Source organism: Bos indicus x Bos taurus, chromosome 16, assembly GCF_003369695.1.
Source record: "Bos indicus x Bos taurus breed Angus x Brahman F1 hybrid chromosome 16, Bos_hybrid_MaternalHap_v2.0, whole genome shotgun sequence".
NCBI classification, from domain to species: Eukaryota; Metazoa; Chordata; class Mammalia; order Artiodactyla; family Bovidae; genus Bos; species Bos indicus x Bos taurus.
This window is the reverse complement of record NC_040091.1, coordinates 3,266,223-3,407,478: the sequence shown is the minus strand read 5'-3', so window position 1 is coordinate 3,407,478 and position 141,256 is coordinate 3,266,223. Positions and strand designations below refer to the sequence as shown.

Sequence of the window (141,256 nt, the reverse complement as noted above, 5' to 3'; positions counted from 1 at the left end):
AGGGAAAGTGGAGGGCAAGTGGGGAGGGGACTGCCTACAGAGACTCTGCTCCACGGGTGGGGCAAGGGCCAGCTGCCCTCCCTTAGGGGACCACAAAGCTCCAGTCTGTTTTCTGTGGGGTCCAAGCCGGAGCATATTGGAATCTGCTCAGTAGCTGTCAGGTGCAAGGCATTGAAAGGCAGCATTTCTTGGCTCGAGGCTGGGAGCTATGCTTTGTGGATCACAAGGGAGTCAAGGTCACAGAGGGAGACACAGACGGAGCTGGGACTTGAGACGACATTCCCTCTTTTTCTCCTGTCCAGACAGGACCTTCCTCGTCTTCCTGGGGTTTAACAGCAGTGGGACAGTAGCTTCTTTTCCCTTCTCGCAATCCCCTGCCCCTTCCCACCCACCTGTGGGTGTGAGCAGCTCCTCAGGAGCTGGAGCCTAATGGAAAGTGTTCAACATGGACAGCAGGGATTATTTCAGGTTCTCTGCTACTCCCCCTAAGAGTCACATCCCTTCCCTCGCCCTCCTTTTTTTGGCCAATTCTGTATTTAATTCAGCCTTTGTTAGAGTGTGAGCTGAAGAACAAAAAGGATTCTTCACATCTGTACAGAGCTGTACAAAGTACTTTCACACACCCGTATCACCCAATTTGTGCTCTGTCGTGTCCGAGTCTTCAGGACCCCATGGACTGTAGCACACCAGGCTCCTCGGTCCATGGGATCGCCCAGGCAAGAACTGGTTGCTGTTTCTTCCTCCAGGGGATCTTCCTGACTCAGGAATCAAACCCGAGTCTCCTGCGGCTCCTGCATTGGCAGGTGGATTCTTTGCCACTGAGCCACCTGGGCAGCCCCACTTATCTCACTGGAGCCCCATGAGAGCTACGTGAAGAGGCATCATTCTTCTCACTGAGGAGAAATTGTTTCTCTGAGAGATTACACGTCTAGCTGGAGGCAGATTCAAATGCATGTCTCTGGCCCCAAGCTCAATGTTACTCCATGATCCAATGTGACAGATGAAATCTACTTTAACAAGATTAAATATTATTTAACACTGACAACAACTCCAAAGGTGCTATTGCCCCTGTTCTTAACAAATGAGGCAACTGAGGCTCAGAGGTTAACTAATTTGTCATGTAGGAGTTAGGGGCAGAGCCTATCTGAATCCAAAGCTTGTGTGCAGAAGAGTCATTTGCCCAAGAAGACACAGTTCTGAAGGGGCAGCCTCAGAATTCAAATGCAACTCAAAAATCCCCAAATCCAGTGCTTTTTCAATCATCCTACACGGCCTGCCCCCAAGAACCTCTGGTGTGTGGCTCATTCATTCTGATTCAGGGAGATCTCAAGGACAAAGGCAGTTCTACTATTGAATTTGGTTCTGAGCTCAAGTTCTCTGTTCCCCTGGCTGACCTCTTGCTATTCACACTTGTCCCACTGTCTGCCAACATTCCTTGCCACTCCCACCCTCAGCTTCTGTGTTCAGCTCTTCTCCCTTCTTGAGTTTGGGGACAGCCAGGCCTCTAATGATCTGTGGGATAACTGGGGGAAAAGTGAGAAGGGGTCCCTGTCCCTGTTGGGTCTCCCTTCTCTCTTCTAGCATCAGAACAATAGTCTTCCGAGCCCCCAGGGAGGGAAGTTGTCCAGAGGGAACTGCTCCAAATCCTGGGTCTGAGAACACAGACATTCCAGTCCTTTGGCCTCTGAAGTTTTCTGAAAAGAACAGTTGAACGTGCTGGCCAGAACAACATAACATGATGCTGGGCAGGATGGGACGATGAACCTGGGACTTTCCGCCACCCTTACTCCATGCACGTATCACTCCCCAAATCCATCTGAAAGAGATCCAGCAGATAATCACAGTTATACTGCACACTCCCATCAAGGACTTGGCTCAAGTATCTTATTCATACCTCACTCCCGAAGGTTGGAAGCAAGACACAGTATTCATAGGCAAAGAGAGTGGGGGAAAGGAGTAAATTTGGGCTGAAGACCCTTGATTTTTTTTATCAATTTATTTTTTTTTATTGAAGGATAATTGCTTTACAGAATTTTGTTGTTTTCTGTCAAACAACATGAATCAGACATAGGTACACATATACCCCCTCCCTTTCCAACCTCCCTCCCATCTCCCACCCCATCCCACTCCTGTAGATTGATACAGAGCCCCTGTTTGAGTTTCCTGAGCCATACAGCAAATTCCCATTGGCTATCTATTTTACATATGGTCATGTAAGTTTCCATGTTACTCTCTCCATACATCTCAGCCTTTCCTCTCCACTCCCCGTGTCCATAAGTCTGTTCTCTGTGTCTGTTTCTCCATTTCTGCCCTGTAAATACTTGAGTACTGCCCTGTAAATACTTCAGTGCTGCTGCTGCTGCTAAGTCACTTCAGTCGTGTCTGACTCTGTGCAACCACAGGGACTGCAGCCTACCAGGCTTCTCCGTCCATGGGATTCTCCAGGCAAGAACACTGGAGTGGGTTGCCATTTCCTTCTCCAATGCATGAAAGTGAAAAGTGAAAGTGAAGTCACTCAGTCATGTCCGACCCTCAGCGACCTTATGGACTGCAGCCTACCAGGCTCTTCCATCCATGGGATTTTCCAGGCAACAGTACTGGAGTGGGGTGCCATTGCCTTCTCCGAAATACTTTAGTCCTGCCCTGTAAATACTTCAGTACTGCCCTGTAAATACTTCAGTACCATTTTTCTAGATTCTGTATATATGCATTAGAATACAATATTTATCTTTCTCTTTCACTCTGTATAGTAAGTTCTAGGTTCATCCACCTCATCAGAGCTGATTCAAATGCATTCCTTTTTATTGCTGAGTAATACTCCATTGTGTATATGTAACACAACTTCTTTATCCATCATCTGTCATGGACATCTAGGTTGCTTCCATGTTCTAGCTATTGTAAATAGTGCTGCAGTGAACGATGGGATACCTGTGTCTTTTTCAGTTTTGGTTTCTTCAGGGTATATGCCTAGGAGTGGGATTGCTGGGTCATATGGTGGTTTTATTCCTAATTTTTTAAGGAGTCTCCATACCATCTTCCATAGTGACTTTCCCACCAACATTTTACATTCCCACCAACAGTACAAAAGCATTGACTTTTCTCCACACCCTCTCCAGCATTTATTGTTTGTAGACTTTTAGGGGCTCCCCTGGTGGCTCAGATGGTAAAGCATCTGCCTGCAATGCAGGAGACCCAGGTTTGATCCCTGGGTTGGGAAGATTCCCTGGAGAAGGAAATGGCAACCCACTCCAGTACTCTTGTCTGGAAAATCCCATGGACAGAGGAGCCTGGTAGGTTACAGTCCATGGGGCTGCAAAGAGTCCAACAGGACTGAGTGACTCCACTTTATTCTGACTGGTGTGAGGTGATATCTCATTGTAGTTTTGATTTGTTTCTTTAATAATGAGCAATGTTGAGCATCTTTTCATGTATTTGTTAGCCATCTGTATGTCTTCTTTGGAGAAATGTCTGTATAGGTCTTTTTCCCACTTTTTGATTGGGTTGTTTTTTTTTCTGGCATTGAGTTCTATGAACTGCTTATGTATTTGGGAAATCAATCCTTTGTCAGTTGTTTCATTTGCTATTATTTTCTCCCATTCTGAGGATTGTCTTTTCACCTTGCTTATAGTTTCCTTTGCTGTGCAAAAGCTTTTAAGTTTAATCAGGTCCCACTTGTTTACTTTTGTTTTCATTTTGGTTACTCTAGGAGGTGGGTCATAAAGGATCTTGCTTTGATTTATATCATTGAGTGTTCTGCCTATGTTTTCCTCAAAGAGTTTTATAGTTTCTGGTCTTACATTTGGGTCTTTAATCCATTTTGAGTTTATCTTTGTGTATGGTGTTAGGAAGTGTCCTAATTTCAGTATTTTACTTGTAGCTGTCCAGTTATCACAGCACCATTTATTGAAGAGGTTGTCTTTGCCCCATTGTATATTCTTGCCTCCTTTGTCAAAAATAAAGTACCCATCGGTGCATGGGTTTATTTCTGGGCTTTCTATCTGGTTCCATTGGGCAATATTTTCTGTTTTTGTGCCAGTACCATACTGTCTTGATGACTGTAGCTTTGTAGTATAATCTGAAGTCAGGAAGGTTGATTCCTCCAGCTCCATTCTTCTCTCTCAAGACTGCTTTGGCTATTCAGGGTCTTTTGTGCTTCCATATGAATTGTGAATTTTTTTGTTCTAGTTCTGTGAAAAATGCCATTGGTAATTTGATAGGGATCACATTGAATCTGTAGATTGCATTTGGTAGTAAAGTCATTTTCACAATATTATTCTTACTACCCAGGAATGTGGAATATCTCTCCGTCTGTTTATGTCATCTTTGATTTCTTTCATCAGTGTCTTATAATTTTCTGTGTACAGTTCTTTTGCCTCCTTAGGTAAGATTATTCCTAGATATTTAATTCTTTTTGTTGCAATGATGAATGGGATTTATTTCTTAATTTCTCTGATTTTTCATACTAGTATATAGAAAAGCAAGTGATTTCTGTGTATTGATTTTCTATCCTGCAACTTTGCTAAATTCACTGATTAGCTCTAGTAATGTTTTGGCTTCCCTGGTGGCTCAGAGGTTAAAGCGTCTGCCTGGAATGTGGGAGACCTAGGTTCGATCCATGGCTCGGGAAGATCCCCTGGAGAAGGAAATGGCAACCCACTCCAGTACTCTTGCCTGGAGAATCCCATGGAGGGAGGAGCCTGGTAGGCTACATTCCATGGGGTCACAAACAGTCGGACACAACTGAGCGACTTCACTTAGGGTTTTCTATGTACGATATCATGTCATCTGCAAACTGAGAGTTTTACTACTTTTCCGATCTGGATTCCTTTTATTTCTTTTTCTTCTCTAAATGCTATAGGACTTCCCAAACTATGTTGAATAATAGTGGTGAAAGTGGACATACTTGTCTTGTTCTCTTGATCTCAGGGGGAATGTTTTCAGTTTTTCACCATTGAAAATAATGTTTGCTATAGGATTATCAAGGTAAGGAACAGCAGCTGCGCTTTGCTGGAGCAGCCATGAAGAGATACCCCACAACCAAGGTAAGAGAAACCCAAGTAAGATGGTAGGTGTTGCAAGAGGGCATCAGAGGGCAGACACACTGAAACCATACTCACAGAAAACTAGTCAATCTAATCACACTAGGACCACAGCCTTGTCTAACTCAGTGAAACTAAGCCATGCCCATGGGGCAACCCAAGATGGGCAGGTCATGTTGGAGAGATCTGACAGAATGAGGTCTTTTGCTGGGAGTTACCACAGGAAACAGGGCCACCCACAATTTGTGGGTCTGTCCGGGAGGATTAGGTTGATGAACATCCCCCATGCTTCCGTGTGCAGGCTTCTCTTCTCATGTTGGAGAGAGAAGGGAATGGCAAACCACTTCAGTATTCTTGCCTTGAGAACCCCATGAACAGTATGAAAAGGCAAAATGATAGGATACTGAAAGAGGAACTCCCCAGGTCAGTAGGTGCCCGATATGCTACTGGAGATCAGTGGAGAAATAACTCCAGAAAGAATGAAGGGATGGAGCCAAAGCAAAAACAATACCCAGCTGTGGATGTGACTGATGATAGAAGCAAGGTCCGATGCTGTAAAGAGCAATATTGCATACGAACCTAGAATGTCAGGTCCATGAATCAAAGCAAATTGGAAGTGGTCAAACAAGAGATGGCAAGAGTGCATGTCGACATTCTAGGAATCAGCGAACTCAGATGGACTGGAATGGGTGAATTTAACTCAGATGACCATTGTATCTACTACTGCAGGCAGGAATCCCTCAGAAGAAATGGAGTAGCCATCATGGTCAACAAGAGTCCGAAATGCAGTACTTGAATGCAATCTCAAAAACGACAGAATGATCTCTGTTCGTTTCCAAGGCAAACCATTCAATATCACAGTAATCCAAGTCTATGCCCCAACCAGTAATGCTGAAGAAACTGAAGTTGAACGGTTCTATGAAGACCTACAAGACCTTTTAGAACTAACACCCCAAAAAGATGTCCTTTTCATTATAGGGGACTGGAATGCAAAAGTAGGAAGTCAAGAAACACCTGGAGTAACAGGCAAATTTGGCCTTGGAATACGGAATGAAGCAGGGAAAAGACTAATAGAGTTTTGCCAAGAAAATGCACTGGTCATAACAAACACCCTCTTCCAACAACACAAGAGAAGACTCTACACATGGACATCACCAGATGGTCAACACCGAAATCAGATTGATTATATTCTTTGCAGCCAAAGATGGAGAAGCTCTATATAATCAGCAAAAACAAGACCAGGAGCTGACTGTGGCTCAGATCATGAACTTCTTATTGCCAAATTCAGACTGAAATTGAAGCAAGTAGGGAAAACCACTAGACCATTCAGGTATGATCTAAATCAAATCCCTTATGATTATACAGTGGAAGTGAGAAATAGATTTAAGGGCCTAGATCTGATAGATAGAGTGCCTGATGAACTATGGAATGAGGTTCGTGACATCGTACAGGAGACAGGGATCAAGACCATCCCCATGGAAAAGAAATGCAAAATGGCTGTCTGGGGAGGCCTTACAAATAGCTGTGAAAAGAGAAGTGAAAAGCAAAGGAGAAAAGGAAAGATATAAGCATCTGAATGCAGAGTTCCAAAGAATAGCAAGGAGAGATAAGAAAGCCTTCCTCAGTGATCAATGCAAAGAAATAGAGGAAAACAACAGAATGGGAAAGACTAGGTCTCTTCAAGAAAATTAGAGATACCAAAGGAACATTTCATGCAAAGATGGGCTCAACAAAAGGAAAGCTACCTCACCAACAGGTTCAGAAATCTTAAGGTATTTTGGGGACCTTGTAAAGGGAGAAGTTCACCTAGATTTGTAAGGTGAAACATGTAATAAGCCCTTGGCATGATTTTCCTAGCCCTGAGAGGTTTTTTTATAAAGTTCAGTTTGAAGTTTTAAGTTTGGGGAAAAAAAAGTTATTTGAGACTCCCTATAACAATTTCAGTAAAGCAAAAAGCCTATATGATCAATTATAGTTATATAAATTATCAGGCCAGGATATATTTTTTGAGACCAGGCTTATTTTGCAAACAAATTAATCTTAATTTGGATATGTTTGGTAGAAATGAGAGTAATTTTAGAGATTAAAATGATTATGTTTCAATTAATGTTAAATCCCAGTTATGTAAATGAGGGTTTGTATTTACTCACTCACTTCCCAGATAGGTCCTCATTGTTATGTTATATTAATATGAAGTTAATCAAATTATTAAAAGGACACTCTAAGTTTTATTTCTGAAGCTTATCTCGGTAATCTCTGGATGAAGATCAGATGCTCCATGACCTGCAAACAGGGGATTACATATACTGGAAAAGACATAATTTAAAGGGCTGTCTCCAACCTGGATGGAAGGACTTTTAAATCAAGTATTCTTAACTAGTTCATGTACAGTGAAACTGAAGGGAAATTGACTCTTGGATTAATTCCCAACTTCTGCTGCTGCTGCTGCTGAATCACTTCAGTTGTGTCCGACTCTGTGTGACCCCATAGACGGCAGCCCACCAGGCTCCGCCTTCCCTGGGATTCTCCAGGCAAGAACACTGGAGTGGGTTGCCATTTCCTTCTCCAATGCATTAAAGTGAAAAGTGAAAGTGAAGTCGCTCAGTCGTGCCGACTCTTAGAGACCCCATGGACCGCAGCCTACCAGGCTCCTCCGTCCATGGGATTTTCCAGGTAAGAGTACTGGAGTGGGTTGCCATTGCCTTCTCTGAATTCCCACTTCTAAAGACCCTATACTGGACTGACCTAGAGAGAGTACTGCTGACCTCAAACTCATCTTAAAACGATGCTTAAATAGAGGAAACTACACCTACACCAGGAAGAGAAGAAAATGACATGAGAAGTAGACAGCTTACCAAGATCCTGGACCTGATTTGTGTGATCTTGACTTCTTAGACTTTTGCATATAAATAAAAAATTTTCTGTCATGGATATGATCCTATGCTAGTTTTAAAAATCAACCCCAATTGTTGAGTTGTGGTCAGTTATCTGCATCTATTATTTCTAGATTACCTTGGTGGACTTCTCCACTCCAAGAGTCTAACTGGAAGAAAGTTCAGTCCTATTTAGGCTACTCTTGATATTACTAGGTGGAATTCTCTCACCTGGTGAATTAATAACACTTTATTTGACCCTGGCCATAATATGAATTTTCCTCTAAGCTATTCAAGCTCAATCAGAGCAGCAGCAAAAATTCAAGGAATAAAACCTCCCACAATTATGGGATGGGTTTATGACATTAACACTAGATTGTGGTCATTTCAGGTTTAAGCCCCCCTTCTTTATCTTGGGAACAATTAAATTATACTAAGGATAACCAGGCTTAGTCACACTAGGAAACTGGGCTAGGAGTCTTATGGACAGTGCCAACATAAAATTTCCCTGAAAGATAAAAATTGGTACAGAATAGTCTAAGTCAGATGACTTGAGAATATACTGGGATGCACCTAGTGTAAGTTCTGGCTTCATTCTTACTTAAGACTTTAATAATATGGCTAGCTATGTTTTTTGTACTTTGTTTGTTTTACAAGATAGTTGTTTTTGGCATTACCAAATGTGTGACTGAACCTCCAATGAAAATAATAACAACTAAGCAATTTGAAGCAGTTGATCAAATATATAGTTCTGTACATGATCAATGACTGTAATAGTGTAACTCTAGATACGGGAAGGTACCTTAAGAGGGAATTTTTCCTGGACCATAACAGATGAAGACAGGTTGGTCCAGAGTCCTTTGATTGCTACTGATAAGACCTAGTTCAGTAATAGCACACTGAGTGAGTAGCCTATCTTCAAAATCTTCACCAGACCTAGGATTGAGCCTTCCTTGCACCATGAAATAGTGAAATAGTCATGAAATGCCTCCCAAAGTCGAATTTATGGCTGTGATGGCACTCTGTCAACTACAAATTGGCACTTACCATCTACCTCTACAGTGATAAAATTGTGCTGCTGCTATTGCTGACCTTCAATACCCACTGAAAGGAGTTCAGGATAGAGAGCAGAAATGAGGCACTCTGTGCTTGGGGGGAAAACTGATAGGATAGGTCTTCTGTTTTCAGGAGCTGATTTTATGAGTCCAATTCTTGTATCCCCCCATATCTAGAAAAACACTAAAATCCTTCATGGTGACAACTGTTCCTTGTGATTAGCAAAAGTTTCATGAGACTAGTAGAAACCTTCTGGGAAAATATGTGCTTGGCTTCATGTATTCCCCCTTCACCAAAATCACGTATGTACTGATCTTTCTCTCTGCCTCTTTGGAGAAGTTTCTCAGAGCTATCTGAGGTGCTGTCTCCCAGGCTGAAGTCCTCACTTTGCTCCAAATAAAATTTAACTTGCAACTCCCATGCTGTGCATTTTTAAAAGTCAATAGTAGGTCTAGATGTCACATATGAAACATGATACTTATGCTTTTTATTAACAGCCACATGGACACTGAACACAGAAATTGCAGATAGCTTCATTTTTATTAAAATATTTAATTAGGTTTAAATATTTTAAAAATTAAAGAAGTGTCCAGCTCTTCAGAAAGAACTTTGTCTCTATTATTTCCTCTGGAAGAAAAGAATACTGGATTGAGAATAGCCAAGTTTACAGCAATCTACGATCAAAATCAAGGGACTTCAGGAGAGAACAAGATGGCCGAGGAGTAGGTGGACGTGGAGTGCATCTCTCCCCATGGATACATCAGGAATACACCTCCAGACACAGACGTGCAAGCAGAACACCAGCTGAGAGTGGACAGGAGTACCTGACCAGAGGAAAAGAATTTATAGACCCACGCAAAACTCGGTAGGATGAAGGAATCAGGGGAAAAACAGGAGTGTTAGAAGGACTGGACCTGCCCTCGGCGGGAGGGGAACTGAAGCAGGGGTCCCATTCCCACATCAGGGCAATTGTCTGGGTCAGAGGAGAAACATTTAAGGCTTGAGAGTGAAACACCTGATCTGGAATTGAAATGAGAATGGAATGGAATAGAGAATGGAATGAGAATAAATGAAATGAGAATCAGACAGTCCTTGTTGCAGCCATACATATGCTGGGCAGGAACGCAGGTCTCCTGGAAGGGGCAGTGGTTGGGAGCTGGAGTTTAGGGATTGAGGAGTAATCCTAGTTTGAGGGCTGCTGTTGACTGCGGAGAGACAGATGGAGGGGAGGTGAGGGAGGAGATTGTGGTGGGAAATGCCTGTGGAGGAAAGCCAGGCAGCCATGGAAGCAAGGCAATACTGCTGAGTCACACGTAGGGGGTGGAGCCATCACCATAGCCTCTCTTTCCCCACAGGCCAGCATCCACAGCTGAACAATACAGAGGCTGGCCCATCAAATGCCTGACTCACCGAACTACAGAGTAGGACCCCAGCCAGGGGCCCCTTCTGTGTGCCTGATGTGCTGAACAATAGAGAAGGACCCCAGGCAAGGGAGCCCTCTAAGGGCCTGAATGGCAGAGCAATGGAGAAAGACTGGCCAGAGGGGCCTTCTGATGGCCAGCTATAAGAGGCTCGAAAAAAGACTCTGATAGGGCCATAACTCCTGCGGCAGAAGCAGTCCGTGTCCCTGCATATTTGGTGCTGCCAGAGTCCCTGCGACCCAAGTAGCTGTGCCACCTTTACACTCAACTCTCACTGGGGCAGACCTGCCACAGGCAAAAAAAGTCTTGTGTCTATGTGTGCAGGATTTTGGTTGTGTCCGACCCTTTATGACCCTGTAGACTGCAGCCTGCCAGGCTTCTCTGTCAGGGAGGGGGGTTCTCTAGGCAAGAATACTGGAGCGTATTGGCCACTACTGGTTGCCATACCCTTCTAGAGCACTGTATTTCCTGCTGCCCTAGCCGCCAACTCCCCTGAGTACCTGGTGCTGCCAGAACCCCTGCGACCCAAGCAGCTGCACCACCTCCACACCTGGCCCTCACAGGGGCAAACCCAAGTCCTCCAGGGCACCCACAGGAGCAAACCCCAGTGGACGACCCACATGTATAGGTGGAAATAAAACCACAATTGAAACCCAGGGGCAGTGTGGCTAAGGAAGAAGACCTAAAACCTTACCACCAGCTGTACAAGCTGCAGATTAAATACACATAATCAACTAGCAGGCCTCTGTGTCTATGGAACATATAAAAGTCATTGAGAGCTCCCACAAAAGAAAATGCACTAGTTCTGATAGCTGTGGACATTGGAGGCAAGAACACACAGGAGTAGAACCAGATTAGAACCTGATCTGCCCCTATAGCAGGTCTAGAGATCAGCACAGTGTTGGAGGGCATCCTAGGGTGGTGAGGTGGACTGTGACTCCCAGCGAGGGAAAGGACTCTGAGAGCAGTGACTCAAGAAAAACATTTATTATTCTTAGGTTTTGACTTGTTCTGTGGATTCTTTTGTATTTTTTCTTTTTTTTCCTCCTCCCACTCCCCCCCCCCCCATAGTAGTTGCTGATTTTATTGGCACTATGAAATCTAATTAAACATCTGAGTTTTTAAATTTTTTCTCAGTCACATTTTTTAATATTGTTATAAATCTCTGCCTCTACATTGGGCTTTTGTAGTTTTGTGGAGTTTTCCTTTTTTCCCCCCTCTTTTCTTTCTTCTTCTGTTTTTTTTTTTTTTTTTTCTTTTCTCTTTATAATTTTAATTTTTAATACCTATTGTTCTACATTTATTCCTTTGTTTGCCTTCCTACTGTTCTTTTCCCCTTGCAGTTAATCTTCAATGTGTATAAATCTTCTTCATCTACCTCTATTTAACTTTGCATATCTATTCTTTCTTTCTTTTCTGTCCTCTCGGTATATTTGTTAGTTTTGTTTTCATTGCTCTATTGCCCACTTGGCACCTTGCTTTAGTTTTGTTTTCCAGTTTGTGCTCTAGTTAGTTTTGTTCTTAACTGGTAAATATACTTTTTGATTTTCTTTGTTCACTGGGTCAGTATATTGTACTTTACTTTTGTTGGACTGTTTTGACTTTGCTCATGGGTGTATATGTATATATTCCATTATTTTAATTATTATTTCCCTGATTTTGTAACTGCCATTTGCCTGGGGTTCATCTTTGGCATCTCATTTTCGGATATTTGCTTTAATCTCAATGTCATAACAAACCACTTGTGGAATCTTCGTTCCTGACCAGAGATCAAGCCCCGAGCCTTTGGAGTGGGAGCACTGACTCCAAGACCCTAAACTACTATAGAACTAACCCTAGGGAGTATCAAATATGAGAACTCACACAAAGGAAACCACTTGAATACAAGACCTGGCATCACCCAACCACCAGTAGCACCCTGTGCAGGGCGCCTCATCTAAACAACAAACGAAACAAAAATACAAACCCAGTCATCAGCAGACAGGATTACCACCTCACTCAGCCTTGCCCATCAGAGGAAAAACAAACAAACAAATCTCACCCTATACAGATGCTTACACAAACCACTGGACCAACCTTAAGAGGCCAGAAGCCAAAAGGAAGAAAGAATTCAGCCTTGAAGCCTGGGAAGAGGAGAACTCAAACACAATAAGTTAAAAAAAAAAAAAATGAAAAGGCAGAGAAATACTACACAAATGAAGGAACAAACTAGAAACACAAGTCCAAATAAATGAAGAGGAAATAGGCAAACTACCTGAAAAAGAATTCAGAATAATGATAGTAAAGATGATCAAAAACCTTAAAAACAAAACGGAGAAAATGCAAGACTCAATTAACAAAGACCTAGAAGAATTAAAGAACAAACATACAGAGACAAACAACACAAGTACTGAAATAAAAAATACTGTGGAAAGAATCAAAAGCAGAATATCTGAAGCAGAAGAACAGATCAGTGAGCTGGAAGATAAAATGGTGGAAATAACTTCTGAAGAGCAGAATAAAGTAAAAAGAATGGAAAGAACTGAGGATAATCTCAGAGACCTCTGAGACAATATCAAATACACCAAAATTTGAATTATAGGGGTCCCAGAAGACGAAGAGAAAAGAAAGGGTATGAGAAAAATTTTGAAGAGATTATAGTTCAAAATTTTCCCAATATGGAAAAGGAAATAGTCAATCAAGTCCAAGAGGTACAAACAGTCCTGTACAGGACACCAAGGAGAAACATGCCAAGACACATACTAATCAAACTAACAAAGACCAAACACAAAGAAAGAATATCAAAAGAGGCAAGGGAGAAGCAACAAGTAACATACAAAGGAAACCCCATATGCTTAACAGCTGGTCTTTCAGCAGAAACTCTGCAGGCCAGAAGGGAATGGCAGGATATAGTTAAAGTACTGAAAGGGAAAAAAAACTACAGTACAAGATTACTGTACCTGGCAAGGATCTCATTCAAAATTGATGGAGAAATCAAAAGCTTTTCAGAAAAGCAAAAGTTAAGAGAATTCAGTACCACCAAACAACCTTTACAACAAATGTTAAAGGGGCTTATATAGTCAAGAAATACAAGAGAAGAAAAAGATCTACAAAATCAACCCCAAACAATTAAGAAAATGGCAATAGGAACACATATATCAATAACTACTTTAACTGTAAATGGATTAAATGCTCCAACCAAAAGACATAGACTGGCTGAATGGATACAAAAACAAGACACATATATATGCTGTCCACAAGAAACCCACTTCAGACCTCAAGACACACATAGACTGAAAGTGAGAGGATGGAAAAATATATTCCATGCAAAGGAGAAGCAAAGGAAAGCTGGAGTAGCAATCATCATATCAGACAAAATAGACCTTAAAATAAAGATTACAAGAGATAAGGAAGGACACTACATAATGATCAAGGGCTCAATCCAAGAGGAAAACATAACAATTGTAAATGTCTATGCACCCAACATAGGAGCACCTCAGTACATAAGACAAACACTAACAGACATAAAAGGAGAAATCGACAATAACACAATAGTAGTAGGAGACTTTAACACCCCACTCACACCAGTGGACAGACCATCAGAACAGAAAATTAATAAGGAAACACAGGTCTTAAAGGATACACTAGAGGAGAAGGATCTCATTGATTTCTTCAGGACATTCCATCCAAATGCAGAATACACCTTCTCAAGTGCACATGGAACATTCTCCAGGACAGACCACATCTTGGGTCACAAACCAAACCTCAGTAAATGTAAGGAAACTGAAACCATATCAAGCATATTCTCTGACCACAACACTATGAGACTAGATACCGATTACAAGAAAAAAACTATAAGAAACACAAACACGTGGAGATTAAACAATACGTTTCTAAATAACCAACAGGTTACTGAAGAAATCAAAAGAAAATCAAAATATTTCTAGAAACAAATGACAATGAAAACATGACAACTAAAACTTATGGGATTCAGCAAAAGCAGTTCTAAGAAGGAAGTTTACAGCAATACAACCCTACCTCAAGAAACAAGAAAAACATCAAATAGACAACCTAACTTTACACCTAAAACAACTGGAAAAAGAACAAAAAAAAAACCCCAAAATTAGTAGAAGGAAAGAAATCATAAAGATCAGAGCAGAAATATGTGAAAAAGAAATGAAAGAAACAATAGTAAAGATTAATAAAACTAAAAGCTGGTTCTTTGAGAATATAAACAAAATTGACAAACCTTTAGCCAGACTCATCAAGAAAAAAAGAGAGAAGAATCAAATCAACAAAATTAGAAATGAAAAAGGAGAGGTTACAACAGATAATGCAGAAATACAAAGGATTATAAGAGACTATTATGAACAACTATATGGCAATAAAATGGATAACCTGGAAGAAAAGGACAGATTTTTATTTTTATTTTATAATTTTTTTTAAGGACAGATTTTTAGAAAAGTTCAATCTTCCAAGACTGAACCAGGAAGAAATGGAAATTATGAACAACCCAACTACAACCTAATTGAAGCTGTGATAAAAAAAAAAAAAAAAAACTCCCCCAAATCAAAAGCCCAGGACCAGATGGCTTTACACAAGAATTCTATCACACATTTAGAAAAGAGCTAAGGCCTATCCTTCTAAACTCTTCCAAAAAATTGCGGAGGAAGGAGCACTTCCAAACTCATTCTACTAGGCCACCATCACCCTGATACCAAAGCCAGACATAGACAACATACACACACAAAACTACAGGCCAATATCACTAATGAAAACAGATGCACAAATCCTAAACAAAATTTTAGCAAACGGAATTCAGCAACACATCAGAAAGCTCACACACCATGATCAAGTTGGGTTTATTCCAGAATGCCAGGATTCTTCAATATAAGCAAATCAATCAATGTGACACACCATATTAACAAATTGAAAGATAAAAACCATATGATAATCTCAATAGATGCAGAAAAAGCCTTTGACAAAATTCAGCAGCCATTTATGATTAAAATTCTTCAAAAAATGGGCACAGAGGAACCTACCTCAACATTAGTTCAGTTCAGTCGCTCAGTCGTCTCCGACTCTTTGCGACCCCATGAATCGCAGTACGCCAGGCCTCCCTGTCCATCACCAACTCCCGGAGTTCACCCAGACTCACGTCCATCGAGTCAGTGATGCCATCCAGCCATCTCATCCTCTGTCATCCCGTTTTCCTCCTGCCCCCAGTCCCTCCCAGCATCAGAGTCTTTTCCAATAGGTCAACTCTTCGCATGAGGTGGCCAAAATACTGGAGTTTCAGCTTTTAACATCATTCCTTCCAAAGAACACCCAGGGCTGATCTCCTTCAGAATGGACTGGCTGGATCTCCTTGTAGTCCAAGGGACTCTCAAGAGTCTTCTCCAACACCACAGTTCAAAAGCATTAATTCTTTGGCGCTCAGCCTTCTTCACAGTCCAACTCTCACATCCATACATGACCACTGGAAAAACCATAGCCTTGACTAGACGGACCTTTGTTGGCAAAGTAATGTCTCTGCTTTTCAATATGCTATCTAGGTTGGTCATAACTTTTCTTCCAAGGAGTAAGCATCTTTTAATTTCATGGCTGCAGTCACCATCTGCAGTGATTTTGGAGCCCAAAAAAATAAAGTCTGACACTGTTTCCACTGTTTCCCCATATATTGGCCATGAAGTGATGGGACCAGATGCCATGATCTTCGTTTTCTGAATGTTGAGCTTTAAGCCAACTTTTTCACTCTCCTCTTTCACTTTCATCAAGAGGCTTTTGAGTTCCTCTTCACTTTCTGCCATAAGGGTGGTGTCATCTGCATATCTGAGGTTATTGATATTTCTCCCGGCAATCCTGATTCCAGCTTGTGTTTCTTCCAGCCCAGCGTTTCTCATGATGTACTCTGCATAGAAATTAAATAAACAGGGTGACAATATATAGCCTTGATGTACTCCTTTCCCTATTTGGTTTCTCCTTCAGTCAGTTCAGTTCAGTTCAGCTGCTCCTTAGGATTCTTTAATTTCTTACCCAGTTCAGCATTATGGTCTAAAAGTCAGAAACTTACATTTATCCAATTCTGTAATCTTCTTGAAGAGGAAGCTTTTTTGCAAAGGCATCAGCATAAAACCGTAACTGTCTATAATGACAAGGCTCATTTAAAATCTGATTACGATGCAACTGACAAAGTAACATGGTTACTGCTGTGACATAACACTTGCAAATAATAATTAGAATTATGACTGATAACATCTTACCAGGACATTTCAGAATTTTAGGAACGCCATATAAATTTCAGAATATCTATATTAGTAACATTTACCATACGATATAACCTGAGAAGATCTATTACTCATTTGACAATACTTCCAATGTAATTTAATGTATCAAATGAACCTATTTTACATCTCTCTTTGGTATGTTTCTGGGGCCCTTTGAAGCATACCAAAGTTAGCTAGAGGTCAAAGGACTTCATTAAATTTTGATATAGGAAGTTTTATCAAAAAGAATTTAGAACACTCAATCAGATAGGATCATAGGTCCCTGTGAAGCCATAGTTACTCACTTAGCCAAAGTAACAAATTTCAAAGACAAATACAGAGCAGATCACTTAAAAGTAAAGAGCTTAAAATCTGTTATCAAAGGCAGTTCAGCATCTTAAGAAAACTTGTGATGCACAAAATCTTTTCTCAGGGCCCACTTTTCACAAACCTCTTTGTAGCCATAACTTTCTATACCATCACTATTTTCCCACTCAGAAACAGACATCTGTAAGTCAGACCTACTTCTTTTTCCCTTAATAAAATGCAATTCTATTCTTCATGCCTTTTTTACTGAAAACACATCCTACTTTCCTTAAGCAACCATGAGCTGACCTTTGTATTAGCATTCTGTAGATTGGTGAGCATAAATACTAATGATAGTTTCTAAAAACACTTCCTTTCTTATAGAGAACATCTCAAGATGGCAGCACACATATTCATGAATAGCCTAAAATATCCTTAGTCTCTCTGTAAGAGGAAGCCAGTGATTATTAATTACTGTTTTAGTATCTCATTTTATTTGGGAGTGACTTAGGTATTCAATAAGCTTTCATCTCTTAACTTAGCACAACCCTAGTAATTCAATTTCTCAAAATCTGGAGAGACTAAAACATAATTACTCTTAATGGAGCTTATCTGAAAGCTCTTATCTCATTTACATTTTCTTTCCTTTAAAGTTTCTTCACATTAAGTTCCTTTCCTTGCTGACAAATTTGTAACAGATACAATGAGATCTTATTTAGTCTATATTAAACCTAAGCACAATGAAAGTATTATACTGATGACTCTAAGACATGTCGGTATTAATCAGATCAACAGACTTGAACATTAATGCCAGGTTGTCATTGCTCAGTCACTCAGTCATGTCCAACTCTTTGTGTCCCCATGGACTGCAGCATGCCAGACTTCCCTGTCTTTCACCATCCCTCAGAGCTTGCTCAAACTCATGTGCATTGACAGGTACTAATTTAATACTGAGTATTTCCCAGTTCACATGAATGTGAAATTCATTTAGTTTAATTTTTCTTATATTTAGAATTGTTTGATTTGTAAGCACTTACTTTTCTTCAGGCAAATTAAATTAGAGCTCATTAGCAAATTAACCTCAAAATTCTATCCAAAGACAGATACATGCTGAGACATACATATATTCAGACAGACACAATGAGAGATCTAGCTTCATTCCTTGTTTTTGGTGTTTGTTTTTTGGTTTCAGGAATTAGAGATGGCCTTGATAGATAAGTGATCCTGAGAGCTCTGGTCTCAAGGCACAGGGAGTGAAAACCAGGTTCTCCTAAGTCAGACTTCCTTCCTCAGGACATTTTCTTTTTCCTTCAGGCTAACTTTCTCCTGAACAATTCTTCAAGAGATAAGAATACCAGACCACTTGACCTGTCTCCTGAGAAATCTGTATGCAGATCAAGAAGCAACAGTTAGAACCAGACATGGTTCCACATTGGGAAAGGAATACGTCAAGGCTGTATATTGTCCACCCTGCTTATTTAACTTACATGCAGAGTACATCATGCGAAATGCTGGGCTGAAGGAAGAACAAGTCAATGACAGACCGCTGCTGCTACTGCTGCTAAGTCACTTCGGTCGTGTCCGACTCTGTGCGACCCCATAGATGGCAGCTCACCAGGCTCCCCCGTCCCTGGGATTCTCCAGGCAAGAACACTGGAGTGGGTTGCCATTTCCTTCTCCAATGCATGAAAGTGAAAAGTGAAAGTAAATTCGCTCAGTCGTGTCCGACTCTTCTCGACCCCATGGACTGCAGCCCACCAGGCTCCCCCGTCCATGGGATTTTCCAGGCAAGAGTACTGCTAGCAGCCTTTTTTCATTCTGATGAAGTTTCAAAAGAAGTTTCTAGATACCAATCAAAGTAAGAACCAATAGAACCAATCAAAGTTCTATTCAGTGTGTTTGATGTTGTGGCCAACATTTTCTTTGTGCACAAAACTGTCAATTTTGGAATATCAAAAGAACCTCAATTTGGTCATTTTAGGTTGAGATCTCCTTTAGTATAATTTCCCCAAATTAAGTAGGTACTTGCAAGTTTAAGTTTTGTATGTACATAACCCTGGCTATGGTGTTAGTTAAAGGCTGGCTCTCTGATGCGCCTTATTTCTGTATTTCAGAGCCTCTATTTCCCGTTTTAAGTTGAGTTTGTCAGAGGTAAAATTCCCCAGTGAAATTGTGTGGTGGGCCCTTGTGCTGCTTGTGAGCTTAGCTCCTCTAGCCGTCACCCCAGACATTTCAGTTTGTCACATGACTGTATGTTCCTCGGTTCTTTGTCTCATCACAACAAAGATTTGGAGTGATGGACATTAAAGCCCTCAGCGCGTCACAGCTCTCGGGTCTTGGACAAACCATGTTATAGCTCTTAGGCAAATCAGTGTTATAGCTCTATTTTATTTAAAAGATAGCAGGAGAATCCATCCTCGAAGCGTGAGGGCGTGCCAACCCAAAGACTCAAAGAGAAGAGAGTGGAGGAGCGTGCGGGGGAGGGAGAGAGAGTGAGAGAGGGAGAGAGAGAGAAAGAGCACACGCACGCGGGAGAGAAAGAGAGGGAGAAAGCGCTTTGGCTCCGCCTTTTATATGTTTTTTCCTCCACCTGGGCCTTCCCTATGCAAATTGGGCTTAGCCAGGAGTGCTGTTTGTTCTACCTGAAGTCTTCACTCCGATCCTCGGACCTTTCTTTGACCTTCCTTTGTTGTATTTTCGCGGGCTTTTCCCTTCCTTGTCTTTTAGCCACCGCCACTTTGGACTCCTTTTCCTTATTCTACCTACCTAACATTCCCCCCTCAAGAGATGGGAGGCCCAATTATTTGGGAATAGGGGTGTCAAGGTCTTTCTGGCTACTTCCTGCTGAACTGGGACGGCGAGGGATGTTGGGCCTCCCCCTCTTGCTAGTCTCAAGCCTCAGAGTCTTTATAGCGGTGTCCATCTAAGGGTGTGTGATATTTTCCGTGGTCGGCTGTGGTTTTATATCTTTCTTGAACTGGCACTGCATGTTGTAGCTGGTTGACCTGGGCAGAGACAAAACAGGTTAGACAATTGACAGTACATGGAATAATCATAAGCATCATCAATATAGCATAACAAGGACTAGTAGGGGCATTAGTCAATTTTAAATTCACATGGCCAGGATGGCTCAAGTCCCTCCTTGTTCAGGGATCAGAAGATCTATCTCGGGTCTGTTTAGGAGTACGGTCTCTGTCAAGCTGTGTTAGCTCTTTAGAGTTATTCTGAGAAATCTTATCCCCAGAAACCAGATTTTTGGTGTGTTCATTGGAATGGCACTCATTTGTAGTTCTGAATAGGTATCCGAGATCTTCCAGGGGCTCACAGGTGTATTGAGTGTCCTCTTCTGTTTTCTTCCACGGCTTGACTCGTGAGTAGTGAATCCAGGAGTCACGTCCTGGTACCTTGACTGCTGTGGGGGTAGAAAGTGTTACAGGGTAGGGGCCCGTCCATGTGGGCTGGAGTTGAGCCTTTGAGGACCCATCTTTCCAGACTTTAATTAGGACTTGAGTCCCTGGAGCATATAGTGGTGACTCTTTAGAATCTTTTGGGTCCTGGTTCATACCCAACAAGCATATATCCTGTTGGAATTGCCCAATGGCCATGGTATAAGACTGGAGGGTCTGAACCTCTGGATCTAGGAAGAGGTCATTGACATAAACAAGAGGTCTCCCATATAGCATCTCATAAGGACTAAGACCAACCTGTTCCTTAGGGGCAATGCAGGTGCAGAGGAGAGCTATTGGTAAAGCCTCCTTCCATCCCAGGGAGGTCTCCTGGGTTATCTTTTTTATCGCTGATTTTAGGAATTGATTGGCTCTTTCTACTTTTCCTGAAGATTGAGGCCTCCAGGCACAATGGAGATAATAAGTAATGCCCAATGCTTTTGAGACGCCTTGGGTGACCTTAGAAGTAAATGATATCCCATTGTCACTTCGTAATGACCTGGGCAGACCAAATCTTGGAATGATTTCAGGGAGCAGTTTTTTCACCACCTCCTCAGCCTTCTCTGTCTGGGTGGGAAAGCCTTCAATCCATCCTGTGAATGTATCTATCATGACTAATAGGTATTTATACCCTTGAGAAATTGGCATCTGGGTGAAGTCCATCTGCCAGTCCTCTCCTGGGTAGGCCCCACGTCGTTGGACGGGCTGGGCCAGCTGGGGTCTTTGAGCTCCTTGGGGGTTGTTTAATTGGCAAGTGGGACAAGAGGAGACCACCTGTCTTATAGTTGTTTGGAAGCCTGTTCCTCCGAAGGACAGAGGACAAACAAAGATTTCTAGTAATCTTTGGAGGGCCTTTTCTCCTAAATGAGTAGTGGCATGTAAGGAGTTAACCAACTTCCATTGGAGGTTCCCAGGCAGAAAAAGGAGTCCCTCCTTTTGGAACCACCCCATATGATCTTCTTGAAAGCCCTCGCTCTTAGCTTTAAGAGTCTCACCTTCAGTATATGAAGGAGTTTCTGGCAAATTAGCCTGTGGAACTAAGGTGGCAATCCCTATTAGGTCATGGTTCTGTAATGCTGCTCTCCTAGCTTCCTGATCAGCTGCTTGGTTCCCTCGTGCCACTTCTGTGCTCCCTTTTTGGTGTCCTTTACAGTAGGAGACTGAAACCTCAGTGGGCAGATGGACTGCCTCCAAGAGTTGAAGAATCTGATCACCATATTTGACTGGGGACCCTCGGGTGGTAAACTGGCCCCTTTCTTTCCAAATAGCCACATGTGCATGTAGCACCAGAAAGGCATACTTGGAGTCAGTGTAAATGGCTATTCTTTTTCCTTTTCCCAGCTCTAAAGCTCGAGTCAGGGCTATGAGCTCAGCTAAGTGGCCTGAAGTACCTGGTGGCAGAGGCTTAGCCTCTATGGCCTCAAAATTGGAGACTACTGCATACCCGGCTCTTCTTTTTCCATCCAAGACAAAGCTGCTTCCATCAGTGTACCAGATTTCCTCAGGATTGGTCAGAGGATCTTCTGATAATCCCTCTCAGGGTTTTGTCCAGTGGTCCAAGGTTTCTAGGCAAGTGTGAAAGGGGAGAGAGCCCTCAGGGGTAGGCAGGAGGGTAGCTGTGTTAAGAACCTCACAAGGGGATATAGTGAGGCCTGGGTTTTCCATCAGCATTACTTGATATCTGAGGATTCTTTGATCAGACATACATAAATGGCTTCTCCCATTTAGGAGTTGTTTTACTTGGTGGCTGGTAAAAATAGTTAGTTTGTCCTCAAAGGAGAGTCTTAAAGCATCTTTTATCATGATTGCAATAGCTGCAAGATTTCGAAGGCAGGGGGGCCAGCCTCGGGTGGTTGGATCGAGCCTCTTGGATAAGTAAGGCTGGGGCTCAGATCCTAACTTTTGAGTTAACACTCCCAAGGCTATTCCCTCTCTTTCATGGGCATAAAGTTGGAATGCTTTTTCTGGGTCTGGCAACCTCAAGGCAGGTGCCTGAGTTAAGGCCTGTTTTAGTGTAGCCTCTGAGCCCATCTTTGCATGAAATGTTCCCTTGGTATCTCTAATTTTCTTGAAGAGATCTCTACTCTTTCCCATTCTGTTGTTTTCCTCTATTCTTTGCATTGATCGCTGAAGAAGGCTTTCTTATCTCTTCTTGCTATTCTTTGGAACTCCACATTCAGATGTTTATATCTTTCCTTTTCTCCTTTGCTTTTCACTTCTCTTCTTTTCACAGCTATTTGTAAGGCCTCCCCAGACAGCCATTTTGCTTTTTTGCATTTCTTTTCCATGGGGATGGTCTTGATCCCTGTCTCCTGTATGATGTCACGAACCTCACTCCATAGTTCATCAGGCACTCTATCTATCAGATCTAGGCCCTTAAATCTATTTCTCACTTCCACTGTATAATCATAAGGGATTTGATTTAGGTCATACCTGAATGGTCTAGTGGTTTTCCCTACTTGCTTCAATTTCAGTCTGAATTTGGCAATAAGAAGTTCATGATCTGAGCCACAGTCAGCTCCTGCTCTTGTTTTTGCTGACTGTATAGAGCTTGTCCATCTTTGGCTGCAAAGAATGTTATCAATCTGATTTCGGTGTTGACCATCTGGTGATGTCCATGTGTAGAGTCTTCTCTTGTGTTGTTGGAAGAGGGTGTTTGTTATGACCAGTGCATTTTCTTGGCAAAACTCTATTAGTCTTTTCCCTGCTTCATTCCGTATTCCAAGGCCAAATTTGCCTGTTACTCCAGGTGTTTCTTGACCTCCTACTTTTGCCTTCCAGTCCCCTATAATGAAAAGGACATCTTTTTGGGGTGTTAGTTCTAAAAGGTCTTGTAGGTCTTCATAGAACCATTCAACTTCAGCTTCTTCAGCATTACTGGTTGGGGCATAGACTTGGATTACTGTGATATTGAATGGCTTGCCTTGGAAACGAACAGAGATCATTCTGTCGTTTTTGAGATTGCCAGTCCATTTTACTTCACTGATTCCCAGAATGTCGACATTCACTCTTGCCATCTCTTGTTTGACCACTTCCAATTTGCCTTGATTCATGGACCTGACATTCCAGGTTCCTGTGCAATATTGCTCTTTACAGCATTGGAACTTGCTTCTATCATCAGTCACATCCACAACTGGGTATTCTTTTTGCTTTGGCTCCATCCCTTCATTCTTTCTGGAGTTATTTCTCCACTGATCTCCAGTAGCATATCGGGCACCTACTGACCTGGGGAGTTCCTCTTTCGGTATCCTATCATTTTGCCTTTTCATACTGTTCATGGGGTTCTCAAGGCAAGAATACTGAAGTGGTTTGCCATTCCCTTCTCCATTCTGTCAGATCTCTCCACCATGACCCGCCCATCTTGGGTTGCCCCATGGGCATGGATTTGTTTCATTGAGTTAGACAAGGCTGTGGTCCTAGTGTGATTAGATTGACTAGTTTTCTGTGAGTATGGTTTCAGTGTGTCTGCCCTCTGATGCCCTCTTGCAACACCTACCGTCTTACTTGGGTTTCTCTTACCTTGGTCGTGCAGTATCTCTTCACGGCTGCTCCAGCAAAGCGCAGCCGCTGCTCCTTACCTTGGATGAGGGGTATCTCCTCACTGCCGCCCTTCCTGACCTTCAACATGGGACAGCTCCTCTAGGCCCTCCTGCGCCCGGGCAGCCATGGCTCCTTGGACGTGGGGTTGGTCCTCCCGGCTGCCGCCCCTGGCTTCTGGCATGGGGTTTGCTCCACCCGGCCGCTGCCCCTGGCCTCAGGCGTGGGGGCATGGGGTAGCTCCTCCCAGCCGTGGCCCCTGACCTCGGACGGGGGGTAACTCCTCTCAGCCACCCTCCCTGACCTTGGACGCGGGGTAGCTCCTCCCGGCCGTTCCTGAGCCATCGCAGCCTGGCACTCTTGGCCGCTCCCCATGACCTCGGACGTGGGGGTAACTCCTCTTGGCTGCCGCCTTTGGGCATGGGGTCCTCCTGGCTTCTGCCCCTGAACTCGGACGTGGGGTAGCTCCTCACGGCCGAGCTTAGTGCGCCGGTCGATAAAGGACAGAAATGGTATGGACCTAACAGAAGCAGAAGATATTAAGAAGAGGTGGCAAGAATACACAGAAGAACTGTACAAAAAAGAGCTTCGCGACCCAGATAATCACAATGGTGTGATCACTGACCTAGAGCCAGACATTCTGGAATGTGAAGTCAAGTGGGCCTTAGAAAGCATCACTACGAACAAAGCTAGTGGAGGTGATGGAATTCCAGTTGAGCTATTTCAGTTCCTGAAAGATGATGCTGTGAAAGTGCTGCACTCAGTATGTCAGCAAATGGAAAACTCAGCAGTGGCCACAGGACTGGGAAAGGTCAGTTTTCATTCCAATCCCAAAGAAAGGCAATGCCAAAGAATGCTCAAACTACCGCACAATTGCACTCATCTCACACACTAGTAAAGTAATGCTCAAAATTCTTCAAGCCAGGCTTCAACAATATGTGAACTGTGAACTTCCTGATGTTCAAGCTGGTTTTAGAAAAGGCAGAGGAACCAGAGATCAAATTGCCAATATCCGCTGGATCATGGAAAAAGCAAGAGAGTTCCAGAAAAACATCCATTTCTGCTTTATTGACTATGCTAAAGCCTTTGACTGTGTGGATCACAATAAACTGTGGAAATTTCTGAAAGAGATGGGAATACCAGACCACCTGATCTGCCTCTTGAGAAATTTGTATGCAGGTCAGGAAGCAACAGTTAGAACTGGACATGGAACAACAGACTGGTTCCAAATAGGAAAAGGAGTACGTCAAGGCTGTATATTGTCACACTGCTTATTTAACTTCTATGCAGAGTACATCATGAGAAACGCTGGACTGGAAGAAGCACAAGCTGGAATCAAGATTGCTGGGAGAAATATCAATAACCTCACATATAAGGATGACACTACCCTTATGGCAGAAAGGGAAGAGGAACTAAAAAGCCTCTTGATGAAGGTGAAAGTGGAGAGTGAAAAAGTTGGCTTAAAGCTCAACATTCAGAAAACGAAGATCATGGCATCTGGTCCCATCACTTCATGGGAAATAGATGGGGAAACAGTGGAAACAGTGTCAGACTTTATTTTTTGGGGCTCCAAAATCACTACAGATGGTGACTGCAGCCATGAAATTAGAAGACGCTTACTCCTTGGAATAAAAGTTATGACCAACCTAGATAGCATATTGAAAAGCAGAGACATTACTTTGCCAACAAAGGTCCGTCTAGTCAAGGCTATGGTTTTTCCAGTGGTCATGTATGGATGTGAGAGTTGGACTGTGAAGAAGGCTGAGCACCAAAGAATTGATGCTTTTGAACTGTGGTGTTGGAGAAGACTCTTGAGAGTCCCTTGGACTACAAGGAGATCCAACCAGTCCATTCTGAAGGAGATCAGCCCTGGGATTTCTTTGGAAGGAATGATGTTAAAAGCTGAAACTCCAGTATTTTGGCCACCTCATGCGAAGAGTTGACTCATTGGAAAAGACTCTGATGCTGGGAGGGACTGGGGGCAGGAGGAGAAGGGGACGACAGAGAATGAGATGGCTGGATGGCATCACTGACTCGATGGATGTGAGTCTGAGTGAACTCCGGGAGTTGGTGATGGACAGGGAGGCCTGGCGTGCTGCGATTCATGGGGTCGCAAAGAGTCGGACACGACTGAGCGACTGAACTGAACTGAACTGCCTTCTTTTGAGGAGTTCCCCACATCAGTGGGATTGAATCATCTCATCCCTTTAAGCTTTCATATAAGGGCTGGCAATTAGACCATAGTTGGGTATCCAGATTCTACAATATCCAGTTAGCCCCAGGAAAGCTCGCAATTGTTTTCAAGTCATGGGGGAGGGCAACTGGAGGATTCCTTGTACCCGATCAGAGGATAGCCTCCTGGACCCGTGTGTAATCTGAACTCCCAGGTAAGTGACCTTTGTCTCGACCATCTGTGCCTTAGCACGGGAGACTTTATATCCCCTTTCTGCCAAGAAGTTTAGAAAGTGAATTGCATGTTTTTGGGCACTTTTCTCATCTGGAGAGCAGATTAGTAGGTCATCTACGTATTGTAATATTTTCCCATTAGGTCCCAGGTCCAGATCTAGGATATCCTGGCTATGGGCCTGTCCAAACAGGTGGGGGCTATCTCTGAACCCCTGAGGTAATACTGTCCAAGTCATCTGTTGGTGTTTTTCTCCTGGGGCCTCCCACTCAAAGGCAAAAAGATATTGGGATTCTTTAACCAGTGGTATGCAAAAAAATGCATCTTTGAGATCCAAGACTGTAAACCACTTGGCACTGGGTGGGATTTCTCCCAAGATTACATAGGGATTGGGTACTGTGGGATGGAGGGGGACTACAGCTTCGTTTATGATCCAGAGATCTTGAAGCATTCACCAGGTTCTGCCTTTTTTTCTTTACTGAGAGGATTGGGGTGTTACATGGCGAACTGGTGGGGACCAATAGCCCACAAGCAAGGAATTTATTTATTAAAGGCTGTAGTCCCTCCCGAGCCTCTCTTTTGAGAGGGTATTGTTTCCAGTTAGGAAACCGAGTGGGATCTTGGAGGACAATGATGACCGATTCAGCTTGGTGGGCTCGTCCAGGAATCCCCTGGTCCCACACCTGGGGGTTAATTTTGTCTTCTCATAGTTTTTGGATCCTCTCTATTGAAGGTGTAATGGGTTCTTCAGTAGTAACCAGGAGCTGTAGAGCTCTAGGGGCTGAAAAACTTCCCATCACAAGGGTGGTCCCCAGTGTAGTGAGTATATCTCTTCCCAATAAGGGAGTAGGACTCTCAGGGACCACCAGAAACTGGTGGGAAAATATTTGTCCATCCCAGCAACAAAGAAGTGCTCGGGTGAATCTTTTAGTAGTTGCTTTTCCTGTAGCACCCAAAATGGTACAGGTTTGGGAGGAGAAGGCTCTGGAGTAGGAGATCAAGACAGAGTAGGTAGCCCCTGTGTCAACTAAGAAATTCTCGAACCTACCTGCCACATCCAGTCGCACCCTTGGCTCCAGCCCCGTGATGATTATCTGTGACAGGCGGGCTGGCTGGAGCGGGCAACTTCAGTCCTTTTGAACCATCATGAGGGTAGATTTGGCGCTTGACGTTGAGGCTCTTGGGTCCCAAGGGCAGAGTGCTGCCCAATGTCCCTGTTGACGGCATTTGTGGCAAGCCGTTCTAGGAGACTTGTCACGGTTTGGACACTCTTTGGCCCAATGCCCCGCCTGTCTACAGATCAGGCATTTGTCTCGTGCCTTGTCCTTCAAGGACTCGGGGTTTGCCATAGGGCTTCTCTGGAGGGCAGCCAGCATCTGGGCATGCCTTGTCTCTTTCTTTCTCTCCTTCTCCTGGGCCTTGGCCTCCTTCTCCTGTTCTCTGTTATAAAAGGTATCGGTGGCTGTCTGGACCATCTCATCTAAAGAGGCAGCAGGGTCCTGCTGTTGTAGCTGTTGTAACTTAATTCTGATATCTGATGCACATTGGGACAGGAATTTGTCCTTTAAAATCTCCTGTCCCTCGTAAGAGTCTAAGTCCAGATTGGTAAACTTTTGGAGTGCCTCTTTTAGCCTTTCCAGAAAGGCAATGGGGTTCTCATTGGGCTCCTGAGTTATTGCTGAGACCAGGGCATAGCTAATTACGTTTTGTTGGGCTGCTTTCAGTCCTGCCTTCACACAGATTAGAAAATGATTATCCCAGATGTGCTCAGGGTCATTCTAATTCCAATTAGGATCAGAGAAGGGGACTGCAGTTTCCCCTACTGGGTATCTATCACTGGACATGTGAAGCCCTGTTGCATACCTCCGGTCTTCCTTTAAGACCCTAGTATGTTCAGGGTCAGATAAAGTTTGACTAAATATGACCATGATGTCTTTCCACGTCAAGTCAAAGGCCAAGGTAACATGTTGGAATGTATCTAAATATTTGCGTGGGTCATCTGTATAGCTTCCCAGGTCTTGTTTGATCTGTCTTAGTTCTAAGACGGAGAAGGGCTTATGGACCCGGGTTGGTCCGAATTCTCCAGTTTCAACTAAGGGACATACTCGAGCTGGCTTTTGTGGAGGGGGTGCTCCCAGATACGGGGGCACGTTTGGATACAGGGAAGGAGCACCAGGCAACTCGAGAGCTGTGGGAGGTGAGCCTTCACGAGGGAGTTCCTTTTCTTGGTTGCCTGTGCCTAACACCTTGTGGGCTCACTTCTAGGGCATACAACAATCCCATACTTAAGACAGAGTTCCTTCATATCTCTTAGTCGGAAGAAAATTTGGACATAGGGGATCTCTGTCCATTTCCCTTGTTTTTTGCAGAATAATTCTAATTGCAGGATGGTATTGTAATTTAAAGTTCCATCCTCAGGCCAGTGTTCCTCTTCCCCCAGTGGATACTGTGGCCACACAGTGGCACAAAAGAATTTCAAGCAACTTCACCTTAGAGCTAGAGGGTCGAACAGCTTCCAGTTACCAAGGATGCATCTCAAGGGCATCTGCCGGGAAGTGGATTGGTTATTTCCCATCTGAAAGACAGTCGTGACAGGGAAAAAAGAAAAAGACCTCTTTTGATTTTCATGCGTGGAGTTCCTTAGGGGTGAGTCTTTCTGAAGCTTATCCGACCCAGAACTGTTGCAATCTGAGAACCAGGCGTCCCCGGGTCAGGGTGCAGATCCCCAGGCAGGCTGAGGCATGACAGCCTCCTTAGAGATCGAATCCCCGGGCAGGTCGAGGTGTGACGGCCTCCTGAAAATTGGGTCCCTGGGCAGGTCGAGGCCTGACGACCTCCTGGGACCCCTGGGACTGGCGGATCCCCGAGCAGGTTGAGGCGTGAAAAACTTTCGAGGACCAGATCCCTAGGCAGGTCAAGGCGTGATGACCTCCTGGGACCCCTGGACTGAAGTTGGGCGTCCCCAAGATCTCCAGTGTGACCAGTACCGGGTAGGATTAGGGGGTTGGATATTATAGAGTATTTCCCTCCCAAGGCCAGCTATTTTCTGGTTGTCTCTCCAGAAGATTGCAGAGGCAAACTTGTGGGTCTGGCTGGGCCTCAGGAAGAGTATGAAACAGGAGGAAGGGGAGAGCACAACCTTTGAAAGAATGACATAGCACAAGGGTGTAATGTAAACCAATTAAAATCAACTGGATCCAAGATGACAAGTCAAATTCAAGTAAGCCTTGATCCTCAATCTCTAAGCCAACAGACACACCGAGAGGTGGCAGGACAGCTCCAAGGCACGGTCAAAAGAGGGAGGAGTGGGTGGTTCCCCAATGGCTGGGATGATCCTCCCACTCATTAGCGTATGAATTCCACCCCCTCACAAAACCTAGCCAGGCCTAATTCCTTGGCCCCAGCCCTTGCCCTCGGCAATGGTTCACACCCTGAACAGTGGCTTCTCTCTGGATCCTAACAAATCCACCTCTTACCGCTTTGTCTCTCAATGAATATTTGCAATGAGACATCAGAGCCGGAGTTTCATTAGTTCTGGCAGGGCTTGAGTCCCAGGAGAGGGCTGAAGGACAGGAGGAAAAAGCAGTGGGAAAACCGTGCCAAGGAATCCCCTTCATAGCCCGCCGGAAAATTTGCTAAATATCTGACTGGTGCTCAGTTTCACTGGTCTGAGCCTTGGCACAGAGAAGAGAAAGGACAGAAGAACCCCCACCGGCTTGGGTAACAGCTACTGGGGCTCAGCAGATAGCGCCTTTGGGACATGTTGAGGAGTAGCCTCTCCAGAGTCCCTCAGTTGTGCCCTCTGCCACCCGCCTGTTCACGGGAGGTTAGAGGAAACAAGAAACCAGAGATCGTAAAGGTCCCTCCAGCCATAGGAACGAGGACCTCTTTCCTTAAACGGAGGTCTTCTGGAATCTAAGACCGGGCCACGTGAGCTTTCTGCTGAGTTCATTTTTCGCTGTCCCGGTTTCCAGCACGATGGGCCTTCCCCTGCGCTGGGTTTCTTCACCTTCCGCCTCTAGCGCGGGAGCTTCGCTGAGTTGGGCTCCTGCTGTGCTTGGCCTCTTCCACGCAGAGGTTGTTTCAGCCAGGTTAAACCTGAGTCACAGCACCATAGATGTCACACGAGTGTATGTTCCTCGGTTCTTTGTCTCGTCACAACAAAGATTTGGAGCGACGGACATTAAAGCCTTCAGCGCGTCACAGCTCTCGGGTCTTGGACAAACTGTGTTATAGCTCTTAGGCAAATCAGTGTTACAGCTCTATTTTATTTAGAAGATAGCAGGAGAATCCATCCTCAAAGCGTGAGGGCATGCCAACCCAAAGACTTGAGAAGAAGAGAGTGGAGGAGTGTGCAGGGGAGGGAGAGAGAGAGAGTGAGAGAGGGAGAGAGAGAAAGAGCACATGCACACGGGAGAGAAAGAGAGGGAGAAAGCGCTTTGGCTCCTCCTTTTATATATTTTTTCCTCCACCTGGGCCTGCCCTATGCAAATTGGGCTTAACCAGGAGTGCTGTTTGTTCTACCTGAAGTCTTCACTCTGGTCCTCGGACCTTCCTTTGACCTTCCTTTGTTCTATTTTCGCGGGCTTTTCCCTTCCTTGTCTTTTAGCCACCGCCATTTTGGACTCTTTTCCCTAGTCTACCTACCTAACAAGTTCTTCTTACATGTCTCAGTTTTCTCTCTCCAGCAGTCTAAGACCACCAAGGATACTCAGAGCACTGAATCGCCAATTCTTAGCCTCCACCCTCTGCTAGCAGAGCAAGTGCTTTAATTAATGAATGGGTTTCCCTATAGGACCCATAGGGAAACCCATTCATTAATGGCGTGAGGACTCAGCCTTTACCACTCCCATAAATTTCTCAGTCACCTGAGAAAACTGTAACTGCTCAGGAGGAGTCTCATCTTTTTACTTCAGCGCTGAGCTCTCATGTAATATCTTCACTTTTATCCTAACAAATTACTATTAAGGCAGCTGGATTGAGGAAAAGTGTCAGATCAGCCTTTCCTGACCACTCAGGCAAGACCACTCAGTCTCCCACAACTGAGCAAACCCTGGTGCCTTTCAACCAGCCCCCACCCCAGTTTCTTTCACCTGGGCAGGTATTCCTTGATATCTTCCAACCAAACCCCACCCAGTGTCCAGATGCTGGATGGATGTGTCCCGGTATCTTTCAACTCCCCACCCCCAACCAGTATGAGGGAGGAATCGGAAACTGGCAGGACAGGTCCTCAGATAGATATTTTCAGGAGCCAATTTTATTAATATGAGCCCAATTCTTATATTTCCCAAATCTAGAAAAGCACTAAAACCCTTCATGGTGATGACTATTTCTCATGACTAGCAAAAGCTTCATGAGACTAGCAGAAACCTTCTGAGAAAATATGTGTTTGATTGCTTGTATTCCCCCTTGACCAAAATCACATATATACTTACCTTTCTCCTTGCCTCTTTGGAACAGTTTCTCAGAGCTATCTGAGATTCTGTCTTCCAGGCTGCAGTGTCCTTATTTTGCCCCAAATAAAACTTAACTCTCATGTTGTGCATTACTTTTTAAGTCAACACTACAAATTTAAGAATGCTATAAGTTATTTAATACTACAAAATGTCCTCAGCAAAATTACACTAATTCTTGAGTGCCTCCAGAACCAGAAATTGGAACTCAAAGAGAAGCAAGAAAGTGGTCGCTCAGCACTCCTGGGAAATAACACACTGTACAGAAATCTATTGCCATCCTGCTATCTGAGAGGAAGGATTTGACAAGTCAATTTTCTTTTCCCTTAGGTAAGCATACGTTGACAGCTCAATTCCTCCTTGCTCTCCAAAGCTATGTCATCTCCAAAGTTCACATTGACACAACCCACAATGCCACATCTTTGGGACATTTCAGATATAACTTTTCTTTTCCGAAGATATAGAGCAACTTGTGTAGAGAAGTGGTTCTCTGGGACCCGAACTGTGTTCGTCTCAGAAACGCGTGTTTGGTGTGACCAGGTGCTCTGAACCAGCACTGAGAGCTGAACCCCGAGGGACAGAAGCACCTCTAGGTTTTTAGTAGATTTAGTTCTTTTGTGGCTGTAATCTGTGGTACCTTCTAAAGCATGAGGCTGGGGGTAAGGAGCTCTCTTGCTCAGATCTAGGAGGTAAAATCTTATTTTATATGCCCCATGGTTCCTGGTCAGGGTTCCCTGGTGCCTCAGACAGTAAAAAGAGTCTGCCTGCAATTCAGGAGACCCAGGTTCCCGATCTAGGTCAGGAAGATCCCCTGCAGGAAGAAATGGCAACCCATTCCAGTATTTTTGCCTAGAAAATCCCACGGATGGAGGAGCCTGGAGGGCTACAGTCCACGGGGTCACAAAGAGTTGGACACAACTGAGAGACTTAACTTTCACTTTTACGGTGCCTCGTCAGGGCAATCAGGAAGCCCTAGTGGTGAGAAGGTCATGAATAAGCTAAGACTTCAAGATTAGATAAGAGTTAACAAGGCAAAGAAGTGGGGAGAATAGGGGAGGGGGGGTTATAAAGGATGTGCCAAACAGAAGAGAGTGTGCAAATGAGAGCCTGATGCCTTCAGGAAACCGGAAAGAGGCTTGATGGGCCTCGTGAGTCAGGACAGGAACTCTGGAGCCACGTGATGAGAGTGGGAGAGGGCAGAACAGGTGAGAGGACACTTTCCCTCACTTCCACCTTTCCATCCTTCTCATCTTCACTTTATTCCTTCTTTCTAACATGCATACAGTGATTGCTATATTCCAGGCACTGTACTAAATAATTATACCTAGATATAAATATAGGTAAAGGGATAGGTATAGAAATAGGGATAAAAATGTGCTAACCATCAGACAATAGCACTCATCTCGCATGCTGGTAAGGTCATGCTTAAAATCTTGCATGCTAGGCTTCAGTATTATGCGAACCAAGAATTTCCAGATGTCCAAGACGGGTTTAGAAAAGGAAGAGGAACTAGAGATCAAACTGCCAACATTCGATGGATTATAGAGAAAGTAAGGGAATTTCAGAAAAACATCTATCTCTGTTTCATCAACTACACTAAAGCCTTTGACTGTATGGATCATGACAAGTTGAAGAAAACTCTTAGAGAGGTGGGAATACCAGACCATCTTACCTGTCTCCTGAGAAACCTGTATGCAGGTCAAGAAGCAACAGTTAGAACCCTGTATGGAACAACTGATTGGTTCAAGATTGAGAAGGGAGTATGACAGGGCTGTCTGCCATCATCCTGTTTGTTTAACCTACACGCTGAGCACATCATAAGAAATGCCAGTCTGGGTGAGTTACAAGCTGGGATCAAGACAGATGGGAGAAACATAGACAACCTCAGATATGCGGATGATACCACTCTAATGGCAGAAAGCCAAGAGGCGCTAAAGAGCCTCTTGATGAGGGTGAATGTAGAAAAAGCCACCGTAAGACTAAATATTAAAATACAACTAAGAGCATAGCATCTGATCCCATTACTGCATGGCAAATAGAAGGGGGAAAGGTGGAAGTAGTGGCAGATTTCCTCTTCTTGGGCTCCAAAAGCACTGCGGATGGTGACTGCAGCCAAGAAATCAGAAGACAATTGCTTCTTGGCAGGAAAGCAATGACAAACCTAGACAGTGTGATGAAAAGCAGAGACATTACTCTGCCGACAAAGGTCCATGTAGTCCACATAGGCTATGGTCTTCCCAGTGGTCACGTAGGATTGTGAGAGCTTGACTGTAAAGAAGGCAGAATGTCAAAGAATTAATGCCTTCGAACTGTGATGCTGGAGAAGACTCCTGAAAGTCCCTTGGACAGCAAGGAGATCAAACCAATCTTGAGGGAGATCAACCCTGAATATTCACTGGAAGGACTGATGCTCAAGCTGAAGCTCCAGTATTATGGTCATCTGAGGTGAATAGACAACTCATTTAAAAAGTCCCGGATGCTGGGAAAACTCGAGGGCAGAGGAGAAGAGGGCGTCAGAGGATGAGATGGCTGGATGGCATCACCATGAACATGAACTTGGGTAAACTCTTGGAGATGGTAAGGGACGGGAGGCCTGGCTCACTGCAGTACACGGGGTCGCAAAGGGTCGGACACGACTGGGCGACTAAACAAAAACAGTAGATAGAAATAGATATATAGACATAGATTTGTGTGTATATAGTCATTCAATTATATAATTATAATCATTTAATACCGACAATTACCCAGTGAAGTAGGCTGTTACAATGCAACAGGTGAAAGATCCAGTCAGTGGATCAGAGAAAGGTAGGTGTATTAAAAATATATTCCAGTTAGTCACTGTGTGTGCTGTGCTAAGTTGTTTCAGTTCTGTCAAACTCTTTGCAGGTTCTTTACCACTAGCACCACCTGGGAAGGCCCCAGCAATTCCACTCTGAAGCATTCCTTCAAAAGAATTGAAACACATATTCAAACAAAAGTTCGCACTCCTGGCAGCACTGTTCACAGTAGCCAGTAGATGGAAACAACCCAACTGGACACCAATAGGTGAAGGGATAAAGAAAATACATTGTGTCTGCACGATGGCCTACTAGTCACCCATAGAAAGCAATGACACATGCTGCCACATGGATGAACCTCGAATTAATCACGTGGAGAGAGAAAGAAGCCAGACACACAAGGTCACATATTACACGGCTCCATTTTTATGAAATGTCTAGAATAGGAAAGGAGAAGGCAATGGCACCCCACTCCAGTACTCTTGCTTGGAAAATCCCATGGACGGAGGAGCCTGGTAGGCTGCAGTCCATGGGGTCGCTAAGAGTCAGACACGACTGAGTGACTTCACTTTCCCTTTTCACTTTCCTGCATTGGAGAAGGAAATGGCAACCCACTCCAGTGTTCTTGCCTGGAGAATCCCAGGGACGGCGGAGCCTGGTGGGCTGCCATCTATGGGGTCGCACAGAGTTGGACATGACTGAAGCGACTTAGCAGCAGCAGCAGAATAGGAAAATCCATAGAGTCAGAAAGCAGGTTAGTGATTGCCAGGAGCTAGGGGAAGGAGAGAGTGAGGAGTAATGGTTAAGAAATTTCCTTTTGGGGTGATGAAAATGTCTTATAAAGAATAAACAGAAGTGATAGTTGCACAACATTGTAAATATACTAAGAGCTAACAGATTATATGTTTTTTCTTAACTGAAGTATATTTGATTTTCAATGTTTCACATGTACAACAAAGTGACTCAATTTTACATATATATATATATATACACACACACAAGTGAATCTTTTTCATATTCCTTTCCATTATATGTTATTACAAGATATTGAATATAGTACCCTGTGCTATAAAGTAGGTCCTTGTTTATCTATTTTATATATAGCAGTGTTTATCTTTTGGGGATTCCCAGGTGGCACTAGTGGTAAAGAACCCACGTGCCGATGCAGGAGACATAAGAGATGCAGGTTTGATCCCTGGCTTGGGAAGATCCCCTGGAGGAGGGCATGGCAACCCATTCCAGTGTTCTTGCTGAGGTGACTTCATACGCACACACGCACACCGTGTATACCTTTTAAACCTAAAGTCCTAATCTATCCCCTCCACCTTCCCCTTCGGTAAGTGTAAGTTTCTTTTCTATGTCAGTGAATTGTATGCTTTGATTTTATTTACTGAAGTATAGTTGATTTACAACGTTGTGTTAATTTATGCTATAAAGCAAAATGTTTCAGCTATACATATATGTATGTATATATATACACACATTATTTTTATGTAATCCTTTTTTAAATCATAGGATACTGAATATAGTTCTCTGTGCTATGCTGTAGGACCTTGATGTTTATCCATTAACAAGTTAAGTGTATGCTTTTAAATAATTAATTTTATGTTGTATGAATTTTATCTGAATTTTTAAAAATCAAAAAAGTCTGTAGGAGGTGGAGTCAGTAGACGGCAGTTGATGATTGATGGAGGGTAGGGAGATGAACAGGGCTTCCCTGATGGTTCAGTGGTAGAGAATCTGCCTGACAATGCAAGAGACGTGGGTTCAGTCTCTGAGTCAGGAAGGTCCCCTGGAGAAGGAAATACAACCTACTCCAGTGCTCTTGCCTGGAAAATCCCATCAAGAGAGGAGCCTGGTGGGCTATAGTCCAAGGAGGTGCAAAAGATTCGGACACAACTTAGCAACTAAACAACAACAGCAAAGGGAGATGGAGAAGTAAAGGGAGGAGTCAAGAAGGACTCCCAGCCAGCTGACTTGAGCAAATGGGAAAAGTGAGTACATTTACTGAGAAGGGGTAGACTGAAGGAGTAGCCATCTAGGAGATGACGAGCTCCATTTTGGATATGACAAGTAAGAAGGGTTGAGACACACAAGTGAGGCGCTCAGAAGAAGGCTAAGACAAAGATACTTGGGAGTCATCAACGTAGCACCATAAATTAACGCTTTAAGAGTAAATGAGACTTGAATTGGTTCCCAGAGCTTTTCAGGTCTACTGTATCCTTCTACTTCTCTGTATATTTATTCTATTAATTTTTGAGAGTTTGATATTGAAACTCCAACTAAAAATCTTAATTTATCTCCTTAAAAAAGTAACTGTAATATACAGTGGAACTACATGTAACGTTGTTCTGTATTTTCTGAGTCTCCTGTAACTGTTATCATACTTTCATAATTTAAAAAAATTAAAAATTAAAAAAAAGAGTAAATGATACTTAATAGCTATGGGTCTAATCAAAAAATAATAATAAAGAAGAACCAAATTTGTAAGTTTAAATCAGCATGTTAAAAGACATATCTGATAAAAGACTGTTATCCAAAATGTGCAAGAACTCTTAAAACTGAACAATAAGGAAACAATCCAGTTAAACAATGAGCCAAAAACTTGAACAGATACTTCAGCAAAGATACACAGAGGGAAAATAAGCATGTGAAAAGGTGCTCCACATCACGTGTTAGCAGCGAAATACACACTGAGACAGTGTGGAACCGCCACACATCTATTAAAATTGTAGGCCCAAATCCAGAACACTGAAAACATCAGATGGTGCTGAGGATGTGGAACAACAGGGACTCTTTACTGCTGGTAGAAATACAAAATAGCACAGTCACTTTGGAAGACAGTTCAGCAGTTTCTTACAAAACTAAGTGTGTGCTTGCTAAGTCACTTCAGTCACATCCGACTCTCCACGACCCCAGGTATTACAGCCTGCCAGGCTCCTCCGTCCATGCAATTCCCCAGGCAAAAGTGCTGGAGTGAGCTGCCATGCCCTTCTCCAAAACTAAGCATCAGTTCAGTTCAGTCGCTGCGACGGCGCACAAGCGCGGGCGGGCGAGAGGAGCTACCTCACGTCCGAGGTCAGGGGCAGAAGCAGGGAGGACCCCATGCCCAAGGGGCAGCGGCCAAGAGGAGCTACCCCACGTCCGAGGTCAGGGGCAGCGGCTGGGAGGAGCTACCACCACGTCTGAGGTAGGGGCGGCGGCTACGTCAAGGCTGTCTATTGTTACCCTGCTTATTTAACTTATATGCAGTACATCATAAGAAACGCTGAGCTGGAAGAAGCACAAGCTGGAATCAAGATTGCCTGGAGAAATATCAATAACCTCAGATATGCAGATGATACCACCCTTATGGCAGAAAGTGAATATAAGCCAACAATTGGGTTCCTTGGTATTTACCCAAAGGAGTTGGAAACATATCCACACAGAAACCTGTATACATATGTTCATAACAGCTTTATTTATAATTGCCAAAAACTTGGAAGTAGCCAAGATATTTTTCAGTAGGCGAATGGATACATAACTATGGTACATCCAACCAATGGAATATTATTTAATATTAAAAGTAAATGAATAGGCAGAGCACAGAGGATTTTCAGGGCAGTGAAAATACTCTATATGATATTATAACGAGAGGAATATATCATTGTATACTTGTCCAAACCTATAGGATGTACAACACCAAAAGTGAACCCTAAGGTAGACTTTGGGTGGTTATGATGTCCATGTTGGTTCACACTGGTGAAAAATGCACCACTCTGTTGATTAGTGTTGATAATGGGAGGCGATGAACATATGGGGACGGGGGCATAAGGAAAATCTCTGTACTGTCCTCTCAATTCTACTGTAAATTTTAAAACTGCTCTTTAAGAAAACTGCTCTTAAAGGATAATCTTTAGGGAGACTTCCCTGGCGGCCCAGTGGTTAAGAATCTGCCTTGCAATGCACAGGGTGACAGCTGGATCCATGGTCATGGACTCAGATCCCACAAGCCACACAATGTGACCAAAAAAACCCCCAAAACCCATATATATATATATATATATAGTCATTATAAAAGTAGACTCAGCAACCATTACAGAAATTTTAAAACATAAGGCATTAAAAACTAATATAAATTTCAAAATATAAAACCTCTGTGTTCAAGGACCTACATGGGAGAATGAAATCAACAGGTGAAACAACACATCCAGGTAGAGTGAGTCTTAAGCTGTGTAACAACCATCAAAGACATTTCGTCTTTTACCCTCCACTTCTCCAAATGCACGCAGCCACGTAGGGAACTCCCTGTTCCTGAAAATGACACATTCTCCCTTGCCTGTCTGTCATTTCACTCCGTTGCCTCTAACTAGAATGCTTTTCTCCTGTTTTCTATTCTTTAGGGGCATATGCTTGGGAGTAGAATTGCTGGATAATATGATAATCTTGTGTGAAACTTTACGAGGAAACACTGAACTATCGCCACAGAAGCTGCCCTACTTTACACTCCACCAACAAATGTACAATAGTTCCAATTTCTGCACGTCCTCACCAACACTTGCTATATTTTCTGGGTTTTGCCCTTATTTTTTGTATTACCAATCTAGTGAGTGTGAAGCGGTATCGTATTGCAGTTTTGATTTGCATTTCCCTTAAGCTCTTCTTCGCTGAGACTGACATCCTGACCACTCGGGGTACTCAGGGGCCAGCTTGCCTACCAATGGACCAGACTCAGCAGCTGCAACTGGGACCCTTTTGTCCCTGGTCTCCTCCTGACACGGACCACTGGCCAGAGTGCCCCGACCGGTAAGGAACAAGAGACTTTATTGACCTCTCTCCCCTTCCCTCTCTCTTTCCTCTCCTTAACCCTTCCTATCCTTCCCTGTTTTTCTAGTCCCCCGGTCCTGGATGCAGGAATCTGGTCAAAGGGCCCTCAGCCTGAGCTGAGGATTGGAGACTGATCACCTCCTCTTGGCAGAGAACTCGAATTCTGGTTCTGGTCTGGTCTGATTTCTGGTAGGGCTGAGTTCCAGTCTTCCCTTCTCTGGAGGCCCAGGGAAAAGTCCCATAATGCCTGGGTATCTGTAGGTGGCAGGAGATGTCTGTAAGGCCACCCCTTTCGCCCCACCTCTCCTGCCTCCTCCCCCTTCTTCTTTCAACCTGGCTTCCTTTCCTTCCTTGAAATATTGGATGTTAGTACTTGGATCTGAAGTTCTGTGTCTCTATAGGAGGTTTTCTGAGAGACTGTATTCTTGTATTTAAAGGGCTTTCCTGGTGGTGCAGAGGTTAAAGCGTCTGCCTGCAATGTGGGAGACCTAGGTTCGATCCCTGGGTCGGGAAGATCCCCTGGAGAAGGAACTGGCAACCCACTCCAGTATTCTTGCCTGGAGAATCCCATGGATGGAGGAGTTTGGTGGGCTATAGTCCACGGGTCACAAAGAGTCGGACACAACTGAGCGACTTCACTTTCACTTAAGCTAGCTTAAGGGCTTTCCAGATGGCTCAGTGGGTAAAGAATCTGCCTGCAGTGCAGGAGACACAGGCAGATGCAAGTTCAATTCCCCGGTTGGGAAGATCCCCTGGAGAAGGGCATGGCAACCCTCTCCAGTATTCTTGCCTGGAGGTTTCCATGGATAAACAGCCAGTCCACAGAGTAGCAAAGAGTCAGACATGACTTAAGTGTCTTAGCATGCACACATGCAAGTTGGCTTAAAGCTCAGCATTCAGAAAACCGAGATCATGGCATCCAGTCCCATCACTTCACAGCAAATAGATGGGGAAACAGTGGAAACAGTGACAGACTTTATTTTTTTGGGTTCCAATATCATTGCAGATGATGACTGCAGCCATGAAATTAAAAGATGCTTGCTCCTTGGAAGAAAAGCTATGACCAACCTAGACAGCATATTAAAAAGCAGAAACATTACTTTGCCAACAAAGGCCCATATAGTCAAGGCTATGATTTTTCCAGTAGTCAAGTACAGATGTGAGAGTTGGACTATAAAGTCTGAGTGCTGAAGAACTGATGCTTTTGAACTGTGATGCTCTTGGGACCCCCTTGGACTGAAAGATCAAATTAGTCCATCCTAAAGGAAATCAACCCTGCATATTTATTGGAAGGACTGAGGCTTAAGCTGAAACTCTAATACTTTGGCCACCTGATGTGAAGAGCCAACTCATTGGAAAAGACCCTGATGTTGGGAAAGATTGAGGGCAAGAAGAGAAGGGGGCAACAGAGCATGAGATGGTTGGATGGCATCACTGACTCAATGAACATAAGTTTGAGCAAACTCAGGGAGATAGTGAAGGACAGGGAAGCCTGGCATACTGCAATCCATGGGGTTGCAGAGTCAGACACAACTTAACGCCTAAACAACATGACTATCCTGTGCTTACCAGGTGGCACTAGTGGTAAAGAACTGCCTGGCAATGCAGGAGACCTAAGAGACACAGGTTCAGATTCCTGGGTCAGGAATATCCCCTGGAGGAGGGCACAGCAACCCACTCCATATTCTTGCCTGGAGAATCCCCAAGTACAGAGGAACCTGGAAGGCTACAGTCCATAGGGTCAGGAAGAGTCAGACATGACTGAAGGGACTTATGATGCATACATGACTGTCTTGAGTAACTTGTTTTTGAAAAATCTTTATTATTTATTTATTTTTGGCTGTGCTGGGTCTTCATTGCTGCACAGGCTTTTCTCTAGTTGGGGCTTCTCATTCCAGTGGCTTCTCTTGTTGTAGACCTCAGGCTTCAGTAATTGCAGCAGGTAGGCTCATGAGCTCTGGTTCCCAGGCACAGGCTCAATAGTTATGGCACACAGGCTTTGTTTCCCCGCAATAATTGGGATCCTCTCTGATCAGGGATGGAACCCATGTCTCCTGCATTGGCAGATGGATTCTTTACCACTGAGCCACCAGGGAACCCCCTAAGTAACTTTTGAATGCACTTTCTTGTTTAGTTGCTAAACCATGTCTGACTCTTTTGTGACCCCATGGACTGTAGCTCACCAGGCTCTTCTGTCCATAGGATTTTCCAGCCCAGAATACTGGAGTGGGGTGGCAAATCCATCTCAAAGGATCTTCGCAACCCAGGGATCGAACCTGCGTCTGCTGCAGCTCCTGCATTGTAGGAGGATCCTTTACCACTGAGCCACCAGAGAAGCCCAAGAATACTGGAGAGGGTTGCCATTCCCTTCTCTAGGGGATCTTCCTGACCTGGAATCGAACGCAGGTCTCCTGCATTACCGACAGATTCTTTACCATCTGAGCCACCAAGGAAGCCCCAGAATGAACCTACTTGTCTCCAATCCAATGACTTGGTTTTGAGCCATCATATTGTAACAGCCTACTTCATAGGGTAATTATGAGGATTAAATGAGTCAATATATAAATCCACACAGGAAGATTCAACTGAAGCATCTCTGTGTCTTTAAACACCCCCAGAGCCTTCCAAGTGTTCATTGTTTTCTCCTATGGGGAGGCTCCTCCTCTTGGGGAGCCAAATTGTTGTTAAAGCTCCCCCAAGAGGTTCTTATTAGGAGCCATGATTGAGAAGCACTGGGTTGGGGCACTCTTCCCCAAACTGGTCAGAGAGTGGGCGTCACCTGGGACACTAATAAAGGTGGATTTCCTGGCCTGGCGCCAGATCTGCGGAAACAGAATTTCCAGGAGAGAGGCCTGGAAATCTATATTTTAAGAGAAGTCCCCACAGGTGATTCCTATGACCAGGCCTGTTTAGAAAACCTTGAGCTAGTGGATAATCAAAGGGCAGTAAACAGAGGGGGCATTCTGAAACTAGATAATCTGGTTTTCAAAATATGATCATCTAGCATTCTGGCTCTGGAAAGGTGAAGCTTGCTCACTTTTGGTGAAAACTTACTGCAGGGGTGCTGCCTCCCCAAGACTGTGTCTGCGGCCACACCCATGTGACAGACCAGCCCTCTTAAACCCTCTGTAGTCAGGAGGGCCCTCAATGTGAAGGACAGACCTCAGTGTGAGTCCCAGAGAGCTGGCGCTGCCCTGACAGAGGCCTCAGCCCTTCTCTATGGCTCTTCCTCTTCGGTGAAGTCATCCTGTTCCTACTGTGTGCGGGAAATGCTCCAAACGTGATGGTATCTCTAATCTCCACAGCATCTCCAAGGAAGTGAGCACTGTCTCCATTTTTTTAGATATGGCTCAGAGACATAAAGGAGTTTGTTCAAGGTCACGTACCTAATGTGTGACTAAGCATGGATTCAAACCCATGTGATTACAAAGCTGTGACACATTCCACTCTACAACTCTGTCTCTCAAAGATGACTTCATCTCCCCAGTTATAGCTCACCAAACTATTTTGCTTGCTGCTAAGTTTTCCCAGCTATACCCAGGAATTTCAGAACTACAGCTCCAAAATACCTGGAACCATCCAGGCTGAAGGAATCCAGGGAGAGTATCCAGGGAGCTTTGGGAATAGAGTTCAGAGAGAAGAAAAGGGGATGATAAGAGCACCCAGCTTTGAGCACAGATGGCCACACTTCCCCATCCACCCCCATCACCACATCCTCCTAGAACTGAAGGAAGCCGGAAGAGGATATCACCTTATTTCGGGTCAGCAGGAAAGATGTTGACCTCTGGGAGGGACATAGCTGGGGAGGGGTTATAGGAAGGGGAAAAATGGGACACGTCATCCCTTCCTCAGCAGAAACGAAAAACGGAAAACTTTCCAGCCATGTCAGGTGAGTCTTGTGACTCTGCCATGCTGCTGATGGGATTCAGGGTTTACAGGGCTCTGGAATTTTACGATGTTTCAGAATGAGCACGCAGGTAGTCTATGGAGAAGCCACTGGTAGACAGCAGCTGTTCCTGAAAGAAAGGCCACACGACCTGGGGGACCCCAGTACAGAAGCTAAAAGAACCATGTATTAGAAAAGTGCTGGCTGCCCACAGAAGTTCGTCCCTCACAGGCTACTGCACCGGCCCCAGCAGTTATCCACACCTCCTCCCTCCTCTAAATCCTCCTCTCCTGTCAACCGTCTCATAGTCTAAGTGAAATGCTGTGCTTGCTATAAGAGTGCCATTCCATGACACTCCATGGACCCCTTGTCAACTAAAGTGTTAAGCCCCCAAGTTTATCCTATATAGAAAATTTTGGAGCAGCTGCAGCCTCATTGTCTTCTGGAGGGAAGACCTGGGAAGCGGATGCTGTGAGTTTGTTGTGGTGCTGCGAGGGGGGCAATTTCTCTTCTGAACTCATGGAAGTTGGTCAGACTTCTGGCCTGACCTGGTATCAGCTGTAGCTGAAGGAGGAGAAAGAGAGGACAGGGGAGAGAATGTGACATAAGAAGGCAAGAGAACGTGCAGGCCTAGGGAAAGACGCCCTGGAGAGGAGGGGGCCGGCACTGACGCAACCGTCTTCCATCTTCACGATGGACATTACAGGCCATGAGGAAGTTTCAGACCTGACCAAAAATAAAAGAGTTCCTTAATGGGGAGATAGGAATGAGAACCCCTTAAGTTCTCTCCTTTGGAAAGGAAAACCATCGAAGAGCTGCCTCACCTAACATGCTTTAAGAGTAAGCAGGAGGGCATTCCCTGGCAGTCCCATGCTTAGGACTCGGTGTTCTCACTGCTGGGGGATGCCTGGGTTCAATCCTGGTCAGGGAACTAAAAACCCGGAAGCCAAGCAGACCCGCCAAAAAAAAGGAGGGAGAGAGAGTAAGTAGGAGCAGCGCCTACATGAGGTTGGAGGTTCTTGTCATATGGAGACCCACTGTGATGCTCAGAGACCCTCACCGTCTCCTTGACACCATCACCTCCTGCACTTCCCAGTCTCTCCTTCTGGAGCATCTGGCGGGCTTGCTACCTGCCGCTAGTTCCTGTATTCTCACTTGTGACCTCTGTTCCCTATATCTGTGCTTCTCTCTTCACAGACTGTATCTATTTCTGCTTTTTCAGCAGGGAAGGGCTGGGCATCTTCCCCTTCCCAGGGTCACACAGCTGGCTGGGCTGGAAGAAAATCTGTCCCCTCTAGCCCCTCTCAGTGTGAGGTCCTGGGAAGCAGCACAGCACAGAACAGACTACCTGGATGAGTCTCATCCATTTTATCCGTCATTCATTCAACACACTTATTTAGTACCTACTAAGTGTCGTGTGTGCTGTGTGCTAAGGCATTTCAGTTGTGTTTGATCCTTTGCAACCTTATGGATGGTAGCCCTCCAGGCTCCTCTGTCCATAGGATTCTCCAGACAAGAATACTGGAGTGGGTTTCCATGCCCTCCTCCAGAGGATTTTCCCCATCCAGAAGAAGAACCCATGTCTGTTACATCTTCTGCATTGGCAGGCAGTTTCTTTACCAGTAGCACCACCTAAGTGCTAAGAGCTGGGAATACATTAGTGACCCAGTGGCCCTGAGGCTTCAGAAGACCTGCAAAACCGAGGTCTTCGGTATTTATATACTCATGGAGATATTTGCAATACCCATAACCAACAAAGAACTCATATCTAAAATGCATAAAGAACTCCTATAAAACGGTAATACAGAAAGCCTAATAGAGAATGGTGGGGAACACATGTACAGCCATGGCTGATTCATGTCAATGTATGGCAAAACCCACAATATTGTAAAGTAATTAGCCTCCAATTAAATACATTTTTTTAAGAAAATGGACAAAAGAAATAAAGTACTTGAACAGACATCCAAATAGCAAATAAACATATGGAAATGTGCTTAAACTCAGTCAGTACTAAGGAAATGCAAAACTGAACCACTATGAGGTACCATTGCACACCCAGCAGACCGGCTAACATTTTAAAATCATTATAGAGTGACGACAGTGTGATGGGGATGTGGAGCAATTGGAATGCTAAGACACTGCCTGCAGGAGTGTCAACTAACATGAGCAGTTTGGAAAATTATTTAGTAGCATTTACGGACCCTAAAGGGCTTCCCAGATGGCACTGATGGTAAAGAAGCCACCTGTCAATGCAGGAGACAAAAAGAGACATGGGCTCAATCCCTGGATTAGGAAGATCTCCTGGAGGAGGGCATGGCAACCCACTCCAGTATTCTTGCCTGGAGAATTCCATGGACAGAGGAGCCTAGTGGGTTACAGTCGATGGAGTTGCAAAGAGTCGGACATGACTGAAGCAACTATGGATGCATGCACACATGCACTGATGCTAAACATATACACATATTCTATGATGCAGTAGAACTGATGCTTTTGAACTGTGGTGTTGGAGAAGACTCTTGTGAGTCCCTTGGACTGCAAGAAGATCCAACCAGTCCATCCTAAAGGAAATCAGTCCTGAGTGTTCATTCAAGGACTAAAGCTGAAGCTGAAACTCCAATACTTTGGCCACTTGATGCAAAGAGGGGACTCATTTGAAAAGACCCTGATGCTGGGAAAGATTGAAGGCAGGAGGAGAAGGGGATAACAGAGGATGAGATGGTTGGATGGCATTACTGACTCAATGGACACGCTACTGCTAAGTCACTTCAGTCGTGTCCGACTCTGTGCAACCTCATAGACGGCAGCCTACCAGGCTCCTCTGTCCGTGGGATTTTCCAGGCAAGAGTACTGGAGTAGGGTGCCATTGCCTGAGTTTGAGTAAACTCTGGGAGTTGGTGATGCCCAGGGAGGCCTGGCATGCTGCAGTCCATGGGGTCACAAAGAGATACGGCTGAGCGACTGAACTGAACTGCTGACCCAGTAAGTCTGTTTGTAAGTATATATCCAACAGAAATAGAAACATAAGTGTGCCAATGGACAGAAACAAAATTGTTACAGCAACTTTATTCATAATAATGCCAAACTAGAACAACCAAGATGTCCACCAACAGAATAATAGAAAAATAAACTGTGGTATATGCATTTAATGGTGATGAAATAAAACTCATTTTATTACAAGACAAGAAAAATTGAAACATCAAAGTTTTGTCTGCCCATTTGGGCCTCCTCCTTCCCCTTTAGTATGTATTGTGCATATGTGTTAACCAGAACTCCTTAGGAGATAACATCCCTTCTCAATCTTGTAAGGGGTCATGGTGCCCCACTACTTGCTTTGTTCTGCACATCTGGATAGCATGAACTGTCAATACATCATTCAGTGCATAAACCTTCATCTCAAAAACACATATAACTATGTTTTGCCCTCCAGCAGGCAGAACAATCCTCAGAGCTTTCTGAAAAACTGTCTCTCAAGTTATAATCCTCAGGCTGGCTTGAATAAAATTTTTCATTTCTTTCTCAGATCTATTGATTTTTATTTTTTCATCAACAGCTGCAATGGCGTACCATACAGCCATGAACATGAATGAGCTACTGCTACCTTGGGCTTAAATTTCACAAATAAAACACTGAGTGAGAAAAGCTAGACACAAAATAGTACCAACTGAATGGTTTCATTTATATAAAGTTCAAAAGCAGGTAAATCTAACCTATGGGATTAGACAGAGGTTAATTTAGGAAGGAGGGTGGGTAGTGACTGGGGGGGAGACATGAAGAGGGCTTTTGGGGTGCTGGTTATGGTCGAATTCTTGATCTGGGAGGCTGTCATACAGGTATGTTCACTGTGTCGTAATTTGTTGACCTGCATATTTAGGATTTGTGCACCTTCCCACAGATCTGGTGGGAAATTCTATTTTAAAAAATTTACAGGGGAAGGGAACTGCTTCAGCAGAATTTTTTTAAAGGAAGGTAGAAAGGGAATAGGAGGTGGATAAAGATCTTACATTCAGGTGGCTCAGCTGTGGCAAGATGAAAAGGGAACAAAGTGGACTGTTGAATGGAGCAGGGGCAGGAATTATTTCCAGCCCTCAACTGAAAAGTCTCCAGACACCTCCGCCTTAATTCCCTCCCCACCCCTACACCACCTATTCAAAATCGGGTCCTTTTGGGTGCAGCCCAATGTCTCCTAGTCTAGCAGTTACTTTTGTATCCAGGCAGAAAGACGTAGTGTTCCTGGCCAAATTAGAACCCCAATTTTGACACAGCCATTTCCTGTACTAGGTGCTATGAAAAACTGCAGGCCCTGATGCCAAATGTCCCAGCAGCTTAACTGGAATAATCCTGAGGACTAGAGTGGGAAATAGGGACTAGACTGTGCGGGTTTGCGCAAAGGAATTAATTACCTGCTCCTGTTGCTGTGTGTGTGCTGGGGTGCGTGCGTGTTGGTGGGTAGGGGGGAGGTTGCGGTATCTCAGAAAGAGGAAGAGGCAGCCAGAAGCTCCTACCCAGCGCTGTGTTCTCTCCGCAGGCACATCTCTACTCCAAAACTCATCCGGGGGTCTGGAGTCACGCTCGAATGCACCCCTGAGCCACTTTCCGGGAGGAAAATGACAGGAAGGAACCACTGGTCACAGGTTCCACTGACAGGAGGGGAAAACCCAAGGGTGGCGGTTCCTTTACGGGGGAGATCACACCCCGTACACCAAAACATCCCCAAAAGAACTGGTTCTCCGTTTGCGTTGGAGAGGTGGAGATACCCCAGGGAGGAAGTGGCAAAAGGCGAAATGGGAACAGCCCTCTTTGATCCCAGAAGGTGCGTCAGGGAAAGTTGGATTTTGTTTAGCCCGGGATGGATACATCCTTCCGTGCTGCCACCAGAATCAGCGGGTCAGAGGAACCCAGGCTCCCCGCCGCCCCGCCTCGGGCGGTGAGTATAGGACCGCAGCGGAGGTTTTGACCTCTTTTTCCTCCCTCCCTCCCGCCCGCCCATTTCCAGCCCTTCCAAGGCTGGGACTTTATTAAGGCCGGTTCCTTCAGGCTGAGCCACGCGCTTGCAGGAACGCGGCATCTGGCGGAAAGAGCAGAGGTGACTTCTCCCCAGCAGGCAAGAGGCTGTGTACCCAAACAAGGTAGGGACGGTTCTCTCCGGGAACCGAGCCCGGGGCGCAGAGCAGCGGCAAGGTGGTTTGAGTCCCGGTGGTCAGAGCTGGCGGCTCCGCTGGGAGGTTTCCCGGTCTTGCCGAAGGCCGGAGGCACAAGGAAACAATTCCGTACGCAGAGGTAGACGCGCACCGGCGCGCACGCCTTAAAGGGGCGAGGGACGATCCCGGCGCGGCGTGGCGGCCCCGGGCGGCGGCACCACGCGAGGAACGCGGGGACCCGCGAGCGGCCTCCAGCGCGCGTCACCCCGCGTACTGCGCCTCCCCGGCGCCCCGCCCCCGGGGCCGGGCCGCAGCCGAGCCCGCCCCCCTCGCCGCCTCTGATTGGGGGCTGCCGCTGTCCATTTTTGGACAGCGGAATCTATTTTTGATGGAATGGGGGTGCCACCCATTCTGCCCCAGATCACGTTTGCCGCTAGCAGCCAACCAGTCAGGCCCAAGTCTGCGGGCAAGAAGGGATTGGGGGCGAGCGAGCTCGGCCCCACGGCCCGCCGTCCGGACTGCCCCCCGCCCCGCCTGGGACGCGGCGATCTGTCCTGCCCGCCAGGGCCACCTAACCCTTGTGGAAGCAGAGCGGCGGCCTCGCTCGCCCAGCGCCGAGGCGAAATGTAGCAAGTCGGGTGCCGCGGCTGGACGCTCGCCTAGGCTGGGGTGTGTGTGTGTGTGGCGGGGGGCATCCGGGGGCCGAGGAGGACTGCAGAGGAGGAGTGATGAGAAGAGGGGGACCCTTGCCTCCCCCGAGACCACGGGTCCCCGCCGCCAGTCGCCAGGCGCCCCCTTTCCTCCCGAGTGAGGGGCAGGTCAGTGCTGTTGGGTCTAGGGGCTGGGTGGCGAGGCCGAGGGACCTGGCACCCCGCGCGTTCGCTGACTCTGTTTGGAGGAGAGGCCGGAGGGGCACCCAGATACTTCTCCCAATCCCTGGGTTCGGGGACACGAAAGCCATCTGCTTAGTCCCCTCCCCAGAGCATCCCGGGTCACTTTTGCCTCTTTCATCCCAGGGCCTAGGCCCGGTTGAAGTCTCTTTACTGGCAGCAGTGGATGAGGGGCTGGCTTCTCTCGCTACGAGCCCCGTTTCAGGTTAGGTAACTTGCCAGGAAGGCGGGAGGAGGAGGGCCGGTCAGGTTTTAGCGGACTGAGAAACTTTTCTGGCACAGGAGCCGCGGGTTCTCTCCTGCTCAGAGGTTTCTTCCTGGATCTCTAGTGAGGGTGTTTGAAAGAACTAACAGGACAGTGTTTAAGGAGACTGGAAAAGGGAGTCCTGGTGACGTGAGTGGCTACAAAGAGAAAGCAATTCCTGTGGGCCAGTTACTGGAGTTTGATCCACCCTTCCCCAAACTGGAGTTGACTAATTGTGTGTGTTTGGAATACTTAAGGACCTGTTCATCCTTCCTAGGGAAATTCTCTTTAAACGTATTTTTTACTCGTGAGAGCTCTTCTGGTGGGATGGAATCGGGTGGGAACAAGGCCTGGGGATTCCTGTAGGCAAGAAGAAGTGGGGCCATTACCCTAAAGAGACATGCATTTGGGAGCAAGTGCGTTTTGGCTTATACTGCTTTTGTTTTTTATTTTGCTCTGTTTTATTTATTTTTTCCGATGGTGCTCTTTTGTTTTTGTTTTTAAGAATTCCATTATATCCAACTCTCAGTAACCCTGGGGAACAGGGCGAACCTAGAGAACTGAAATCTGTGCATAATAACCACAGTGTTACCGTCTTTCCCTTCAAAGTGAGATAATACTCTAGTCCTATCTGAAGAGCTCACAAGGCCGAGAGCAGAGGGAGAGAAGTAGCAGAGGCCTGGATCCAAGTCAGTGTCTGAGCTTTTTGTAACACTGTTGACTCTCAAGGGCAGGAGTGGGTAGGCCTCTGGCTCTTGGCCTTGGTCTGGCAGGCCTGCCCCATTGCCTGGGGAGTCCTCCCAGTTTGTTGGTTTTTTTCCCTCAGGGACTAGGGTTTGTAGGGGCGTAGGGACCTTCATTCAGTAGTCAGATTCTTCCTGCTTATTTGCCTTATGACTGTAAACTATCGCTTTCTACAGCCATGTGGCTGTAGGAAGCTTGTGACTGAATTTGGAAGAGACCCCGCTGGGAGACCGCATTTTAGTAACCTTGGGTTCTTAATGGACATTCAAGAAGGGATCTCCCCCAGGACATCCCTTCCCATCCCCCATTGCTGAGAAGGCAATGCCAAGGCCTCCTGCACAGCATCTTCCCCGTCCCAGGCTGGCCCATCTCATGGCTGTTGACCATGGTGGTGGTCCCTGGTGGGCAGTGTGTTGCCTGTTGGGAGGATGGCAGGACTAGTGCCTACTGGGCATCCAGATGTTGCAGGGCAGGAATGGAGGGTGTTAGTGGAAAAGGAAGGGAAATAGCAAACTCCTTATGCCTGCCGTGTGGGAATATTCTCAGAGTAGCAGCTGTCTTCTGCCATATCGTAACATTCCCTTGTCTTCCTTCTTCCCACATAAGGTGTTCCATCCAGATTCTTGTGACTGTGAGGACCAGGGATTGGGGAAGATACAGGGTCTTCCCAGAAAGGAAGAACGTCTCTGGAAAAAAGGAGAAAGAGGGCTGACGCTGCCCTGGGACCAGCAGAGCCAGAGGAGCTGTGGGCAGCTGACGGAGCCCAGCCAGAGGCCGCCCCAGGCCAAGTCTGCCTTCGGAAGGATCTGAACTTGGGCTGCTTGTCATCAAAGCAGGGCCACCTCAGAGGCACCCCAGACTTGACCGGGCTCTTCTGCTCTGGATGCCTCCGACTCTGAGGAGTCTGCGCTGAGAACCAAAGAAGTTAGGAGGCCAGAGGAGCTCCCCCCAAGAAGCTTCTTGGCCTGCTGGATCGGGCACCTGCACCCCTCGCGCCAGCTGCAGCCTCTGGTGCGGAGTTTCCTGCTCCCCTCCAGCTTGTGGCTTCAGTGCTTGATGGGGCTGCCTGTCGGTGGATCAGCTTCTGAAGCGCCCCATCGGAGCGGAGAGCCGTGGGAAGAGGTCCCGCGGCCACCACGCCTGCGTTCACCCCAAGACTAAGTTCTTTCCCAAGTCAGAAAGGGAGAGAGAGCGGAAAAACAAAAAGAGGAGAGTTCCCCCCTTCTCCTCCTCCCTCCGCGACATGTCCTCCAAGCCAGAGCCCAAGGACGCCCACCAGCTGAACGGGACTGGTCCCGCCGCCTCAGCCTGCTCTTCGGAGGGCCCGGGCCGAGAGCCCTTGGCTGGGACCTCGGAGTTCCTGGGGCCCGATGGGGCGGAGGTCGAGGTGGTGGTGCCTGAGTCTCGGGCCAACGCCAAGGGCCTCCGGGAGGAGGATGCCCTGCTGGAGAACGGCAGCCAGAGCAACGAGAGTGACGACGTCAGCTCGGACCACGGCCCCGCCGCCCCCTCCCCGCTCAAGGAGACCTCCTTCTCCATCGGGCTGCAGGTGCTGTTCCCCTTCCTCCTGGCCGGCTTCGGAACGGTGGCCGCCGGCATGGTGCTGGACATCGTGCAGGTAGGGGCTGGGAGGGCGGCCCTGGACACTGAGCCTAGAGCCATCTTTTCCTCCTGGGAGACTGTCTCTTGAAGCTTTTCTTCCACCTCCCTGTCAGAAGCAGCTGCTGCTTCCTGGAACACTGTTTCCCTTTGGATCATGTCCTCGGTTTCTTCTTCCTTTAGTCCCTTTCTACAGAAGCCTTGAGGAAGCCGGGTAGCCCTGGGACAGGTGGTCAGGGCTGTATTGCTTAAACAGAAGCAGGGTTGATTCCCAAGCTCAGGCTTGGAAGAGGAGAGATGGAGCAGCTTGTTGCCTGCCATCCCTCCTGGTCGTTCCTGCTGAGCCCAGCTCACTAGGAGACATTTAGATCGTGGGCCTTCTCTTTAGGCTTTCTTTCCCCTTTATTTTGGGGGTTTCAAGGATACCCACAGTAGAAAGCTCAGTCTCAAGCCTTCCCTTCATCCCCCTGCTGGGCAGGAATTTGTCCAGCCGCCAAGAGGGTCTCAAATTAAGCGAGAAGGTTCTTAAAGGCATTTTGTGTTGCTTGTCTTCGTGTAACCTTGGCAGGCTCTCCTTAGAGAATGGGGGTGGGTACATGCTGAGACATGATTTGGGGGGTTGGCGTGATAAGACATAGAAGTGCTGATTATGTGACAAATATGGGGACAAAATATAACCAAACCTGGGCAGAACTGTCTCTTCTCCTTGCTTCTTACCTGTCTTTCATGAACCTGTGGTGGGCAAAGAGAGCTCTTTTTGAGGCTCCTAGATAGAATTAAGGACAGGAATTGGCAGAACCAGGAAGCTAAGAGCCAGGGATATGCTATGTTAGAGTATTGTGGGTTAGGACTTACCCAGGACCTCCAGGTCCCCAAGATGATTTAAAGCTTTATTTCCAGCTAAAGTTTCTGAGGCTTAGTAAGACACATAAAGCTTTCTGAAAGTGCTGGGTTTATCTAAGCTAATCATTAACATGTATCAGATTCCTACTGAGTTCTGGGCTCTGTCCTAGGTACTCAGAGAAATAGGAAGGCTGGAGGTGATCTGGCTTTTGCCCTTTGGGCCTCCCACTGCCCCCTGCCCAAACCAGTGAGTCCTTGGCCATGGAATCTCTCAGGAGGATGTGGATTTCAGCATCCCCTCTCCTTTGCCGAGCCAGCCCTACAAATGATGTATATGATAATACAGAGTCCTGCTGGCAAGTCTTACCAGGCCCCTGTCCCAGAAAGCAGGGTGGTTGGTTCTAGGAGGTTCTTTCAATGGTGTCTACCTGGACCACTTTGACTTGAGACCTTAGGGGGACCCTGCTCCTTTGATTGCTACTGAGGATGGTGTTTATATCATGCCTTCTGTCTCCCTTAACCTGTCTCTTTGGGGATCGTTCCTCATGGAGGTTGGGATGCCAGTCTGGAGTAGGGAGGACAGGCTTTGGATTCCTCGCCCTGGTAGCTGCTCCCCCTCCTAGAGTAGTGAGTGGGGTAAAGAGAGGAGGAGAAATTAGACCAGGGTAGCAGTTTCTCCACCTCTTCCATCCCTTTCCTGTGGCCTGGGTTCTCATTCTCAGAGGTTTCCAGTTCTGGTTTGATGCCTCCAAAGGGGTGTAGAACCAGGGTCTGATGGTAACCTGGGAGGGGTTATTGTATTTTCTAGAAAGTAAGAACGGTAGTGGGCAGCATCTGTTGGAGTCTTCTGTGAACCTGTGAGGTTCAAACCATAACTGTCCCCATTGTGTAGATAGGGAACCAATGGCTCAAAGGGATTAGTAACTTGTCCTTGGTCATCGGACTCAGAACCTATGTCCTTAAGCCTCTATAGCCTTTACCGTGGCCATGGTTCCAAAGTTGGAGGGTAGACTGGAATCTGGAACAACTGGAGTTATATTCTAAATGAGCAAGAACAAAGATTCTTAGAGGGCCACTCCCTCCCCTTCTCTTACACACTCAAGGGAATTCTAGAGCTGGAAATGACTTCCGGCATCTTACCCCTTACCCTGAGACATTGAGAAACCCAGGTAGGTAATCTTTGGAGCCTGCCCAGGGTGCCAGGCCAGCATTTGCCCTTGGTGTGGCACCTTGGCTCACTGCAGAGCTAAGGGCCAGTTGGTATGGAGGACAGTGGCTGGTTTGTCTTTGTGCCCGCCCCCAGCCTTCTCCCGCAGCGTGTCTGGAGCAAGCCCTGCAGATGGCTACAGTCGAGTCACAGCAGGGATGGCAGGAGCAGAGAAATCAGGGACCGCGGGGAGGTTTTTATTCCGTATCTAAGGGGGTGAAAGAGGTGACTGGCATCTTGGGGTCAGAAGGAACAGGACAGTTTCTAATGATTCACACCTGCATTTCCCCCTCACAAGCTAAGCTGAACTGCAGTGGGATGGAGTCCTCTAAGTGGCCCTTGGGAGGAGCTGGCTGTAGGGTGTCCCCCGTGTCTCAGAGCAGCTGAGCACAGGGCCGTGCCGGTGCAGACGTCTCCTTGGTCCGAGGCCCTCATTTTCCCCACTGCTGCAGAAGCCCCAGTCTTTTCCCCAGGCCCGTTTCTGTCTCCTCTTATCTGCCCTCCCTCCAAAGGTGTGTACAGCCACCTTTGCAGTGAGATAAGGAACTGACTACTGGCCAAAGGTAAGAAAAGGTTAAGTAGACTGCAGTCTGCTGCAACCGCCCCACTGCCGAGGCTGAAGTTCCTGAAGCATTTGGGAAGGAAACCAGGACTGGGCCCAGTGTAGGAAATGAAGAGGGGTTGGGCTGGGGAGCCTCCATCCTGCAGAGGCCCTGCCCAGCCTCCTGGTTTAGTCCTGGGCTGCCCCAGGGCACCTCACTCCCCTCTTCTGTAAGCTCTTGGAGGGATGGGGGTGGCAGGAGGTGGTGTGCCAGCCTTCCCTGGAATTCTGCTGCTGCTGCTACTAAGCCGCTTCAGTTGTGCCCGACTCTGTGCAACCCCATAGACGGCAGCCCACCAGGTTCCTCAGTCCCTGGGATTCTCCAGGCAAGAATACTGGAGTGGGTTGCCGTTTCCTTCTCTGTCACTGGAATTCTAAGCTGTGTTAAAACAGGTGAGTCTCCCAGCTCTTGATCCTCACTATTCTTGTGCTGAAGATCCTGAGGAAAGGAGACACCCTATCCCGTAAACACTCCTCCTCTGGCTTTTCTGTGTGTACAGAGGAGTCTGCAAAGGTCAAAGTGAATGGCAAGGATGGCTTTGGGGAAGCGGGGTGGAGCAGAAACATTCCTCCCTGGCTGGCCTGCCCCAAGGCTGCCTGTATTCCTGAGCGGAGCACTCAGGTTTCAGGTATCCACCTCCCTTATCACACTTTGTCCAGCTTTCTATCCCCAGGCGCTGCCCTGAGGGCCTCCTCCTTGGACACCTAGAGGATGCCTGCAGGTGGCAGGGAGAGCCATAGTTGCAGGCTAGGTTTACACTCATCTGAGCTGACTCAGTCCTCACCCTGAGAGTCAGCTCTGGCCCAGCTTCCCATGTTCTCCTGCTTCTTCCCAGTTCTCAGAGCTGCTGGGGGTCTGAGTCGGCTTTGTGTCTTTGACTCCAGCCTTTCTAGCCTGTGACTTTCTTCCCTGCTGTTCTCCTCCTGGAGGGGAAGAAGGCTCAGGGCAGAACACTCCAGGCACACTTGGTTCTCTCTTTGAGGCCAGAGGAGGTGTCAGATGGAAGAGAGAAGAGGAACAGACCAGGGTGAGACAGCAGTAGGTTCCCTGAGGTGTGAAACCTTTGGTGATGAGTCAGGATTATTGTGGGGGGAGCAGCAGGCTCATCCCTCCTCCAAGCTATCAGGAACCAGTGAGCCCCATACTGCCCACCCCCCCCCCACACACACACCATCCACAGACAGAGAAGGAAGGGAAGAGGAGCCGCATTTCTGAGAAGCAGTGAAATCTGCCCCTGTGTGCCATCCACATCTCCCGCCAAGGGCTTCCTGGAATGTGTCCTTTTCCATCCCCAGCAGAGCAGGAAGGCGTGGGTGAAGGCTTGGCTCGTGGGTCTGACTTCAGGGTCAGACACTTCCAGGCAGGGTGAACAGGACGGGCCTGAATTAGGCCAAAGCAGGAAGGAGACACACTGGGCCCCTGACCCCCTGTGTCTCTACCCACTGCTCATCTCAGGGCCAGCCTGCTTCCCGGGCCCTCCCAGAGCCATGCACACACACACGCATGTCAGAGGCTCCCCTGAGAGGCTTTTGTGGGTGAAGAAAGCATGTGTGTAGCCACTGGCTACTGTGACCAAGTGCCAGCTCAGGGTGTTGCTGGGTGGGGGGGTCAGGTGGTGTGAGGGTCCAGACTGTCCCCTGGCAGGCCCGGAAGACAGGGGCTGTTAGCATGGGTGCCCATCCTACTTGCTTATCTGTCCAAATCGCTGCTAAAGCCCCATCCCTTCTAGGTCCTAGTGTAGCTGAAGGAGAAGGTATATATGTGCTGAGGGGGTGCAAGGATTTGAGGATATTTAGAACCTCATGTATATATTTATATATATTTATATGTATTAAGTATTAGTATATAATACAGTGGCAGCTAGAGTGGTTAGCTGAGCTTCATATATATATATTTTTTCTTAATCATAAAGACAATATTCCTTACAAACAATCCAGAAAATATTTCTGGCATACACTTGGAGTATTTCTTTTCGGGCTTCTTCACCCTGCCAATACACACACACATTTTACATACGCCTACCTGCAGATCACAGCTTTTCACAGAACCGGAGGCTTGGAAGCTATGAGAGGTGGGTGTTATGCAGTGAAGAGGGGATATGGGGCTGGGCTCTGAGAGAAGCTTCCAAAACCTCCAGTCAGCCACTTTTATTGGGGGGGGGGGGGGGGGGGGGGCGTGTCGCAGAAGGAATGCTTGCTCTCTGAGCTACGTGTCCAGTTGAGGTGAGGGAGAAGGGGGCAGAGCGGGGCACGGCCCTGCCTGCTGGGAGCTGGAGCCCCAGCGGTATGCATCAGCCTTGGCCAAGAGCAACAGTGCCTGAGCTCCTCCAGGGCCCATGGGGCTTGTGGGGCTGCCTCCCCTCTAGGGGCCCCAGGGCTAAGAAAGGATGCGCCTCCCTCCCAGCTCTTCCTGTGGGTGTCTGAAAGCTCAGCAACTGTGGCTGGGGGTCAGGGGGTTTCTTTCCCATCCTTAGTGTTCAAGAGAGCACCTTCCCTAAAAAGATTCCTATGCCTTCCACTGTGAGGGGCTAGGCCAGGAGCCCCGGAAGGGTGCACTCTAGCCCTAATGAGGGGAGCCCTCCTCTGGGGTCCTGGTAGGGACCCCCACTGTCAACCCGCACACCCCCATACCCACAAAAAGAAGTCTGACAGGAAAAGAGAGGTCCTTGCCTTTATAGGATCCCACGCGCCGCCTCCCCCGGCCTCAGCCCCTCTGATTTCCATGCTCCTCTGTTTTGTTGTTGTTGTTAAATTGTGTTAAAAAAAAAAACACATAACATAAAATTTATCATCTTAACCATTTTTAAAGTGCAGTTCAGTGGTGTTAAGTATATTCACACTGTTGTAAAATAGGTCTCCAAAACGTTTTCATCTTACAGAGCTAAAACTCCACACTCTACGCCTAAACATCGACTTCCCTTCCCCCCTCCTCCCAGTCCCAGGTAACCAGCAAGCTACTTCTATTTCTAGGAAGTTGAATGCTTTAGATACCTCGTATGAATGGAATCATATAGTATTTGTCTTTTTACGACTGGCTTGTTTCACTCACTATACTGTCCTTAAGGTTCATCTGTGTTGTTACATATAACAGGATTTCTTTCCATTTTAGGGCTGAATAACTTTCCCTTGTGTATGTAAGACTGTGTTTTGTTTATTAATTTATCCATCAACAGACACTTGGGTTGCTTCTACCTCTTGGCTATTAGGAATAAGGTTGCTATGAACACGGATGTGCAAATATCTCTTTGACACCCTGCTTTCAATTATTTTGAGTATATACCAGAAGTGAGATTGCTGGATCACATAGTAGTTCTCGTCTTAATTTGTTAAGTAACAGCCATACCGTTTCCCATAGTGTTTGAGCCATGTTTCATTCCCATCGACAGTACTCAAGGCTTATAATTTCTCCACATCCTTGTCAACACTTGTTATTTTCTGTTTTTTAATAGTTGCCATCGTAACGAGTATAAGGTGATATCTCATTGTGGATTTGATTTGCAGCCTTGCTTATCATTAACTGTAGAGTGTCGGTCCTGGAATTGCCATTGGGGACCATCTGATCTGGCCCCTGAAGTGTACATTTTACAGTCAGGAGCTCAAGGCCTTGTAACTTGTCTAAGGAGCCCCTGCTGGCCTCTGTGGGACAATGTTGGGGACAGAGCACGTGGCCCACCCTTGTGGTCTCACGTGGGAGACCAAAGGCTGTCAGTCCAGTGCCCTTGCGTTTTGCTTCCTGACCTTGGTAGTCTGATCAGCCTGCGTATCTCCGTCTGGCTGCCTGACCCCTCCTCTCTCCAAACCTGAAAGCTTTCCATTCTTTTTTTTTTTAATTATTTTTTAATTAAAGGATACTTGCTTTACAGAATTTTGTTGTTTTCTGCCAAACATCAACGTTTCCATTCTTAGAATAGGAAGCACTGAAAGAACTCACATTGCCCTTGGGGCCAGGAAGGGTAACTCGACCCCAGCATTTCTTGCAAGTCTTCAGTTTCAGTTGCAATTAAAGTAGCTTTCAAATAGCCAGTCCTGGCTCCTGCATTTCTCCTCCCAGGACTGAATATAGTGCTCTCTGAACCTCAGTAGTTCCCTCCTTTACAAAACAGGGATAAGAATACCTCCTACCTCACCAGGCTTTTGATAGAGTAAAAGGAAAACTGTACAGAGAGCCCTTAGCCTGGCGTTTAGTGCAGACTTAAGAAGACACTGGCTGGAAGACAGGGTCGGAGCGCGGAGCCTGATGGTCTCAGGGCTGGAATCCACGGCGCCTGTGCTCTTCCCGCACCAGCACCCCTCCGTTTCCTAACCAAGAGACTGGGGGAGCTTTCTGGGGTGACAGGGCCGAGGAGGAATGAAAAACCTCTTGCAGACGAGCCTTCTGAGGTTTGGGGGCCACCGTCTGCATTCAGAGCCTCCTCTGAAGGAGAGCAGCTGTGGCTGAGGCCCAGAGCCCTTGGAGATAGAAGCCAAACAAACTCTCTAATCTCCTTAGCCCCGTGGAGCCCAGCGCTCAACAGCTGAGACAACACCACCCGGGGCTGAGGCCACAAAGAAACTAGACTGAAGGCGATTTGAAGGGTGATTGCGCTGGAGTTCTGGGGTGTAAGCCAGCTCCAGGGTGACTCAGCTGCATGGGTCCCCACCATCTTCTCTCCTGGCTCCACAAAGTAGCCAGAGGAAGCAGAGCCAGGCTGGGGTCTCCTGACTGGGGAGACCCTCTGCACATCCCCGGTTCTGGGTGGCAGGAAGGGGGCTATGTTGTTTGGAGCATCGTGGACTTGGTTTGCTTCCAGGATTCCTGGAGGAAAGGCGTCTGACCAGCTCACTCCCTGCTGATTCCACTTCCTTCTCAACCCCCTGCTCCCAGACTATCCAATTGTAACCAAGCAAGGGCTCGTGTGCCCACAGCACAGAAAGCCAAACTCTGATTGCAGGTTTGCAGCAAAGTAAGGGCATAAGGCAATGGCACCCCACTCCAGTACTCTTGCCTGGAGAATCCCATGGATGGAGGAGCCTGGTAGGCTGCAGTCCATGGGGTCGTGAAGAGTCGGACACGACTGAGCAACTTCACTTTCACTTTTCACTTTCATGCACTGGAGAAGGAAATGGCAACCCACTCCAGCGTTCTTGCCTGGAGAATCCCAGGGACGGGGGAGCCTGGTGGGCTGCCGTCTATGGGGTCACACAGAGTCGGACACGACTGAAGCGACCTAGCAGCAGCAGCAACAAGAGCTTACTGCAGGACACCAGGCAAGGCGAGGGAGACAAGCCTCAGAGCCTCTCCCACTTGGTCTTTGAGTGAGGGGATTTAAAGGAGAAGAACAAAAAAGCTCTGGTAACTCATCTTGCCCAGGAGAAACAACCTGAGCTTGTAACAGTGTTATCACTGATCTCAGCAATCTTAGTCATCTGACTCTGGCTGATTGCTGTTTAGTTAACACAGGATTGAGGTCAGAAGGGGCAAGAAAGGGATTGAATTCAGACGGGGACAAGAAAGGAATAAAGTTTTGGATAGAAACATTAATCATAAACTCGGAGCAGAGTTTATTAATTAATCATAAACTCACTTTCAGGGGACTCAGTTTCACTTTCAACTTTGATGCCAGCCCTGTGGGGCCCTGAGATTCCTGGGTTCTGTTTTCCCCTTGTAGCACTGGGAAGTATTCCAGAAGGTGACAGAGGTCTTCATCCTGGTGCCTGCACTGCTGGGCCTTAAGGGAAACCTGGAAATGACGCTGGCATCAAGGCTTTCCACCGCAGTGAGTGTCCTGGCTGGAGGGAGTGGGGCACACAGAGACTCAGGCACCACAGAGCCTGACCAAGAGGGCACTGCAGGCCTTTCTCAGCTGCTCAGGTCCACAAGGTGGGTCCGGGCTGGAAAGGCTCAGGGAGATCCCAGGCTGGTTGTCCTGCCCCTGGTCAGGGGCTCCCTGCTCAGAGTGGTTCCCAGGCTTGGTTTCTGGAGGTCCCAGCCATCCCTGGACTCTTGCCCCACTCCCTGCATCGCAACCCGCCTCGTGACTGTTTGTGCAGCTTTGCCAGGGGAGCATCACGCTGGTCCCTTCACCTGCACAGCCGGGGGCCTTCTCTGATCTCCAGCCCTGCTCTGCAGCTGGGCCGGAGCAGAGCCAGGCCTTTCCAGCCCCCTCCCACCCCGCTCCCTCTCCCCCATGGCAGCTTGCTCATCACTCCCACCTCCCACAACCTTAGATCAGCCACTGATGTGCGGAGACTAAACCAGATTCAGGGCCACGGGGCAGGAGGTAGGAAGTGGTAAAACGCAGGAGGCCAGGAGAGCCAGGTGGCAGGGATGTCCCCGCATGGCCATGAGCCCAGAGAAGGGAGCAGAGAGAAGTGGCAGCCTGCCTAGCCCTCCCCATCTTGCCCTCCTGGCCTGCTCCCAGCCACCTCAGTCCTTCCCAAACACTCTCAGGGCCTCTGTCCTGCACCAGCAGCTGACATGTTCCCCTTGGATGGCCAGCTAGCTTCAGAGCCAGGGACTGATCGGGTCCTTCTCACCTGTATGGGGATGAGCTGCCCAGATGAGCAGGGCAGAGCCCAGAATCGGCCTCTGTCCTGAGAGGAGGGGAGAAGAGGGCACTGCCTTACGAGCCCCCTGGCCACCCCCCAGCCAGAGGCAGGAGCTCAAGGCGGTCTTGCGCCTTCCCTCTCATCCAGCCCCTCCACCCTGCTTCACCTTCCCTGCGGGTCACACCCTGGTCCAGGGTCTCAGGGCACGTGCACCGTCTGCTGATCCAGGCATGATCCTAGTGAACAGGCTTTCCCAGCCTGCCGCTCCAGACCCTGGTCCTCCCTTTCCCAGGCCAACATCGGGCACATGGACACACCCAAGGAGCTCTGGCGGATGATCACTGGGAACATGGCCCTCATTCAGGTAAGAGAGCAGGGACCAGGCCGGTGGGGCTCAGCCTCTTTCCTCCCTGGGCAGGAATGTGACAGGCCTGTCAGCACCCACTGGCTCCCGAGTGAGGCTCCAAGGTCCTGCTGAGCTGCCTTCTCCCAAAGGAACTCTAGGAGTTTTTCCAAATTTCCCAGGAAAATGGCCAAGATCAGGGGGATTCCCAGGATCTTCAGTGTCAGTTCTCTGCTTGCAGTGATGCAGGAGGCTTGTGTCCCCCCGGCCCACATCAGGAGGAGACTTGGAGTGCTGAAGGCCCCTGACCACTTTTGTCCCATGTCCCCATGAGGCTGCACAGTTTCCGGACCAGGAGTTCTTCCCCTTGAGTCCCAGGCCTGTGTCTGGATGAAGTCTCGGGCTCTGTGGACCCTCCCCCGGGCCCCAGAGGAGCACTCCTTCAGCCAGTAACATGTCCCGGGCTCCTGCAGGGTGCACTACCCCATACTGGTGTCTCGTGTGAAACTAAATAAATAAAGACATCATTCCTGCCTGGGAGGACTGGACAGGCCAGCTCTGCCTGCCTCCTGGAGCTGTGAGGGGTGGGAGGAGGTCTGGTTGAGTGCTCTGTGACCTCAGCTGAGAAGCGCTCTGCTCCCTGAGTCACGGCTCCCCTCCCCAGGTGCAGGCCACGGTGGTGGGCTTCCTGGCGTCCATCGCCGCCGTGGTCTTCGGCTGGATCCCTGACGGCCACTTCAGCATCCCGCACGCCTTCCTGCTCTGTGCCAGCAGTGTAGCCACAGCCTCCATTGCCTCTCTGGTCCTGGGTAAGGAGGGCGAGGGAGGGGCTGAGGGGGAGGCAGGGCGGTCCCAGAGGTGTCTGAAACCAGGCCCCTCCAGTCTCCCTCTCGGTTGGTGAATGCCCCGTCATTTCATCTTCCCCTGCCTGGCCCCTCTCCTTCCTCCCCAGGCATGATCATGATTGGAGTCATCATTGGCTCTCGCAAGATTGGCATCAACCCAGACAATGTGGCCACGCCCATTGCTGCCAGCCTGGGTGACCTCATCACCTTGGCACTGCTCTCGGGCATCAGCTGGGGACTCTACCTGGAGCAGGGTGAGGCTGAGGTCACTGAGGATGCCACCAGGGTGGATTCCTGGGTGGGACTGGGAGATGTGGTAGGGCTTTCGCACATGTGTAAGGATTTCTCCTCTGTTCCTAACCATTTGATTGGAACACAGTTTGTAATAATTCCCTGCCTCACAGAGATGAGGCTGAGTTCTTATCTCAGCTTCACGCAGGCAGTGGGAGCAGGGGTGAAAGTATCTTAGAAATATATTTGGTCCTATGGAGGGGGAAGGGGAAAGGGCAAAGGAAAGGAACTAAGGCTGGAATCTGCTTGCACAATGAAGGAGAAGAGATGGAGATTTTTCCAGGGATCAAAGCAAGAAACTTAGGACCTGGTCTCTGCCCCTAATAAGTTCAGTGTCTGAAGAGGTTCACCTTGGCTTCCTCATTTACAGAATGGAAAGGGCTGGCCCCCGTGTACCTCCCGAGTTAACAGCGAGCATCAAATGAGTGGATACATTTGCTGGCATTTAGCGTGGTGTTACCGTTGGCCTGTTGGGATTTTGCAGGCTGAGCCGAGGGGAGGCTGGGAGCAGGGAGCCCGTGCTCACCTGCGTCTCCTCTCCACCTCTCAGGAATCTGGCAGTACATCTACCCACTGGTGTGCGCCTTCTTCGTGGCCCTGCTCCCCGTCTGGGTGATGCTGGCCCGACGGAGCCCGGCTACAAGGGAGGTGCTGTACTCGGGCTGGGAGCCCGTCATCATCGCCATGGCCATCAGCAGGTAGGCTCAAGCCCCTACCCGCCGCCCTCCCAGCCCCGGAAGGAGGAAGTGCGGCCCGGACCCTAGAAATGCCTTCGATAGTGGCTCAGTCACACGTGCTTCTATTGAAGTGACGGAGCCGCGTGAAGGGGTTTCATTAGAAACCACGTTGGCTTAGGGAGCTGACTACACACAGCTGGGCTCAGGAACATAAATGATCGGGCCCCAGCATTCTCCGTCTCTCAGCTCTGCTTTTCTGTGTGCTGGCCTGCAGCTTCAGGTTTGCTTCCATAAACAGGCGGAGAGAGATTCTTTCTCTAAAGTCTTCTGCAAAGTCCCATTATAGAATTTCACTGACTGTCCCTGAACCAGTCACTGTGGCCTCAGAGATGTGCAGCTCTGACTGCATGGGCCTGGGGCCGCGCCCTCATTGGAGCAGGGTCACTCAGACCACAGTGGCCAAGTCTGGGAGAGCTGGTTCCCCGAGGAAAAGTCCAGCCTTCTTACCAGAGGGGAAATAAACACTGAGCAGGCAGGGCAGCCGGCAGCTCCTCACGCCGACTTGGGAGGTGGTTGAAGAAGGTGGCTGCCTGACCCAGCAGCACCAGCTTGCCCGGGGTGCTGTGCTAGGGTGAATGTCAGGAGCATCAACTGGTTCTGGCAAGGGGAGGCGAGGACTGGAGGACAAGGGACTCCTGGGAGCCGCCTCACTGCCCACGTCCAGACGGACCTGCGGCCCCACCCCAGGGACCAGAGCAGAAGCCTTCAGTGGTCTTTGTGTCTGTGCAGTGTGGGAGGCCTCATCTTGGACAAGACGGTTTCAGACCCCAACTTTGCAGGGATGGCTGTCTTCACACCGGTGATTAACGGTGAGGTCTCAACATCAGCTGCCAGGGCGGGAAAGGAGAGGGCTGGATCAGAGGGTCTGGGGGCTTTGTATCAGTCAGGGTTCTATCAGGCAAGAGAGTCCAGCTCAGAGAGTTCAAGACTTGGACTGGTTCCTGGAACCGGCGCTTGAGCATGGGGTGCTGGGTCCGCCTAGCTTCGGAGAGGGACTGATCACGGCAAGGCTTGTCCCCTGAGCTATGCTTATGACCGCAGGTGCACACGCTGTCTGGGTAGAGAAGTCAGGCTCCCTGTGTCTACGCATCTGTCGCTGCCCATGCTCTCCGCCTGCCGGGGCTACGGGAGACTGCTGTGTCTCCGTAACTGGGAGGATGGGGGGAGCCTTGAAAACACCCTGGAAAGGAGTCTCCCTGCTCTGTGTCTCCATCTTCTCCTAGGGACTGGTGGATGGGTCACGCCCTCCCCGCTTCCCGAGCCCATCGCGGCTTAGGATTCACGTGTCTCCACAGGTGTTGGGGGCAATCTGGTGGCCGTGCAGGCCAGCCGCATCTCCACCTTCCTCCACATGAACGGGACGCCAGGGGAGAACTCGGAGCAAGCCCCCCGCCGATGCCCCAGCCCTTGTACCACCTTCTTCAGCCCTGGTAATGCAGAGTTCCCACCTCCTCTCCTGGGTTCACATCATCACTTAAGAAACAGCTGGAGCCCGGTTATGCGGGTTCTCCTCGTCTGTTGGGCTGTGTGCACCAGCTGTCCTAGAAGGGGAGCCCAGGCAGGAAGGCTGGCCTTTCCTGGGGCACCCTGGGGGCTGGGTGCCGTGGGACAGATGCAGACTCAGTCCGCCGTCTGCTGCCCTGGAGTGCAGCACGGCACCTCCTGGCTGTGAAACGCCTCCTGGCACCAGGTCGCCCCCTTCTCGCCTCACGCCCCCTCTCCGCTGGTCCTAGATGTGAATTCTCGCTCGGCCCGCGTGCTCTTCCTCCTCGTGGTCCCAGGACACCTGGTGTTCCTCTATACCATCAGCTGTATGCAGGGTGGGCATACCACCCTCACCCTCATCTTCATCATCTTCTACATGACAGCTGCTCTGCTCCAGGTGCGGACAGGCAGGGGCGTGGGGAGGGGCCAGGGCCGTCCTGCAGGGGTGGGAGGGGAGGGCCAGGGACGGTGTGGCCAGTGAACGCTGGACGGGGGCTCAGGAGAGCAGACCACAGTTCCAGCCCAGTCCATAAGAGGCTGTTTGGCTTTCGGTGAGTTTTTTTACTTCTCTGAGCCTCAGTGGTACATTTGCCAATCTAGGGGAGTGAAGCAGAGGTGCTGGATTTCAGGCCGGTGCCACCCCCACTGGCCTGGCCGTGGAGCTCTGTGTGACTTTGCTCACATGCTGGGCTTCCTTGGGAGATTTCACTTGAGTAGAGGATTTCACAGCTTGAGAATGTGTCAAAACCACTGCGCTAGGCAATCTCTAGGATCCCATCCAGCCTTCCTACTCTGTAATACTAGGATGTTTTCTCCCTTGCTGTTTACTACATTTTTTCAACTTTTTATTTTGAAATCATTATGTATTCATAAGAATTTGCCCCTCAAAAAATGTGCTGAGAGAGCCCCTGTACCCATCACGCAGCTCCCCACAGCTGGAACATCTTGCATGATTATAGCACAACACCAAACCCAGGAAGTCCGTGTTGGTATAATGCACAGAGCCGCTCGGATTGCACCAGTTTTACGAGTGATCTCGTGCGTGTGCATAGGTCTATCAGTCATACGCTCATGAACCACCACCACAGTCAAGACACAGAACAGCTCCGTCACTGCAAGGCTCTCTCGTGCAAGCCCTTTATAGCCAACCTAATCCTTATTATGACATTTTCAATCTCTATAGATTTGTTTTTTGAATAGGTTAGTTCAGAAACTTTGAAAGGGTCAATAGAGAAACCTCACTGAAACATCTTTCCTCCTCTCTTGGCATGCACCCAGTTCTCTTCCTCACGGGCCATGGGTGTCCTCTGTTCCTCTCTTTCTTTTTTTTAATAGAGTTGACTAACACTGTTGTGTTAGTTTCTGGTGTACAACACAGTGATTCATACATAGAGATATAGCTTAAGGTTAAGTCACTTCAGTCATGTTCGACTCTGTGCGACCCCATAGACGGCAGCCCATCAGGCTCCCCCGTCCCTGGGATTCTCCAGGCAAGAACACTGGAGTGGGTTGCCATTTCCTTCTCCATAGAGATATAAAGGATACATATATACATCCTTTTTCATATTCTTTTCCATTATAGTTTGTTATAAAATATTGAGTATAGCTCCCTGTGCTATATAGTAGGATCTGCTATATATAGATCTGTTGATCTATATCTCTTATATATCCTTCAAGCTTATTCCACATTTAGGCAAGCAAACATACATATTTTTCTCATTTTACTCTTTTTTTTAACACACATATTATTGGGTGTCAGGACATCTTGGCCAGGTCTGGGCCAACCACGTGCAGTTCCCCACAGCCGTTACCCCAGTTGCCACGGTCTGTTGCGAGTTGGGGTGAAGTGCACGTTGCAGAGCAGGGGTGGGTGTGGGCGCCCAGGGTCTGTGGCTGGAGGGCGGCCCTTGGCCACCTTGGGAAGGGCAAGCCTGCCTCCATTCCCAGCTGTGAACACGCCGGGGGCCACGCTCACCTCCTCTCTTCTCCAGCTGGTGCAGGGCCAGGGTGGGACACCTGATCCCCTCTAAAGGTTCCTCCTGATCCCCTCACTGCCTTCTCCCGGCGTGTTCCCAGGGCCTGCTCAGGAGGCTGGAATGTGGAGACAGCTGCTGCCCGTCCCTTCCTGGGGCACGTCCCAAAGTCCTCTGGCCATGTTCTTTATTTGGGACCCTTCTGCAGCTGCTGGCAAGGGTGTGAAGTTATGGGGGTGGGGCAGGGTTCAAGGGGGCTGTCCCTCACTCAGGGTCAGGGCCACAAAAGTTCAAGGCCGCTATGTGCAGGGCAAGGCAGAAGGTGAAGGATGCTGAAACTGTAACCTCTGCCTTCGTTGGAGAGAAGACTGGAGAGCAACCAGTTTGCCTAAATTTAGATATCACATCTGGCTTCCGGATCCCCCAGTGGGCTCTGGTTCCAGGAACTAAACCCCTTTGGGTAGAATTTGCATACCACAGTATTTACAAAGTACACTCAGGAGTAAAACCTCCCAAATGACTGTTTCAGAGCTTTACCGTTAGAAACCATTTCATTCTTGCTCAGAGGCAGTCATCTGGGGAGCCCAACTGCCAGGAATTGTGCAGAGTATAGAGAAGATGCAGGCCTGTGGACATCCCATAGTATTCTAGGTCAAGTGCATCGCCAACTTAAAAGTGCATGTAAATCTTGTTCAAAGGCAGATTCTGATTTAGCAGATCCAGCATTAGGCCTAAGATTCTGCATTTTTCACAAGCTTCCAGCTGTTGATGTCCCTGGTCCTGGGCCCACTAGCAAGGTTCTAATGTAGATCATCATTAATTATCTGTAGTAATGGAAGAAAAGCAAGGGACAGATACATCACAGCAGCAGATCATCCAAAGTGTCTTTTGAATTGCTAGGCACTGTGTGCTTGGTATTCAGCTGACTTATTCCTAACTCTATTTTGCTAGGACTAATGTTAAAATAAACTTGCATTCTTTGAGCAGAATGGGAAGGGTCAGGAGGAAGGCAGCTTGGGATAATCAACTGTTACTCGGACAACTGTGCCGGCAGCAGCCTCTCACACTGTCCTTATTCCACTCTGCTCTGAGGACAAATCCCTCTCTGAAAAGCAAACTCCAACCCCCCAGCCGCCTGCTGGGCTCCCGCAGAGGCCAACATGGCAGGAATTGGAGTGACCCGAGAATAGGATGACCCAGAATTAGAGGCAAGAGGACTGAATTCCTGCAACAAGTAGGATGTTGATTAGCAGGCCTCTTGTCGGGTAAATTTGGGAGCAGAATGTAATGTAGGCAGCTCCGGAGAACAGAGGCACCTTCCTTCCCGATGAACTCAAATTCCTCCTGGCATCTGTTTGAGGTGGTCACTGTGGGCTGGAGGAGCAGAGAGGGCTTGCAGGGGCAAAGAGATGAGCTGACTTGCTTAAGGACTGGCTGCAGCTAGCCGAGCCTTGCGCTGCAGTGAATGGGGCGATCGCGTGGCCTCTGGCTCCCCCTGGAGAGGGGTAGCTGTAGGCTGGCCCTTCTGTCCTGCAGGTGCTGATCCTGCTCTACATCGCAGACTGGATGGTGCACTGGATGTGGGGCCGCGGCCTGGACCCAGACAACTTCTCCATCCCGTACTTGACAGCCCTGGGGGACCTTCTCGGCACCGGGCTCCTGGCACTCAGCTTCCACGTCCTCTGGCTCATTGGGGACCGAGACACAGATGTCGGGGACTAGCCCGGTCACTCAACCTTCTGTCCACCTCTCTGCACTTTCTGTTTGAAATTTTTTGGGGGAGGGGGCGGTCTTCTTCCCTCGCCCCCACCCCACTCGACACTCCCATCTCTTTCTAGGACTTCATGTGGATACCGAATTCTCATTATTTTCAATGGGAATTTTTATACATTGAGCCAAGTTTGTAGAGTAAGAATTCAGACAAGACAGAGGGACTGAGATGAACAGTACAAGTAGGTGTTTGGGCCAGTCACCAAGTGCAGCTGCATGGTGGGTGCCTCCAGGGGAGATGCCTGGGGCAGGGGTCTCCATCCAGGATGTGGGGGCACTTGGTTTAGCTTTAGCAAACTCCAGTTCTGGTTTGGGGGGTTTGTCTTTGTTTTCTCTTTTTCTTTTTGGTTGAACAGAGGGATAAATGTCACTCTCCCCTCTCCCTACACATACGTTTTCTAGAAGTGGACCAACTTCAAAACCCTAAGCAAGAGACAGCTGCTCCTAGCCCCAAGTAATCCTAGCCCTGTTCTCTGCCCTGCTCTCCAAAAGGATGAGGTGAACTCCTTAAATTATATACCTGCTCCTTACCCAACTGCCTGATACATACCACCAGCCCCTCCCTCTGATCTTTTTTCCAACTGACTGCCTCATCCAAGAAGAAATGAGCCATGACCTGGTCTCCCTGTTGGCCCATGTCCACCCATAGGTTTGCCAAAATCGACATCCTCCCTGGACCCAGAGACCTGATTCTTCATCTCTGTTCACCTTTATCTCTAATGATTTCTAAGCACGACCTTCCCCAGAGCTTGCCGCATTGGCTTCCGAGATTAGGGACGGAGAATGGGTTTGTGGAGAAGCGCTGGGCGGTTGATGGGTGTTTCCCTGCTGCTGTTTCTCCCGATTATGATTTCTGCCATAATCACATGGCCCCTGAGAATCTCTTGCTTCCTGAAATCACTCATTCTTTCATGCCGTGGAAGTCAGTTTTCCCCTCTCTCAGCTTCTGCCCACATCCGTCTTGTATTCATTCACTCATTCAGCAAATACGCAGCTTCCCCAAGAGGCGCGATTCTGCAGGCACAGTCTGACATTCACTGAGCGCTGTTTATTGAGCGCCTACTACACGTCAGGTCCTGTGCTGGGTACTGACTGGCCAGAGGAAACACAGTCCCGCCCTTGCCTCTTTCCCCGGGTGCAAAGCCTGCGTGCCCTTTTCAGTCTAGCAGAGAAAGCGTCTTCACTGTACTCCCCTCTTTGTCCAAGCAGGGTCTGCCTCTCGACGCCGCTCCTGGCTCCCACCTGCGTGCAGCACTGGCCACAGCTCAGGCCCCATGGCTCAGCCACCACTGATTTCCCTACACTGCCTGTCTCACCCTCGCTTCCTTCCATGTCCTCACCAGTCACCTGAAAGAGGGTTCAGATCTAGAAGGCCAGACATCCACCCACTGCTTCCAGTTTACCCAGCACAGGAGTGGGAGATCGCTGGGGCCTCTGCATCCTCCCAGCACGTTACTGTGAACAGGTCAGAATTCTGCTGCCCACACTCACGTGTGGACAGACCTGGGCATTCGGATGCAGGTTTCTTCCAGCCTCTCTGTCCATAGCCTGCCCTTCAGCTGTCCCCCTCTTGTCAGCTAAAGGGCCTGTCTCCAGAGGAAGGCCAGGCAGTGACCCCGCCTCTTACCACCACCCTGCCTCACCCCAAGGAACTTGCCCTACACCTCTAGAGACTCTTTCTCTCTCTGCATTTCCACCCAGGCCACCCGCCAGAGCCTAGGCCCTTAGACTTGGAATCATAGAGGTTACCCAGCTGGGGCTTCCCCCAGCAGAGTTCACTGACACCAGCCCAGCCTTGTTCCTGCTCTTCTCAGGCCTTCTCCTATCTTGTCGTCCATCTCCAGACACGTTTGCACACAGACTCTTGTACAGGCATCAGAACCAACCCCTCCGCCCCCAAGGCTGTGCCCCTGTGGTCTGCAGTCACCCCCACCCCAGGCACTCACCCCTTTCTCCTCTCTGGAGTTCACCCAGGCTGCCCTGGAGGAGTCCGGTGTGCCCTCCTTTGCCAGAGAAGTGGGAAGGTAGGCGTGCCCCAAGCCCTGAGGATGAGCAGAGGGAGGTCTGCAGGGCGAGAGGGAAAGAAAATGAACTTCATGACTTTCATGGATGATCCATTTCTTTCCCCCCAATTGCACAAACCACGTGGATTTCTGGCCTGGCTGTGGGAGCAACATTGGTTTACTCTTATATCCTTAAAAAGTTACAGAACTGTGTCCTAAGAATTATTTATAGTGACTATAACTGAATTGACAAATGTCAACATAACTGATAAATTATATTTGGTAAAATAAAGAGGACGTTTATTTAGGTGGTTGGTGGCTCCTGTGTGTCTCATCCAAAAGCAGCTTCCCCTGCTGTCTTGGGCCTGCTCTGCGGCCCCACCCCTCCTTGCATAGAAGTGGAACGAGGCCAGAGAGTGACAAGAAACGAAATAGCTCTTAAATACAGAGATGTGTGATAGGAAACAGTCATTTCTTGAGAAGCAGCCAGTGCTGCTCTGGGGCATCCTCCCTGCTCTCCACACACTGACTCGGCCTTGGTTGGGGTGTTGGCAAAGGGCGCACCTGGGGGTTAAGAGTCCTTCCTTGCAGAGGTTTATCCCCTGCTTGGGCCACAATGACAATACCTGTATTTGTTGAGTACTCGCACTTGGCTTCACCATGCTCAGCACTGTAAGTGCTTAGAAATGTATAGTTGACTGCAAAGGGTTTAGAATCTGGCCTGGATCCAGATCTTCTAATTGTATTTGTGTGACACTGGACAAGCCGTTTACCCTCTCTGAGCTTCAGTTTCCTCATCTGTACAGACACCTAGGGTCGTTAGGAGACTCCAATAAGACAATTCACAGAAAGCAATAAGCACTGCCTGGCACACACCAAACCCCAACGTAGTAGTCATTTTTAAAGTGAAAGGGAAGTGGGCCAATCTCTAGACAATGTCAATACACTGACCATAGGGGTGAATCAGGATTAACTGGGGAGCAGGCAGGTGGAAAGAACACCCAACCAAGTCTTGAGGGTCAGGGAAGTCTTCGAGGAAGCCAGGAAGAATAGGAGAGCAGCATGAGAGGAGAGACGCGACATGGAGGAGAAATGGTGAGCTGAACAGGGCAGTGAGCCTGGCACCTTTGGGAACTACAAACAGTTCATACGACTGGAGTTTGCAGGGCAGAGAGTGATAACACAGCCTTCTGAGAGACACACATGTCTGTGACAAAGCAGTTTCTCTGAGATGGCAGGTAGGGAAGGGCAGAGTCACAGTGCAGCCCCATCCAGGCCTGACTAAAGCCTCTGCTGGGAACCACTGCCCACCCAGGACACGCCCCCCCAAAGATTCAAGACCATGTTACACAGCACACAGTGCTGAGCAGTACCCTACTCAATGATCAGCCTTCTTTTTTCCAGCTTTATTGAGATAAAATTGACAAATAAAATTGTAAGATAGTTAAAGTGTGTACTGTGATGATTTCATATATGTATATGTTGTGAAAGGATTCCGCCCCCCATTGAGTTAACACATCCATCAGTTCACATTATTTCCATTTTTTTTTTTTCTGATGAAAACATTTAAGAAATCAGCCTTTTATAATGGGCCTGGACTCTGGGACTAACTCTTCAAAGCGGTAATATTTAAAGTTAATGGAAAGAGTATAATTGCTTGCTAATTATTATTTAGATAATATTTCAATATGCAATATTTTATATGACATAGTTTTAAATAATAGCCTCACTTGCAACTTCAATATTATCTCTAAAAGCTCTGCACAAAAGATTTTATCACCATTTTACAAGGGATAGCCTTTGGCACAGAAGGGTTAAGTGCCCAAGGCTGTGGATCCACACCCAGCTTTCTCTCAGCCCACCACGCCTGGAGCCAGATGAAAGCACTGGCCAAGGTGTCCCTGCATAGACAACACAAGAGCATTATACTGAAATAGTCAAAAATATAGTGCATGTTATCCCAGTTTTGCCCTTGAGACACCTTGTATTGCTGCAAAACGGTAACTATCTTCAGAAATAGACAGTATCTTCCAGTGGGCATTTAAAAACAAGCTTCCCAGGCGCCGTCCTATCCCTGATGATATTTTTGCAACATAATTATAGGCAACACCACCAACCCTGAGATCAGTCAGCTGGCAGTCTCCTGAAATCCAGCTGTCTCCAGCTAAAATTCAGTAACTGAATTCAGTAACAGTGTAGTGCTGTTTACTGCACTATATTTTATTACGATTATCTAGATATAAAAATGTTTAATATGACTCCCAAGAAATTGTCTGGCTTGGAAAAAAAAAAGTTTTTTTAAAAAGCTAATAAGAAAACAAACTGCCAGGAATTCCCCGGTTGCCTAGTGGTTAGGATTCCAGGCTTTCACTGCCATAGCTGGGGTCCAGTCCCTGGTCAGTGAACTGAGATCATGCAAGCCATGTAGTGCAGTCAAATCAATAACAACAGAAAAATTGCAGGAAAGTGAGGACCAGTTAGCCAGCCAGAAAAAAACAGTTTTTAACATAATTTGTAAGGCCTTATGGCTATATTCATGTTTAGTTAAGTGGGGTTGACTAATACTGTCTACTTGTTTTTTTTTTTTTTTAAGTTAAATGAAAATAGTCCCAAATAAGTAAAAAGTATGTCACATTCAGAGCACAGTAAAATTTCCTTATTTTGAACATATTGGAACAAATTTATTATTTTGAACATTACAGAAATTATTTTCTCTTAGATTCTATCAAGGAAATGTTGAACATGTAGATAGAAATCATTGCTTTAAGGGAGCTCTAAGTTGTGACCTGCCTGGGACGCACACGTGATTATCTGTCCTTGACTCTGCACTGTCACATATGTGACTTTCAAGTACATTACCTAACTTGTTGACTACCTCACAAATTACTCTGAAATGAAGTATATGTTTTGGGTTTTAGGCCTTAGAAATGTGTGGGGAAAGGAACTAAATCAAATATGGAATATTAATAGGATTTCAAGGCTAAAAATCAAACCAGCCTTCGATACAGTTTCAAGAAGGTGCAGTGGTGAGATGTCACCTTGCCTGAGTTGTTCTCGGGGAGCCCCATCCCAAGCCTGGACCACAACCACTGATCCTCTCCCCGGGGACCCTATGCTACAGAGGACAGACCAGCACAGCACACACACACACCCAGCCTTCTACACACTGTCTCTTGCTTCGCTTACCATCCAGATTAGCTTTTTCCTGTGTCAGGGTCAAAGCTGACGGCCAGATTCCTCTGGGATACCCCAGGACATCACTAGATTCTCCTACTCCCCCAACCAGGCACGACTGCCAGCCTGCCTTCTCCAATCAAGGCGGATGCTTATTTTTCGAGGTCAGTAAGTGAAAGTCCTCGTGTCTACTTTTGGAATGAGGTAACTTTTGGAAAACATGCTGAGGATGCTATATTCTTCTGAGAAGTCACTCTAGTTTCCTCTCACAGCTTAGTTTTAAATATAATAGCAAAGCACAAGCTCTAGATGTAGACATAGGTTTAAGTCCTAGCTTTCTCAGTTCCTGTGTCCCCAACTGTCCCATCTGTAGAATGGGATGATAATGCATTCTCTGTGGGGCTGTTTTGTGGGCACACAGAAGATTCAATAAGCAAACTGTTATTATTATGATATATAATGTTAATTGAAATGAGAAGAGAAATACTCAGGACATAGAGTGTGGGATGCTATGAAGGAACTAGTGAACTGAGACGCTGATGGGCCCAGGCCCACCCTGGATTCTGCTCTTTGGTGGCATGGTTGCAGTTGAGGTTGGACAAAGCTGGGCCATGAGGATGGCCAGCCAGCTTCACAGGTCTCCGTGGAGTAAGAAAACTGTGACTCTGACCTGGCTTCATCCGTAGAAGCCCAGAAACTCAGTCCCATCCAGAAATCATCTTGGGGAGGCTAACCTATGCCCACAAGCTCACGGAGGCGTGTGCATGAGACCCGATAGTCGGTGGGCCCAACAGACATGTCCGCCTAGCCTGCAGAATCACTGCCTGGAAGGAATTTACCCAGGAGAAAGGTGATCAGAAGGCACTTAGAGAGCTCGGAATCGCACCAGAGAAGTTCGTTTTATCACTTGAAAATACAGTAGCACCATGCCTTGCTAGTCGGCTGCCTGAGTCCTCACCATCAGGACACCTGACCGGCGGGCAGGCATTCCCTTCAGACCCCAGTGTCTGCCAGACAGAAGCCAGAGAGCTGTGAGCTCTTCTCTCAGTGTCTCCTTCGCTGCTGAGACCGACCAACTTCCCTTCAAATCCACACATTTCTCCTTTAGATTTGCTTATACTCCAATCAGACGATCTCCTGCCTCAGAACTTCTCATGGCATGTTGATTTCAGAGTTTACCTCTGGGAGGCCTAGGAAGAACACGGTATTTCCGAGCTCTTTGTGGAGGGATAGGGGATTGTCAGTGGGCAGCTAAGGACCGTCTATGAGCACAATAATCTCTGCCTTGCTCACCTCTTACAGAGTTGAAAAGACAGAGAAAATTAAAATCATCTGGGTGAAGGGAATGCCTTTGTTAGAGAGACGTGACTTTCTCCATGAAATGCTGACACACACTGTGTTCTCTTTTTTAATTTTATTTACTTATTTTTGGCTGTGCTAGATCCTCACTGGGGCTTCCCAGGTGTCTCAGTGGTAAAGAATCTGCCTGCCAAGCAGGAGATGCAGGTTCGATCCTCGCATCAGGAAGATCCCCTGGAGAAGGAAGTGGCACTCCAGTGTTCTTGCCTGAGAAATCCCGTGGATAAAGGATTCTGGTGGGCTACAGTCCATGGGGTCAAAAAGAGTCAGACATGACTTAGCAACTAAACAACATCAACAGGTCTTCACAGATGCACAGGCTTTTCTCGACTTGTGTCGAGCGGAAGCTACTCTTTAGTTGCGATGTGCGAGCTTCTCAGTTCAGTGGCTTCTGTTGTTGCAGAACATGGGCTCTAGGAAGCATGGGCTCAGTAGCTGCACCTCCAGGACTTTAGAGTACAGGCTCAACAGCTGTGGCTCACAGGCTTAGTTCATCCACGGCATGCAGTCTGCCCAGATAAGGGATCAAACCTGTGTCTCCTGCATTGGCAGGAGATTCATTCCCACTGAGCCACCAGGGAAGCCCACATTCAGTTCTTTAAACTACACATTCTCCTCTACCCCTTTTCCTGTCTTCTTTCCCTGGTCTTTATTTGTAATGAATGGGAGGGTATCCATGGAAGAAGGCAAATGTAGTAGCAAAAGCTGTAAAAGCTGGGATTTGATGTTTCCCCCAGATACTCCCAGCTCAAAGCTAGCTGCACACTCGGGCACAAGCCTGCAGAGAAGTGATTGACACACTGGCCTGTGAGCCCGCCAGCCTCTCTCTAGAGGGTTTCCTAGGGCACCTTGCTGCAGAGCCTTCCGGCTGAATGCTTAGCTGGGTCACAGGCATCTCACCAAGCTACTTCCTGTGCCCAAAGCAACCACCAAAAAGTTACAATCACTTAAGTGAATCTGGAGTTGGAGGCCTGTAGTCTGACCCTTCTCTTGCTCCATCCGCCTCATCCATGCTCCTGGGCTGTATCACTTCAGTCTCCATTTCATGTTACAGAGCATTTTTTCACTCTCTCCCTAGCACAGGAGTGAAGCAATGGAGATTATAGAAAGTCTCTCTCTCTCTCTTTTTTTTTTCTTTTGGCTGCACCTCGCAACTTGCAGGATCTTTATTCCCCAACCTGGGGTTGAACCCTGGCCATGGCAATGAAAGCCCCAAGTTCTAACCACTGGACTGCCAGAAAGTTCTCTAAACTCTGTCTTCTATTTGAAGTCAAAGCCCCAAGTTTTAGACAATTTCCTGGCGCTGTGTTACTTCTCTAATAAATATCAATATTTATTGAATTCACACAGTAGACATCACCAACCTGAAATGAATGATGCAGTAAGCTGTACACTATGTCCTTCATGCAGCGCTCTTGCCAAAAATGCTTTTCCAGATCTATTCTTGAGAAAATAATCAGATAGTCTAGAATGTAGGTCAACAACCCACACTCTCTACAATAAAACTCATTTAAAATAGGAATTTGTTGTATGGCTCAGGAAACTCAAACAGGGCTCTGTATCAACCTAGAGAGGGGTGGGGTGGGGAGGGAGATGGGGGGGAGGTTCAAAAGGGAGGGAATATATGTATACCTATGGCTGATTCATGTTGAGGTTTGACAGAAAACAACAAAATTCTATAAAGCAGTTATCCTTCAATAAAAAAATAAATTTTAAAAAAGGAAAAAAAATAAAGGCAAAGCTATTAAAAAAAAAGAAACTCAGTGTTACAAAAAGAAAAAAAAAAAAAGACGGAATTGTAGTCTGAAGCTATTCAACAGAACTGTCAGTGATAAGAAAAATACTCTATGTCTGAGCTGTTCAATATAGTAGCCACTATCCCATGTGAACACTTGAAATGTGGCCAGTGTGATGGGTGAGCTGAATTTTAAATTTATCTAATTTTAACTAATTTGAATATAAATAATCACACATGGATACTGGCTCCTGTATTGAACACAGCATGAAAGGGAAAGTGTTAGTTGCTACGATGTGTCCAACTCTGTGACCGCATGGACTGTAGCCCACCAGGCCCCTCTGTCTATAGGATGTTCCAGGCCAGAATACTGGAGTGGGTTGCCATTTCCTTCTCCAGGGAATCTTACCAACCCAGGGATTGAACCTGGGTCTCCCCACTGCAGGCAGATTCTTTACTGTCTGAGCCATCAGGGAAGCCCCTAGGATACAGCATAGTTCTACATTAAAACAAAACAAAAAAGACTAAAGAAATAAAACAACCAAATGCAATGTATGAATTTTTATTGTATTCTGGATCAGAGTAGGGGAAATGAGAAAAAAAAATATTTCAAAGGATATAGATAAATGTAAATTGTTTTGATATTATTGAGCTAAGGTTTTGTTAGGAATGATAATGCTATTGTTACCAAGTCCAAGGTCCTACTCCTCACCCCACAACAAGCCAATAAATGGAGAGCTGATTTTTGGGGCAAGGAATCACAACTTTATTTTGAAAGTCAGCTGATCAAGAAGATGGTGGACTAATGTTCCAGAGAACCATTTTTACCTAGTTAAAATCAAGGCTACTTTTATACCAAAGATGGAGTGACTGTGGTGAGTTGTTGCAAACATTCTGGTGTTAGAATCCTTTTTTCTTGCAGCTGTCCACATAGGTCAAGTCATGATGCTCCTATAAACTTCTAACAAGACAAAAGTTATTCTCTGTTCTACCATGTTTTATTTCTGTACAAATGGAAGAGTATTATACCTTTAAAGGTCAGAGCTTTGAGAATGAGTTATCCTGTATATTTCAGGAGACAGGCAACATTCTTAACTTGTAACAAAATCAATACAATTCAAAGGTTAAGGTAAAAGAAAACAGATCCAATATGGAGTCACATTTATCCTTCTCTGTTACAACATTTTGGTTTTAAAAGAGAATTTAATTACTAGATCCTGTGTGCTGAAGTGTGTAGGGAGGAACTGTGTGCTACTTAGTTTCAAATGGTTTGATACATATATATACACAAAGAAACAAAGCAGATGGGGCAAAAGTCAGTAATCGAAAATTCAGTTTTAGGACATATTGACATACATTTACTTTTTAACACTTCTATGGGCTTGAAATTTTTTTAAATAAAAAGTGGGAAGTACAAAGGAAAGAGGCAAGCACCCACGGGAACTGTGATAGGACCAGAGCAAGGCTGACCACTTTCCCCAGCTTCCAAAAAGCTGTGTTCCAAACATGTACATGCAAGTTCGTGTCTGGCACTCTGAATATACTTTCTCTCTCTTATTTATAACTGTCTCTCTGGGAAACTGCAACTACTATTAAAGAAATCAGATCAGATCAGTCGCTTAGTCGTGTCCGACTCCTTGCAACCCCATGAATCGCAGCACGCCAGGCCTCCCTGTCCATCACCAGCTCCCAGAGTTCACTCAGACTCACGTCCATCAAGTTGGTGATGCCATCCAGCCATCTCATCCTCTGTCATCCCCTTCTCCTCCTGCCCCCAATCCCTCCCAGCATCAGTCTTTTCCAATGAGTCAATTCTTCGTACAAGGTGGCCAAAGTACTGGAGTTTCAGCTTTAGCATCATTCCTTCCAAAGAAATCCCAGGGCTGATCTCCTTCAGAATGGACTGGTTGGATCTCCTTGTAGTCCAAGGGACTCTCAAGAGTCTTCTCCAACACCACAGTTCAAAAGCATCAGTTCTTCGGCGCTCAGCCTTCTTCATAGTCCAACTCTCACATCCATACATGACCACAGGAAAAACCATAGCCTTGACTAGATGGACCTTTGTTGGCAAAGTAATGTCTCTGCTTTTGAACATGCTATCTAGGTTGGTCATAACTTTCCTTCCAAGGAGTAAGCGTCTTTTAATTTCATGGCTGCAGTCACCATCTGCAGTGATTTTGGAGCCCAGAAAAATAGTCTGACACTGTTTCCACTGTTTGCCCATCTATTTCCCATGAAGTGGTGGGACTGGATGCCATGATCTTCATTTTCTGAATGTTGAGCTTTAAGCCCACTTTTTCACTCTCCTCTTTCACTTTCATCAAGAGGCTTTTGAGTTCCTCTTCACTTTCTACCATAAGGGTGCTGTCATCTGCATATCTGAGGTTATTGATATTTCTCCCGGCAATCTTGATTCCAGTTTGTGTTTCTTCCAGTTCAGCGTTTCTCATGATGTACTCTGCATATAAGTTAAATAAACAGGGTGACAATATACAGCCTTGACAAACTCCTTTTCCTATTTGGAACCAGTCTGTAATACAATACCTCTATTCCCACCAAAAGAACTGTCTCTCCTTTGATAGAAACTCTGTAAGCTGGGGAGACACCAGGAACTTGCTAATCTTCCCTCTTAAATCTTCATTCTTCATGCTTCAGATCTGGTAAACTTAAAGTAGTTCCTCTTACAGACAACCAGGGTCAAAGCCAAAATTTTGTATTTGAAATTCTTGTTTACTTTGCAGTATACTGTTTGCATATATGTTAAATAATTTTATATTGATCAGTTAAGAGACCACAGGTCAAACCAATTGTAAATGCTCCAGGTAATGAATAAGAGCTACAATAATAAGGGAAATAACTTAAGTCGGGCCTTAAAGCAGCATTTCTCAAAGTGGATCTGATCTAGGCATCACCTTAGTATTTGACAAAAAGGCAGATTTCCCTGGGTCCTACCCTAGGCCTGCAAAGTCAGAATGTTCATATTTAACAAGCACCCCCCAGCAATTTGAATGCACACTGAAGTTTGAGAACTTAGAGTGTGGTAAGACTTAGGTGTATGAAAAGAAGCCTGAGGGGTGTCCTGATAGGTGAAGAACCTGAAGCAAATATACAAAATCAAATTTGAAACTGGTTACTTCCCTGGTGGTAAAGTGGATAGTAATCTGCCTGCCAAGACAGGGGCACAGGTTCAATCCCTGGTCTGGGAAGATTCCGCATGCCGTGGAGCTCTAGAGCCTGGGAACTGCAACGACTGAGCCCATGTGCCGCAAGTGCTGAAGGCTGGGTGCCCTAGAGCCCCTGCTCCACAAAAAGAGAAGCCATTGCAGTGAGAAGCCTGCACATTGCAACTAGAAGTAGCCCCCGCCCACCCCAACAAGAGAAAAGCCCTCACGTAACAATGAAGACCCAGCGTAGTCAAAACTAATTAATTCCAAAAAAGTCTGTCCTGGGAGGGGATGCTAGAGCTTAATAACTGTGCTCAGGATGGTAGAATTGGCTATATCCCATCAAATCCTCCCCTGCCTTACAAAAAAAAAAAGAAAGAAATTGGGATTTAAAGAGTACAAGGAGCATCACTTTTCAGAGGGGGACAATTCCCATTTGAGATCAGGTGAGACAGAGCTGTTAGGTAGGGTGGGACCAGTGTACAGAAAGCTTCTGACACCAGTCAAGGACGTTGGCCTGTTTTTGAACAGTTGGTAGATAATGAAGGAACAAATCACAACAAACTGTGGAAAATTTTTCAAGAGATAGGAATACCAGACCACCTCACCTGCCTCCTGAGAAATCTGTATGCAGGTCAAGAAGCACAGTTAGAACTGGACATGGAACAACGGACTGGTTCAAAATTGAGAAAGGAGTACATCAAGACTGTATACTGTCATCCTGCTTATTTAACTTCTGTGCAGAGTACATCATGCAAAATGCTGGGCTGGAAGAAGCACAAACTGCAGTCAAGATTGCTGGGAAAAATATCAATAACTTTAGACATGCAGATGACACCACCCTTATGGCAGAAAGTGAAGAAGAACTAAAAAGCCTCTTGATGAAAGTGAAAGAGGAGAGTGAAAAAGTTGGCTTAAAACTCAACATTCAAAAAACAAAGATCATGGCACCCGGTCCCATCACGGTAAATAGATGGAGAAACAATGGAAACAGTGACAGACTTTATTTTCTTGGGGCTCCAAAATCACTGCAGATGCCATGAAATTAAAAGCTCCTTGGAAGAAAAACTGTGACCAACCTAGAAAGCATATTAAAAAAGCAGAGACATTACTTTGCCAACAAAGGTCCATCTAGTCAAAGCTATGGTTTTTCCAGTGGTCATGTATGGCTGTGAGAGTTGGACCATAAAGAAAGCTGAGTGCCCACGAATTGATGCTTTTGAACTGTGGTGTTGTAGAAGATTCTTGAGAGTTCCTTGGACTGCAAGGAGATTAAACCAGTCAATCCTAAAGGAAATCAACCCTGAATATTCACTGAAAGGACTGATGCTGAAGCTGAAGTTCCTATACTTTGGCCACCTGATGCAAAGAACTGACTCACGGGAAAAGACCCTGACTGAGGGCAGGAGGAGAAGGGGACAACAGAGGATGAGATGGTTGGATGCCATCACTGACTCAATGGACATGAGTTTGAGCAAGATCTGGGAGTTGGTGATGGGCAGGGACACCTGGCATGCTGCAGTCCATGGGGTCACAAAGAGTCAGACACAACTGAGTGACTGCATTGAATAAGGTTTTAGAAAAATCAACCTGGCTGGCTGTATAGGATGCATTGAAAATTTTAAAAACTAAAATCAGAGAGACCAATAAACACATTTTTGAAGATGACCCAGGAGTGAGTAATGAAAGCAGCACTGGATACAAAATGTAAAGGATGAGTGGAAGAAATGTCTTTGAAGGAAGGATCAATAGGATGTGGTGACTGATTTTTTAAAATGGAGGGGCTACACTGCCATGTGTAAAATAGATAGCTAGTGGGAAGCCACTGTATAACACAGGGAGCCCAGCCTGCTGCAGTTATAAACTAGAGAACGGGGATGGGAAGGGGGAGGAGGTTCAAGAGGGAAGGAATATAATATATAATTACGGCTAATTCGAGTTGTTGTACGGCAGGAACCAACACAACATTGCAAGGCAATTACTCTCCAGTTAAAAATAAATTTTAAAAATCTTAAAAGAGAGGGGCTACAGAGCAATGTGTGTAAGAGGAAATATGAATAATGCTCAAGGTCCATATACACTCTACTGTACATAAAATAGATAGTTAATAAGAGCTTACTGTATAGCACAGGAAACTCTCCTCAATACTCTGCAATGGTTTATATGGGAAAAGAGTCTAAAAAAGAGTGGATATATGTGTGTATATAACCGATTCACTCTGCTGTATACCTAAAACTAACACAACACTGTGAATCAACTTGACTTCAATAAAAATGTAAAAAAGAAAAGCAAAAAAGTCTGGAAATGCTACTAACAAAAACAAAAACTTAACAACATATTTTTTAAATTGGCTAAGGAGTTAATAGATTTTTCTCCAAAGAAGACATACAGATGGCAAAAACTATATATATGAAAAAGTGATCAATAACTCTAATTATTAGGGAAATACAAATTAAAACCACAGTGAAGTATCACTTTGCATTTGTCAGGATGGCTATTATTTTTTTAAAAAAAAGAGAGAGAAATGACAGGTGTTAGTGAGGATGCGGAAAAACGGAAACCCTTGCACACTGTTGGTAGGAATGTAAATGCTGCAGCCATTATGGAAAACAGCATGGAGCTTCCTCAAAAAATTAAAAATAGAACTATCATATGATCCAATGATCCCACTTCTGGAAATTTATCCAACAGAATTGAACTCAAGATCTCAAAAAGATGTTAGTACTCCTATGTTCATCGCAGCGCCATTTACAATAGCCAAGATACAGTAGCAACTTATATGTCCATCAAAATATGAAATTTTAAAAATTGTGTATGCAATGGTGAAAAACCAAAATCATTTCCTCTAAGATCAGGAACAAGACAAGGGTGCCTACTCTCACCACTATTATTCAACATAGTCTTAGATGTCCTAGCATGGCCAGTCAGAGAAGAAGAGATAATAGGAATCCAAATTGGCAAAGAAGTAAAATTGTCACTGTTTGCAGATGACATGATACTAAACATAGAAAATCCTAAAGATGCCACCAGAAAACTACTGGAGCTAATCAATGAATTTAGTAAAATCACAGGATACAAAGTCAATACGCAAAAATCTCTTGTATTCTTATACACTAACAATGAAAGATCAGAAAGAGAAATTAAGGAAACTATTCCATTCACCACTGCAACAAAAATAATAAAATACCTAGGAATAAACCTAGGTTAAAAACTTACGAGGTAAAAGACCTGTATGAAGAAAACTATGACACTAATGAAAGAAATCAATGATGGCACAAATAGATGGAGAGATGCACCATATTCTTGGATTGGAAGAATCAATATTGTGAAAATGATCATCCAAAGCAATCTACAGATTCAATGCAATCCCTATCAAATTACCAACAGCATTTTTCACAGAACTAGAACAAAACATTTTACAATTTGTATGGAAGCACAAAAGACACTAAATAACAAAAGCAATCTTAAGAAAAAAAAAAAAAAAACAGAGCTGGAGAAAGCAGGCTCCCTGATTTAAGGCTATTCTACAGATGACAGTCTGTAGATGACCTTCAAGACAGTACGGTACCCGCATAGAAACAGAAGTATAAATCAGTGGAGCAGGACAGAAACTCAGAGATACACACACCCACTTATGGTCACCTAATGTATGACAAAGGAGGCCAGAATACACAGTGGAGTAAAGACAGCCTCAAGGAATGAAATTAGAACACCCCTTAATACCAAACACAAATATAAACTCAGAATGGAGTAAAGATCTAAATGTAAGGCCAGACTATAAAACTCTTACAGGAAAACACAGAACACTCTTTGACATAAATTACAGCAAGATCTTTTTTTGACACATCTCCTAGAGTAATGAGAATAAAAACAAAAATAAACAAATGGGACCTGCTGCTGCTACTGCTAAGTCGCTTCAGTCGTGTCCGACTCTGTGCAATCCCAGAGACGGCAGCCCACCAGGCTCCCCTGTCCCTGGGATTCTCCAGGCAAGAACACTGGAGTGGATTGGCATGTTCTTCTCCAATGCATGAAAGTGAAAAGTGAAAGTGAAGTCGCTCAGTCGTGTCTGACTCTTAGCGACCCCATGGACTGCAGCCCACCAGGCTCCTCCATCCATGGGATTTTCCAGGCAAGAGTACTGGAGTGGGGTGCCAAGACCTAATTGAACTTAAAAGCTTTTGCACAGCAAAGGAAACCATAAACAAGATGAAAAGACAGCCCTCAGAATGGAATAAAATATTTGCAAATGAAGTAACTGACAAAGGATCAGTCTCCAAAATATACAAGCAGCTCACGCAGCTTGATAGCAAAACAAACAGTCCAATCAGAAAATGGCCATTTCTCCAGAGAAAACATAAAGATGGCCAACAAGCACATGAAAAATGCTCAATATCACTAATGATTAGAGAAATGCAAATGAAAACTACAATGAGATATCACTTCATACTGGTCAGAATGGCTATCACCACAAAACCTACAAACAATAAATACTAGATGCAACAGCAAAAACAAATGGAGGAAGACTGGCAGTGTACTTCAATCAGCTTCCAACTCAAATGATGTGAGCGGTGTAGTGTGACTGAAGATTATGCAAGTGAGAATGAGGAGCCGTCTGTTATTTTCTGTCTTTACTGCAGTAGCAAGTTATTAAATATTAATAACTAACATTTAACGACATGGGATTTCCTGAGTCGGTCTTTTAACCTGTCCCTGAATTTGACTAGTTTGAGGTCTTCTGGGGTGGGTATGTCTATCTATCCATTTGGAAGAATAGGAAATGGACTTGAAGCATGAGGAATGAGGCTTGAGCTTTTATTAGTGGAAATAATATGTGGAATCTATGGAATAATTTTTTTAATCTTAGCTCCATGAAACTTTTATTAAAGATGAGACATGTATGTGGGGACAGATTTAGGAAGGTTAGATCATGTCGGACAAACCGCTTTCTGAAGGATGTTTTCTATTCCAGAATTATTTAAAAATAAGATTCCAAACCATTGAAGGAGTTTGAAACTAAGTGTATTTAAAAAAAAAAAAAAAAATAGCGCATAAACTACACTTCCAGGAAGCCATGCGGGCGAGTCGCTGCGCTCGGCAAGTAGCCTTCGCCGCAAGGTACGCTGGGAAGTGTAGTGCGCCAAGCGACGCTGCACGTGACACGCGGAGGCAGGCGAGGGGACCGCGCCACCTGAGGCGGTCCGGGATCCGGGGGAGGCTAGGCGTACGCCTCTCTTTCCCCCCGAATTTGGTCTGTGCAGTTAGGGGATGGCCCCCATCTCCTCCCCACCGTGAGGTGAAATAAGCTGGCTGTGTTCCGTCGCCCGCTGGAGCAGCTCCGGGGAAGTCTGGGCGGGTAAGGCATCGTGGTGCCTCGCCCCTTTTCTCGGCGGCCGGGCGGGCAGGGGGAAGAAGGTAACAGCCGGGGGCTCAGAGCCTGCGCCCTGCGCTCCGCCCAGGCTGCGGCCGCGCGGGGAGGAAGCGCGTCTAGTTGAGCGCAAAGTTTCCTTTTTTTTTTTTTTTTGCTTTCTCTTCAGAGTCGCCCTAACGGGCCATGGGGCGGGTATGCCACACTTCAGTTTGAGCGGGGGTCCGGAGACCAAGGGCTGAAAATAAGCAAACCCCCCACTCCCCGCCTCCGTAAAGCGTCCATCCCGCTAGCCATGAGCAGCCGCGACCACCTGTTCAAAGTGCTGGTGGTGGGGGACGCCGCGGTGGGCAAGACGTCCCTGGTGCAGCGATATTCCCAGGACAGCTTCAGCAAACACTACAAGTCCACGGTGGGAGGTGAGACGCTGCGAGGGGCGGTCGGGGCAGCGGCCGGGGTCCTGCGACCAGCCGCGGACTGGAGTGGGCTAGGGACCGGGGGTTTTGCCGTCTTTAGGTCCTTCCCCGGGCCAGGAAGGAGCTGTCTGGGACCCTGGTGTTTGGGGTGCATGCCTCTCGGGGGGGTTTTCCAGTTAAGTTTACCCAGTCAGAGCTGACTGTGTCGAGAGAGAAAGGCAAAGGTGTGACGGTAGGAAATGGGGAAGGGTGGGTGTGAAAATGAGCAGTTGCTGCGTTTCGCTGGGGAACTGTGAACTCAAGCCTCCAGCCTTCCTAGCGGTCACCGGCAAATTTCTGCGACAAGCGGACGCCGCTGAGACCTTCTGGAGAACCTGGTTAGGTACCAGCTGGGGCTGCTCTTCTACCTTTCACGAGAGTTACAGACAGCTGTTGAAGGAACAGACGGGTGTTTAACCTGGCCTCAAGGAGCCTGGCTTTGTTATGGAGATGCCTGCCTGGGAGAGCTCCTTGGACACTCAGTCAGATGCTGATGAGCTGTGTGGTTTTTGTCCGTTGATTGTTTAAAGACAACCTATTCCCAGTGTAAAATATACTACTTTTCTATTTTCCCACCCCTTTTTCTCTCAAACTGGGGAGGCAAAGGACAAAGGGGACACCAGGGGTTCACTTCTTTTCCAGGTGTGGCCTTTGGACTCAACTTTCCAGAAGTAGAAGAATGCCTTTTAAGTAAAAGTTTAGCTGGGGAGAGCTGGTGAAGAGGGAAAGTAACAAACATTTATTTATCTCCATTAAAAGAACTTTTGTAATACAAATTTTGAAAATGTACACTAATGTTCATTATGGAATTTTTTAAAATTAACATGCAATTACATTGCAATTAAGACATCTTCCTTAAGAATATCCATCAAAATGAAGGGTTTTAAGTTTCAAACAAACAAAAAAAATAAGTAACATGAGGGCCCCTAATTCACGGATTTGGTTTAAAAGTATCCCACTAATTTTTAGCAATTGCTCTAGTTTTCCTATCGGAGAAGGCAGTGGCACCCCACTCCAGTACTCTTGCCTGGAAAATCCCATGGATGGAGAAGCCTGGTGGGCTGCAGTCCATGGGGTTGCAGAGTCGGACACGACTGAAGCGACTTAGCAGCAGCAGCAGCAGCTAGTTTTCCTATAGTAAAGAATATAATTGACTGGCTATTTTTTTCAGTGTTTATTCTAAATTTCCCCTAGCTTTCATTTCTGTCGTAGATGTGAAGAAATATATTTCCAAACATTGGAAATTATCCTGTTTCTGTCTTCGTCAAAAGCTCTTCCCCCTTGGCCTTAACTCATGGAGTCTCAGCATCTACAGATGTGGCAGGAGATTCTAGCACAGCTCTTAAGCATCACCCGTGGGGTGAATCCTCTGGGACCTTTTCACTTTATCTCATTCCTGCCCAGGATAACTCCTACAGCCTTATGAAGGATGTAGAATTCCCCCAAGGGTGTGATTTTCTCATAATACAATTGGATTAGAAACCAACAGTGAAATTAAATGTGGAAGATGCAAAGGCCAACACACTTACCTCATTTCCGTCTTCTACTTCATCATCCCTTCCCTGAGAAAGCCCCCTAAATCTTCCAAAAACTGTTTAACCTGAGATAAGGAGTTGTTTTTGTAATTACTCTCACCTAATATTCTCCAATTGAGTTTTCTCAGCCTGAGCCAACTGTCTGAAAAGAGATACGTCAATATTAGTAGGATCAAATAAGTGGTTTGACAAGAGAGTAAAAGCCAGAGATGCCTTCAGAAGATGCATGTGAATTATATGTCCCATATTTAATACACGGGTGTGGTCCATTGAGGGCTTAAAATAACCAAATAAACAAACAATGAATGAATGAATTCAATTGGAGTTGTGTGTCCCTAGGGTTGTATCTGCATATTTGATATGACTTTGTGGACTTTTTAAAGGTAAACTTTATTCAAGTATATTATACATATATTTTCAGTGGATTTTGCTCTGAAGGTTCTCCAGTGGTCTGACTCAGAGATGGTGCGCCTCCAGCTGTGGGATATTGCAGGTAGGATGGGAAGACGGGACAAGAATAAGGGGAGAGATTTTGGTTTAACCAACAAGCTTTCAGAGAAAAAGTGGAACCAAACTTTTTTTTCTGAAGCTGGAATGATCAGACTGCTCTGAGGATATGTAAGCTGAATAGACGTAGAGCTTTTGTAGATGTGTTCTGTAAATGTTTTACCCTGAATAAATATAGAGCAGTCTCTGTGTGGGTGGAAGGGCTGGTTAAGTAGTGAACTATGAAGACCATAGGTGGATGCTCCCACAGCAGGCAGAGGGTGCTCTTTCTAAGGTTTCCAGCTGACCTTGGTGAGAAACAAGAGAAGAGAAGACAATAATAATAGCTAGACAAAGTATTAAAAAGAAGAGACATCACTTTGCTGACAAAGGTCTGTCTAGTCAAAGCTATGGTTTTTCCAGTAGTCGTGTATGGATGTGAGAGTTGGACCATAAAGAAGGCTGAGCGCTGAAGAATTTATGCTTTCAAATTGTGGTACTGGAGAAGACTCTGGAGAGTCCCTTGGACTGCAAGGAGATCAAACCAGTCAATTGTAAAGGAAATCAACCCTAAATATTCATTGGAAGGACTGATGCTGAAGCTGAAGCTCCAATACTTTTGGCCATCTGATGCAAAGAGTGGACTGATTGGAAAAGACCCTGATGCTGGGAAAGATTGAAATCAGAAGGAGAAGGGAACGACAGAGGATGAGATGGTTGAATGGCATCATAGAGTCAGTGGACATGAGTTTGAGCAAACTCTGGGAGATAGTAAAAGACAGGGAATCCTGGCATGCTGCAGTCCATGGAATCACAAAGTTGAACGCGACTGAGCGGCTGAACAACAACCCTTATTTATTATTTGCTAATCACTTTTCTAAGCGTTTTAGATTCACTGACTCATTAATCTTTACAACTAGCCTGTAATAAAAAATCACTGCTTTCCCCCACTTTACAGATGAGCAATCTGAAGCACTGAAATGTTGACTTATCCAAAGTCATAGGTGGTAAATGACAGAGCAGGAATTTGGAAGTGGATGATCTGGATTCAAAATCTGGACTCACCCGCTCCTCATACTGCCCTCTTTCCTTTAATGAAGATGGAAAGGGCAGGGTGTCAGAGAGGGTCCCCAAGCTGGTTCTGAGGATCACCTTCTCAAGAACTGTCTTACTTCCCAGGGCAGGAGCGCTTCACCTCTATGACCCGACTTTACTATCGGGATGCCTCTGCCTGTGTTATTATGTTTGATGTTACCAATGCCACTACCTTCAGCAACAGCCAGAAATGGAAACAAGACCTGGACAGCAAGCTCACACTGCCCAATGGAGAGCCAGTGCCCTGCCTGCTCTTAGCCAACAAGGTATGTGGTCAGCTTGGAAAACGGCCCCTGGCTTCAGTCCGGTCAGAGAGTAAGTGAATCTAAAATGCACTCTGATTCTAGGTTTCCACTTGCCCTTCTCAAGCTGGCAAAATCTTCTCTACCTCTCTTCAAGAGATGTTGAAACTTTCTTTGACAAGAACGTTGACTGTAAATTTCTGATGCTTCTGTTCTAGCCATTAGGGGAACTATTTTAAATCCACGTGTATCTGAGCAACGTTCCTATTCTCAGGAAGTTTATGGTGTTGTCTTTGATTTATTTTCTTTGCCAGTGTGATCTATCCCCTTGGGCAGTGAGCCGAGACCAGGTTGACCGGTTCAGTAAAGAGAATGGTTTCACAGGTTGGACAGAAACCTCGGTCAAGGAGAACAAAAATATTAATGAGGCCATGAGGTGAGTAGCTTATGCTGTTCTAGAGATACGCATACAGATTTACCCATCTTTCACTGCAGTATCTTGGACCTTCTTGTTTCTGAGCAAACAAGAACAGATTGAGCCAATGGAATGCCGACTTCTGAAGGCCAGGGATGCTGTCTTCTCTCCTGAGATAATTGGGGATAATGAGGCATTTAAACCTTGTGGCTTTACTGAATGCCATCTGGTGACAAAACACAGTATCTGCTGTTTCTCCATTCAGTTTCTCAGGCTTATTTTTTATTTGATTTTTAGAGTCCTCATTGAAAAGATGATGAGCAATTCCAGAGAAGATATGTCTTTGTCCACCCAAGGGAACTACATCAACCTGCAAACCAAGCCCTCCTCCAGCTGGGCCTGCTGCTAGTAGCATTTGGCTTGTTTTCCCTCCCAGCTCCAGGACAGCTTTCTCTTCCCTTTGGTTGCTCATCCAACAGTTTTACTAAGTACATTTGACCTGTCTGCTGGTAACTGTCTGGTAAGGAGAGCCATCATCACTCAGAAAAGACACATGGGACCCATGGGCATTTCTGCCTCTTGCTTGCTGCTGGCTTAGAGAGACCAGTCAGTGTCTTCTGTCCAAACAAGATCATCTCATCCCTCAGTTTATGATCTGGGATTGATTTTGTGGCAAGGATTAGAAATTAGCATCTGTGTTTCAAGAAGCATAATTCTCACCTGCTTTTGAGTGTATTTTTCCGTTCAATATATATTGATATCCCAGTCTGATAGGACTTCAGTTACAAGGAAAGTGAGATCAAAGCTCATTTCCCAAATTCCTTGTTGGCCATTGCTTTCAGATTCTTTCTGTTTTGCCTTTGAATTAAACATCTGATTCCGAGATGCAGGAGGAGTGGGGCCAGATAATGTGAGTTTAGGGCTACCGGAAGCCCTAAACCAAAAGTCACTGTATTTTTTAAAGATTCTAAAGTTGTATTAGCTTTCTCTTATCTTGGCTTTAAGAATAGCCAAGCTTTTAAATGAACTCTTTGGTGAGAGCATTTCTTTCTCCAAAGAAATTAATTCTCACGTTAATGTTTTCTAGTATCTTTTCCCCAGTGGGCTGGGGACCAGGTTTGCAGGTTTCTGGGTTGATGTCTTGCTGCATAATGCTGCAAGTGACATCAATTGGCCATGGTGCCCTAAAATAGGTCTGTTCCTCAAAGCTCTGGTAGTCTGAGTGGAAGAAGAGGGAGAGGTTAACAGAACAAAATCCTGTGGCACAACTTGCTTATGAGCACTTTTGTGGCTAGCACTTAACAGTCATAGGAAATAAATATTATATATAGACCTTTGCCTGGGGGTGGAAAGTAGATAGACAGAAAATCATTAGGTAATTTAAGTGCTAAATTGGATAGAGTTTTTAGTATCCAATCACTTCTAGACAGTTTAATTTATTAAATTCTCACAGGATGGTGATTTATAACCTACCTACAGTTGTGAATATTCTTAGTGAGCTCAGACTTAAGAGCTCTGTGAGAGACACTTAGCTAAATAAGTGTTCTAAGTCTGTGGTTCCCACATATGATCAAAACCACCTAGAAAGTTTGTTTAAAGATTTTAAAATAAAATGTTTTAAGATTTGTGTTTCCCAGTCTAACCTACTAAATCAAAATGTCCAGGAGTGAAACCTGGGGATTCATTGTTGTTGTTTTCAAAACTTCCCAGGCAATTCTGATCAGGCCAGTTTGGAAACCACAGCTGGAGAATGTGATAAAAATGCAGAGATCCAGGCCTTCCCAGTGAAAGGTTCCTGGGCTTCTGTAGGCTCCGTTAGTTCTCTAGGTGATTTTGACACACACCAGACTGGGGCTTCCCAGGTGGCACTAAGAGTCAAAGAACCCGCCTGCCAGTGCTCTAGACATAAGAGATGAGGGTTGGATCCCTGGGTCAGGAAGAACCCCTAGAGGAGAAAATGGCAACCCACTCCAGTATTCTTGCTTAGAGAATCTCATGGACAGAGGAGCCTGATGGGCTACAGTCCATAGGGTTGCACAGAGTCTGACATGACTTAAGTGACTTAGCACGCACGCGTGCAGACTGAAAACCACCCTCCTAAGAGATCAGAAGCCAGCTATCAGAGCCTTTGGTGGTTTGTTTTTAATGCCAGTTGTTATAAATTTTGCACAGTCTTTTTAGACCTTCAAGTTCTCTTCTGTATTACCCATTCCAGGTAGAGTTTTTATTACAATGATTCTGAAAATAATAGTGGAAGAACAAGTTCTCTGTGAAAAGAAAATTGATTTTTATTCACTGATTTGAACCCCGGCAAAATCACAAATAAATGGGAAATAAGTGTTGTATTCATGGTAGTTACTGACCTTCAATTTGTTTGTTAAAGTGTTATTTTATACTGATAAGAGTATTATGGAAATGGAGACTTTTTAAAATACCTTCTTTAAAATGAAGGTAAATGTTACTCTGTTTATCTGTTAATTTACTAGTATCAGTTGCCTTGTTCCAATTCAGTACTTGATGTAACTTCTCAAATACTGCTTGGAAATGTGACCATTTTTTAAAAAATTTAATATGCTTTCTTTTCCCACTGGCTGACTCAGGATATTTCTGCCTTTTCAAGCATTGCTAGAGGCTGGCCTGCCAGCCCTTCTGGATTTTCTCTCCCAACTGGTGAACATTATGGCCCTGAAACCAATTAAAGAAGAAAGTGAAATATAATTCCTCTCCATATCCCTATCTGTAAAGAAAAGAGAAAGTAATTAAGATAAAGAAGAATAAAAAAAATATTTACGTGATTAGAAATGTGATTATATTAAAAATAATTAGATCTTATCATTTGGATGCTACTTCTTGGGTAAAACTATTTGGAACATGGATATCGTTGTAGCCCTTCCCTAGAGAAATTTCCATATTTGAGATAAGATGCCCCTTCACTCATCCAGCTAGTCTGTGGCCAAGAAGAAAACATAGGCATTCCCTGCAGAGTGTTCTAAGAGATGCAAGGAAGGGCTGAGAACAGAGCTGTGGAATTGTGACTGCCTTGGCTTGCTACTTTGAACAGAATAGCTGAGTGATCAAACAAGCTGGGAAAGGAACCACAGGTCACGGAAGGCCCCTCAACAGTAAGTGATGGTTTACTCTTCTGTGCTATAATGAGCCAGAGTTGCTCTAAGATGATTTCTCTTACTCATTTAACAATAGCTGAGGACTATTTGGGTTCCTCATTTCCCCCCTTATCTCCAGATTTAACTCTTTTCCTTAGCTGGTCTGTATTCTGTCCCCAGAACACTGTCCCATCTAACAGAAGGCTCTTCCTGCCTTTTATCCTTTTGTAGGCAGTGGCCAAGCTTAGCAGATGTAAAAATTTCCATGATAGATATTCTGTACAATCCAGTGATTAGATTGCTGAAGGAAATACACTTCAGTGCCCTTTTCTCCTTCACTCCCTTGGTTCACTATGTATAGGAAGAGGCCCCAGCTGTGTACATGACTCATTTATTAAAGGCAGATACCCCCCATGCTGCAAAGTGCAATAGGTAGAAAGCCACTCAAAAATGTGCACTGGAAAGAACTCTACATGTATTTTTGACTTGAGAATATATCTACGCATAATCTTTGTTGTTAGAAAAACCATGCCTTCTCTTCGGCCTTCAAGCATAATCTGAATTCTGTTCAGTTTTATCTGCAGAGTTTTAGTATAAAAATGGTATTGCTCTGCTTTAGGTTTCTCCAGGGAAATAGAACTAATAAGATACAGATATGTATGCATATATGTATATGAATATGTGTGTTTATATATGTAAAGGGATATATTATAAGAATTTGTCTCGTGTGATTATGGAGGCTGGCAAGCCTGAAACCTGTGGAGCTGATGCCACAGTTCAAGTCCCCAGACTGGCAGACTGGAAGAGCTGATGTTCCTGTTCAGAGGCCATCAGACAGAATTCTCTGCTACTCAGGATAGGGAGTCAGCCTTTTGTTCTGTTCAGGTCTTCAACTGATTGGATGAGGCCTACCTATATTAGAGAAAGCAATCTGCCTTATGGCATCTACCAATGTAAGTGTTAATCTCATCCCAAAACACCCTCACAGAAACACACAGAATAATGGTTAACCAAATATCTGGGTAAACCCATGTTCCAGTCAAACTGACACACAAACCTAACCATTACTTGCACTTAATAGTACTTTTCTATGTAATGGTGCTGTTTTGATAACTTTCTTCACACTCAACTTGGTTTACACTTAACTGATTAGGAACTAACCTACATATAATGGGAGTAAAAAGGAAAAGCAGATACGAAAGGAAGAAAATAAGATAGACATTTTATTATTTATCATGACATGAGAAGAGCAGTCCAGTAGTACTAGATACCAATATCTGACTTTGCATAAACTCTTCCCTCAGATTTGTGAGTTGTGCATGTTTCTTATGCTACCCTGGAAATAAGAAAGTAAACAGTTCTTATTTTATATTTGAGGGGAAAATTATCTCAAGATTTGACTAATGGAAGACAGCCATTTGAATCTGTAATAAAGCCAAGACGTAACTGCAAATCTTCAAATTCCCCATCTCCATTCTATCATTTAGGTTTCTGGGAAGCATTTGACCTGAAAAACCTATTTTATTAATAGAATATGAGACCAGACATTTAGAGAAACAGAACTGGCCCTTTTGGGGTTGGAAATTTAGTTTGTATTAGATAGACTTTGAGATCGTGTTCAGAGACGTGTGTAATTACACTTGGGGCCAAGTTTAGTGCTGTTTGAATAGCACGCAGCACAGATATGTCCTGGGATGTTTGACAAGTTCCAGTGACTAAGATAATGTCACCCAAATGCAGTGACTGTCATTTAATTTTGAACATCGGCTTTATTGTTTGCAAATACAGAAATTTTAAAAAGTTATTCTTTTCCATTATAGTTTATCACAAGACACTGAATAGTTTCCTGTACTATACAGTAAGACCTTGTTGTTTATTTTATATATGCAAGTACAGAGGTATTAACAGCCATTGCATTTTCAACTGTGGTTGCCAGTAGCTAACATCTGAATGTTTCTATAAGCCAAGTACATATTTGTCTAAACAGGTCACATGGATTATTTTTATTTTCACAATGATCCCAAGATTCTATATATGTAGACACTTAAGGCACAAAAATTAAGACTCTGCTCAAGGTTAGACAGCTAGAGAGTGGCAAACTCATTTTTAACCTTTAGCTGTGTTAACTTCAGGAGCTCCTTTAACTAAATAAACTGCCTCCTGTTTTGTATGTGTCTGTTTTGGTGGTGGCATCCTTGATGTTTTCCCACATAAAGAGTAATTTATTAAATGGGTGTACAGGTTTTTGAGTACTTCTATAACAATTTTAAATCTGCTCCTTAAGGAAAATGTCCCACAACCCAAACAAAACCTCTGTTTACATTTTGATAAATTTATGTTCAGTCCATTTTTTTCATGTGCGGACTTTTTCATGTACTTGTATTCACACTTAAGTCAGTTTTCATTGCATACTTTTTATGTATCCAGTATTACAGTAGGAGTTGTGGAGGATATAAAGATCTATGCCATAGAAGTTCATGGAAGGCAGTCAAGAAAGATTTCTTAAAGGGAAGTAGGACACGAGATGGATACCAATCGAGAAAGAGGTGGGATGGGATTTCAGGCTGGGAAGAAAGGGGGCTTAGAGTTTTTATGCAGGTTTGAGTAGTAACCAGTAGACCAAAGGTGTCATGTTCTAGAGCAGTGGGAAATAAGGTTAGAAAGACCATGGAGATTATATAGGTCACTAATTAAGTGGTACACCTACCGTTATAATTGTGGGATAAGACCTGGGGAAGAAATGCTTTCTGTCTAGGAAGGGCAGTCCAGAAGAGAGCCAGGCATGTAAAAGAATTGCATCTCACTGCAGGGAGTCTACTTCTTGTAGTGATGCAGGACAAGGAAGGAGGTAAGGAAAAACCTCATGGAAGAGGCACTCCAACTGGAGGACTACAAGAAGAAATGCATTCTTAGACAGAATAAAGCAAATAAAGGCATGGGGGCATTCACTAAACATCAGAGCTTGCTGTAAGAACAGTAGATGGGTGTTAGACCTGGAGCTGTTGTGGGGGCTGGGGTAGAGACAGGATGGATGGAGGAGAGCAGGGGACTGTGGGAAAATGAGATTGGAGATAGCGTAAATCAGGAAGAGCTCTCTCTATAGGCTATGCTGAGGCATCTGAACTTCATTTTGTTGGAGAACCGCATTTTTTTTACAGTTGAAGAATACATAAACATTATTAATTTTTTAAATGGCTTAAAACAACAGAAATGTATTATTTTATAATTCTGGAGGTCAGAGATCCAGAATAGGTTGCATTGGACTACAATCAAGTTGTTGGCAGGACTGCATTCCTTTCTAGAGACTCTAGGGAAGAATCATTTTCTTACCTTTTCTGGCTTCTGGAGGCCACGCACATTCCTGGGCTCATGGTCCCCTTCTTCCATCTTCAGAGCCAGCAAAGGTCCGTCAAGTCAGTTTATCACTCTGACATTTCTTGTCCCTCTCTTTGACTTTTAAGGACCCTTGTGATTACACTGGGCCCGCTCAGATAATCCAGGTTAATTTTATATTAAGATCAGCTGATTAGCAATCTAGTTCCCCTTCCCATATTCACAGGTTCCAGAGATTAGGTCATAGAACTGAGGAGTAGTGGGTTAAGGAACTTGTCTGGAGTCACACGACTAGCTGGTAGTAGGGCCAAGAACATTATTGTTATAATTCACATAATATATTTTTTAGAAGGAAATAGAATTCTTTTGTAATTTGACCTCTGAAAGACAACTTAAGAGTATGAATATTCCTCCAGGATTTTCTCTGCATATGCAGTCCCAACTGTACAACTCTTTCTCCTAAAAACAAAACAAAATTATACACGGCTTCCTGAAACTTCCTTTTTTTCTTTTTTAATGTACCTTGGATATCTCCCCTTGTAAGAATACACAGTTCTACCTCATTCCTTTTACTTGCTGCATAGGATTGTATGGATGTATTATAATTTACTTGAAGTGAAGTGAAGTTGCTCAGTCGTGTCTGACTCTTTGTGACCCCATGGAATGTAGCCCACCAGGCTCCTCTATCCATGAGATTCTCCAGCCAAGAATACTAGAGTGGGTTGCCATTACTTGACCAGTTATCTATTAATGGATGTTTGGATTATTTCTTTTTCCTCTCTACAAATAGTGCCACAGAATCTCTCTATAAATTTATAGACTTGTGTGAAACCTTCTTTATGAACTCCTAGAAGTAAGTCATGGAGAAGGCAATAGCACCCCACTCCAGTACTCTTTCCTGGAAAATCCCATGGATGGAAGAGTCTGGTAGGCTGCGGTCCATGAGGTCGCTAAGAGTCGGACACGACTGAGCAACTTCACTTTCACTTTTCACTTTCATGCATTGGAGAAGGAAATGGCAACCCACTCCAGTATTCTTGCCTGGAGAATCCCAGGGACAGGAGAGCCTGGTGGGCTGACGTCTATGGGGTCGCACAGAGTCGGACACGACTGAAGCGACTTAGCAGCAGTAGCAGCAGAAGTAAGTCAAAGGGTATACATACTTTAAATATAGTGCCAAATTTCCCTCCAAAATGTTGGCCCCATTATATACTCCCACCAGTAGGATATGAGGAGCCAGTTTATCCATATCCTTAACAAGACTGTTTTCAATGTTTACCAATTTAAGTAGTGAAATGTAAAAATGTCAAGAGCTGCATTAGGCATTGCTGACAAAATGGAGGCACGGCCCCAACCCCCTCTCCTTGTCCCACAGGCACAGTCCCAGGATGAAAGAGTTAGGTCTTGTGATTCTGACTTGTTCTTTCCTTTCTTCAGTTGAGTTGGCTGGAAAGAATGTTAAGGTGCTTATTGTTCTTGAGAGGAGCATGAGAAGGCACAAAGCCTTCTGCAGTTGTGCCCAGAGAATAATCCATAAAGTTAACCATTGACATTTGTTCAAGGATCTTTACAAAGAACATTCCAGGATGAGCAGTTAGGCCACAGCTTGAGGCCATGGGAAGGATTGTTACCTGAGACCTGTTTGTGAGGGATATGTTTGTGGCAAAGAAAGTTTGCTGAGTTTAGGGTTTAGGAATAGTTAAGAATAGTTAGAAGCTAAAAGCTTAAGGAATGTTGTAGTGTTAGCATATTTTACTATAGCTTGTAGGGATTAGGAATTTTAGAGTTATTAATAGCTAGAAGCCTTTTTAGGAGATGGTGAGCTTAGGATACTAGGGGCAAGCAGGATTTACAAAGATAAGAAATAAACTGAGGAATGTGGTATGCAGCCCAGACATAAGCATGAGTTACAATGTAATCACAAGTAAACACAATTCTGAGAGAATCGCTGAAGCAGGAACTCTGTTTGAAGGGCAACAATGAGATAATAAATCTGGGTGAGGGGGAACTGAAAATGTCAAACCTTTGACCTAATGCTTTTGTCAAAGTATAAAAGAGAACCTGAAGCTTGAAATAAACATGCAGTCCCGCACCTTGAATCAGAGGCTGCATCATTCTCCACCGACACTGCTCATCTCTTCAGGCTGATTCCCTGTCTGCTGGAGCTGGACTCCGGCATTAAAAAAAAAAAAAAAAAAATTTGGTTATGATTAAATGTAATTGTCATTTTTATTTCTTATGTTAGTCACCTATTTGTATCCGATGTCTGTTTTTTTTTTTAGTGCTTTTGTAAAAGCTCATTGTATATTAAGGATATTAACTGTATCTCATACATATTGTAAATATTTTCCCCAGTTCATGGAGAGATTTAAAGTAGAATAATATTAGACTTGTGCCTGAGAAACTCTGGCAACAGCTTAAGTGTTAGTATAAAGCATTCAGACTTTATTATGAGAACCGTAAGGACATATTGAAATTTTATTTATAGGAATGCCATGAGTGCTGTACTTCAGGAAGATAGTATTGTCTGTTGTATCTACCACACGTTCCAAAAAGGGAAGAGAAGCTGTTGCAGTAATTTAAGCATGAATGGTGACAATAGACATGGCAAGTGAATAGTGAATTTGAGAAATGCAATGAAGAAAGAATCAAGAGGTTTCCGTGTTGAAGACAAACAGTGAAGGGTTGGGGTGGAGTCAGCAGCACCAAGGATTTGAGCTCAGGCGATTAAGAAGATGCTGCTGAAAGAAATGAGGAGTCAGGAAAGGAAGGTGGGTAGGGGAGATAATTTGTTTGGCATAGATGAACTGCTGCTAAGTCACTTCAGTCGCGTCCGACTCTGTGTGACCCCATAGACGGCAGCCCATCAGGCTCCCCCGTCCCTAGGATTCTCTAGGCAAGAACACTGGAGTGGGTTGCCATTTCCTTCTCCAATACATGAAAGTGAAAAGTGACAGTGAAATCGCCCTTAGTGACCCCATGGACTACAGCCTACCAGGCTCCTCCATCCATGGGATCCTCCAGGCAAGAGTACTGGAGTGGGGTGCCATTGCCTTCTCCATAGATGAACTGAGCTTGTGGGTATTCAAGTGGAAATGTCTGTTAGGCAGTCAGGATACTGGACTGGAACTCCAATATCCTGGAATTCATTGGAGGCAGAGAGGCTGGCAGCAGTTGGTAGAATCATGTCTGTACTGGGTGTGGTCAGAATACAGTACTCCTAGGAATGGTTAGGAGATAGTAGAGAATGAGCGATAGCACCTTGGACATGTTATTGTTGTTCAGTCACTAAGTCATGTCCAGCTCTTTGCGACCTAATGGACTGCAGCACGCCAGGTTTCCCTGTCCTCCACTATCTCCAGGAGTTTGCTCAAATTCATGTCCATTGAGTTGGTGATACTATCTAACCGTCTCATCCTCTGCCGCCCTCTCCTCCTTTTGCTTTCAATCTTTTCCAGCATCAGGGTCTTTTCCAATGAGTTGGCTCTTCACATCAGGTGGTCAAAGTATGGACATACCTCTTTGGACATTCATGGAGGTAAAAGATGACTGTCATCACTTCTGTCACCTTTTCTGCATGTGTAGCTGTGGGCACTTTTTCTTTACTCTCCTCCCAAGGATTGTTATGTTCCAGTGGAGGCATAAACCAGCTGTTGGATTTGGTTTTTTCTCTTCAGTGAAGACAGTGTAATCCATTCTACCTCCTACAGTGCTTCATAGTGTTCAACCTGCTTTCACAAGGGAGCTCCTTTTGTTACTATTGTTATACCAATCTCATGAAGGAGGGAAGGACCAACATAATTATCCCCATTTTACGGATGAAGAAGCAGAGGCACAAGAATTTAAAATTTGCTGAAGATCACCTAGGTAGTAAACCGCAGTGCTCAGGGCCAGTATTCTTCATCACAAGTTCAGTGCTCTTTTTGTTATACTTTGGGGCTTCCCCGTTCAGCAATGTTCACTTAACAGTGTTTGCTGGCAGTTTGGATGGACAAGGCTGTGTTATCTTTCATGTTACAAGTGCAAGTTTTCTATGGATTTTACTGTTGTTAAGCAAAACAGCAAGTGTTAGTGTTGGGGTTTTTTCCTTCAATCTGATGTCAAGTTGTACATCCTATTTGTCTTAGTAACAGAAACCCACCTAAACTAAGCTCTTAATATTCTTTTATTTATTTTTGGCTGTTTTGGGTCTTCCTTGCTTCGTGGGCTTTTCTCTAGTCGCGGCAAGTGGGGGGTGCTCTTCCTTGTTGTGTGCAGGCTTTTCATTGCTCTTGTTGTGGCACATGGCTCTAGAGCGCAAGGGTTTCAGTAGCTGCAGTGTGTGGTTCCCCGGGTTCTAGAGCACAGGCTTAGCAGTAGTGGCGCACAGGCTTAGTTGTTCCATGGTATGTGGGATTTTTCCAGACCAGGGATTGAATCCATGTCTCCTGCACTGGTAGGTGGATTCTTTACCATTTAGTCACCAAGGAAGCCCCAGCTCTTAACATTCTTAGGAATAGAAAGGAAGATGGAAGTCTGGAGCAGAAGAAATATACACTTGAGAAAATAAGAAATGTACACTTGAGAAAATGAATTAGAAAGTTTAAATTGACTTTGGCCCATTCTTTTTCTGGCTATGACCTGAGGCAAGGAAGCATCCTTCTTAACCATGAACCTATCTCCAAGAAGGTTTTTGGCCACTGGGGTTACAAAAAGACTTACTAAATACACAGCTCCTCTATTTCACCCTTTATTATGAGTGTTGTGATGGGACAGAGAGTCAGCAGGTTGGAGGTAAAAGATTTTTTAAAAGAAGAAGAAGGAAAAAGAAAACAACTCTGGAGAATCTTTCTTTAATTTCCTGGCAGGGTCTTCAAAGACAGGTCCCTTTCTGAGCTCCTGTAGACAGTAGAAGCAGTGTCTATCTTTATTTTTCTTTTAATGGAAAATGTGGAATCTTTAATTGACGTATTTAAGAAAGAACATTTGTCATTCTGTTATGGTTGGTGTAGCATACAGCCTTACATAGTTTCTTTTTTAATTTTTTATTTTAATTGGAGGCCAATTACTTTACAATACTGTGGTGGTTTTTGCCATACATTCACATGAATCAGCCATGGGTGTACATGTGTTCCCCATCCTGACCCTCCCTTCCCACCTCCCTCCCCATCCCACCCCTCAGGGTCATCCCAGTGCACCAGCCCTGAGCACCCTGTCTCGTGCATCGAATCTGGACTGGTGATCTGTTTCATATATGATAATATACATGTTTCAATGCTATTCTTTCAAATCATCCCACCCTCACCTTCTCCACAGAGTCCAAAAGTCTATTCTTTACATCTGCGTCTCTTTTGCTGTCTCTCATATAGGGTCATCATTACCATCTTTCTAAATTCCATATATATGTATTAATATACTGTATTGGTGTTTTTCTTTCCGACTTTCTTTTCACTCTGTATAATAGGCTCCGGTTTCATCCACCTCAGAACTGATTCAAATGCATTCTTTTTAATAGCTGAGTGATATTCCATTGTGTAAATGTACCACAGCTTTCTTATCCATTCATCTGCCGATGGACATCTAGGTTGCTTCCATGCCCTAGCTATTGTAAACAGTGCTATGATGAACATTGGGGTACATGTGTCTCTTTCAATTCTGGTTTCCTCAGTGTGTATGCCCAGCAGTGGGATTGCTGGGTCATACGGCAGTTCTATTTCCAGGTTTTTAAGGAATCTCCACACTGTTCTCCGTAGTGGCTGTACTAGTTTGTATTCCCACCAACAGTGTAAAAGCGTTCCTTTTTCTCTGCACCCTCTCCAGCATTTATTGTTTGTAGACTTTTTGATAGCAGCCATTCTGACCGGTGTGAAATGGTACCTCATTGTGGTTTTGATTTGCATTTCTCTGATAATGAGTGATCTTGAGCATCTTTTCATGTGTTTGTTAGCCATCTGTATGTCTTCTTTGGACTAATGTCTATTTAGTTCTTTGGCCCATTTTTTGATTGGGTCCCTTATATTTCTGGAATTGAGCTGCAGGAGTTGCTTGTATATTTTTGAGATTAACTGTCAGTTGCTTCATTTGCTGTTATTTTCTCCCATTCTGAAGGCTGTCTTTTCATCTTGCTTATAGTTTCCTTCGTTGTGCAAAAGCTTTTAAGTTTAATTAGGTCCCATTAGTTTATTTTTCAGAGAAGGTAATGGCACCCTACACCAGTACTCTTGCCTGGACAATCCCATGGACAGAGGAGCCTGGAGGGCTGCAGTCCATGGGGTCGCTAAGAATCGGACATGACTGAGTGACTTCACTTTCACTTTCATGCATTGGAGGAGGAAATGGCAACCCACTCCAATATTCTTGCCTGGAGAATCCTAGGGACAGGGGAGCCTGGTGGGCTGCTGTCTGTGGGGTCGTACAGAGTCGGACATGACTGAAACGACTTAGCAGCAGCAGCAGCGGTTTATTTTTGCTTTTATTCCCATAACTCTGGGAGGTGGGTCATAGAGGATCCTGCTATGATTTACGTCAGAGAGTGTTTTGCCTATGTTTTCCTCTAGGAGTTTTATAGTTTCTGGTCTTACATTTAGATCTTTAATCCATTTTGAGTTTATTTTTGTGTATGGTGTTAGAAAGTGTTCTAGTTTCATTCTTTTACAAGTAGTTGAGCAGTTTTCCCAGCACCACTTGTTAAAGAGATTGTCTTTTCTCCATTGTATATTCTTGCCTTCTTTGTCAAAGATAAAGTGGTATAGGTGTGTGGATTTATCTCTGGGCTTCCTATTTTGTTTCATTGATCTATGTTTCTATCTTTGTGCCAGTACCATACTGTCTTGATGACTGTTGCTTTGTAGTATAGCCTGAAGTCAGGCAGGTTGATTCCTCCAGGCCCATTCTTCTTTCTCAAGATTGCTTTGGCTATTCAAGTTTTTTTTTTGTATTTCCATAGAAATTGTGAAATTATTCGTTCTAATTCTCTGAAAAACACCATTGGTAGCTTGATAGGGATTGCATTGAATCTACAGATTGTTTTGGGTAGTATACTCATTTTCACTATATTGATTCTTCCAATCCATGAACAGGGTATATTTCTCCATCTATTTGTGTCATCTTTGATTTCTTTCATCAGTGTTTTCTAGTTTTCTATATATAGGTCTTTTGCTTCTTTAGGGAGATTTATTCCTAAGTATTTTATTCTTTTCATTGCAATGGTGAATGGAATTATTCCTTAATTTCTCTATTTTCTCATTGTTAGTGTGTAGGAATGCAAGGGATTTCTGTGTGTTAATTTTATATCCTGAAACTTTACTATATTCACTGATTAGCTGTAGTAATTTTCTGGTAGAGTCTTTAGGGTTTTCTATGTAGAGGATCATGTCATTTGCAAACAGTGAGAGTTTTACTTCTTTTCCAATCTGGATTCCTTTTGTTTCTTTTTCTTCTCTGATTGCTGTGGCTAAAACTTCCAAAACTATGTTGAAGCAGTGTCTATCTTTAAACCTGGCTGGCTGATTTTCACGCAGCCATAGAACTGGAAGTGCCCGGCATGGAGTAAGTGCTCAAAAATTTTTACAAAGTTCCCAGAAACTATAGCATAGCCTTGAAGGAACTGGGTCGTTGTTAGGGGTAGAAAAGAATTATCAGACTCACTGCCCCCACACTGTTACTTCTTACTGTCTTTAACATATGCAGGGGAGAAGGAAAAGGCTAATTCTCAAAATGTAACTAAAATCATAGGGGAAATTAAGCACTTTGGGTTCCCAAAGCCATTAAATCTCATTTCCTGGGAGAAAGAATAACTGTCTTTTCTGTCTCCTGTGCCTGTTTCATTTTCACAGTTTCAGTGCATCTAAGATCTAACATGTCAGATGATCAGTGTCTTTCTTCAGTTTCCTACAGAGTGGCTGTGCTTGAGACAGGTGTCCAGGAGAGATTGTGTGGGGATGCACTGGAGGGATCTGACCTTGGAGGTTGCATTTCAGATTCTCCTGATGGCTAGGGAGACAGTTCTAGGGGTCTTGTAGGCATAACTCTGTACTTACTCACTAAAAAGTAAACTAGAAGTTCAAGTCTTCTTTCCTTCCTGAGAGACAGTGTTTGTTGAAATACTGAGTGAAGGGACTTCCCTGCTGATCCAGTGGTGAAGACTCCCCACTTCCACTGCAGGGGGAACAGGTTTGATCCCTGGTTGGGTAACTAAGATCCCATGTGCCACACAGTGTGGCCAAAAGAACAAAAAGAATAGTACCTGGAACAAATGAAAAGAGTATCCAGTGTTTTAAAAAAGAGAGAAAAAAAAAAGAAATACTGAGTGAATAAACAAGCAAACAGAAGCTATTTGCTGAAGCTAAGGAGAGAGAGAGGATATGGCCCTCACTTTGGAAGAGGAATAGCCTTCAGTGGCCATCTGTACATAGGCCTGGAAGTAAACTACAGTGCCAAGGCCCAGAAGACCTGTTCTGAACTTTCCAGTTGCCTGGATATGTAGACTGGTCAGTTCCTTTCATTGCCTAATAAATGAATAACAAGAATTCCTCTGCCTCATCTCACAATAACAAATAATGGTATTTGCTAAATAACAGCAATCTGACCTAATAAAAGAGCTTCCAAGAAAGTCACCTGTGACTGCACCACGCCAGCCTCTGCACTGGCATTGTGACAATAATGGATGACAATACTTAGTGAAAACATATTTGGACATCCACTAAGACCACCACCAGGAAAAAAAAAAAACTATCAAAAAACACCAAAACAAGGGTTTCCCTGGTGTCTCAGTGGTAAATAATCCACCTGCCAATGCAGGAGACATGAATTCGATTCCTGATCCAGGAAGAGCCCACATCCTGCGAAGCAACTAGCCTGTGTGCCGCAACTATTAAGCCTGTACTGTAGAGCCAGGGAACAACAGCTAATAAGCCCATGTGCTGCAACCACTGAAACCCACATACCCTAGAACCCGTGCTCTGCAGCAAGAGAAGCCATCACAATGAGAAGCCCTTGCTCTGCAACTAGAGAAAAGCCTGTGCAGCAATGAAGACCCAGCGCAGCCAAAAGTAAATAAATTATAAAACCAAAAAAAGTGTTGGCAAGATACGGAGAAACCGGAACCCTTGTGCACTGTTGGTGGGAACGTTAAATAGTGCACCTGCTATGGAAAATAGAATGGAGATTCCTCAAAAAAATTACAAATAGAATTACTGTATGAGCTAGGATTTCCACTTCTGGGTATATACTCCCAAAAACTGAAAGCAGGTACTGGAAGAGCTATTTATATATTACATTCATAGCAGCAATTATTCACCATAGCCACACTCTGGAAGTGACCCAAGTGTCCACTGACAGAGGAACGGATAAACAAAATGTGGTATATACATACAATGACATAGTATTCAGTCTTTAAAAGGCAGAAAATTTTTATACATGCTTCATGATTGAACCTGGAGGGACATTATGCTAAGTGAAATAAACCAATCACAAAAGGATAAATACTATATGATTCCACTTATGTGAGGTTCCTTGCAGTAGTCAAATTCATGAAGACCGGAAGAAGAATGGTGGGTACCAGGGCTGAGGAGAGAGGGAATGGGGATTAGTGTTTAAGTATAATGTTTAGTTGAAAATATTCTGGAGATGTGAATGTACTTAATGGTATGCTTTCTTTTTTAACTACCAACAACATTCAGGGGGGAAAGGGTGGCATGACATGGAAGAGAAAATATAACTTGTTTAACGCTTTACTGGCGGACTGTGCTATTCTTTTCCCTTAGGGAAGCCAGAGTTTACAAGAGGAGACATTCAGGAGGCAACAGTAAAGGTTTGGTTTGTTTGTTTATGGACTGTGGCTTCAGTTGGTTATTAACAGGCTGCCTGTGACAGGGATTGAAGTCTATTTTACAATGGTCTTGGCCTTTCCCATAAGGATCCTGAGCTCTACTTCTGAGAGTCCTATGCTTCCAACAAATGTGCATAGATTTAAATGGAACGATCTGAGTTACCCTCAGTTATTTGACTTAAGTCTTGAGCCCGCCCCTTCCCCATCCCCACCAAGGAATTAGGAATATGAATTTACTAATAACAAATACTTACATTCCGCTTACTGTTCCAGAGACTGTCCTAAAGCCTTTTAATATATCAACTCATTTAACCCTAAGAATCCTACGAATTCAGTACTACTGTTGCCCATTTTACGTATGAGAAAACTGAGGCACAGAGGGGTAAAGCTATACACCTGTTAAATGGTGGACCTGAGGTTCAAACAGAAAAACCTTCTGGCCCAGCACTCTTGCTCCTAATTTTTAGGCCCCTAAGGTCCACCACTGGGACGTTAATGACCCTGAAGTGATCTTAAGGTCCTGAATGGAGAATGGAAATTGGTGGTGAAGTTATTCCTTGACTGAGAGCCTGCCTCCCTGCTCCAGCAATTGCGGGGCTCCTGAGGTCTAACGGTGAAGCAAGGCGAAGGGGCTTGTGGGTTTAAGGTCAAAATTTTTGAAGCTGTGAAGTTTCCCTCCAATTCAGAAGCAGCCCCTTGCTGACGAATCAGCTGCCTAGCCCATAGGTTTTGCTGTCAGTGGAGTTTATAGATGACCAAGACAGGCGAAATGATGTATCATTAAGCTAACATTAAATAACACCGAGCCCTTCATAAATCTTTTTTCTCAGTCGTCCTAAGGCGCGACCCAAGACGAATCTGCAACTCCGGAGTGGCAACCAGGGGGCGGGGCGAGCAGCGACCATTTTTGTTTTGCGGCCGTGCGCTCTCAGAGAATCTTGACAAACAGGACCTCACGGAGGAGGTGGGGCCTCTCCGCGGGCGGGGCGGAGCCTGGGGGACGTGATTATTCAAACGAACCAATGAGCTCCGCGCATCTGGCAGGAGCTGCCAATGACCGGTCGTTCTGGGGCGGAGCCCACAGGCCCTAGTGGGTTTGGTTGTCCGGCGGCTTTGGCGCATTTTCGGCTGGTTTGATTCATCCATTTTGAAGAGACTGGGGAGCGGGGGGCTCGTCTGGTTAAGGGGCCCTGAACCAGGGAGCGGCGGAGTTTGAGAAGCCAGCAGCTCGGGGCTCGGCGGCAGCGGCCTCCTCGGCCGAAGTTGGGGGGGGTGGGGCGCCGAGCGCGCGGGGTGGGGGGGGTCCTGGTCTTTGGCTCCTCGACTCGGTCCTGTTTCGACAGCGAACATGTCTCGGCCTGTCAGGTCAGTGCGGAGTCCGAGGCCTGGAACGGGCTGGAGGGGGCTGGGGTGAGTGGTGAGGGAGCGGGGGGCGGGGGGGTGCCGAGGCTCAGCGCCGGCCTTCTCCTCGCCGCGCGCGGCCTCCTCCCTTTCGGGCCCCGCGCGCGCCACTGAGCGCGGGGGCCCTGGCTGGCGCGCGGGGCTGCGCGGGGGCGGCGGCCGCGCGCCCGAGCGCGGGCTCCTCCCCGCCCCGCGCCGCTGCAGGGCCCGGGGCCGCGTTGCTGCCTCCCCCACTCGCCGCACTGGGGCGGGCCGGAGGGGGAGGGGTGTGAAGTCGGCGCCCCCGCGCAGGCCCCACCTCCTTGGGGCCAGCCCCGCGGGCTTGGTGGCTTGGCCCGGCCTCATTGGGGGTTGGGGCAGAGACACCGTGCAGCGCCTGCCCCGCGCGGCCCGCGTGGGGGTGGGGGGAGGCGGCCCGTTCTCTCTGGCGGACGGGGGTGCTCCCTGCCGGGCGGGGGTGCTCCCTGCCGGGCGGGAGGGGCCGTGCTGCCGTGGGGCCCCGCCTCCGTCCTCCGGGGTCTCTGCAGGGCCCCGCCTCCCGGATCGGGGCTGGGCGTGGGCGGGACGCGTTCTTTTCCCCTCCGGCCGGAGGAAGAGTTCGGGGCTGGGCCCTGGCGCGGACTGCGGCCTCTGCCCCGCCTGGGGGGGTTTCTGAACGGGATAACCCCCCGCACTTCGCATCACGAGTTCGCTCCCGGCCCCCGCTTAGACATGCCCTTCCCTTGGAATCGTCCCTGCTCAGGGAGGTGCGGGTCAACTTGCACGGCCCAAATCCCGAGTGCTCGTCCTTCCCGCTACCCGGCTCTCTTCTCACGTGGCCGAACACGTTCGAGTGTGTTAGTAATCTTTTTACCCCCCGAGTAACTAATAATAAACGGGCTAGGGTCGGGCAGTCGTTGGACTTCATTCTGAGACTGTCAACAAGTTTGCCGTTCCCCAGCGCCCAGTGGAATCGCCCTCTGCCGTCCTGGCTATTGTATGGAATGTGCCATTTATGGAGGGGTGTGGCTTAATCCAGTCTGGTGCGGCCTTAAGAAGGAGCGCTGTTGCTAATAAATGTTATTTTTAACATAATGTCCTTGAGGCTGTCAATGTAAGGATTGGCTACTTGGCGTAGTGTTTTCTGGATAAATAGGTTTCGTTTTTAGGTATTTTAACAGTTTTTTCCCCCTTCTCCATTCCAAGTTTTGTGAGAAACGGAAGTATTTTGACCTAAAGCTGTAAAGGGGGGTTTGGAACCCCGGAAAGGGTTTTAAAATGTTGCACACCGTTCTGTCTCCAGACTAGACTGTCCGCTCCAACTGGTGGTGGGCTGGGACTGCATACTCCTGCGCTCCGGGTGGGCGTGAGGAGAGTGCTCACTACCTACCTGACAGCCTTTCTGCTTAATTTCAACCCACATCTCTGATACCTTACCATCGCCACCGGGAAGAGTTCTGCCTGCATTTTGGCACGGAGTCTGAATCGATATTTCAAATTATAGTATGCATACTTTTTTGCATAATAATTAACCGGTGTATCCGGTCAATTTTCGTAGAGTATTTTCTTTAGGATCAGAACAAATAAGACAATTATCATAATAAAGATTTGTTTCACCTGGATTGGATCTTCTGTCTTCTGGAAGTAAATTACTGCGTGATGAAAATGGATTTGTTTTTCTCTACCTTCTAACCGCAGTTAACTAGGTTTTGATGACTTTTCACTGTTGTAACTTAACTCCTCTGCCTGATTTTGTGCCCCCAGATTTACATGTTGGGACAGGAACATTTTTTTATCTCTTGAAAACTTTGGGTTTTTTTTTAGTATCACCAGGTGGGAATAAATACATTAAGCACGTTCTAATGCGTTTTTTTGTAGGCATTGGGATTTGTGCACAACTTTTTTCTTAGTATGTTAAAAGTAATTTTTTAAGTGTTTATTTGCCCCTAATTGAAGAATGAAGTTAAATATATTGTAGACTTTTTTGAGTCACTTTCAAATTATTAATTTCAAACAACTTGGTTTCTGATTATATATTTAGTGATGAAGTCTCTTTGTAACTGTCTTTTAAGTCTTTTACATACTCTTGATCAATAATAAAGCAGAAATAATTAAACTTGAGTTTGGTGGTTTGTTAAATTTGCAATAAAAAAAGTTCTGTCTTAGGGAAGTGCTTTTATTTCAAGGTGTAATTGAATCTGTTTACTCGAGGGAATGTAACCAAAAATTACAGATGTTGACCTGGTATCAGAATGATCAACCTCGTTTAAAAACAAACCAAAAACCAAAAAAAGCACGTGTTGGCTAAGTGTCTCTGCAGCTTCTTTGGGGATATGTTTCTGTTCTTAGGCTTGTATATAATTTTGAGGGTTTTCTGGTTTACGTTTTTACTCTATTTTAATGTTAACCTAAGCATTTAAAGAAGATTTAGAAATGTACTAATGGCTGCTTGACACCAGTTTCCAAATGAGTGGAATTGATCAGCTACTGCAGGATTTTCCATAGATGTGTGCGCTACACATATCTAAGTAGTTCAGGCTGTATTGCTCTCTTCACCTTTTATAGTACATAACTCACATATAAATGAGAGCTCAAATATTTTAGGCCTTGCATTCGAGTTTATAGCATAAAATTAAGTCTTTGAGCCAGAAAGAAATTTAGGCAAATTCATCTTGCAAGTGACTTTATGTGGGGACCTGGACAAGTGAAGTGCCTTGCGTCATCCGCTAATACATGCCAATATTGGGCCTAGAACCTAGATTTCTTAATTTCCAGACCTGCTTACCCTCATCCTCCCCCTTTCCACATAAATGCGCTCTACCTTCTACCAGATAAGAATTGATGTTACTTGAATGTATGATACTTTGAACTTTTGTTTTTATGATTCTTAACCTTTGGGGTAGGGACTAAAAATGCTACTACTTGTAAAAGATGAAAAAGAAAGCTCAGAGATGTACTGACTTGCCCAGACTAGAAAGTGGGTTTTTTGAAATTCAGCTTGGTGTATTCGCCAGAGATCCTCTCTTATTGAAAATACTCCCAAGTCACTCAGATCAATCTGTTTCTCCTTTCTTCATCTTGTAAGTGTTATCATGCCTCTTTTGTTTAGTACTTGAGATTGCAAAGAACCTTTAACATTGAAAGTTTAGATGTGAAAGCATAGGCTCTTACAGATTGATAAAAATATTTTTGGTCTTGTTTATACTTCTGTTGAGAATTAACAGCTTTTCCAAGATTTCAAATTGCTTTATTTTTAAAGAGAATTTTGTTTGTAATGTGTCTGGATTTCTTATTTTTTTAAAAAAAAAGACATTCTCTCTTACAGGGAAATTAGTTTCAAAACGGCCTGTTAAAGGGAAAAACTTAGAAACCTGGAAATTTTAGGTAGTTTGGATTTTGGGACCAAGTGTACACTGTGCTAAGTCGACTGTGACTCTAGCTGGCCGAGCTCCTCTGTCCAAGGGATTCTCCAGGCAAGAATACAGGAGTAGGCAGCCATTCTCTTCTCCAGGGGATCTTCCCTACCCAGGGATCAAACCCAAATCTCTAACGTCTCCTGCTGCATTGGCGAGCCGGTTATTTACCACTAGCATCACCTGGAAAGCCCCCAGGTAGACACAGGAAGATACTTAAAAGTGTCATATACTAATAAATGTGGTTTTAGATGAGCCTGGTTCCTTGTATCTCATCTTATTGTCTATGTCCAGGGTGTGTGTGTGTGCATGTGAAAGAAGTGTGATTTTTATTAACCTTGAATCTGTACATTGTTACTTACATGTCACTTTCCTCTAAAAAGAAACTTTGTAGACTTTACCTTCCAAAATATCTCACATAACTTGCAAAGCCTGAATAATGGAGGAGTTAATTTTGTAACAACACTTAAATACTCAACATTTCCCAACATATATATATTTAATGTGAAAACTATAATAAGACAACGCTGGGAATTCCCTGGTGGTCTAGTGCTTAGGACTTGATGCTTTAACTGCAATGGCCCAGGTTTGATCCCTGTTTGGGGGACTTAAGATCCTCCTGCAAGCTGTGTGGCTCAGCCAAAAAAAAAGTGTTTTAAGTTTGATTTTAGAGAAATTACCAAATAAACATTTACTAAGTATAAATACAGAATCAGGTACTCCACTAGAGGATTTCACTTTATCTTGTGTTATCCTTATCACCCTGTAATAGAACATTTTTTTAAATAACAGATGACCAAATAAGTTATAATAGTATGTTACTCAATGTCACAGAACTATCAAACAGAGCCAGTATTTGAACTGAGATTTTCTGAGTACAATACTGGCATTCATTCTGTGGTACCACTCTTTCTTTCCTAGTGTTTGGCATGAAGATGGGCAGGGGCTACTTTATCTAGTCATCTCTAATGGTGAGTGCATTCTGTATGCACTGGTGGTTAAGATTTATATAGAAAATAGTTGAGGGGAAATATATGGCCAAACTGTTTTAAATAGCGATCTGTGTTTTTTTCCCAACTCAATCTTTAACTTGCAGAGATAAGTTTTAATTAAAAGCATTTTTTAAAAAAACAACTAGAACTTCAGCTTAGTCCAGTACCATCTGTTGGAAGTGATAACTTTGCAGTCAAGGAGCTAAGGTGTAGAAATAATAATAAAGGTGGATTTAGGCTTCATGAGTCTTATTTAAGTCTCTTCCAGATTTGTATTGTATTTGATTACACACCGAATATATTACAGGTCCACAATCCTTAGTTTGAAACCATTGGAGGACTATATGTGTTTGAGAGTTCAATATTTTCAAAAGTTTTAAGCAGGTAACAAGATTTAAAAAAAAGAAAGTAACAGGGCTCCTATACTGTATGTATAATGTACCATCACCAGTCTGGGGTAGTGCTCCTATAATGAAACATTAATCGCTGGTAAAACCTAGGAATTTTCACACTAAAATTCTAAAAATCCTCTCATTTGCCCCTCATATGTTTACCACCATATACATTATGAAAAAACTTGGTTTTCAGAACTTTTTGAATTTCCAAATCATAGATGAGAGAATGGACCTTTTAACAGTGCAGTCCCTTTCTCAACCTTTAATTTTAGAAAAAATAAAAATCTTGAAACAACTCGTTAAGCAAAGTATATATATTATCCCTATTTTGTATGTGAGATAGCTGAAACTTAGATAATTACATAATTGGCCCAGTTGACCTAACCTTTAAGAGGAAGCAGAAATTCCAGTAGAAACTGTGGCCAATCCAAAGCCAGTGTGGTCTTTTCTGTGACTCACTGCCTTGGGGTATTACTGGTAGTAACACACTTTGCCATCTTTGGAGCAGTTTAGTTCATAGCAGGACTTTGGTGGACAAGACCAACTTTAGAGTGAGCTGGGGAGGGTGTGAGTGGAGAAAAGGAGAGTTTGAGGGGAAGAATAAGAGAATATGCAAAGAGGTTCATTACAGGAAAAGAACACTTGAATGTACAGGAAAACGCACTGAAGTGTGAGGCTTTTGTGGGAAGAAAATAACATGGCTTTAAGTGAATACGGTTCGTAAGTCAGGGGCATTTTTCCCCTGACCAAAATAAGTGAATGGATTCCAAAACCACCTAAAGGACACCACAGGAAATTAATGGGCTCATTTTACATATACAAATAGATGCAAGACTGCCAAACATAGCTAACTGAATCTAGTATGTATGAAAAATATCAAGTAGAATATGTCCCAGAAACAAGGGAGAAAGACCATAGCATTTGAAAAGGTTCAGCACCAATTATGAAACTCATTAGTATACTACAATTAGTAGGGAATTAAGATTAATAAATTGGAGTTGATTTAACTTGACAAAAGTTATAAATTAAGGTAAGTGGTTGAGTTTCAGTGATTGAAATCATTTAGCAATACAACTCATTAATAAGGAGAAAGTAATTTGGAATAAAGGGAGATTGGTTTTTATGTTTTTGGTCTGTTTTCCCCAGAAATATAAAAAACAAGGCCACCGTTCTGTGTAGCTCTGGGATACCGACCCAGTTAACATCCATGTGAATGGTGCTTCTCTCAAGTTGAGAGTTAATGATACACAGTCACATAGAGTTTGCAAACTTGAGTCACTTGAACTTAATGAAGTTGTTGAGTATCCTGTGAAGTGTTACTTCGTTTGCCTTTTTAAATTCTTAGCTGCAAAGGGAAATAAACATATCATTCTGGATTATGAAGTGGCTTCTTGGATTGTTGAGTCTAGAAATAGAGACTGCAATGTTGTAGACAGTAAAAGAAAACATTTGATCTAGCACATGACAACTTGATCAAACTGGGGCATCCCTTTGTTTTGTCTCAAAAAATGTATTCCGATCTAGGTTCTAGGAAGAACTGATTGTTACAGAATTGCATTGCCATATTTTAAAGTAACTAGTATCTAAATAGTCAGAGGTGTTTGAAAAACTTCAGGTTGCCAGAGTGTCTCAACTGGCTATATTTTCAGGTGCTTCTTAGTATCTTTTGAACCGTGCACCTGTACAGTTACCTGCAAAGCAAGGTGATCTTCAGGAAGATTTCATCTGTCAAGATAAAATGACCCAGAACGTGAATTTCTTAAGAAACTAAAACTTAGCTCCACTGAGTAGTAAAAATCCAGCCATCTATTCATTGGACTGGGATAATGGACTATCTTCCACAGAAGCTACAACTGGAAAGATTTATAATAATTTATAATAATATTTTGACTACTGCTTTCCCACTGAGTTCTCTAAATCAGACTGTCAAACTCTGCTGCTTGATATTGCATCATTTAGAGGGAAACATCACACTTGTCAGGAAAAGCTGTCCTTTTGATGCAGAGAACTGTCCTTGATTTACAACTTTAGAGCCTCAAATAAGGGCTTCCTGGGCACAAAATTCACATCTACCTTAACTTCTTTGCCAAAAAATAGGACCCAAGGTCCACTTCACAGTCTAAACCTGATGAAGACCCCTTTTCACACAGTCCTACTGTGCTTTGAACCCATCAAGACACTGATTCATTTAAATTTCACCTAAATTGTACCCTTCCCCAAATCCTTTTCAGTTTTCCTGTTTGGTTAGATGCTCCACACTTCTGATGTTCCATCATCTTTATTATAATGAGTCAGTAAATCTGACTTTCTTAGGCTACAGATTTGTCCCTGATAGTTGTGTTAAGACAACTGGAAGAGTCCACTGAAGTTTCCAAGACTTTGCTGCAGACAGGACTCTACTTGGTAATGTGCTCATCTGAGACCCCTTTAATCTCACCTGCTTGAGGTTTACTCTTCCTAATTGCATAGTTTTTGCACTAATGTTAGGAATGTTTTCCTATATGGAGGAACTGAATATATTTTGGGAATAAGGAGTGCCATATAACAGTTCATATTTATTCACCTGGACTGAAATAGTAGCAAGTTGATAAAAGGTTTAGAAGGGAATTGTAATAACTATCTAATATGTATCTGGCTCATCATTCAGAATGCCTTTATTCTCGTGCAGAAGTTAGAAATTTACTTTTCCCATTTGAAGAACTGAGAGCTCTTTCCTGTAACTTTTTGATTTTTTAATTTTTATTTAAAATTTTTTGCTTTATTGTTTCTTGTGACTGGTTTTGAATTCTATTTAATTGTAAAAAGCAGAATGATACAGTTAAAGCAACATTTCTTAGCCAAAAGGAACATGAAGCTCAAAGATAAGCAATTGTGAGAAATTACCCTGAATTGAATTTACATATCTCAGCTTCTATGAACTAATTTTCTTACATCCTGAGAAAATTTGGCACATGTATAGTCTTGAGAGTTACAAAATAAGAGATAAAATGTCCTAAGTTTTAAGGGGTGAGTGGGTAGTGATTGTTGATAAGCAGAAACTTTCATATTTAGCCTTGAAGGAAAGAGTGGAAACTGTCGCATCAATTTTAAGGGCTGCTCTGTGGAAGAAAGTTTAGATTTAGACCATGGTAATACCAGGAGCTAGACAAGACAATTGGTGAGTGGACTTCAGAGGCAGATCTCACCTCAATGGAAACTTCCAATATGGAGTTTTCTTCAAATTAGTAGCCATGGGAGATCATGAAGTTCCTCAGTCAAGCTCTTACAGTACATCTGTTAATAGGATAACGTGTTTTGGGTAAGATTGGGTTAGCTGTCAGGTCCAGTAATTCCAGTACCTGGTGGTATATCACCCTTCCCCCTGACCCCCACAGGCCACTAACCTTGGATAGGCTTTATGAGTGCTTAAGGAAATGGCAACCCACTCCAGTGTTCTTGCCTGGAAAATCCCAGGGACGGGGGAGCCTGGTGGGCTGCTGTCTATGGGGTTGCACAGAGTCGGACTCGACTGAAGCGACTTAGTAGTAAGCTTAAAAAAGTGATTTTCTCAAAAAGAGTTAAAAGTAGGAAGAAATGTTACACTTTTGTGGCCACGGATTATAACTGTTGCTTGTAAAAGTGAAACTACTTTGTAAATCTGTGTATTCTAAAGCAGTGGATGAGGTTCCTGTAAGAAATAGGTTTGACATTGCAATTTTGTTACACGTAAGAATACAAACACAGAAACAAGCTTCAGGCACTTGGCAGTTATTTAGGTACAATTTTCTCTGATATTTTCTATTTGCTGCTTTTTCTTTTAAAGAGCTAGTTACAGGGAATTCCCTGGCAGTCCAGTAGTTAAGGCTCAGTGCGCTCACCCCCTGGTGGGGGGGACTAAGATCCCCCACCTGTGTGGCAAAAAAAATAAAATTCTAGTTAAACATCAGTAAGGGCTTCACTTTGGAACAACGGACTGGTTCCAAATTGGGAAAGGAGTACATCAAGGCTGTATATTGTCACCTTGCTTATTTAACTTGTATGCAGAGTACATCATGCGAAGTGCCGGACTAGATGAAGCACAAGCTGGAATCAAGATTGTTGGGAGAAATAGCAATAATCTCAGATATGCAGATTACACCAACCTTATGGCAGAAAGCAAGGAGAAACCAAAGAGCCTCTTGATGAAAGAGGAGAGTGAAAAAGTTGGCTTAAAACTCAACATTTAGAAAACTAAGATCATGGCATCCTGTCCCATCACTTCATGGCAAATAGATGGGGAAACAATGAAAACAGTGACAGACTTTATTTTCTTGGGCTCCAAAATCACTGCAGATGGTGACTGCAGCCATGAAATTAAGACATTTGTTCCTTGGGAGAAAAGCTTTGACAAGCCTAGATAGCATATTAAAAAGCAGAGACATTACTTTGCCAACAGAGGTCTGTTTAGTCAAAGCTATGGTTTTTCTGATAGTCATGTATGGATGTGAGCTGGACTATAAAGAAAGCTGAGTGCAGAAGAATTGATGCTTCTGAACTGTGGTGTTGGAGAAGACTCTTGAGAGTCCCTTGGACTGCAAGGAGATCCAACCAGTCGATCTTAAAGGAAATCAGTCCTGAATGTTCATTGGAAGGACTGATGCTGAAGCTCCAATACTTTGGCCACCTGATGTGAAGAGCTGACTCATTGGAAAAGACCCTGATGCTGGGAGAGACTGAAGGTGGAAGGAGAAGGGGACGACAGGATGAGTTGGTTGGGTGACATCACCGACTCAATGAATGTAAATTTGAGCAAGCTCCAGGAGTTGGTGATGGACAGGGAGGTCCTGCGTGCTACAGTGCTTGGGGTTGCAAAGAGACACGACTGAGCTACTGAACTGACTAACTGAATGGCTTCCCAGGTGGCTCAATGGGTAAAGAACCTGCGTACAAAGCAGGAGACACGGGAGTTGTGGGTTTGATCCTTGGGTCAGGGAGATCCCCTGGAGGAGGGCATGGCAACCCACTCTAGTATTCTTGTCTGGAGACTCCCATGGACACAGGAGTCTGGCAGGCTACAGTCAACAGAGTTGCAAAGAGTTGGACCCAACTGAAGTGACTGAGCACACTCGCAGGCATCCTTCAGTAAATTGACTTCAGGACCCAATAACAGGTTGTGGCTGACAGGCTGAGAAACATTGTTCTAGATATTTACCTCTTACATGATCAGTGAAAAGAGCTGTGTTAGCTGTTTGGGGTTTCTCAAAACTCAGATAAACTGGATTCTAGAAAATGAGCTAGGTGTTTCTTCTTCCCTGCATTGACCAGAGCAGTGTGATTTCTTCAGGGTTACAAATGGAAGGATAGTCCGCTTGAATGAGCTAAACAATGTAAGTTGTTTATAAGTTCCCTCTGGTTTTCCTTGAGAAAATGATTTTGTGCTCTTTAGTGTAAAGCTTAAGGTATCAACAATTAAATGTGTGTTTCTGTTTTAAAGTTCTGCTTCCTTGCCTGGAATTTGGTGTGAACGTTGGTGACAGATTAGCATCAGATTTTGTGGTTTTAGTTGTTTTCTCATCTGTAAGGTTAAGAGGGTTAGTTGAGATCATCTCAAAGGTGTGGTAATTTTCTTCTCTGAAGTACTGTTCATTCCCTGATAGCTCAGTTGGTAAACAGCCCGCCTGCAATGTGGGAGACCTGGGTTCAACCCCTGGGTTTGGAAGATTGCCTGGAGAAGGGAACAGCTACTCATTCCAGTATTCTGGCCTTAAGAATTCCGTGGGGTCGCAAAGAGCCAGGCACGACTGAGTGACTTTCACTTCACTTGATCTTTAGAATGTTATTCAAATATTATTGACTTGGTCTTAGATGGTTGCTGCTATAAGAAAGAAATTTGGGAGGTAGACTTACCATTATTTAGTAGAAGGAAGTTGATGATCAAGAGAGAGGAAGAGAAAAAATCCTATTGCTTGAGTTAGCCATATTTGGTGCCAAAAATGGATCTTGTTCTTTGTCTAGCTTCCAACTTTACCTTTCATTTTTGCACTTTATAGCAATGCAAAAGTGAGGACTTATCTCAAAGCCCTCTGGTGGTCATCCAGGAATTGGTTCATGTGTAACCAAGTTACCTTTAGAATCTAAATATAGTGATTATATCAGCTTTTAAAATAAGAGCAGGCACATAATTGAAGTTTTTGTGTTCCTATAGTTTCTATTTTAAACATTTGTTTTCCTTACTGGGTTACAGTTCTGTTTTCTAGTGTAAATTTTTAGACTTGTTTAGATGGAACTCCATTTGATTTGAGTGATAGAAATTGATTGAACTTGAATGGTGGAATTTAAAATAGCTAGTATTGCTACTTTCTCTGCCCTAATTGGTAACTGGAAACTTTATCATAGAGTTGGAAATAATGTTAAAATACATATTTTGACGTTGCATTTTAGTGAAATGAACAACAAACTCTCGAACACAATCTTTCTAAATAATACTAGAACCAGACACCATGTTTTTAAGAGGAGTGATTTAATCATGCTGTTCAGATAAATAGTTCAAGAGCGTTGTGTAATCAGGTGGGTTCAAGATTGCAGTGGTATTCTGGAGAAAACAGGTTAGTGCTTATAAGAAATAATGGCTGCTATTTATTGGATAATTGTGTGCCTGGCACTCACGGCAACCTTGAGAGACAGGTGTTGTTATTTCTGTCTTACAGGTGAGAAAACCGAAGTTCAAAGAGGGGAAATAACTGGGAGACCCAGGATTTAAACCCAATTTTAAAATCCATGTTTTTAACTTTTATGCTGTCTTGAAATTTTTAAATTTAATTTATTTTAATTGGAGGATCGTTGCTTTACAATGTCTGTATTAGAAATTTTGTATTGTCCTCCCAGTTTGAGTTTTTGATGTTCATTTTACACTGAAAAGTTGGTTTTGGCATTTGAAAGTTGCTTCAGCGGTTACGACTCCTTGCTTTCAGTGGTATCATAACATGTTTGTAGTTTTCCTGTGTTGAAAACTAGGATAGAAAAAAATATATTGATACAAAATATGGGACTTCCTTGGTGGTCTTCCTTGCCAAAGCAGGAGGCTAGATCAAGGAACTAAGATCCCACATGCCATGCAGCATGGCCAAAAAGAGAAAAATGTACTAAATAATTTTTTGGCTGTGCCAGGTTGAACCCTGGACCACTGCAGTGAAAGTACCAAGTCCTAAGCACTGGACTGCCAGGAAATTCCCCTTTCAAATCTCTTAAATCTAAAATAAAGTTTTTTAGTTTGGAGAAAACTGAATTTTCTTTTGTTGTTAAGGGCAGTGGGATTAAAAGTCTGATAGGTTAAAACCTCCAGTGGCACATACATCCTCCCTTCTGTTGCCCTTTCTCACCCTAATCCTTTGCAGAGGCCAAATCCATTCACTCATCAAACCTTCCTTGAATCTGATGTTCTAAGTGAAGGAGAGACAGCCTCTGTCCTCAAGAAGTTCACATTTAAAAGGGGAGACAGACATTAGTGGTTTATGTAGTATCAGTAAGGGATTAAAGGTGTTGAGAGGTGGTGTTGTAGCTGGTATGAATGAGACTGATACGAATAGCATTCCAAGTAAGGAAGCTGCAGGACCAAGTGGTAAAAACAACAACAAAAAAAAACCTGATTCTTGGTTCCTTCCTGGTGTTGATTGTTAAGTGGCAAGAAATGAGATCCAAAAAGACTTTTAAGGAGCTACTGCTGCTAAGTTGCTTCAGTCATGTCTGACTCTGTGCAACCCCATAGATTGCAGCCCACCAGGCTCGCCCGTCCCTGGGATTCTCCAGGCAAGAACACTGGAGTGGGTTGCCATTTCTTCTCCAATGCATGAAAGAGAAAAGTGAAAGTGAAGCCACTCACTCTTAGCGACCTCATGGACTGCAGCCTACCAGGCTCCTCCCATGGGATTTTCCAGGCAAGAGTACTGGAGTGGGTTGCCATTGCCTTCTCCAGACTTTAAGGAGATTGGATGATTAACCTCTAGAGTATTTTCTAGAATTAGATTTCTAACAGAGCTCTTAAAATTTGGCCCTAAGAGCAAAAAGTTCAGAAAATATTTGAGTGCCTACCTTTTACCTGTTCTGTAGCACCAGTGGGGACATAAGACATAACTGTTACCTTCAGAGAGCTCAAATTAGTGAAGAAAGCAAATGCTACAGCAGTATGTTTTAAGCTGTGTGGTCCCCAAAAGGATCATTGACTGTTTGAATTTGACAAAGTCATGTTTTTCATTAAGCTTTGATAATTGTGTTTAATTTTATAGAGCAGCTTTTTAGATCTGTGTGGCAACTTAGGTCATCAGTTCCAACAGCTGAGGGACTGGGGCCCAGAGAAGTGATTGGCCTGAAGTTCTAGAACCAGAACCTGGAATTCCTCTTGGCAGATTCTGTATTTATCACTACATAATTCCTTTCTAAGGAGTGTTTCTAGGGATACACTAGAGAAGTGTAACTATCATTAGCAAGCTGTTAGAAAGTTCTTTATATTGAACCCATACTTAATCTGACCACCAAATGTAACGTGTTTTCTCTTTTGCAAGTTAGAAAAATCCCAATTTATTCAGTTGTTCTTCATATGAAGAAGGAAGAAGGAGGAGAAGAAAATGTCTACCCACTGCGGTATTCTTGCCTGGAGAATCCCCATGGACAGAGGAGCCTGGCGGGCTACAGTCCATGGGGTTGCAGAGAGTCAGACACAACTTAATGATTTAAGAACAACAGTGGTCCTTTTCCGTTATGATTACTTGCCTTTATACAGTATCATAGGATATGTCTATTGATCCCTGGAAATTACACCGCGTTTTAGCTGCAATCCCACCAGCATGGCTAACTAAAATGATTATAGCTGCAGTTTCAGAATCTGTTCATGATTATTCGAAGTTGAGGGTTAAAACTCCCTCTCGTAGATCCTTTCCCCCTGCTTCAGTGTCCCATTTTCCTTGATACCAAGTAATGCAGAAAATGGTCATCTTTGCATTGAGTTCATAATGTTGTTTTTCATGGTGTCTGTCATTAAAAATCACTATTTTGCTAGAACATGAATATTTACTACCTCCCCAATAGTTTTGTGGGTTTTTTTGTTTTTGTTTTTTTAAGAAAAATTTTTGTTTTTTTTAATTGTGGTAAAGTAGCATATTTCCCCACTGCAGTACTCTTGCCTGGAAAATCCCATGGACAGAGGAGCCTGGAAGGCTGCAGTCCATGGGGTCGCTGAGGGTCAGACACGACTGAGCGACTTCACTTTCACTTTTCACTTTCATGCCTTGGAGAAGGAAATGGCAACCCACTCCAGTGTTCTTACCTAGAGAATCCCAGGGATGAGGGAGCCTGGTGGGCTGCCGTCTATGGGGTCGCACAGTGTTGGACACGACTGAAGTGACTTAGCAGCAGCAGCAGCATATTTACCATCTTAACTTTTTTTTCCCCCGATTCTTTTATATAATTTTATGTATTTGCTTTTGGCTGTGCTGCATCTTCATTGCTGCGAGCGGGAGCTACTCCCTAGCTGGGATGCTCAGGCTTCTCACTGCGGTGGCTTCTCTGGTTGCAGATCACAGGCTCTAGGGCTCACAGGCTTCAGAAGTTGTGTACATGGGCCCGATAATTGTGGCGCACAGACTTAGTTGCTCTGCCACATGTAGGATTTTCCTGCATCAGGGATTGAACCCGGCCTCCTGTATTTAAAGGCGGATTCTGTACCCCTGAGCCACCAAGAAAGCCCCATCTTAACCATTTTAAAACGTACAGTTCAGTAGTTAAATACGTTCACATTTTTGTGCATTCAGTCTCTAGAACTCTTGTAAAACTGAAACGATACATACCATTGACTTCTCCGTCTTCCTCTACCCCACCCCTGGCAACCACCATTCTACTTTTTTGTCTCTCTGCATTTGACTAGGTAACTCATATAAGTGGAATTAATAGTCATGTTTTTTTAAATTAACTTTCCTAATAGAATGGTATCTTTAATATATAAACTCAGTTTCTTAAAACATAGTTACAATATATTTTATGGTTTTGCATCTTGTCTTATTGAGGCAATAAAGTCAGAAGATAATTCATTATTGGTAGACTAAAGAAAAACAATGCAAAATTCCTTATGAGTCCTTTTTCTCTCTTAAATCAAGCGAGTGTCCATAGGGCTTCCCTGGTGGCTCAGTGGTAAAAATCCTACCTGCCAACACAGGAGGCACGGGTTTGATTCCTGGTCTGGGAAGGTCCCACTTGCCACAGAGTAACTCCGTGCGGGGGGCCGCAACTCCTGAGCCCGAAGCCCTGGAGCCTGCGAGCCTCGACTCCCGAAGCCCGAAGGTCCTAGCGCCTGTGCGCCACAACATGAAGCCCCACTTACCACAGGTGGAGGAAAACCTGTGTGCAACGGAGACCCAGCACAGCTTGAAAAAATGCAGCCATGCCTTCTTGCACATCTAAGCCCCAAGCATGTGTTCAGAATTCACTCCTCCTCTATCATTTTTGCATATTATATAGACGTCGCACCTGTACTCGAATTCTGACTGCCCTATTTTTGCTTTTAAATGGTGTCTTAATCTATTGTTGTGCTGTTATTTAGTCACTAAGTTGTGTCCGACTCTATAGCCCACCAGGCTCCTCTGTCCATGGGATTTCCTAGGCAAGAATACTGGAGTGGGTTGCCATTTCCTTCTCCAGGGGATCTTCCCCACCCAGGAATCGAACCCCTGTCTCCTGCATTAGCAGGTGGATTCTTTACCACCGAGCAACCTGGGAAGCATCTTAATCTATAAAACTAGGAATAGTCCTCAGCTTAGATTTAAGTGTAGTTGGTGATATGTTTCTCTTAGTCCTTTCAATTCATTTGTTCAATTTCCCCTTAGTTACAGTGCATCTAAGGTTCTTCTAAACGCCAGGCATTTAGAAGTTTGGATACTAACATAGAAGCTCTTATATCTCTCAAGGCAGAAATTTTAAACTTCTGGGTTTAGAATATGAAGTAGAAAAATGGGAATTAAATTTGTTTGAGATATTAAAGATGCTTTACCTAGGAAGAAATACTTTTAAAAGTACTTTTAAGTACTTTAAGCTGAGCGCCAAAGAATTGATGCTTTTGAACTGTGGTGTTGGAGAAGACTCTTGAGAGTCCCTTGGACTGCAGTCAATCCTAAAGGAAATCAGTCCTGAATATTCATTGGAAGGACTGATGCTGAAGCTGAAACTCCAGTACTTAGGCAACCTGATGCAAAGAACTGACTTGTTGGAAAAGACCCTGATGCTGGGAAAGACTGAAGGCAGGAGGAGAAGGGGATGACAGAGGATGAGATGATTGGATGGCATCACTGACTCAATGGACATGAGTTTGAGCAAGCCCCGAGAGTTGGTGATGGACAGGGAAGACTGGAGTGCTACAGTCCATGGGGTTGCAAAGAGCGACTGAGCGACTGAACTGAAAGGACTTAAAAATCACTGAGCCAAGTAGATACATAAATTTGTTTCTTTAATAAATGCTCTTTAGGGGAGTTTCCTGGTGGTATAGTGGGTAGGATTCCATCCAGGCTTTCACTGCTGTGGGAAGGGAGCTGAGCTCTTTAATAAAGAGCATTTGGCTCATTATTATATTTATTATATTTGGCTGTGCCAGATCTTAACTGCAGCATACGGAATCTAGTTCCCTAACCAGGAATCAAACCTGAGTTCCCTGCATTGGGAGCACTGAGTCTTAACTACTGGACCACCAGGTAAGTCCCAAAGAACAGCTTTTGAATGAATCAGTTTCTTCCATTCCCTTCTGTGTAAAGCTTAACTTACAGTCACCATAGTTTGTATATTATAATTAATTGTATTATATTTAAAAGCTAAGACACTTTGCTGTGGAAAAAAAAATTAGTAGTAACCTTATTTATCAGGAATATGTGTGAATAAAATAACATTTACAGTTTTGGTTTGTGTGCATATGGTATCAGACTGTATATAAAGAATATATGATACTATGGCTCATTTCTCCATTTTATGTACTCCTGGGAGGTTGGTTTGTTGGAAAGGATAATATTTGAGCTATCCCTGAGATGAGTATTATAAGAATTGTCGTTTGACATAGTTTTGTTTTAAGCTACGCTTTCCTATAACACAATGTGACATTCTTTTGGCTGAGATGACAGCTTTTTGAAAAATAAATTTCAGAGAGCTAGTTCTAATTCTGTTTATGAAATAGAAATGAGTGTTCTAGTATCTTAGAAAAGTCCTATATTTTTATGATCTTGATTAGAGTCTTTTCTTTTTACAGAAATAGGAAGGTCGTTGATTATTCACAGTTTCAGGAATCCGATGATGCTGGTAAGTTTTATGATTTCAGTAAGTAGTAAATTGAACTGATTAGTGGAAGAATATCCAGCATATTTACACTGTTTTTTATTCTTTTGAAATAATTTTTAAATTTTAGACTATTTTGACATATATAAATTACATCAGTCTGTGTCACTCAAAACAAACGTTGAACCTGCATGGATTTTACTTTTTCCTTGGTAAATCATTGATAATAAACACTTCAATAATTTTTTTTCTTACCTAGTTTTGGACTCTAAAGTTTAAATGTGCAATAATTCTTATACATTGTTTATTAATATATCTCCTGCTATAATCACAATAAAACTCATACTTTGTAATAGGGAGCATGTATGTATTTTGCATGATGAAGTAAGATGAGAGTATTTTGTGAAACACCTTTGATTTGTGAACTAACTATAGAGAGGCTAGTGTATTGTAAATCTTAGCCATAAAAGGTTTCTTTAGAATATGTCCTTACTCTCATTTTCAAGATGTGTTTACTGTTCTTTTTTCTTTAATTTTACATATGCTTTGAGGAAATGTAGGAAATACAGCATTGTATAAAGAAGAATTAAAAAAGAACATAACCCAACTTCCCAGAGGCAATACTTGCTAAATATATTTGTTTACTCATTTAATCCTTAGCTCAGTCCTGTTAAAATGGGGTTATAAGTATTGTTATTTCCATTTTACAGATAAGGAAACTGAGACAGAAATATTATTCAAGGTCCCTTAGCCCTCAAGTAACCTTTTTGTTTAAAAAGGCTTTGGTCTTTTTTTTTCCTTTTAAAAATATAGTTGACATCTGTAGAATTTTGGATTCTGTGCCTCTCCCAGCTGCCCCTACTTAGCTTTCTTGTGTTACGAAAAGTTTATGCTTGTTAGTGGTTGTGTGGTATTCCATAATTTATAATTATTCAACCATTTAATAATTGCTGAAGCTTCACACTGTTCGCAGTCCTCACAAGTGTATATAATGGTCTAGTGAACCGTTTTGGAAATAGTCACTTTTTAAGGTTTTATGGCACTTTTTAAATTGAGGGTGTTTTCTTCAAGTGTCAGAGCGTGCTATATATAATACTTTAGCTTAAAAGTAATTTGCTTGATAACAGTAATTGTGTTAGGATTGTAGGATTGTGGGTTCTTTACATTCTAAAATGCTTATAATATAACCATGTTACCATAATAGTTTCCAAATAAATACAAAGATGTGGAAACATGTAAAAGGCTTTAACAAAGTAAAAGGGTAAAATATAAAATAAGAGATATTTGACTGTGAGTATATTAAAGTATACACATGAGGACTGGAAAGCAATAGGCAAAAATAAAAATGATTGAGACAAGGTGGAACTAGAGTGGAAAAGAATTTTGTTTTTGTAATGAAAGAAAATTATTTAGGACATTCTGCCTTCTTAGCTTTTAAACAGCTTGAGAGAATTATCTCAGTAAATACTGTGGTATTTTTGATATGTAAAAATCATAGTTCATTGAATTTGAAAATTTTTATCTTCATAAATAAATTTTATCTTCATAATCTGTTTAGATGAAGATTATGGAAGAGATTCAGGCCCTCCAGCTAAGAAAATTCGATCATCTCCCCGAGAAGCTAAAAATAAGAGGCGATCTGGAAAGAATTCACAGGAAGATAGGTAAGAGGCATTGCTAATCTGTTTCTACTTACAGATGAGGGTAGTCTCTGATCTCTAAACTGGTAGAATCTTCAGTTACTTTGGGACAGTGCTCTTGGTGGTGTTTTTGTGTATTTCATATTATCAAAGCATGCAGTGCTTTGATTCTAGAGATTAGCCTCTTTAAGGTCATGGAGGCTTGCTTAGACTCAACCTGGAGTCTCAAGTGAGCTCTGGGAATGATAGAATGATTTTGTTGCTACTGCAAACCTCTGAACAAAGGTAGAAAGGTTGTTTAAGTATGTACTGATAATTTGTTGCCCAAAGATACTATTGGCATTTTCACTGTAGAAAGGGCAAAGAATAAGTGACCTTTCCTATTCAGAAAATTACTGGCACAAGTCACTGACAGAATTATAACTAAAGCTTATAGAATCTTAAGTTGCATTGCCTGCTGAGTTTTATATAATCAATCCTACTTTGTTTAAATAATTTAATCATTTTGAGCTGTTCCCTTTCCCTTCGTGTTATAAATGAGTTCAGATGAGTTATGTTGTCAACTGTAATTGCCTCTCAAGACCAGGGTACAGTAGCTTTCATCTCTGCTTTACAGGTATACGTGTAAGCTCTCAAATTCAGTGTAGTGTAACTATGCCAAGACCTTCTTGATGGTGGTGGTGATGATAGTTACCATTTAGGATTATTATGTGCCAGTATCATTATGTGCTAATTATCATTTAATTCTCACAAAACCTTTATTAGGGTAAGTAATATTAACTCAGAGGAGTCAGTGATTTAAGGACTGGCAAATGAACCAACAGGTTTTGAAACCATGTCTATTGGACTCCAAAATCCATTTTTTTTAGCCATTAGACTATACCACTTCCAAACAATACTATTAAGTATGAGCATTTCAAAGAAATAAAATGATAGTTCTCATTAGTTCGTCTAAGATATTTACTTTTGAGCACTAAAATCAGTATAATAAAGCCCTGAGTAAAAGTCTTTCATTCTGAATTCACAGAAAGCTAAATTTAATACATTCACCTAGCATTTTCTGTTTGCTTGAATCACTAACCTCTAATATTTTCTTTCCTGGAGAATTTCAGAAATGTGGAAAATTTTTGAGGAAAATTAAGATAAAATTTTACTGTAGGAAGATAACTCTTCCATAGTTTCATTAATATATCTCTCTAATCCAGTTTTTTTAAATAATTTTTTTATGTGAACTATTTTTAAAGTCTTTATTGAATTTGTTACAGTATTGCTTCTGTTTCATGTTTTGGGTTTTTTTTGGTCACAAGGCTTGTGGGATCATAGCTCCCTGGCTAGGGATCAGTTCCACACCCCATGCATTGGAATTCGAGGTTCTACCCATTGGGCCATCAGGGAAGTCTGCACTCCAGTTTCATACAGCAGTCCAACTTAGAGCTGTCTTTTATTGTATTTATTTTATTATACTTTCCCTAGGAATGAGCATCTTCATTGCCTGTTATCATGTCTCATCAATACAATTGATATCTAGACTACGTTTTTCATTGTTGCAATCATTTGGTTTTATTACTCTCTCCTATGGGGCCAAGAATGGTTGAAATACAGTTTTTGTTGCCATTTGTATTGTCTCATATGTTTATTCCCTCAGACCAGTATTATGTTGATTTTTCTGTTGGTCTCTACTTAAAAGTTTAGCTATTACTTGACTTCATTTTAAGGGGCTCAAGGATTAATGGTCTCTATAAATTCAATAATAAGATAAATAGAGAAAATGATTTCATTCTTCATCATTGTAATAGACTTGTGAATTAAATGCTTATTTTGCATAAAATACATAGAACAGTCACAATTTTCAAAATTTCAGTATATTTAGATCAGATTGCTTAGTAAAGAAATGTGTTTGGTTTTTTTCTTTGCTTAGGAATCTTGGGCTCAATAGTTTGTCATTTGAGTGTGATCTAGATTATGGGAATACCAAAAGATTTACAGGATCTGCTGTTGAAAAAAAGAAGGCTATGAAGACAATTTTATGTATGTTTTTTTGGTGGTTGTTTGTCAGAATTTCTCATGGAATCATAAAATTTTAGCACTGAAGAGTACCAAGTGAATTGCCTAAGATCATACAGCTAATTAATTTATGACAAAGACAGAACACTAGACACCAGATTTCTAAGTTAAAATTTGTGAGGATATAAAATGTGCATCTTTGTGACGTAAAAAATTATTTTATAAAATTTTCCATTTAACTTTGAAACTCTTTAACTTTTACCCTGCAATGATCTTTAGCTTGCTTTTATTTTCTCCATGATGTAAGGCAGGCCTATGTGTTGAGATTTCTGATGTACAGCATACTATACTCCTAAATATTAATATTAGGAGATAATTTATTTTCATTTTGCTTTAGATAAATTTCTGGCATTTTGTAATTTATATAACTCCAGTTTCCTTTAATAATTACAAAGGTATTTTCTGCATTTATATTTGGTGCAATCCACTAATTTGCCTTCTTGACCACCGTCAATACATTACATGGTTTATTTTCATTATATTCATACTCTGTCTCTGACAATGAAGTTTTTTTCTTAGTAAATGTTCTTGTGAACCAGGGCTTATGCATAGGTGAAAACTTTTAGCCTGTGTTGAGATACCTTCCTTTTTTCCTTTGGGTCTTCAAAGGAAGCAATATTTTCCAAAAGTGGATAAAATTGTTCTTAATCACCAGTATCTCTGTGTATTAGGGAAATACTGGAAGCAGTTTCACTCCTCAGCATCTGAATTATTTTATGTATAACAGGTTTTCTTTAGCATTCTTCTCTGGTCAGGTTTCTAGAGATTTATGTTCACTTGGATTTTGGTCTAAGACTTTTAAACCTTTCCCTCTTCTTACAGTGAGGACTCAGAAGAAAAAGATGTGAAGACTAAGAAGGATGATTCTCATTCAGCAGGTAGTAACAATTTTTAATGTAGTAGCTGTAATTCTATTTATCTATTTATTTATTGGACATTTTAATAAGCGGTTTCATAGTAATGCCAGGCTCTGTGGTAAATACCACATTACAAACAGTAAGTGTCTCCATCTGCAAAGAGCTCACGATGATTCTTAGTCCAGCTGGCTTATTACCGTTTCCTATGAAAGCTTTTTTTTTTTTTTTTTTTTTAGCATACTTATGTCCATCCCATCCCAGGACTTCTGATTCAGTAGGTCTAGGTGGGATGTTGGGGCTTTGTTTTTTTAAAGTATTTACAGATTATTCTCATGCATAATTGAAATTGTGCATAATGGAAATTGAAAACCACTTACATGAACAAATAAAAGATATCAAACTATATAGAATATATATAATACTAAGTGAAATCAAGGTATAAAATACAGGAAATGATGATGGGTTGAAAAGCAAACAAAGATTCGTTTTAGTCTGACTTCTTAGCTGGGAAGAGGTCCTTTTGAAACAGTAGCCACAGAGAAAGCTTTTTTGTAAGAGTTTTAACTTAAAAGAATCAATTGAAGAGACTCTGACTAGATTAAATGTTAAATCCTGATTATTTGTTGTTGGTATTTATTTTTTAAAGTTTAATTCGTTCAAGAATTGAGAGTTCCACCTTGCTCCCAAACATTTTAGTTTTGGTCTGCGTTCCCATGCTATTTAGGTAATGTGTAAAGCGTAGACAAAGTTCCACTGAATTCGCCCTGCTGAGCTATTTTTTTCTAATCATTTAATTAATTTGTTTATCTTGGGCTGTGCTGGCTCTTCGCTGCTGCGCTTTTCTCTCGTTGCTGCGAGCGGACGCTACTCTTCGTCGCAGTGCTCGGGCTTCCATTGCGGCGGGCGGGCTCTAGGGCACACGGGCCTCCGCAGTACGGCTCCCGGGCTCTGGAGCTCAGGCTCAAGAGTTGTGGTGCAGGGGCTCAGCTGCTCTTCAGCACGTGGGATCTTCCCGGATCAGGGATCAAACCCGTGTCCCCTCTACTGGCAGATGGATTCTTATCCACTGAGTCACCAGGAGAGCACTCCACTGAGCTGTTTTGCTTTCACTTGTTCAAGTCTGCTAAATGATTGTCTGAAAAGAAATTGTATTAACTTTTTGCACTATCTAGTAATGCTGTGATAATGTAAACATACACTTCTGTTCATTTACCTTGTAAACCCTAATTTGAATCTCTTGTGTTTGTAAACATTTGAGCACTTCAAGATGAATAACTCTGTATTAATGTTAAGCATACCTCCTACCAAGTGGGTTTAGTTTTGAGTCTGCCAGAATCAGCTGTCTTCTTGCGTCTATTGTCTTCAGGTGAAGTTTTTGGTAGTGAAAGTGATGGCTTGAACACTGACCATAACAAGGTTTATTAACAGCTAAACCTTGACAGAATAAGGGAGCCTCAGAGTCCAGGAGCAGGGCTGTAGGTGAAACTGATACAAATATAACTTGGCCTAGAGACCGTAGGCTGGCATCCTGCCCTTTCAGTCAGATTTACGCACGGCCACAACCATGTGCTGCGGAGTTTCTAATTAATAAACTGTAGTATATGGGGGTAATTTTTTATTATAAAATTGTGTTAAGATCTGACTGATGTAAATGTGTGTTTTGAAGATTTCCCTCCGTCTCCTAAATTGAAATGGCCACACCTCATTCGTTGAAAAGGGTAGTAGTTTGACATTATTTTGAGTTCTGTATGTTTTGTATTGTAGAATGAAAATATTGGAAAACTGTCTTCCCCTGTTCTACTATTTAAAATATTTTTCTAACTTTAGTTTCTAAAAACTGTGTAGATAGGTTTGAATGTAGTTGAGGATTTTAGGGTACAACAATAATGTAAGCTTAAGGCATGTTATAGGAAGCGTGTGTTCATACCTAAATTCAGCTTTGTTATTTCCTAAAACTACATGCCTAGGTTATTTTATATGTAATAGTGGGTGAAAGTGAAAGTCACTCAGTTGTATCTGTTTGCAACTCTTTGTCTGACTCAGTCCATGGAATTCTCCAGTCAAGAATACTGGATGTGGGTAGCCTATCCCTTCTCCAGCGGATCTTCTCAACTCAGGAATCGAACTGGGGTCTCCTGCATTTCAGACAGATTCTTTACCAACTGAGCTATCAGGGAAGCCCATAATAATGGGTACATAGCCTTATTCAAGTTCATTCTTTGAATTTTATCTCTCTTTTTGCATATTTTGTAGACATTTTTAGGAATAGAATTTTCCCTTTCTGAATGAAATATAGCTCCAGTTTATATCTTACATTGCCTTTTCCAGTCATCTGTCAAACCCATAACTCTTTGATCATTGCATTATAACTTTGATATTGCAGAGGACAGTGAAGATGAAAAAGAAGATCATAAAAACGTGCGCCAGCAACGGCAGGCAGCCTCTAAAGCAGCCTCTAAACAGAGGGAGATGCTCATGGAAGATGTGGGCAGTGAGGAGGAGCAAGAAGAGGAGGACGAGGCGCCGTTCCAGGAGAGTGCGTAACGTGCCTTGTATCTTGGTCGTGGCTGTGGTTTGTGACCTCAGTTTTACTTCAGCAGTTTTTTGGATGCTCAGTGTTAAAATCAGCCCCTTAAATTAGATACTCAGTGTCATTAGAGATGATTGTTTGATATCTATTTATATTTTAAGACTCAGAGATTCTCATGATTATTATTTGATTAAGTACATCAAATAGTACTCAAGTACTGATTAAATACTCAAATAGTGATTAAGTATATCATTCATTCTCATATACTGAATGAACCATTGTTAGAATAGCAGTTACCTGGTGGGTACTGTGATTAAAGATCTGTATTTTGTCCTAGTGGAGAAAGGTGTAGACGTCTCCTTGCAAAAAAGGTGTTAACGGAATTTAGATGTTTCACGGGTTACTCAGATTAACTAATCATATGTGTATTTGCTTTGTAGGTAGGTTTCTTACTTTGTTTATAGTTGAGCCAAACACACCAAATCAGTTCACTTGCATTTTCCTGGTCTTATCAGGACTATATGGGAAACGTAGAACTACCAAGATTATTTGATGACTTCAGTTTTTATCCACATTAAGCCTAATCTCTTCCTGTTTTCTGCCTACTCTTCAAACAAGTCAGTCATGTAACCCTCATGTGCATGTTAAACCGTTTTACAGGTGGGGCCAATGACAGCTCCAACCGAATTGGTAGTACAGCTGCAAATAGAACCCAAGAGTGTCTGACTTCCAAATCCCATCCTCCATTCTTAGCACTCTCTCCCTTTGTTCACTTGGAAGGATGTATACATTAAGTTGGACGTTGAAATTCTTCTTTCCTCTCAGAAGATTCCGGCAGTGATGAGGATTTCCTAGTAGAAGACGATGATGATAGTGACTATGGCAGTTCAAAAAAGAAAAACAAAAAGATGGTTAAGAAGTCGAAGCCTGAGAGAAAAGAAAAGAAAATGCCGAAGCCCAGGCTAAAGGCCACAGGTGAGCTCTGCAGAAGTCAGGTTAAATCACCAATGAACGTTCTCTACAGAAATGCTTCAGTAGGGCTTGATAGTGACCACATAACAAAAATAAAAGGACCTTGTCTTCTGTGCCTGGAAGTGTCACTCACCTATTATTAAGGGCTCCAGCCCCTCTAGGAGTCTGGCAGCTTGCCCTGCTCTTCAGCCAGTGCTGCACCGAAGGCTGGATTTGGGAATAACCCATTCACACTGCACCAGCTTAGCTATTACTGCCTTTTTTTCCCACTGATATCACAATCCCAGCAGCTACTAAAGACTGAAAATTGTGAAAATACATACCTACAGTAATACATTTAAGTGTTCTGATTTGTACAGAGAATGAAATCACTCTTGACAGCATAGGTTCATTTCCTTTGGGCCCTTGTGGTTTCTGTCAGATGTTCTTCTGGGTGAAGCTAGTTTATCATTAAATCAGAAAGCTGGATTTGCTTTTTTTTTGTTCTGGCAAATAGAAGTTTTATTCATCATGTCTTACTGTTTGGTAATGATGGAAGTATTAAAAGTTGCTTGATGGGGACTTCCCTGACCCTCCAGTGGTTAAGACTGAGCTTCCAGGGCAGTGCGCACGAGTTCGATCCCTGGTGAGGGAATGAAGAGTCCACATGCAGCATGGCCAAAAAATTTAAAAACAACAGGTATTGGACGGCTTTCTATTCCAGTTAAGTTGCATCCCCCCTTGTTCACTCAAGTTTTAAACATAAGCGACTGACAGTTTTGCAAGCCACTAAGGATGTTACGTAGTTTCTATAGCATCTTGTTTCTCTATTACAAACATGACTGTTAACATAGTAGTGTTGGCTAAAAGTGTTTGAAAACCAGTACCCACCTTCCTTTGCAGTAAGTCGGGGTGTCATCTTTATGATTTTTTTGCCTTACAGATTGTTCTGTAGCTGATTTTTGTTAAAAACGTTAGACGTTTCTTCCCTTCCCCAAGTTGGTATTTTTCTTCTTTCAGTGACGCCAAGTCCTGTGAAAGGCAAGGGGAAAGTGGGTCGCCCCACAGCTTCAAAGGCATCAAAGGAAAAGACTCCTTCTCCCAAAGAAGAAGATGAGGAACCAGAAAGCCCTCTGGAAAAGAAAGCATCTTCAAGCCCTCCACCTGAGAAGTCTGGGGATGAAGGTTCTGAAGATGAAGCCCAGTCTGGGGAAGATTAAAAGTGATGATGGTCTGGGGAGAGATTTTATTTAAAAAACAAAAAAAAAAAAAGAGAAAAAAAGAAAAAAAAAGAGGGAAAAAAAAAGAAAAGCTACTTAAGATAGAATATGGTTTTGGCTATGGCTTGACTCATGGGCTTTCAATGCTTTTTTTCCCTTTTGTTGAAAATAACATTTTCTTCTTTTCTTCTTCTTTTTCTTCTTTTTTTTTTTTAAAGAAAAGCATTGTATGTTTAATTTACCTTTTTTGTCTATTGGTCTCTTCGTCATGATCCCCTCTTCCCCCTCCTCCCCCTTTCCCAATGAAAGCCATGTTAAATTAATCACTGGATTGACTGCTTCATCTTTTTTATTTTTAATGGAGGGTATGCCACAGTTGTAAAGCAATAAGATTTGAGGTAAACACTATGAAAATTTTGCTTTTTGCTAAATGGTAGCAAGTTGAACAGGAATCGAAAAATGTAGAAGGTTTTAGTTAAAAGTTATTGCTTCTTTCTCTACCTGAATTAAAAAAAAAAAATCAGTTGTCATCTAATACAAGTTTATATTCTATATACAAAAATATGGATGTCTAAAAAATCAAGATGTTGAACTCCCACCGATGGGGCAGGTAGGAGATAAAGATGAGTTCTGAACTGCTACAAAAGGCATTCATGTTTTTTACTGTGGGGCAGGGCAGGGAACTGAGGTTACCTGACCCTGTTTGGGGATATAGGTTTGCTTGTTTTTAGTTTCATCACCTGTTATCTCTAGGAGACTCGGAGCCAGTGATCCTTTTATTCAGCTACAGTCTTTAAAGAACTTAGAAGCAAGGGCCGCCAAAACTTACATCTTTCTTGATTTCCTATCTCATTCTCTAATGGTTCATGTTTTTAAATATATATATGTATCTATTCTGTTTCTTGGATAAAAAATTTTACCAAGGATCAAAAGAAGAAACCCTAGAATTAAAATGGGGCTATCTATATATCACAGTGGATTTCTTCTCAAACTGACAATGTTTAGGTTTTAAGCAAAATAAAGTGCCAGTTAATGTGAAACTCAATCACAAAGACTTGAGATTTTTGCTTTATGGAAACAGAGAATTGAAATTCTTTTATGCTATAAATGTGCACTCAGAGTCCATGAACCATGCTCTGCTTTTGCTGAGGGATGGAGTGTTCTCCTGTCAGGCCTGTCCTTCCCGCCTCTTGGTAGAAACGTGGTGTGGAGCGTCTCGGCCTCCTGCTGGTGCACAAGGCGCTCCTGCACAGCCCACTCGCAGCGCCCGCCAGCCCTGCTCCAGTTCATGGTTTCTCCTGGTTCCGTTCTTCACTTCATATCCTGTACTTGATGGGAGTATGTGACGTGCTGCCCTGACACTGTTCAATTAGCGTCTGTCTTTATACCGGTGCCCTTGCTGACCGCATGTCGCTTACAGCAGCAGTTTACGGGGCTCTGCAGAGCTGGAGAAACCATGCATCCGGGAGGCCTGTGTGCAGGGGGTAACAGACCAGTTACACGCCTTATGAAGGTAGTCAGGAGACAGATCTGTGGGTTTGCTTCTCCACATTCTGATACTCTGAGCTAATGGGAGCAAGGTTCAGGGTGTCTTAGTGTGCTGATGGGCTGCCCAGGTGGCTAAGTGGGTAAAGAAACTGCCTACAATGCAGGAGACGCTGGAGATACGGGTTCAGTTCCTGGGTTGGGAAGATCCCCGGAGAAGGGCGAGGCAACCCACTCCAGTATTTCTTGCCTGGAGAATCCCATGGACAGAGGAGCCTGGCCGGCTACAGTCCATAGGGTCACAAAGAGTCAGACGTGACTGAAGCAACTTAGCACAGGACACAGTGTGCTAATAAATTGAAAAATCAGTGAAATTTAACATTTCCTTTTTATCTGTATTTGCTTCCTCAGCGTTTACTAATGCAGTTTTCTTTCTATCTGCTGTTACAGGATATTTTTCTCTCAAACAACCTGGCTTTCCTACAGATGTTCATAGAAAAAAAGGTTATTTAAGGAATATTTTTAAGACACTGTAAGGAATATCCTTACTCTGATTTTTTTCTTTTTTTTAAAGAAAGCACCAGTGGCAGAGAGTCGTTTCACTGTTGCACTGTGGGGGTTAAAGAATGAATTTGGAGATTTTAGTACTCGGCCAAATATGTGAAACTTGAACATAAGTAGCAATTGGACTATTCTCTTTCATGATGGTTGACTTCACAGTTGTGAACTTTGTAAAGAGGTGTTAAAGATAATTCCATTTGCTTTATTGGTTTGTTCAGGTATTTTAACAAGAAGGTTTGTGTTCACATGTTTTAAAAAACCTATCAGTGTTTCCACCATGCACTTCTGTTTTTAGGGGTTTATAACTTTAAGTCTTAACATTCCTAGTAACGTGTGCTTTCCTCGCGAAGACTAGGGGGAAGGGTCTTTTAAAACTTTAGCCTTAGTATTTTATGTAATAGTCTCTTTAATATATTAATCTGCACTAACGTTTCTGTGATATATGCACATCCTTTAGAGTAATCACATCCTCTAGGTTATTTGTGTGCATTTGGTTGGGCTTTTTGTTTGGGATCCCTTTTTTAAAGGTTAATTCATGAGATTAAAAAATGTATATTTCTGATAGACTGGACAAAAGGATCTGTGTCCCCAAGAGAAACAGGCTCTGAATGACCTTTGTTTTCTCCAGTTTTTGCTGATAATTTAAAACACGCTGGTCTTCCCCTCAAATCACGCACGCAAATAGGACAGCTGTGGTGTCTCAGCTGGGAACAGGTGCTCAGCAGCCAGGCTGACAGTGGTGTCGGTCGGGCTGCTGGGACTGCCCATTGGCACCGCCCCCGACTACACGCCCCCTTTCTCTAGAGCGCCTACGAGGACTTGGCGGCAGTGCTCGCTGTCTTGTTTTGCAGCTGCTCAGGAAGTGGGACGTTGACTTTGAAAGTGCTTGTTTGTGTTATCTCAGTTCTCTGTTAGCTCTGTTAGGTTTACCTCTGGAGCGTGGATTTCGGCAGCTACGCTGACTGACACTACATTCTAGTTCTTCAGATTCTTTTCTCAGACTTCCCTCCCCAACACACACAAACGTATCTGTTGTAGCCTGCTGCTGCTCTTCGCCTTTCCCACCTCAGACTGGAATCAGTGGAGTGGGCTCGAAGGATATGTGTTAGTTTTCATAAGGGTAGCTTTGTCCTGCGTTGTAAAACATTTCTGCCTCTCATATCTCTGCTCCCTAATGAGTCCAGGTAGGGAAATTAATGGATGTTTTCCTCCTTTAGGGAAGTAGTGAGTGGAAATCTTTGCATCTGGAATAGTAGTTGATTTTCCATTATGGAGCTTTTGGTAACCTTTTTTGTTTTTTCTCATAATAACTGGTTTGCTCCAGGCTCAGCCCTCTCAGTTCAGTACTTATTCTTGGTACTGGTTCAAACAGCATTTTCTTACAGGTAACTAGTCAAGAGTGGAATTCGAGGTTAACAGTCCAGTGAAGTGTTTGACATTCTTACGTATATGATCAGCTAAACTGAAGTTCACACTTTTGGGGGGTTTGTTTGCTGTAAACATTGAAGTGAGTGGGTTTTAGAGTCCTTACTGGGGGAAGGGAATAGTGCCTGTTTTTCCTTTTCCTTTTCTGTAGGAGATGCTTTGAGGGTGTCAGAAAGGCGGGAGCAGAAATTAATCCCAGGAGCTACAGGGAAAGCTTTATAAAAGGTCATGTGACCATCGTGGCTTTTATGGAGAAAGGGAGTTTTGATTTGAACACTTCTTTCTGTGCCTGCATCACCAGTAGCTGTGCCTAGAAGAAGCTGTCACCTTAGCAGTTTGGAAAGGCAGAAGCCTGGCCTCCGGTTTTTATGACATTCAGATAGAACAAGCAATACTCATTTTCTGCCAAGGGATAGCTCTTGAGGTTAGAGAGTTGTCCTTTTCTCTGTGCATGGAGTTGGGTTTATTTGAAAAGGGAGTTAGTTTATTTGAATATTGGGACGTCAAACTACTTAAAGCCAAATTTCAATCTGCAACCCATTTTCCCTTTTTCTTGAGATAAGCTTGATACAAAATGAGTTTTCTTGACTCCCAAATCCCTAAGTTACACTTTTTTCTCAAAGCCTAATTCAAAATTCACAGTGGTGCTTTCTGTGTCTTAACCACTATTGGAGAAAAAAACCCTGTAAACCTGCCTGTTGCCATGCCGTGGAGCGACTGGACTGGTGACATCTGTAGGGCGCGCTCTGTGTGGCTGGTGGGACGCCACCATTGTGCATACACTTTGTACATCTGGGTGAAGGGAGGGTTTTCTAGATTATGGGGGAGGGCAAAATTGGGATTTTTTTTGTTGTTCCTTTTTTGATGGGATGTAGGGGTATAGTACTCAGTTTATGCCCTAAATAACTTGTATAAAAATCCCTGAAGTATTGTGTGGGTGTGTGTGTGAGTGTGTGTTTGTTATATGTCTGGCAATTAAAACTTTGTCTTCTGGAAATTAGCGAATTCTCTTTTTTTCTCCAGAAGTGTTTGTTACAAGATTTGTAAATAAGAGCTCTACTTAGTTTGTTTACCAAGAACATGTTGCAGCAAACCTTTTACACCTAATTCCCACGAGGTTGAAGTAACGACTTTTAAGATTTGCCAGGGTAAGCAGCAGCCAGGTTCTCAGTCATTGTTGGCCTTGATTCATCTTTCAGACTTCATTTTCCCAGCTCTAAAATTCCCAGTATTCCTTAATTGTAGTCCTTTTATGTTCTAGAAGCAGGAAGGGGGAAAGAGAAGACCCTGCTTAAATGTATTTAATTGTCCATGGGCCGAGGCCCGGGCATCCCTCAAGACTGTAATGTTGCTGGGTATATGTGATCAGACACCAGAGGGCTGGGCATTCTTGCAGCACCTTAACAGTGCTGATACCTGCAGCATGGTACTAAGGAAGTTAAAAGTTTGAATGTAACCACTTTATTTAAAAGTTTTTTTCTTTTAATTTAAATGAAATGGGGGTTGAAGTGAACATGATTTTGTTGACCATGTCCGTGAATTCTAGATGCAACATGCATTGGTAGACTTGTGCGATGGTCTTTTGTGATACTTAATTTTTACATATCCCAGTCTCTGTATGTATCTGCATAAACAAAGATAAAACAAACTCCTGCTTTCTTTTATTGAAGGGTTTCCAGGACTGCGTGTCTGTTCCTGAGCTCTGTTTTAAGTATGTGTATCCTTTGCTTGTATTTTGTATTAAAAAATAAGAAAAAAGAACACTTTATTGTTGAGCATGTTGGCATTGTCCCTTTTATTTTTTTCTCTTTTTGGGACATATGAAGCAAGTTATTCTTTTTCTGTATCTTTTTTTCTTTTGTAAACTTTTTTTGTTTTGTTTAAAAATGGCTTTATAAAAGGGCTTTTGTAACCCAGATGCGTGCTCTGTGTACTTCTTGTGATACTCAAGCGAATACACTGATTTACTATACAACTGGGCACCTTGGCCTGGCACCTCCCAGTCTAACTTGACTTTAGGGGGAAACTGCTAGATGAATGAATTCTTTAGAAATTAGCGGTGACCGTCACTGTTGTTGGTAACAGGAAAGGTATGTTTTGTCTAAACTAGGACTGGAGTTAGGAATCAAGAAACAGACTCATTAACCTTTGATTAATCAAGGGAGCACGAAGCTGGATGCAAGGGGAGTCCTAGTTAGTGCTTTCCTCACGTTCATGACCAGGTTATGAAGTCTCACGAGGGCAAAATCCTTTCAACAATCATGTAATGAAGAATAATGTTTATATGTGTAAAATAGACATTTGCATTCAATTTCAAATACTGTAAAAATTACACTCTTGCAGTTTACAGTTAAATATTACCTCTTTGATGGAGAATATGGTACAAGATATTGTAGGTATTAGGGATTTTATAGGGATTTTATCCTTTTCAACCTTTCCCCTGATTTACATTCTGGCCTTGTCATCCAAACGTAATTCACATACAAACCCACCTTGGCTTTGAAATTCAGTGCTTTTTGCATGCTGTTACCCTTTAGTGACTGGCTAACTTGGCATTTATTTTTTATAGAGTTGTTTGTTTCAAGCCAAAGTTTACTTCATAAGAATGTTGACTAGCCACTTTTCCTTCTGTCGCTGTTTTATGATTAACATCAGATTTCTGCTTGAGCACAGTGCTGAAGAAATAGTCTGGTTTACAGGACTTCAAAGGCCATCAGGCCAGCAAACACCAGAGGCGTAGTTTATGTTTGGTGAGACACATTTGGAACTCCCTCCCTCCCTCGACTCCTATCTGTGAGCATTACTCTACAGTAATTTAACATTGCAGCTCATTTAAAAAACTGAGCATTTTTAAAAATTTATTTTTGATAGAAGGATAATCACTTAACAGTACCATATTGGTTTCTGCTTATGAAGCATTTCTATTTAACATAGTACCTCTTTCAGTTTTCCCAACAACTGAGATTGCTCAGATGTTCCTCCAATTTTGTAGAAAATAAATTGGCTCAGGTAGAATGTGATTTAATGTGGCTAGTATGTGACAAGGCTTTGGATCAGGTCATTCTTTAAACTGTCACAGCTGTTGGTTCTAAAACCAGCTCCTTCGTACTGATGATAAACTTTTTAACATATTCCTCAGCATCAGTGGAGAAGGTGATGGCACCCCACTCCAAAACTCTTGCCTGGAGAATCCCATGGACGGAGGAGTCTGGTAGACTGCAGTCCATGGGGTCCCTAAGAGTCGGACACGACTGCACGACTTCACTTTGACTTTTCACTTCCATGCATTGGAGAAGGAAATGGCAACCCACTCCGGTGTTCTTGCCTGGAGAATCCCAGGGACGGGGGAGCCTGGTGGGCTGCCGTCTATGGGGTCACACAGAGTCGGAGACGACTGAAGCGACTTAGCAGCAGCAGCATCACTAAGTAAAGGTGATAACTTGAACAGTGTTACATCAGAGATTTAACGGGAAATGTTCTTTTCAATGAAATATGAAAATTTCTCATTAAATGCTTAAATTTACTTGAAAATCCCTGTGGCCCCTAGATAGGAAGCTTCAGCTTCCGTGAAAAGCTTTCCTTCTTTGATTATGTTTTAAGGTAGTGACTGCTGCTGCTAAGTCGCTTCAGTCGTGTCCAACTACATAGAGAAAAATGTTATCGTGACTGGCACTCTCACCCTTTGCCAGTAGAGGGCAGTGTCCTCCATATGCTTAGCCCATTCCTTGACCGTCTCTTTCCATACTACCGGGGCTCAACATCCACAGTATGAGACACTGCCATCTGCTTGTGTGAGCGATGTTCTGTGATCAGTGTGCCTGCTTAAGATCCTAGTGTATGCAGCAGTAATATTTTATGATTTTCAGTGCAAAATAGGATCTCTTGATTCACGCACACCTGTCAGCTTATATTCCCTTAACAATTCCCAAAACCTTTGTACATAACGGTCCCAAGATGAAAGTGTATGTTGAGATTTCAAAAAAGTAGCTGTGAACTCGTGGTCCCATTTTGAAACAAATATTGTCTTTTAAAATTGCCCTTCAGCTCAAAAGCCTCATCTTTTTGCACAAGCAGCACTGGTGACATGCTTGTGGACAGAATTACTGAGACTTCAAAGCAACATGGGCATGTGTTCCTTTACCTTGATGGCACGCTTCTCTTTCCCTCCATTATTTTACTAGAATGGACAGGTACCTATCTGACACGTTTTGGCTGGGGCACCACCAGGAGCAATCAGCATTGCTCATGGGTGTACCTCCTGTTTCAGTGTTAAAGTCCTGAACAAATATTGTGAAATAAATGCGTGTTGATTCTGGGCTCAG

The 141,256-nt window shown here is 44.2% G+C and overlaps 3 protein-coding genes across 7 annotated transcripts; all 3 read left to right on the top strand.

Moving 5' to 3' along the window:
* Positions 1-48,269: 48,269 nt before the first annotated feature.
* SLC41A1 (solute carrier family 41 member 1) lies at positions 48,270-71,935 on the top strand. 3 transcript variants are annotated; one of them, XM_027564293.1, is made up of 11 exons: positions 48,270-48,375; positions 50,872-51,883; positions 60,164-60,271; positions 61,336-61,407; positions 62,051-62,195; positions 62,339-62,485; positions 63,073-63,220; positions 63,989-64,068; positions 64,555-64,689; positions 64,993-65,141; positions 68,254-68,900. In XM_027564293.1, the coding sequence occupies exons 2-11, from the start codon at positions 51,509-51,511 to the stop codon at positions 68,437-68,439; spliced, it is 1,545 nt and encodes a 514-aa protein (XP_027420094.1). In that variant the 5' UTR covers positions 48,270-48,375; positions 50,872-51,508; the 3' UTR covers positions 68,440-68,900. The 3 variants fall into 3 exon arrangements, with proteins under 3 accessions (XP_027420094.1, XP_027420093.1, XP_027420095.1); XM_027564292.1 differs by lacking the exon at positions 48,270-48,375 and adding an exon at positions 48,780-49,205 and having other exon boundaries at positions 68,254-71,935; XM_027564294.1 differs by lacking the exons at positions 48,270-48,375; positions 64,993-65,141 and adding an exon at positions 48,800-49,205 and having other exon boundaries at positions 68,254-71,935.
* A 13,132-nt stretch (positions 71,936-85,067) lies between these two features.
* Positions 85,068-94,083, top strand: RAB29 (RAB29, member RAS oncogene family). 2 transcript variants are annotated; one of them, XM_027564290.1, is made up of 6 exons: positions 85,069-85,278; positions 85,460-85,709; positions 87,702-87,773; positions 88,946-89,127; positions 89,418-89,539; positions 89,816-94,083. In XM_027564290.1, exons 2-6 carry the CDS (start codon positions 85,586-85,588, stop codon positions 89,925-89,927), a joined length of 612 nt encoding a protein of 203 aa, XP_027420091.1. In that variant the 5' UTR covers positions 85,069-85,278; positions 85,460-85,585; the 3' UTR covers positions 89,928-94,083. The 2 variants fall into 2 exon arrangements, with proteins under 2 accessions (XP_027420092.1, XP_027420091.1); XM_027564291.1 differs by lacking the exon at positions 87,702-87,773 and having other exon boundaries at positions 85,068-85,278.
* A 12,748-nt stretch (positions 94,084-106,831) lies between these two features.
* On the top strand, positions 106,832-138,850 carry NUCKS1 (nuclear casein kinase and cyclin dependent kinase substrate 1). Of its 2 annotated transcripts, none has more exons than XM_027564288.1 (7): positions 106,832-107,128; positions 124,176-124,225; positions 125,760-125,865; positions 128,728-128,783; positions 131,146-131,298; positions 132,118-132,267; positions 133,264-138,850. In XM_027564288.1, exons 1-7 carry the CDS (start codon positions 107,112-107,114, stop codon positions 133,461-133,463), a joined length of 732 nt encoding a protein of 243 aa, XP_027420089.1. In that variant the 5' UTR covers positions 106,832-107,111; the 3' UTR covers positions 133,464-138,850. The 2 variants fall into 2 exon arrangements, with proteins under 2 accessions (XP_027420089.1, XP_027420090.1); XM_027564289.1 differs by having other exon boundaries at positions 106,873-107,128; positions 132,121-132,267.
* Positions 138,851-141,256: the final 2,406 nt, after the last annotated feature.

Bases quoted from the DNA above. Each gene is read 5' to 3' on its own strand.
- SLC41A1 (XM_027564292.1), top strand. From the start codon at position 51,509: ATGTCCTCCAAGCCAGAGCCCAAGGACGCCCACCAGCTGAACGGGACT. The intron at 62,486-63,072 runs GTGAGGCTGAGG...TCCACCTCTCAG, and splicing joins GGGACTCTACCTGGAGCAGG to GAATCTGGCAGTACATCTAC. The intron at 64,069-64,554 runs GTGAGGTCTCAA...GTGTCTCCACAG, and splicing joins CTTCACACCGGTGATTAACG to GTGTTGGGGGCAATCTGGTG.
- RAB29 (XM_027564290.1), top strand. From the start codon at position 85,586: ATGAGCAGCCGCGACCACCTGTTCAAAGTGCTGGTGGTGGGGGACGCC. The intron at 85,710-87,701 runs GTGAGACGCTGC...ATATATTTTCAG, and splicing joins CTACAAGTCCACGGTGGGAG to TGGATTTTGCTCTGAAGGTT. The intron at 89,128-89,417 runs GTATGTGGTCAG...TTTCTTTGCCAG, and splicing joins GCCTGCTCTTAGCCAACAAG to TGTGATCTATCCCCTTGGGC.
- NUCKS1 (XM_027564288.1), top strand. The intron at 124,226-125,759 runs GTAAGTTTTATG...TAATCTGTTTAG, and splicing joins TCAGGAATCCGATGATGCTG to ATGAAGATTATGGAAGAGAT. The intron at 131,299-132,117 runs GTGCGTAACGTG...CTTTCCTCTCAG, and splicing joins CGAGGCGCCGTTCCAGGAGA to AAGATTCCGGCAGTGATGAG.